This window comes from Cajanus cajan, chromosome 5 (genome assembly GCF_000230855.2).
Source record: "Cajanus cajan strain Asha chromosome 5, NIPB_CcT2T_4, whole genome shotgun sequence".
Classification (NCBI taxonomy): Eukaryota; Viridiplantae; Streptophyta; class Magnoliopsida; order Fabales; family Fabaceae; genus Cajanus; species Cajanus cajan.
Genome location: NC_138521.1, coordinates 59,135,982 through 59,280,160, shown reverse-complemented (window position 1 = coordinate 59,280,160; position 144,179 = coordinate 59,135,982). Strand labels below are relative to the sequence as shown.

At 33.6% G+C, this 144,179-nt stretch overlaps 8 protein-coding genes across 22 annotated transcripts; 4 read left to right on the top strand and 4 right to left on the bottom strand.

Annotated features, from left to right (window-relative positions):
* Positions 1-4,824: 4,824 nt before the first annotated feature.
* On the bottom strand, positions 4,825-11,242 carry LOC109807234 (ATPase 11, plasma membrane-type). Its single transcript, XM_020369751.3, has 22 exons — positions 11,097-11,242; positions 10,845-10,949; positions 10,612-10,731; positions 10,419-10,517; positions 10,182-10,319; positions 9,923-10,057; positions 9,615-9,794; positions 9,202-9,408; positions 9,005-9,124; positions 8,792-8,911; positions 8,514-8,636; positions 8,320-8,424; positions 8,081-8,225; positions 7,487-7,651; positions 7,125-7,363; positions 6,899-6,931; positions 6,703-6,784; positions 6,428-6,588; positions 6,018-6,203; positions 5,751-5,933; positions 5,484-5,659; positions 4,825-5,235 (listed from the first exon to the last, which is right to left on the bottom strand). Exons 2-22 carry the CDS (start codon positions 10,896-10,898, stop codon positions 5,139-5,141), a joined length of 2,868 nt encoding a protein of 955 aa, XP_020225340.1. The 5' UTR covers positions 10,899-10,949; positions 11,097-11,242; the 3' UTR covers positions 4,825-5,138.
* Positions 11,243-46,664: 35,422 nt separating this feature from the next.
* Positions 46,665-50,075, bottom strand: LOC109808098 (calcium-dependent protein kinase 10). The gene is made up of 6 exons (XM_020370938.3): positions 49,177-50,075; positions 48,947-49,099; positions 48,546-48,661; positions 48,279-48,446; positions 47,620-47,850; positions 46,665-47,408 (listed from the first exon to the last, which is right to left on the bottom strand). The coding sequence occupies exons 1-6, from the start codon at positions 49,940-49,942 to the stop codon at positions 47,235-47,237; spliced, it is 1,608 nt and encodes a 535-aa protein (XP_020226527.1). The 5' UTR covers positions 49,943-50,075; the 3' UTR covers positions 46,665-47,234.
* Positions 50,076-70,950: 20,875 nt separating this feature from the next.
* LOC109808199 (pentatricopeptide repeat-containing protein At1g74750) lies at positions 70,951-74,865 on the top strand. Its single transcript, XM_020371090.3, has 2 exons — positions 70,951-71,099; positions 71,969-74,865. The coding sequence occupies exons 1-2, from the start codon at positions 71,094-71,096 to the stop codon at positions 74,603-74,605; spliced, it is 2,643 nt and encodes an 880-aa protein (XP_020226679.1). The 5' UTR covers positions 70,951-71,093; the 3' UTR covers positions 74,606-74,865.
* Positions 74,866-85,666: 10,801 nt separating this feature from the next.
* LOC109808228 (uncharacterized) lies at positions 85,667-94,939 on the top strand. 4 transcript variants are annotated; one of them, XM_029273265.2, is made up of 15 exons: positions 85,667-88,596; positions 88,691-88,819; positions 88,899-89,087; positions 89,171-89,217; positions 89,326-89,620; positions 89,808-89,916; positions 89,998-90,213; positions 91,182-91,259; positions 91,750-91,946; positions 92,058-92,273; positions 92,351-92,626; positions 92,755-92,902; positions 92,988-93,121; positions 93,429-93,515; positions 93,593-94,939. In XM_029273265.2, exons 1-15 carry the CDS (start codon positions 85,933-85,935, stop codon positions 93,677-93,679), a joined length of 4,872 nt encoding a protein of 1,623 aa, XP_029129098.2. In that variant the 5' UTR covers positions 85,667-85,932; the 3' UTR covers positions 93,680-94,939. The 4 variants fall into 4 exon arrangements, with proteins under 4 accessions (XP_029129098.2, XP_020226718.2, XP_020226717.2 ...); XM_020371129.3 differs by having other exon boundaries at positions 89,995-90,213; XM_020371128.3 differs by having other exon boundaries at positions 85,668-88,596; positions 89,326-89,638.
* Positions 94,940-99,262: 4,323 nt separating this feature from the next.
* On the top strand, positions 99,263-104,074 carry LOC109807744 (LOB domain-containing protein 27). Of its 7 annotated transcripts, none has more exons than XR_014434156.1 (5): positions 99,263-100,234; positions 101,323-101,500; positions 102,617-102,781; positions 102,884-102,953; positions 103,600-104,074. XR_014434156.1 is itself a non-coding variant. In XM_020370342.3 (2 exons), exons 1-2 carry the CDS (start codon positions 99,459-99,461, stop codon positions 101,423-101,425), a joined length of 879 nt encoding a protein of 292 aa, XP_020225931.1. In that variant the 5' UTR covers positions 99,263-99,458; the 3' UTR covers positions 101,426-101,653. The 7 variants fall into 7 exon arrangements, 1 of the variants encoding a protein (XP_020225931.1); XR_014434155.1 differs by lacking the exon at positions 103,600-104,074 and adding an exon at positions 103,142-103,563; XR_014434159.1 differs by lacking the exon at positions 102,617-102,781 and having other exon boundaries at positions 103,600-104,072.
* Positions 104,075-111,944: 7,870 nt separating this feature from the next.
* LOC109808284 (zinc finger protein BRUTUS-like At1g18910) lies at positions 111,945-124,687 on the bottom strand. 6 transcript variants are annotated; one of them, XM_020371201.3, is made up of 12 exons: positions 124,237-124,687; positions 123,188-123,406; positions 121,430-121,624; positions 121,006-121,355; positions 120,616-120,847; positions 118,511-120,198; positions 117,555-117,773; positions 117,331-117,465; positions 114,057-114,291; positions 113,915-113,974; positions 112,283-112,366; positions 111,945-112,204 (listed from the first exon to the last, which is right to left on the bottom strand). In XM_020371201.3, the coding sequence occupies exons 1-12, from the start codon at positions 124,504-124,506 to the stop codon at positions 112,094-112,096; spliced, it is 3,798 nt and encodes a 1,265-aa protein (XP_020226790.1). In that variant the 5' UTR covers positions 124,507-124,687; the 3' UTR covers positions 111,945-112,093. The 6 variants fall into 6 exon arrangements, with proteins under 6 accessions (XP_020226790.1, XP_020226791.1, XP_020226792.1 ...); XM_020371202.3 differs by having other exon boundaries at positions 111,945-112,195; positions 124,237-124,686; XM_020371203.3 differs by having other exon boundaries at positions 112,283-112,354; positions 124,237-124,685.
* A 6,325-nt stretch (positions 124,688-131,012) lies between these two features.
* Positions 131,013-133,985, top strand: LOC145958124 (uncharacterized). Its single transcript, XM_083074600.1, has one exon. It carries the CDS (start codon positions 131,013-131,015, stop codon positions 133,983-133,985), a length of 2,973 nt encoding a protein of 990 aa, XP_082930726.1.
* A 2,421-nt stretch (positions 133,986-136,406) lies between these two features.
* Positions 136,407-137,621, bottom strand: LOC145958123 (uncharacterized). The gene has a single exon (XM_083074599.1). The coding sequence runs from the start codon at positions 137,619-137,621 to the stop codon at positions 136,407-136,409; it is 1,215 nt and encodes a 404-aa protein (XP_082930725.1).
* Positions 137,622-144,179: the final 6,558 nt, after the last annotated feature.

Sequence of the window (144,179 nt, the reverse complement as noted above, 5' to 3'; positions counted from 1 at the left end):
CCTTCATCTATACAATATACTACTTTTTTTTTTTCTTTTACATTTCTATTTTTTATTATATCTCTTTTTTATCTTTTATATTATATTTTTCTATACATTATATTCAATTCACCTTTCACTTTTCTATTGTATAATTCTAATTCTATTACATTTATCAACAAAATTAAAGTTACTATTTTGTCAATTTGTATACAATTCTATTTACTATTACCTCTCTTTTTCATTTTTTATATCTTTATATTATACTTTATCTAATCCACCTTTCACTCTATAATTTAATTTTCATTTCATATAGCAAATTTCATAAAATATATATATATATATATATATATAAGATATTATTTTTTCTTTTTTTTTCATACATTTACGTGAGACGAAGAATAATAAATTATATAATATTAACTACTATAAAATATTACAAATTATACAAATATTAAATATCTTTATTTATGTTTTAGTTTATTTATTCACACATTAATAAAGAACATAAAAGTACTAAAAGATAAGTTTTTAAAATGCAAATACTAAGACAAATAATAATAGTTTAGGATACTTAAGAATATAATATTTATACATGCATTTTAATTTTCTGATTTATATAAATTACTTCAATTTTCTACCACTAATATAATTAAATAAAAATATATTTAAAACTAACACATTATATTTTTTAATTTAAATAATTTACTTTTTTATCTGTGCATCTCGCACGGATCTATATGTACTATGTAGTTATTAATAAAAGTTAATGATATGATGAACAATATACATATTTACATGATCAACAAAAAGGCCCGACTTATTCTCAATGATAGGAAAATAAATAAAAAAATTTATGTCTTTTTTTTTTTTTTCTCTCTTCTTGCTCAAGCATAAGACACATAATCAGTCTTTTTGCAGAATACCTACTTCACTATGCAAAATCATGTACCTGAATTCAAACACAATTTTTAATATTAATTTTCAAAAATAACAGTTTTCCAAACATTTTCTTTTCTAATATGACATATACTGTGAGTACATATAATAAGTTTTCAAACTATAAAGATAACGATGTGAGTTAATACCATATGTGGGTTTTTTTATTAGAGATTTTTGTGCCTACTTTTTACAAAATATTTATTATGAATAAATGTGTTGAGTTTTTTTTATAATGTTATCAATGACAAATTAATAAATGAATCAAATTTATTAAATGAAAATATAATAATGAACAGAATTAATTATTTAGACACATTCAATTTTAAGAATATTATATTGATAAATAACTGATATGATATATTATTATAATTAAATACTTATTAAGTTTCTAAATACATGTCAAATTTAAAATACTTAAATTTTTAAAAAAAAATTACAGATAATATTATGTAAAAAATCTGTAGCAAGTTAGCATTAACCGTATATTTGTTAGGTGGGAAATGACAAAGAAATGGGTGAGGAAGAAGAAATAGGTGGCAAATGACAAAGAAATGGGTGAGGAAGAAGAAATAGGTGAGAAATATAAATATGAGATTGTTTGATAGGTGAGAAATGGGGAATAAGAAAAATAAAAAGGTATGAAATTTATATAATTCAAGATATAATGATTACTTAAAATGAGTTTTACTTTTCTTAATACAGTTTTTTTTTTTTCATTTACATTGTCATCAATTGAACTCCTGAACTGTTTAAGGGGTTTAGTTATCTACCAATTGAGTTAAACTTTGTTAATTTTTTTTCCTTGCTTATATTATCTTTATTATCTTTATTATACTATGTGTTCCTGCGTAAGAACACTCTTCTCCTTGATCCTTCCTAGTTGCCTTTAAGTCCTTCTGAATCTTTCGTATTGACCGAACACTAGCTCCACGTGGTGGGGGAGGGTACCTGCATAGGCACTCCGACGATCAAGTCAGTGTTCGGTTCAGAGCAATAAATGCATTAGCGGGAATAGTAACGTACCTCATTTATGTCACACCACCTGTATATTTATAATGACATATGTGGGCCTGATGGGCCTTCATCCTTGGGAAATGGGTAATACATGACTTAACCTTAATCCTGTCTTAATCTGGTATGGTAATTAATGCTAAGTAGGCAGTTGGCTTGCCACGTGTTTATCATAGGCTCTTTCTTCAGGTTCTCGGCCAAGCTTGGGGCCGAAGGGGTGTCTTGAATAGCTTCAGATCCCTTCTCTTTGGGTTTTTGGCTACTCACGAGACCGAGGGAGTGTTCGGCCAAGCTTGGGGCCGAAGGGGTGTTCGGCCAAGCTTGGGGCCGAAGGGGTGTTGTGTTTCATCGGCTAGGGCATTCCTTTCGGTCTATTTCCTGACCTGAGGGGGCAGTTGGTGTGGCTCCTTGGTTTGGGCCCCCCTTTCGGCCTATTGTCCGACCGAAGGGGTGCCAATTGATGCGTTCCATTAGTTTGGGCGCCCCTTTCGGCCTATTGCATGACCGAAAGGGTGCTTACTAGTACACTATGTTTTCAAAAATAAAAAAAAAAGTTGATATGGTTAAGGTTACTATAATAAAAAAAGATTAGGTCAATAAAATTTAAATCCAAGTCATCAAGATTCAAAATTTAAAAGTTCTCACAATCTGATAATAAAGATAACTTTATATAAATCAAGTATAATTTAAGTGAGACAATCTTACTCAATTGAGTCAAATAAAACTATTATGTGAAAAATAAAGTTCTTTATTTGAGTGTTTATTAATTTAATTAAATGCACATGATTTAAACTTGAACTATTTATTAAGTTAATATAATCATATAATAATAAGTAGGTTAAATCATATTTTTAGTCATTTATCTTATTTTTAAGATTCATTTTAATCTTTTATCTTTTAAAATATTTATTTAGTCTTTTATTTTCTAAATTTAGATCGATTTAATCTTTTTGAAATAATTATATTTTTAATTTTAACACACAATTTTAAATCATTTTTTTGACTAATTCAAGATTTGAAACTTGCTTCATTAAATTCATATATATGAAAATGGTTGAACGGAACTAAAATTCAAATAAAAAGATTTCATAAACATGATGAAAGTCAGATAAACATAAATCTAAAAAATAATTAAATTTAAAAAAAAAACTAATTTTATATTATTTTTAAATTTTTCATGTGATATATTTTTCACCTAATTTTTATTATGATTATAACATTTTTTAATTCAAACGACAATTAAATTTCATAATTTTTATATAGTTAAATATAATATTATAAATTTCACGTCTTGAATCAATTAAAAAATAATTTAAAATCGTATTACAAAATTAAAAATAATTAACTAAATTAATTTAAATATAAAAGAAAAAAAAACTAAAATAAATATTTTAATAAATAAATAATAAATTAAATTTAAAAAAAAAAAAGATAAATAATAAAAATATAATTTACACTAATAATAATAATTAATTATTCTTATTATTACTATTCCCATGAAATGTTGCATTGGATATTGGATCTATTAGGAGAGGTCGAGTTATATTTTTCTATGTTTCCTCTCTCATACAGGGTAAATTCCTCCTTTAAGTAAGTACTTTAGTTAACTGTTCTTTTTCTTCCATTAAATTTTGAAAGGATATTCGATTAGCATCACTACCATGCAACCTCCAGGACACGCTTTTCAAAATTAAAAAATCCTTAAATGAAGGGTACACTTTACGAAACAATTAATAAAATGCAGAATTATAATTGCAAAAAGAAAGGTGCAAAAATAACAACCTCGTGAGAGGAATTATAATGCCCCAAATTTTGGCTGAGTTTGAGAATGGTTGGTCCTAAAAGTTTGAGTTGGAAAAGTTTTTGCAATTGTTGTTTTATACTACAAACAAACAGTGGCTATAGGCCATAAGGGCATACAGAACGTTCTTGGCTTCTAGGATATGGATACTCATTGCTCTAAACCACACTATTTTCTTTATGTCACGAACGGATAAAATCAGATCAATGTTAATTATTATTATCATCATCATCAGGACCACAAATAGTTTATCACTTCCCAGTTTCCTGGTGCAACATTTTCTTAATTGGAGAAAAATGAATGAGGGAAGGGAATTTCTGTGTTAATATGAGGCCAAATTTAACAACTAATTCACTTTTCATTTTTTATAAGTGGTGTCAAAAATTGAGTTAACCGTGTGGATATGACTCACCATCGGTTGAGAAAAATTGAGTCAGTCTAATTCAATGCACTTATCTGGTGAGCCTAAAGAAAACATAATCCAATACAATCTTCCGCAGATTGATGAGTTAGTGAATTCACCTATCTAAATTAGAAAAGAAAATATAAAATACTATTATTAATAAATGTTAATATTATAACCAACGCATTTGATAAATACATACTTCTCAAGTGCCTAAAAGAAGTTAGTCTTTGACTTTCAGATGAAAGATACATCGGTGCGAACGAAAGAAAATGTAAATATTAGAAATCATTTATCAACTACTAGTCTACTACAACTTTATATGTTAAGTGGACCATGATGTCAAGTTTTAAAATAAAAAATAAATAAACAGGTTAATTGATCAAACCTAACTCAAACTCACATATGTTAAGTGGACCAACTCTTTAATTTCAAAAAAGTAAGCTTGCTTTTTACCAACCCAACCCACCAATGAGCCGAGTTAAACCAGAATGTTTCACGTGTAACTCTCATTGACACTTCTATTTTATCAAAAGTTTACCTTACACGTATGCACTTCATTGTTAAAATACTCTCCTCACTTGAGAATATCCACTTTCTCTCTTTAACGAGGTAATTATCTCCATGACATCTATGCTTAAAAACTAACCAAACTAAAAATAACGTAACGTTTTTCAATTTCCAATGATGAAAGAAATTGAGGTATATAATATAGATAGCTAATGAGTTCAGAGGCATAGAATACAAGGGTGGATTTCTCTTCGTTCCTGTCATCATGAAATTGTGGAGAGTGCGTGACTGACAGGTAGACAGACAGAGTGGTACCCAGAAATAATATGACATAAATTGACCTCACAAAAGCACTTCTTCAAGTGCTCAAAACAGACGGCAGGACTAAAAGGACATTAAAGTTGAACGTGTGTAATCATTACATTATATTCTTCTCAGCAACATTACAATGTAACTTTTTACAGTATAAGTATGCAAATCATATGAGCATCTTTAGACTGTATATGCTTGCTGAATTGTGTCTATGTCAAGTCCCTTCAATCTCACAACTGATTCTACATGACCTTTTAGTGTATGAAGTTCTCTCAACCTGCAGCATGCAATCATTAGGAAATAAATAAATAACTGCAGTTTATTGGAACCAACTTAACTTAATAATGAAATATATATGTTACCCTCTTCAATCCTCATGCAGCTTATATCCAACTTGCAAAAATTTTGAAATATATTTATCCACTTGTATGCTTGCATTGCATATATGTCCTTGCAATCTCATGAGTGCAATATTTTGATGTATATCCCCAACTTAATTCCTTATTATTAAATAAAAACAATTACCTTGCAATTTCAGCTCTCCTTTTAGCTTCTTCGGCCATCTGATTGAGTTCATTGACATGTGTGCGCTCATTGAATTTGGTGTCAGGTGGTTGTAATCCATGCAATGTTCTTTGTGCATGTGCCCATTGAAGTTCACGTTGTTCCTTTCCAAAGTCCTTTTGCCTTGTGAATGCAATCTACAAGACAATGATATCCATAAGCGTAGAGCAAACTTTAAAACTCTCCTTGGATTAATCAACTCAAGAAAACAAGATATATCCTACTCACCCTTTGCTCGATGACAAGGTCCCAAGCCCTACCACTCAAAGCATAACGAATTAAAAATTTAATGATATCAAGTGGGATGTAGAATATTATGTTGTATATCCATATAACACCAGCCCAACCCCAACCAATTCCTTCAATTGCAGCAAAGCTCCAGTTTGCATACACTGCAATCAAAGTGGCAATCTGCACACAACAAATCCATCATCAAATATAATAAAATGCAATGAAATACAAAATACAACATAATTAAATGCTTATGAGGCTTACCAATTGAGCAACAATAAAAGCAACCACCAGCAATAAACCAGGACGCTCCACGTATGACCAACCTCGAGATCTAGTTACAAATATAAGAGCCTGACTAATAGTGCTCACTTGAAGATAGATTGCTGAAGCAAGCTTTCGGAAATCATCATGAGCATTTTTTTCAAGAGTTGAGACTCCAAACACTCGCTGAAAACACAGCAGACAAGACAAATAAATCAATGAGGCATTTGAAGCAATCAAAAGCCAAAAGCAGAATCCATGAAGGGAATGAATAAACAGAGATTCATATAAATAAGAATCATTAGATCATAAAAATAATGAGTCCTAGCATTGCTTCCGGAAGTGAGGAAGCAACATGCATAGATGTCGCAATAAATTCAGATTTTAGATTTAAGTCCTAAAAGACATACCGGGAAAAAGTTTGTTTTGTATGCTGCCCAAAAGAATATGACTGTCATCATTGCCAAGTAACTTCCAAGCACAATGCCAGTAGTAAATATCTCTGCTAGCTTCCAGCTATCTGGCAAAGGAGATGGTTTTACACGATCTTTTGAAATGGTCATAATAGTACCTACAATGTCAAAGAAATATTAGCCGCCAATAAAGCTCAAGATCACATAGAAGCATGCTGAAGGAGACAGGCGGGGGGAAACAATGGGTCGACGAGACAGAATAAATAACAAACCATCATTTAGGATGGCGATGATAAGCACCATAAAGGGTGGAAAGTCAAACTCCCATATAAGAGCCAGCAACATGAAACCAAGCTGTAAGCATGTCAAACATGTAAGAAAAATATTAGACCCATCTAGTAATTGCAATATCCAAAATGCCATGTCAGCTAGAAAATAAATCCCAGAGTTGCCACATAATTCACTTACCACGATACGAATTGTAATAGAGACTGCATAAATCTGCGTGAAAGAAGAAGCATATTAGTCAGATGAAAGTATAATAAATACTCGTATTATCCCAAGTGGAGATGGCCGAGACAAAACAAAAATTTCCAAAAACTAATCTTAGTATGGTAGCAGAAGTAACAATGATATAGATGATTTAGTAGGAAGAAATTGTTGAGAAGATATTAACAGTAATTCAATAGCTTACTGTATAATTTTTCATTCTCTGGAAGATAGCTCGGCTGGTCAAAACAGCACTTATAATAACGCTTAGACCAGGTTCTGTTAGAACAATATCAGATGCACTACGAGCTGCATCAGTAGCATCAGCAACAGCTATACCAATGTCTGCCTTCTTCAGGGCAGGTGCATCATTCACTCCATCACCAGTCATTCCACATATATGTTTCCTAGCTTGCAAGCGTTTCACAATCTCATACTTGTGCTCTGACCAAATATATAAACCAACATACATGAGCAAAGAATCATACAATACTAAATTACTCTTAGTCATTAATCTTCATCCACTACATGTCAAACAATAATTGCAATTAAGACACCAAAGCATACCAGGAAATACACCAGCAAATCCGTCAGCTTTTTCTATTAGTTCATCAATTGGTAAGGCAGCAATGGATTCATCCTTGTCCTGCCCAAGTAAAGCTGATGAAGGATACATGTTGGTACCCATTCCCAAACGACGACCTGTTTCCTTTCCTATAGCTAGTTGATCCCCTGATAGAAAAAGGAAGATAGATAATTGAATATTGGGAGGAGGATATGGGGTTGATAAATGTAATCATGCATTACATTGTCGGCCCCTTTACTCTAAATGCACAAGTTAACTTCCAATGATACCATGGATCACAGATTCTTATTATAACAACGATACTCATATTGTGAAATTGCCAACCCATCTAAAGCAAAATCCTTCATCTACCAGTACAAATTTGTAAATTTAAGTTCCATCATAATTCTGAGCAATAATGTCCTCAAAAAATTTATAAAAAAAAAAAAACAGATGTCACAGGACTACCAACATTCACAGTACTCAGCTTATTTCCAATCCTTATTAAAGTCATTAGCTAAAAAGAATAATGATTTCATTATCATAAATTCATAACACAAGTAAAGCAAAGGTGTTCACTATCTTATGTAATAGACCTGTAATCATTTTGACATTTACTCCAAGGTTTAGTGCCCTCCGTATTGTTTCTGCACTATCATGCCTAGGTGGGTCAAAGAGAGACAAAAGGCCAATAAATTGCCATGGGCCTCCAGCACTCTCTTTCCTTCCATCTGGAACTTCCTGTATAAAATGGAGAAGCCTCAATTAACATTTCCAGCTTAAAACATAGGTATATATTCAAATGCACCAATTGATTAAGCAACAAATTAATTACCTGGTATGCTACAGCAAGAGATCTTAAACCACGCTCGGCAAACTTGTCTATCACTGAATGAACTCTACGTTCAATGTCTGCCTTATTGTGTGCAAGATTCAGGATCTAATAATCATGAGACAAATCACATCACGATGAAAATACGGAAGACCAAATATTAATGTAAACTTGTGCAAACTATATTGCCAAATTACCTGTTCTGGTGCACCTTTGCTTACTCTATGCATTTTACCATCTTGATCGAGATAAGTCAATGCTGTCCGCTTATCCGTAGGATTGAAAGGAAGAAAATGTACTTCTTGTATACCAGCACGTGCCTTCAGTAGCGGTAAGTTAAAAAAGAAAAGAGCTAGATTAACTTGAATTTAGAAAAAAATATGCCAATGTGAAGATTATAGTTGCAGACTTGAAGCTAAAAGATATTCTTCAAAAAAGAATACCAGTGAATAATAAATCTATGACAATGGCTAACCTCCTTTGGATCAGCCAACATCCCAACAATGGCTGTATCTATTGCATCTTGATTCTCAAGCCTTGAAGCTCTGGCCGCCATCAAAATAACAGTATCTGGATCCACTCCTTTTGCAAAAACCTTATATGTTAAAATTCAAAATTATTAGAACAAGTGCATATAAAACACAAAGTTTACCAGCAACCAACACCATTTAGTCATTCAGCATCCAACCTCAACAAGATTTTTGTCAACAGTAAGCTTATTTAATGTCAGAGTCCCAGTCTTATCACTGCAAAGCACATCCATGCCTGCCATCTCTTCAATGGCTGTCATTCTCTTTGTGATAGCTCCCTGCATACATTATAACCCTTAGTTCTTACCTGCATATGCCCACACAAGGTGCTCAACCGAAAGTATAACTAACTAACCTGCTGAGATAGCCTGTGAGAACCAATGGCCATGGTCACAGATAAAACTGTCGGCATGGCAATTGGAATTCCTCCGATAAGAAGCACAAGGAGGTTATCAATTCCAGGACGATACGGCCGATCTTGGATAGGATACATAACAATAATCTCAATTACCATCCCCACAGCAATTGAACATATGCAGAAGTTCCCAATTGCAGTCAAGACCTAAAAAATACGGAAAAAATATATGACAAAGAAATCAGGAATTGTGAACAATAATTGGGAGAAAAGTTACATTGGGCCAATTTGGATACAAGCTTAGAAGAGTTTTTGAGAACTTCTCTACTGAAAATAAAGAACTTTTTCTAGTAGATAAACTCTTAATAACACTTTTATTTTATATTCATACAAACTCATTTGTCTTATGTTACCTTTTGAAAGTGTCCAACTTGATTGGTAGTATCCACAAGATGAGCAGCTTTACCAAAGAAGGTATGAACACCGGTAGCAATGACCACAGCTTCAATCTCTCCTTGTTTGCAGGTAGAACCAGAATAAACACCATCGCCTGGACCCTTTGTCACTGGCAGTGATTCACCCGTAAGTGCAGACTGAAAAGTACAAAGCACCAGAGAAAAAAGAGGATAATTGACCAGTTAGGCATGTGGTGGATTAGACATTAGAGGAGCAAATATTATATGCCAGATGTATAAAAAAAATACAAAAATCAATAACCCACTTGATCAATTTTCAAAGGATCCCCTTCAAGAAGCCTAGCATCAGCTGGAATAATATCACCAAGCTTGATGCTGATTATGTCACCAGGAACCAGGACCGCAGCATCTTGCTCACTCCACCTACCATCTCGAAGAACCTTTACAAACACACTCATGAGAAATCAAACAATAAAATGCAAAAAGAAAGAAAAGATTCCTTCCAAGATGCAAACCACATCAATAAGAATATGGAATCCATATAGAGATAAAAGAGTTTGACACCTTTGCTTTTGGAGCGAGCCGAGCCATGAGAGCTGCTGCAGCATTACCAGCATTGTTCTCCTCAATGAAACTGATAGTTGAATTGATGACAAGCAAGGTAATGATACCCACAAAATCTTGCCAATCAGGCGCCTTCCCCTGCACAATTTTAAAGAACAAGTCCAAATAATCAATCTACAAAACACAAATATACACCTTCATTGCCAATTTAAACTCCCAAAAGCTAAGTGCACTCACCCCTCCATTTGCAAGCGCAATTGCCATTATAGCAGCAGCTTCCATAACCCATGACAGAGGATTCCACATAAATCCCAAGAACTTCAAAAATTTGCTCTCCTGGACAACAACCCAGAAGATAATTCACCATGAAAATTCACTTTTTTTTAAAATGGAATTTAATTTAAACAATGAGGAGAGAGAGAGAGAGTACTTTCTTCTCTTCAAGCTTGTTGTGACCAAAAATGGTGAGCCTCTCCTCAGCAGCCTCACTGCTGAGACCTTCTCTGCCACATCTCAGATTCTCCAAAACTTCCTCAATGGGTATGTTCTCCTGCATTCACCAAAAATAAATAAAAGACCCATCAAAGAAAAAATAAAACACCAAGAAACACATAAGAAGTAACAACATAGAGACGTAGTGATTCAGATCTATGTTAATGTTACCAAATCCACAGTTTCCTTCAACACAGCCTCCAAAACCTGGGACTTGTCCCCCATCTTGTTCTTCTGTGCGTCTCTCTAGGCCACCAAACCAAAACTTTGCTCTCACTACAAAAACGTTCAGAATGAGAAATTAGGAAATAGAAGTGCACCAACCGAAAGAGTTGGCACTAAGTACAAGTAAATAAAAAAAGTATGCAAACTAGAAAGGGTGTATGGTATGGTATGGTATGGTTATGGGTAGGAGTAGACAACCTAACTGTGACCCCAAATTTTGGGATCCAGGATTGAAACGATGTACTTCAACAACAACTACCACTCTTCAAGCACAAACACAAACTCCTATGGATTATTGCATATGCAAGTGTCAAGAGAAGAAAAACATGTTAGAGTAGCAGTATACATACACACATACTTAGTGGAGCCCCTTGCTCAGTTACAGTCACATCTTTATTTATCATTGCTTATCCTTATTTCTTATCCCTTTTCATAAAAATATAAAGTTCTCATGATTTCACATTTTATTATGGACATAAGCGCATTTTATGGGGACATGTTGTGAGCTTTTTGCAGTTAAATTGCAAATGTGAATAAAACAACATGAAGAATAAAATGACAAAACTTAGATCAAGATTTTTATAGTTATACCATTAAATTCTTCGTTCAAATAATAACATTATGTTTTTTCTAGTAATAACTATTTTTCGTTAAAATATATGTTGTAAAATAGTAAGAATTTAGTGATTATCCACTGTTGCGAACAATGTCACTCCATCACAAATTATGTCTCTATAAAAATCATGGGTATAACTCAATATCTGATTATTGTAAATCTTACATTCATATTCGATTCCCAATAAAAAAATCCACTATTATTCTAAATTTTAAATTAGAATTCAAGAACGGGTTATAACCAAGTTACACAAACGAATTCATACTATATTTAAACCTAAAATTTTAAGATAACTATGTTTATATTGATTTTTTAAATATATACATATGTTACTTAATAGCATATTGATCTTTATTTAATGTGAAACTCAGGTTTATACATATATACCAACACTTTATAAGAGTTCTACCCTTTGGTGGCATTGAAATCTCCCTTTTCTTTTTCTTTTAGTGAGTGTAAAATTTATTTAAACTTATTTTTGCAATGTATTAAATGCATTTTAGAAACAAATTTAACTGAGTTAATCACCTATACACTGCCAATGTAATTTATTTACACTAGTAACCAATAATATCTTTTAGTTGTGTCATGTCAGTTGCTCATTTAATGAAATAAAAATAAAATAAAATAATTTTAAAGATATAATTGGTTGCCAGTGTAAAAAACTTTACCCTAACAGTGTATAAGTGATTAACTCATACATTATAGGAACTAATGTAATTTTGAATTTAATTTATGAGAAATTTATAAATTTCTGAAATAATTTTCTAGGAACTAATGTTTCAAGAGAGAGTGTGGAATAAAATCCGAAAATGGTATTGTTCCTATAAAAAACGGATTTCTAAAATAAAAGTAGAATGGAAATGGATGTGGTGTGGTGTTGTGTGGCGCAGTGCGGCGCGGAAGAGAAGGTGGAGGCTGGACCATTAGCCATTAAATCTATGCCAGCAACCGCACATGCATTATGTAAAGTGTAAACTCATCTTTCTCTCTCTTCTTTTTTTTCTCTTTCTATCATTTTCTTCTTGTTTTGTTTTTTTTCATATATAAACTCCTTTCATACTTTTTCATCCTCACAATTTATCTCATTTTCCTATTCGGAGTTTTTGTGGGACAAATACATTGTGTTATTTGATACAAATAGCACAGACAAGAGAGGATAATAAGAGCATGGCATCATGGCATGGTATGATAGTAAGAAACGTAATAGAGTGAAATAACACTCAAGGGAGACACGTCCATCGTCTTTTACTGCGTGATCTAGGGATATTTTTTTACTTACACAATAAAAAATATTAACTAAAACTATTATCAACAATGATATGTTTAAGAGTTGTTTAGAAAAGTTAGACAAGAAAGTATGATAAACAAAATTATGTTGTAACTGACAGTGGTACTAAACTATCATTGTTTAATGGTGACATTTGAGAAATTATGTGTAAGAATTGGTATTTCAATGTAGTTGTTGTGTAAAAACAATCATAACGATTTAATAGGGTCAAATTATTTAGATTGTTTAAGTATTGTAGGAGATCTCCGTATGTGAATATATGACGACCATTAGTTGAGGTGTGTGTATATGATATGGTGTGATGTGTTTGTTGTTCATATGCTTTGGTGGTTATATTACTAAATGGCATGGTTGTGGTGTAAGTTTGAATTGCTAAAGTTATTTGCCTTTTAAACTTGTTAATGTCATGCTGAGTGTTGTATGATGTGAACCATGGGGTGCATGTTGGGTGATTTACATTATGTTGTTGGTAGTAAAGTGCATTTCCTTTATACTTGTTTTATGTTGATTCTTTTAAAATCTTGCTTACCCCTAACTACTTTTGTTGTTGGCATTGTAGTCTTTAACTACTTTTGTTTATTTTGTTGTAGTTGCTTGACCAACACCTAGGGTCATATAGTCTAATTTTAGATTACTATATATACATATGTACTTGTTAAGCTTTTTAGTTACTTTTGCAAAAAAATTATTTGGTATATATGTGTGTAGGTTATTATGATATTTGCCAAAATCTATAACTATGTGAACCTTAGGTAGGAATTGCATTTTTTGCTGTTAGTAGATGATTCCATTAAGTATTGGAACCATGACAGGTCATTACACTTTTATGGTATCAAAGTTAATCAAGCCTTTTAGGCACTTTATGGGGGTGATCCCATTAAGTTTTTGTTGTAAGTCTTTACTTTGTGGTGTCTTGTAGTATGTTGAGTAGTTGTGGTGTGGTTATTGTAAAATGTTACTAAATGGGTTATTGATCTTACTATAGGATGGTGAAACGATAATATGATTAGATTATTAGGGCCACGAAGATAATGGTCATGGCAATGCAATAACAAAATGCTTATTTTACTAAAATAGAGACGAACATGTTTATAGCTGAGGCAACTAGGCTAGTGGTATCACATGAAGAAAGGGATTTGGTAGAGTTTAACAAGTATCACCCTCCCTAATTCAAAGGGGATACACACTTGGAATGACCGACCACTGGATCGTCGAAATGGGGAATATTTTTAGTGTGTCAAGGTTTACTAGTGAGAGGAAGTTAGCGTATTCAATTTATATGCTAGTGGGGGAGGCAAAGTATTGGTGAAGAGGCACCCATCAAATGTTGGAGACTAAGGGGGTGGCGGTTGATTAGGAATGCTTCAAGAGGGCATTCCTTGAGAAACATTTCCTTGAAGCATGAGATACACTAAGGAGGTGAAGTTCTTGCAGTTGCATCATGCGAACATGTCTATTTCTAAGTATGTTATGAAGTTCGAGCATCTAGCATGTTTCTATTCTCAGGCCATATTTGAGACTTAAAGATGTAGGAAGTTTTTGTGGAGGGGTTGAGGCATGACTTGAAAAGAATAGTGGTCCCGATGTCCATCATTGAGTTTTCAACCTTAGTTGAGAATGCAAAGACAGTGGAAAGATTGGAGGGTGGTAGTGGTGACAAGGTTGCCAAGGGCCAAGAGGGACCATCGGGTCCAATAAGGAATGATAATAAATGAGACAATATGATAGACCTCATCAACCATAGAGGGAATGTTATTACTTGGAGACCTCCTACTACTCCTCAGGGTGGAGCTTAGAGTATCAGATGCTTTAGATGTAGAGAAGCTCACCTTATTAGAGATTGTTCTCATGTTGAGAATACGTGCTACAAATGTGGCAAGTCGAGCCATATCTCTAAAGATTGTCTATATATGACTACTTAGGTGAGGAGTACACCGAGGTTGGAGCGACCTACAACTATAGGAAAAGTATTTGCATTGTCTTGTGCAGAGGCTTCTACTTCCTGAAATCTTGTGAAAAGGAAAGGCAAGGCAAATGGTAAGGATGTTATGATTTAGTTTGACTTAGGGGGCTATGTATTCCTTCATTTTTGTTGATTGTATAGGGAGACTAAGATTGGTTGTGAGTGATTTGTTTGTTGATTCGTCTATTTCTACTCTACTGCTATATTTATTGTTGTTTCTAAGGTGTGTGTGAGATGCTCAATAAAGGTGTTTGGTAGGAAGTATATGGTGAACCTCATTTTTTTACCTATGGTGGAGATTGACATAATCTTATAAATGGATTGGTTATTTGTCAATTGTATTATTATAGATTGTGCTAGGAGGGAGTTAGTGTTTTTCCCAAATTGAGAATGAGATGTTGGTGTTAGCCAAGCAAGTGGACGATTTGTTAAGGAATAAAGCTTAATGCTTCATTTTGTTGGCCACTATGGGTGTGGAGGTTAAGAAACTGATTGGTGAGATTGACTTGGTTCTAGATGTAGGGCCACTGTAACTCCCTATAGGATGGTCCTAACTAAGTTGGTGGAACTAAAGAAACTGGTGGAAGACTTGTTGGAGAAACAGATGCTGAGGCCAAGTTAGTCTTCGTGGAGTGTTTCGTTGTTACTAGTTAAGAAGAAGGATGATGGTGTCAGGTTGTGTGTAGACTACCAATAGTTGAACAAGTTGTCCATCAAGAACAAATATTCACTCCCTAAGATAAATGACTTGATGGATCAACTTAAGGAAGCATCTATGTATTTTCATGAATGACTTGAGATCTGGGTATCACTAGATAAGGGTGAAGGATAATGACATACCGAAGACCACTATGAGTATGTTATTATGCCCTTTGGTGTTATTAATTCCTTGACGATGTTCATCAATTATATGAACAAGATTTTCATATAGTTCCTGGATATATTTGTGGTGATGTTTGTAGATGATATCTTTTATTTATTTAATATATCTAGAGGAGCATCAAGAGCATCTAAGATTGGTACTAGAGGTGATGAGGGAGAAGCAGATATACACAAAACTATCAAAAAATGAATTATGGTTGGATGAGTTGACATTTCTGAGGCATGCAATTTCAACTAAAGGGATTTTTGTGGATCCGTCTAAAGTGGAATCGGTATTACAATGGGAGTGTCCGAGGACAGTCACGAACATTAGGAGTTATGTTGGGTTGGTGAATTACTATAGAAGATTCATAGAGGATTTCTCCAAATAGTAATGCCTCTAACTTGATTGGCTAGAAAGAATCAACCTTTCATCTAGACGAATGCTTGTAAAGAGAGCTTTTTAGAGTTAAATAAGAGGTTGATTACTTCTCTTGTATTGGTGCTGTCGACCCTAGTGAGCCATTTGAGGTGTCTTGTGATGTTTCTCTCCGGGGTCCAGGTTGTGTCTTGATGCAGAATAAAAGAGTAGTGACATATGCTTTAAGACAACTAAAGGTGCATGAGAAGAATTATCCTACTCATGACTTGAAGTTGGCAACGATGATGTTTGCTTTGAAGACACGAAGGCACTATTTATATGGTGCAAAGTTTAATATCTTTAGTGATCACAAGAACTTGAAGTACTTGTATGATAATAAAAAAAATTGAACATTTGATAGAGAAGTTGGATGGAGTTTTTTGATGATTATGAGTTTCAACTAATGTATCATCTTAGGAAAGTCAATGTGGTGACAAATGCATTAAATCTAAAATTCATTCACATGTTTGGGCTAATGGTAAAGGAGCTCAAATTGGTAGAAAAGTTTAGAGATTTGAATCTCAATGTAGAGCTAACTTAGGATCACACTAGCTGTGAAATGATTGTCATAACTAATAAATTCTTGAAGAAAGTAGAGATGAAGTAGTTACAAAATCTCAAATTATTATGAGTTTTAGGTTTGTTGGGTATAAAGTAAGTTATTGATTTTAAATTAGGTAGTGATGAGACTTTTTTCATAGATTTCAACCAATTTTCGTGGCATAATAAGATATATATTCAGATTAAAATATATATTTAGAAAATATTTTTGAAAATAATATATATTTTAAAATATAGTTCGAAAAATTAAACATGAGAACTAAAACGTTATGTGGAAGGAAAAAAAAATGGTATTTGAACGTTAAGCAATTAAGAAATTTAAGAAATGTTTTTGTTTAGTGGGAAAGTTTTGTCTATTTTAGCAGTGGAAGATTGGATTCCTTTGAAGTGAGGAAAAGACAGCTTGGGATTCAACTTGTGGTATGAAAAACAAATAAATAAATGAAAAGTTATGAGAGTGAGTGACACACAGACAGTGACCATATATATCCCTTTCGCTTTCGCTTTCGGCTTTCCGGTAATGCCACCCCTTTCTTATTGCCTTTTCAAATATTCTTTCTTTAATATTTAACGCTAGATTCATTCCACTTCATGATTCTTTTTTTCTTATATGTATAAAATATATTTTATTGACGGTTTTAAGCCGTCGAACATACTGAGATAACTGAAAATCAAAATTCATTCATTATATTCAGTGATTTACGTAAAAAAAAAACTCAAAATATCACCACGAATACTTTTAGTGAAGCAATTTTCTACGGCTTTATTTTACTCGTGAGATGATAGGTAATTCTTCTAATTTTTTTTTCTAAATACGTAAATTTTATTAAAAAAATTTCTCTAAATAGAGTAAGTCATAATTTCTTATGAATCACTAGTATTGATTTAATAATGAAGTTGAAATAGTATATCTTAAATTTTAAGTCATCGTTTCATTAGTATAATTATGAAATAACATATTTAAAAAAAGTCACATTTATTATATACAAATTATAAAATCAAATATATACTATTATACTAAAAAAAATTATATAAAATAAATGAAATAATGATAGACCTCACTGATTTTCTTTTATGTTTCCTACTCTACCATTTTTCATCTAAAAACATGACATTTATCTCAATTTCTCTATGCATATGGCATAATAAAGGATCTGAATTGCGTAACGATCCAATAAGTCGCTATGCTTAATACAATACAATACTACACAAGAAAAAAATATACAAAATCGACTAAGCTATGATTATCATACAACAATACCTAAACATTTATGCTACAAATATATATATATATATATATAGGGTGCAAAAAACATAAAAATATTCTCCGACAATTTTGAATTTAAAAACATAAATCATCTTATGGGATTACAATAAAATTCTATAAATATCTGCAAGTGGACATCTAGTACATGTAATGACCTACCTAGATCCCTATATTGTGCGACTCAGCTATTAGTAGCAAAAAATATTTAACTTAAGATTATAGAATTATAATTATTACAAATATGTACTATATTGCATGCATATAAAGGTAAATGTAAGTTATACATCTTGGGTTGTAAGTCAAGCAACTACAACTGTCTATACAAATCTACCACGACTGGGTAGTCAATAAAATAACCTCTAACTCATGTGTCATTGGATGGCCTCCATAGCATCACTTCAATCTTATCCCTACCCTGCTCCCACACCACGTATGATCATCACAGTTCACACCATAAGAAAATACGTGAGGGTAAGTTAGAATAAGAAGAAACAACAATATATACAACACATCAATATCACATCATCATCTCATCTTTAACAACACAATGATAAGGCATTACAGTATACAACAATGGTCAACACAACAACGTAAATTCAACACCACAACACATTTCATCATAGTTTAACACAACATAGTCAACTCAATGCATCATATGCTCAACATAGCAATTATATGCAGTGTTTTAAACATTGGATCGGATCGGCCGGTCGGACCGATTGAACCGAAAATTGGTGATTTAGCCGGTTCGAACCTTGAGTTGGATCGGTTATGCACTTGACTCGTTTCAAACCGGAGTGAATCGATCAATTTTTTGATTCGATCAGTAAACCGGTGGGTCAAACCGGTTTAACCACAAAAAAAAAATTAGGGACCACAAATCACAAACATAACGATGGGAATTGAATCCTATTAATGAAAAAGCAAAAAGTCTTATTAAACATAACAATAACTACTTGTTCTAATGTATTTTTTGTAATATATGCAACTTAAATAACTTTTATAGTATATTATTAATTTTAAATTAGATATTTAATAATATAATATCTATATAGATATTACATATATTATTTTGATATCAATTACAAGTAAATTACATATGTACATATTATTTATATTTTAAATTTGTATTAATATACAGTTTAACATGTAATTTTTTTTATATGTCTTTATACAAAATAAAAATAAAGATAATTTTAAATAAGATGAAAAATGAAATTTAAAATAGGATATGAATTTATTGAAATTTATAAATATAAAATATATTTAACATGAATATTTTTTAAAAAAAATTAATAAAAATCAGGTCATGCAGTTCAATTAATGACCCACTAGTTCAACCTTTGACCCACTGACCTAGTATCCTAACTGATTTGCTGACCGGTCCGATTTTTAAAATTATGGTTATATGTGTCGTCATGCATTTCAACTAGGAGATCTCCTACAATACAGAATGAGCAGTTTAAGTGATTTGACCCTATCAAACCTATAATACAAGGTGATCTTTTTGGGCTTGCTAGATTAGTGACGAATTAGATTAAAATCCACAATACAACAACTCAATTTCTTGGATGTTGTCACTTAAATAAGGAAGTATAGTATTACTGTCAAGGTAGAACAACTAGGTATAGATCCACCACGACATTAGCTAGTTTAACTAAGTCTCGTATGAGATTAACCTACCGATTATCTTTCAAATACTACGCCCTTCCGATACTCGATTAGAAACTAAGTTTTCAATTTCGTATTTTACTTGGTTGGTCACTTGTAATCAATATAGCTTGACCTGAATCCTATATTGTGGTCGCTTCATACACATGTTCCTCGACCTTTCTCACAAATGGTACTAACAAAGCCTTAGAGGAGAAACAACACAGTATCCACTTCAAGAGTCAACTTCCCAAGAAAGATTTTCAACAAATTGGGCTCTTGGAGTACCACAACTAGGGATGGGTATACAGACCGGTCCGGCCTGTTTAAGGCCCGGTCCGTAAAACTCGCGTTTTATACGGGCCGGATAAGTCCGGTCTGTAAAATAAATGGACTTATTTTTTAAGTCTGTATCCGGCCCGCCAAAATCCGCGGATAACGGACCGGTCCGCGGGCCTAAATAATGGTTCAAAAAAATAAATTTTTTAAAAATAAAAATACATAAAATTAGAAGAAAAAAAATATTTTTTATTTATAAGCTAAATTTTATCATACTAAAATTTATCAATAGTTAAAATGGTTTAAAATACTAAATATTAAAATATTAAAATAAAAATAATTACAAATACTTAAATAATAGTACCAAACTTTCAATAATAAAAGCATCAAAATGTCATAAAATAATTCAAATGACAAATATATACAAACTAAACATAATTTTAATGTCATAATAATTTTAAGAAATTAAATACACAACTTAATATTAAAATCATAATATTTAAAAATATTAAATATGAAGTCCGTGGACTAGCCCGCGAGCCCGCGGATTAAATCCGCCAAGTCCGCGGACTTAACGGGCCAGGCTCAAAAATTAGACATAATCATACGGATTTGAAAAAAAATGGGCCTGTTATCCGCGAAATCCACATGCTTACGGACCGGTCCGCAGACCCGGGTCCATCTACCCACCCCTAACCACAACACAATATTCACACAATGGGATATGTAACTTTCAAAAATCTCACCTCTAATTTTAAGAGGTCAACACAACTCTTTATAGATTCACCACAACAACAAAATCAACACACAACTTTATATCTCACGGCTTATATTCAACTCTGAAATCAACAAACATCTCAACAACACATTGTATTTCAACAAAACTACACAAACAACACACAACTCTATCAATGCACAACTCATAACTCATATCTACTTCTCAAATATCAACTCACAATAAAATCATCACATACTCCATCATCACTACAACTTATTCATCGTATATTCATGTAATGTAACAACTTAAAAAAATAAGCATTTAACACTTCATCCATCACAACATCATATCTTCTTCAACAACTAATGCCTAACACTACACATCTAGCACCTGACGTTATCCAGGCAAGGAGCTATTTGTCTCGCTCACGTTCGACGCTACACTACTCGTGTCCGGTGTGGTTAAGATAGAGGCCCTTGAGACCTCACGCCTGACATGGTAAAACACCACGCCCAATCCTATCTTATGTAGAAAGTCTTTGCCTAAGTTTCGCTTGACGTCACCATCATGACACATGATGAAATGTAGATAGAGTTCTGACTTGGGTACATTGAACACCACTCAACTTTAAATTTAATATCACTAAGTTAGAGAGCTCTTATAATTCCCATGCCTAATAATGTTTTAATCCGAGACAACTCTCTTTTCTCAGTTAGAAAAGTATCCGATGCCTTATGCATATGCAATTACTTTTTAATGTATCAAAACAGACATAAAAAAATGACGTTGGCTATTTTGTTTTCCTACTATGATGACAGTATGTGAAAGCAATTCATAAAATATCTATAAAATTATGCATTAAAAACAGACATCAAAAAATGACGTTAGCTATTTTGTTTTCCTCCTATGATGACAGTATGTGAAAGCAATTCATAAAATATTTATAAAATTATATACTACATATGAATATTCATGTTTGATGAAAATTCATTATTCATATATCTGACTGGGCGCATATAAAAAAAATTGTTTAAAGAGAAAAAGTTTACTTCGATGATATTTATATTTCGAAAGAATGTAATCTCTAAGTTTTAATAAAAATATTTTTAATGTAAATAAAAAATTATCGTATAACATTTTTATCATCAAATTTTCTAGTTAATTTGTGACATGCATATATTTTTCTTTAGGTAACATTCACATTCTTTGAAGTTTTAGCAAATTGTCAGTCGATATCTCTTTCATATTTGACTTACACAAACTCCTCTTAATTTATATAAAAACATGATACTTGTTCCCTTTTTATTAATTAACATAAATTTTTTATTTTTTTATTTTTTATTTTTTTAATTTTGCAATTATCTATACAATTAATAAGGTTTTTTTTCGTGTAAAGCTTCTTTTTTTTATCATTTTATTCCTGTAACTTTCAAAACACTCCTTTTCTACTATCATCTTTTTATTAAGTTTTTGTTTTTTTCATCTAAACTTTCCGTAAATTTCTTTTTCAAACATTTTGATACCCTCTTAACTACCCATTTTTTATGTCCATTTCTTTTATCACATTTTTTCTTATATTACAAGAAATTTGTCATATAATAATACAAATCCTACAATGAAACAAAAATTATTACTAAAAATTTCTTTTATTTATATAATAAATATAATATATTAATATATTTTTAAAATATATATAAGTATAAATTATAATAACACAAAATATATTATTAAATCTCATTCAAAATAAATACTAAAATTATGTACAACTATATATCAAATAGATATATACTTATATATATTATACTTATAATAAAACTTTATATTTTTTTTTCAGTGTTATAACTCTTAAAATAATGTTAAAAGAAAGAAATCAACTGGTATAGTTTTATTAGACCGTAAGAAATACGAGTGTAATCACCTTTTTTTATAATATTTTTAACTTGTTTCAATAAAATTATAAATTGAACTTATAAATAGTTTTCCAAATATGTAAAACTCATTTTATAAGCATTTAATTAAATTATTTACTTAACATCCTCTAACCAAGAAAGATATTGCAATGTTATGAAATTCAAGGTAAATATTTGCCTATAAATAGTTCTCACTACGAGTTAGGTGAAGAGTTGTTAAAAAAAAACAATAGGTCTCGTAATTAGTTTTTTTTTAGGTTAAAATTTAGGACGGTGGGCTGGTGCCTACTTTGCCTTAAAATTTGGTATTATAATTTATACGGTGGAAGTTCAAATGATACCGGTATAATTTTTACTAAGAGTTATACCTCTCAATAATTTTATATTAATTGTGAATTTTGTAAATTCAACCGTTAGATTGAAAGTTTTTTACTCTTAGATCATATATATATATATATATATATATATATATATATATATATATATATATATATTAATTCAAGATGATTTGATACTTCATTCTTATAAAATAAAATTGACGTAATATATTGATTTTAAAATATATTAAAATATGAACACTTTGATTATCTTCGAGTTGTTATTCAATTTTGATAAAATTTGATATACACATATAAAATAGTTACGAAATATTTAATATGTTTTATTAATTTTAAATCTTTTACACGAAAATATTAATATTAATGTAGGGCCCGATAGACCACCTGTTGGTCCAATCATAGTATGATATTGTCTACTTTGGACTAGGCCCACACAGTTTTATTTTTGGGCTCCTTCCCAAAAGGCCTCATACTATGGAATGGTAGACACCCTTATAAACTAGCCAATGTTCCTTCATTTTACAGATGTGGGACTTGGGATGAATCCCAACAATTACTTTAAAATACAGTTTAACTTTTTAAAAGCTTTTTATTGTGGATCAAAATGCAAGCAGAATTCATTAAATTCGATAAGTAACGGTTAAAATTAAGTAATATATATATATATATATATATATATATATATATATATATATATAATAATGGGATACTCTTTTCATTATATATTTTTTTAGTAATATACTTTTTTGTAACACGTTTTTAATTATTTTTACTTTGTTTTCTGTTTTCAATAATGTGTGTAGAAAACAGTGAAAACTAAATATATAATCTTGCTATAGTTTATATGATAAATGAGTCTCCTATAGCCCTTTTTCTTCAATCATCCATGAGTTTAATTTAGTGGCCGAAGAGTATATATGTCTTAAATAGTTTTCGTGCTCTCGTAAATCACAATAAATCGATAACCATATAGTTATTGGTTTAAGATCACAAATTTCATGTAATTGATGGCATACGGGTATTTCAAGGATTTGAAGCGACTTAAATTAATTTAGTGAGTTTGAATAAAATATTTTAGTATTTGTATCAAATTCAATTTAATCTAATTAAAACTTAGTATTATATAGATTGAATAATAAATTTTGTATTTTTGGATTTGTGATTTAACTTAATCATATATAATAATAATAATAATAATAATATACTTTTTATTACTCTCTTTTTTTATAAATTTTTGTGTTTTTGAATTGATAACATTATAATAATACAAAATATATATATATATATATATATATATATATATATATATATATATATATTAATATTGGTTGTTTGAGTGTGTTTGAGTTAATAACTATGTAATAAATCAACAAATTTATTTTAAAATTTAGTTTGTATTATTATTTGTTTTATGAGTTGATTATAGTATATTTGTAACAAGATATTAAATCATTTTCATATATTATGAAATATTTAATTTTTTACAAAAAATAGATAAATTTAATTATGTTAATCCAATTGATCTATCTAATCTAACTCATTTGTAATCAATTGGGGTTGGTTAGATTTAAAATAAATGCATGAATTAAATTTATTAAATTTTGATGAGAATGTTTAATGAATTTATCTAAATTCAGTCCAACCTGCTTACACCCTTAGTTGATGGCTTAGGCATCCTAGTTTCTTTGGAAAATTTACAATTTTTGAACTTTTGAACGATTTAGATCATTTTAATTTAAAATTTTAGTTGTTTTTAGAATTTTAAGATATAATTGAAGTTATTAAAAGGATAAATTAATAACTGATTTTATAATGTATTTTATAGTGGAGTATTAACATCAGTTCTTGCCGTATTTGCATTATAAATTAACAAATATTCGTCAAATAGGATATTGAGAATATGGAGGGACTATATGAATAAAATGCTTCTTTTTTTTATTATTTAAAAACTCTTATTTGATTCTTTATAATATTTTTTTGTTTTAATTTAGTCCCACTTTAATTTTTTGTTTCAATTTGGTCCCCAATAATTTAAATTATTGCAATTTGATACTTCCGTCCAAATGATTTAAACGGAGTTAACTGTTGGCCACGTGGATGTCAGGTAGATGCCACGTAGATAGATGCCAAATTTCTTGAATACACCTGGAACCAGAACGGCTCGTTCTGGTTGCACTCTTGGTGTGTAAATTTTGTACCTGAAACGGGCCAGATGCAAAATTTACACACAAATAGTGTAACCAGAACGGGTCGTTCTGGTTTCAGAACAGGTCGTTCTGATGCACTCATAGTGTGTTAAATTTGCATTTGGAACGACCCATTTCAGTTGCAAAATTAACACATAATATGTGCAAACAGAACAGGCCGTTCTGGTTTCAGAACAGGACGCTCTGGTTCCAACTGTATTCATGAAATTTGGCGTTCACAGGTGACATCCACCTGGCATCCACGTGTCCAATAATTAACTCCGTTTAAATTATTTGGATGGAAGTCCCAAATTGTAATAATTTAAATTATTGGAGACCAAATTAAAACTAAAAATTAAAGTAGGACTAAATTGAAACAAAAAATTATTATAAGAGACCAAATAAAGATTTTAATTTTTTTTTTTACTAACGCTCATTGCATACACAATAAATAGAGTAGGTGGAAATATTATAGAAATGTTATAGAAATTGCATGCACAATAAATATCAATAGTATAATTTAGTTTTTTTTTCTCTATAAACGTTTTTTATTAAAGATGCTTTTTTTAACTTCTATCAAAGACAATTGTATTTGAGCGGGTAGGACGACTATTAATAAAGATATTTTAGTTTGAATTTATATAAGATTTAAAGTATGATTTAAGTATTTATAAATTATAAGAGAAAAATCTTTTCATACAAGAAAATTATAATTCTTAAAAATTATAAATCTCGAAAATAATAATTTTTAAGAATGATTAACGTTAGTTAAACTATTTTCTAGGAAATAAAAATTTTACATTGTAATCAAATGTTACTTTTATGATTATGTAAATATTTTTTTTATAAAAATATCATTTACAAAAAATTAAATTTTTCTTCCTTGTAGATTGTAACCATGTTATAATTTATAATAATAATAAATGTGATATGTCTTTTTCGTATACACATTTTTTTAAGTACTTTACCCTTTAATAACTCTTAACCTACTCAAATAGATTTCACTTTTTAAATTTCCCTCACTTCATAAGTAATAATTCTGATACTTTTAATAACTATTTATTATTATATATAATTTTCATTATTTATTATTTTTTAAAATAATTTACAGAGGCACAAAGTGTCTTTTGTAAGTTGGTTTAACATAAAAAAAATTATATTTAACTTAAAAAATATTTTTTTTTTCTTCATGAACAAACTAAATCTCTATCTAGAAAATCTTTCTAAACACCTAAAATCTCTTCAGGAGTTCCTTTAACTCCCTAAGTTTCTCAACAACTCCTCCAAAAATAACACATTACAGAATCAACACAACTTATAATTACTGATAAAATACAATAATTGACAAAAAAAAATTGTTATGCAATGATTTACATGTATTGCATAAAATGTTTGAGCATTGGTTATGATCATTATATTTTTTATTTTTTTTAACTTTTTGATTGTCTTTATACTATTAAAATAAATGTCAGTTATCAAATCATGTTTCATAATTATTTTTTCACATGACAATTATAGTTTTTCAATGTTCTTGAGTTGATCTTTATGAGTTCATTTGTGCAAACTTTTTTCTTTTAAAAAATGTTTTTAATAAAATATAATTTTTTATCTTTTATGATGTGTTTGTCTACTTAATCAGAAAGATTTTTAATTTACTTATAAAGAGTGTATTAATCATGACTTTGTTCACAATTTTGAAAAAAAAATAAAAAAAACTATTTAATACTGATTTAGTTCTTAAAATTGGCTCAAAATTATTTTGGTTTTGAAACCTATTATAAACCAATTTTTAATCAATTTTTAAAGTGGTTTAATTTTGAACCAATTTATTAATGTGGTTTAAATGGTTCATAAATCGTTTTAGTTTGATAATATTGTGTGGTGCAGTTTGGTGTATTTTTTTTTAAAGAAAAATGAATCATCCACGACCTTACATACAACATGTTATACATATTCATTCAACATACTCACGCTCAATGTGATCAACCCTTGCCCAGTGTCCACGCTTAGCGCCAATCACCCTACGCATGGTGCCTATGATGCTGAGAGTCTTTACTTATGCTCGACACTAATCCTCTAGTGCTCAATGAAAATGATACAAAGTCTCTATGTAATCCATGCTTGACGTCATTAGTCTCACATTCGACGTCACCAAGGCAAAAAGTCTCTACCGTACTCATGTCCACGTTACTCAACATGTGCCTAACGTTATCAAGACAAAAAGATTCTAACTTGCTCACGCTCATCTTGAGCTTGATGTCACCAAATTAGAGAACTCTAAAAGCAATCATTACTGGCACTACCTCTTATCCCACACCTGACATATTCAAGTCACAAAGTCTTTAACTAACTCATATCTAATGTCACTCCTCCTACGCTCAGCACCAATGAGATAAAAAGCCTCTAACTTGCATCACGTTCAATGCCGTAAAGTTGTGCTCGACGTGAAGACGATTGCTACACCTATCAAAATTGTGACTTGGCTCAAATCATGCACACTTCCAACTTTATTCCAACATGCAACTTTTAAATTAATACATATGCATATTATGAAACTTGGATTTCAAGAAAAAGAAAACATGCAACCAAAGGAATTCATAAATCACCCATTCCATTCTCCAGGAACCAAAAACTCAATCTAAAGGGTTCATCACTTCTCAAATTCAACAACTACCAAAATGAACGAATTCAATAAATTATTCAATTCATGTAACACAACCAAATCAGTCTGCGAGCTTCTCCTATCTTGAATCATTAAGAAAAGAGGGAGAAAAAAAAATGAACGATGAAGAACGCTATTCCAGGCTCTCACCACACCATGATCCTATCTTTCGGATCTAGCACTTCAAACATTAAATATCTATTAAACTTCTATAATTTGAGCTTTTATTTATTATAAAAATCTATGATTTATTATGAATGATAATGCGTAAAATAATAGTAAGAACAAAAACATCGTTATATTTCAACTTATATATATATATATATATATATATATATATATATATATATATATATATATATATATATATATATATATATATATATATATATATATATATTAGGGTGAACAGCTATCCCAAAATAGGACTCACTGTAACCGGATAGCGTAGGATAAACAAATCGAATATTTTATTACATTTGATAACAAGATATACATAATAATATTATAACGCTAATGTAGTAATTAATAGACAGATATCCGTATCTGCCAAGTATCTTTTGGTATTGTGAAGATTTCATTCTAAGAATCACGGGAAAATCGTACACAACGTGTGATTCGTCGTATACAATATGATATTTTCGTCTTTACTCTTTCCTTGCAATTTAATAGCATAAATAACACTAATAGCTATATTTAATTGCTATCAAATCGTAATTATGTGTTGCTAGTCATCTAAATTTTAATTGTGTTGATTGAATATTCAAATTTTATTGTATTTCATATACAAATAAGCAAATCTTTCCAATTTTAATTGAGTTATTTAATAAATTTGGATTGTGATAATATGTAGATTTTTTTTAATATGATACTTTATAATTATTCGTCATAATTATCATACTTACAAATCACAACTATTAATATCGAAATTATCTTATAATAAAGGATTCATATTAAAAAATAATTGGATATGCATATTAATATATATATATATATATATATATATATATATATATATATATTATATAAATAGTAAAAATAATTTTACAAATATATATAGTATGTGTAAAGTCATCCAATGTAAAAAGTAATATAAAATTATAAGTGTCAATCAAACACAAAAATGGTCTCACAACAATTCCAAAAGCTCTCTCCATAAGAAGAAACATTTATATTACTCATCATCGTGTAAACCAATCAAAACATGTCACCTAGTTTACAACATTCACCAAACAATACAACACCAACATCTTTGAAAGCTAAACACCCAAGCAAATTCAAATATTTACCACAATCATATCATATCACACCATGCATGTGAACACTATCAACTCACCCCCACATCACATGCAAACACCCATCTAATGCATCGTTAAGCATTCACCTATGATGATCTCCTAATACACTTAAGTAGTTTAAGTGACTTAATCCTATCAAACCAACCTAGTTGCTTTCACGCCTAACGTACCCGTTGGATTGACAACTAAAATGAGATATTAGTCCCTACCTGTAATTTCTCGAATGTCATCACTTACATTAAAAATGTTTGATTCCACGTCAGGACTAGTATAGTTAGGTATAAACATACCACAACCTTGGCATGCATTTCCAAATCACATATGAAGCTAGCCTACTAATAATCTGTAAGAAATCACACAATCTTTCTAATAATCAATTAAGGGTTGTAGCCCTCAACTTCATGTTTTACTCCATATTTACTAAGAGCTTAGAGAATACTTAACAAAATCTACTTTAAGAGTTTCACACCTGTCCAAAGAGGGTTTTTAACAATTGGCCTCCCAAAGTGCTAAACAAGATTCCCAATATAGGATCTTCAACTTTCAAACAACACCTTCTCCCTTAGTCCTAAGTCAATCAACATGCTTTAATGCCTACAACATCTCAACGTCAACATCTCAATATACATCATTTATATGCATTACTCCAGGTTAATGCATATATAGAGATCAAATCACACCATCATACATAACATACCAATACTAGAAAACTCATTCATAATATCATATCAATGTCTATCCACTACTCTAACCATGCAATTATAACATATAAACCTCACATAGCATATAAATGCTTAACTCATAGATCAATCATACAAAAAGGTAGCATGCCAATGCTTATTAACATTTCAATCATGCAAGAAATAACATACCAATGCTCATTCTCATAATACATCATACAACATCTACATGTATCATCATAAATCAACATATATAGACTTGACATTTATCATGCATCATACAACATGCAATAGACTTTTTACTTTATTCATGTTCACTAGTTCACCCATCAAACGACAGGTATCATCAACATAACCTGCACTCGACACAACTTACCTCATGCCTAGCGCTACTCAACCCGCGTCCTGTGTGACTGAGGTAAGGAATCTTGGGACCTCACGTCTAGCGTGACAAAATCCATGTTTGACCTCTTATTAGGCAAAGAGCCTTTGCCCGACTCACGTTCGATGTCACCTCATTGATGCTTGGTGTTGTTTAGACTTATTGTCACCCAATTTGGAGTCCAATTTTATCAAGTCAAAGACTTTCTAAGGTCCTCACGCTCAACGTCATTCAAACCACGTCCGACGTCATTCCAACTTGAGACGAGTCTCTCTCCTCATGTTTGGCGCCACCAATCATACGCCCAGCGTGAACAAGACAAATGATTGAATTCGCGCTCAACATTAAGAAGGCGTACCAGATATCATATCAAAAATTTACAAATGCAGATCATGAATTTGCACTCTAGGACCTGAAAAGCAGCCAAAAACATTCAGGCAATATACTAAAACACATATAAGCAACATATACAACTCATTTCCAACCAAAATTACAACATGCAACTTCACATTCCCAAAACCATTAAGTTCTCCCATTGAAGACCCAAGAACAACAAAGCCTCAAAATCAACTTCAAAATCATGCAATTCAACAACATAACCACATTTATTTTGCATTCAATTCATGCTTAAACCACACATCACAAACAAAATAGTCCAACTTCCCTTACCTCAACTCCAAACCAACTGAAATCGAAAAAGAAGAGAAAGAAGAACTTTGAGCTTCCACAAGCTCCACAACCACCCAAACTCAAATTCTCAACCTCCAAATGCATTAATCACTACATTGAGGATCAAAAGAATCTCTCACTTCTCTGAAAAATCTAGAAGGAAGAAGAAGTTTAAAATTTTAGAGTTTCTCACTCAACCCTACTCTCTAAGGCTTTGAAAATTTGAGTTTATGAGGTTTAATTCTCAAAATAAACATTATATACTTTTTTTCCTCAAGGTTAATTGAACCTCAAGCCAAAGATCCTCTCAAACTCACTACAACATTAAGTTAGAGTACAATGTTACATACTTAATGTTAAAGTAAAGTGTAAAACTTAATTTAGACATTTACGATGTTTTTGATAAATTTTAGACGTATAGCTTCATATTAAAATACCAACACAAGAACCATTAAGACAAATAGATAATTTGATATGTATATAAAAATGTAACAATAATATATGTATAATAAAAAATTTACAATAATGCATATAACTTGTAAAAAAATATTAAGATCTTGTTAACCAATTGAAGGGCATTATACAAGAGCATGTGTTGATATATTTTTTTAATAAAAAAAATTGACTCCTTAATACATACTCTTAATGCATCAATTAAAATCTTAAAAATGTTATCACAGAAACAATTTAAATGCGTGAAAAAGAATGTACAAATATTTAATATTTAATAAACAAATTATAAAATTGAACAAACAATAAATGATATTTTTAATAATTAGCTTAAATAATTTAAAAAATAAATAAACATAAATTGGATGAAAGGATTGGGTTAAATGAGAGAGAGAGAGAAGGGGCCCAGAGACATGTGTAACAGGCTTAATTGGGCAATGACATGAGATCTAGAAAACAAAAGCATGGTGGCCAGCCCAACATCCACCCAAATCACATGATGTGTGTCTCTTCAGCCATCACAACAAGGTACCTTCCGTACTCTCTCGTATCGTATCGTGTCAGAACTTTTCCCTGCCCTGTCTTTCTTCTGTCTTTTTTTAATATTTATTTATCAAAATCTCTTTCTTTCCTTTCCTTTCACTGTTTTCGATTCTCTTATTTTTACCATTTATTTCATTTTCTAAATTTCTAGAAAATAAAAATAATACACACTTTAAAGAAAGTAACATTTATATTCTCAATAATCTTTACTTCTTTTTTACACATTAATTCTTTTCTCACGATAAATTCATTATACATGATACTGGTAGGAGGTATTTTTCATACATTATTATTTTCTTATTTATGTACTATTGCATTTTTTTTATTGTTTTAAAAGTTATATTCTAATCCAGTAATTTTAAAAAAATCGTAAGTGACTTGATAATTAATTTCAATACTTTATATTTTATTATTAAGATAAAATAAAAATAAATAAAGAACTTGTGTGTTGTGTCATTCAATTAAAATAAAAATGTTATAGTTATTGAGATAAAATATTTTTAATCCCATTTTTTTTCGTCCCTAGAGTATTCACCGCCGATAGCAATGACTAATCTCCTCGCTACGTTAGAAGCAACTCAAAGGGTGGGATAGCTGACCCCAAAATTTAACGCGACTGCATACACAAGACAAGATTCGAACCCTTGACCTTGCTTAAGTGTGGATCAACCCCTACCGTTTTTAATCCCATTAAATATACTTTTATTAGATTTTTATTTTCTAATTTCATAAATTTAAAAATTTATTAATGATGTAATATGATATAAAAATTCAATATTTATAGAAAGATATAATTAAACAATTGTACTAGATTTATTCTAGATATATTTATTTATTTAATTTGTTAAAAATCTCACATCGTTTAAAGATATAGTCAAAATTAGTGTATAAAAATGAAAAAAAATCTTTACAAAATAATTTTGTAAGGCATTAGATTCGTAACTTACTATCTTAAGATGATATTAAAACTTATTATAAAAATTATTAATTATTGTCAGATTTATCAAACCACCGCTATTAGAGCTTTATCAAACCATTCGTAAATGTCTAATTCCACAAATTTCATACTCAAGATATTTAGTCCTTGGCATGAAAAAAGGTATGTTTAACATCTCACATTGTCTAGAGATATGATCATTGTTAGGCCCAAAAGAATTAAATCAAACCCATACTGGATGAAAGATTTCTTTAGTAGCTTTTCCTAAATGGGCTGTTGATGTTTTGGCCCAATTCTATTGCTTTTAAGTGTATGGATTGTCAGATTGATGCAAGAATGAAGTTTTTTTCAGTTTTATAATTCTTTTCGTAGCTTTGCCCTAGTTTTTCGAAAGTTCATCCTATCAGTGGTGCTTTCATTTCGTCCATGCCTCCCAAACCGTCCAAGGAGACCGATGAAGCCCTCCAACTCCTCACGGAGAAATTTGTGGTTCTTCAATCAGCGTTTGATACCCAACAACTCAACCAAGAGGCTCGTCAAGCTGCCTTCCAACAATCCCTTGAGGGTTAGGGTGTGAGTTTTTCCTTCTCTTCCTCCTAAAACCCTTCTTCCCCCTGTGTAGTTGGCCATTAGCCGTGAGGTGTTTCGAGTGGCTACGTTGCGGATAAGGCTCAAAGTGTGTGAAGCTCCTTCTTCTCCTTCTCCTCTTGATAGCTTTTGGTTCTCCAAGGTAAGGGAAGCTTACTTTTAACTTCTTGTTGCTTGGCTGTTTTGGAGGGCCTTCTTATGTGGAGGAATTGGTGTGAGTTATGAATTTTACAAGTTGTATACTCATGAGTCGGGTGGAGGCCTTTTGCCTAATTGAGGCCAGGTGTGGATTTTGCCACGTCAAGCGCAAGATAGTGGGACATTCTCTACCTCAATCACGTTAGATATTAGTGGTGTGACATCAGACGTGGATGAGACAAGGAGTTCATTGTCTCAATGGTGTCAGACGTTGATTGAGTACTGTTATGTTGTTTGGCAAGTGTACCAAATCGTATAAGTAGTTCAATGAAAGTATGAGTATCGTCTCCCAAGGGACTTGCGCAACACTTTGCAATTTCACTTGTTATACTAACTAAGCTACCGAAAAGCAATAAGAGTTTGATTTGCTGCAGTAAATAATGTAAACAAGCAATAACAATTCTTTTTGGAATTTTGGTAAACACTTAGAGTGCAAAACTTGATTCTAATGCAATATTAATAAATTGTTGGGGTTTGACTTCACTAAACCTTCCTCTCATGCTTATCACTAAGTTCACAATAGTTATTATTCAGAATTTATCAATCACTCTCAAAAGTAACCAACCCTAATCTCTTACAAGTTGGCATCTAAGTTGCTAGCTTAAACTATCAATCTCTTGCATAGTTTAACCTAGAAACCAGCTTTAAAAACAAGAGCTTAAGAAAGACCAATGGCATTTACTCTATCTCTAGCAATAAGCACCATTAGCTGCTCTATTTCAAGTCAAAGGTTTAAAATCATTTCTCAATCTCTTAAAAACCTTAAGTTCAAGTTAAGGGTGATCAAGCCATAACAAGCATTATGCACAGAAAAGGAGCAATAAAACTGAATAACAACTTAGATTGATAGCTTAGAGTTTACACATGAGAATGGGTTTAGTTACATCAAACCCCAACAAGGGTGAGTTTAGCTACACATAGACATGTAGAACTCTACAAATGATGAAGAAAGGAAGAAGCTTGATCTTGAAGGTTCCAGAGCTCTCCAGCCGCCACACAAAGTCCAAGAATGATCCTCCTTCCTTCTCTCCTCAAAAATCCCACTTTTAGGTCATAAAAGCTTTTGTCTTATGTGAATAATGACATGTCAGCACAATCCACGCTAAGCGTCAGTTCCACGCTCAGCGTAGGGATCAAAATTCTGTTCAGGGATTCTCTGCCATGCTGAGGCTAAGCGTGGATCTGGGGCTTAGCCTGAGAACTTAACCAAAAATTCCTTCAACTTCAGATTCACCACTTTGTGCTTGACTTCCTTCCCTCTTTCCTAGCTTTCTCCTAAACTACAAAACAACAACCAAATACTTGTAAGTTACCTAAAAACATGATTCAAAAACAAAATGTGATCACCTAACAATTTAGATATGTTTTGAGTTAAAAACAAAGTCTAAAGCAAGGAAAATTGATATAAGTGCTTCAAACTAGGCCATAAACTTAATGAAATCATAGCACTTATCAAGTACCGTTGAGCACAAAGTGCCTATTGTTGAGTTGTTGTCCTATGATGAATTTTAGTTTAATAGTGATGATTATAGTTGTTTATATGTTGATATATATATATATATATATATATATATATATATATATATATATATATATATATATATATATATATATATAGGGGAATGCTAATATATTCCTACCTATTTTTTAGTGGGAGTATGTTAGCAATCTATACAAAAAATTTAGGACAAAAAAATCACTCATTTCTTTTGATTTGGTTAATTCGTGCAAAGGATATTATAGTAATTTAATTTAATTTTAAATGAAAATAAAATATTTTCTCTCTCTTATTAATTTCATTCTCCAATTCATTTATTTTTTCTATTAATTAATTTTTATTTGTTTAGAGAGTAAGGGAGGAGACATCATGAGAGATGAGAGAGAAATGAGTTAAAGAAGAAATTTAATAAGAGAGAGATAAATATGTTAGAGAAAGAATTTAATAGGAAAGAGAAATGAGTTGGAGAAGAAATTTAATAGGAAAGAGAAATGACTTAGAGAATGAAGTTAATAAGAGAGAGAAAATATTTTATTTTCATTTAAAATTAAATTAAATTACTATAATATCCTTTATACAAATTAACCAAATCAAAAGAAATGAGTGATTTTTTTGTCCTAAAATTTTGGTATAGGTTGCTAACATACTCCCACTAAAAAATAGGTGGGAGTATATTAGCATTCCCCATATATATATATATATGTGTGTGTGTGTGTGTGTGTGTGTATATATGTGTGTGTGTGTGTGTGTATACATATATGTATATATGGATGAATACCTATGTTGTAAGTTGATAAATGAGTTGATGATGTTAAGATGTAAGTTGTATGTTGTATAGTTGTTAAGTTGTGAAGTTGTAGACATGTGATTGAGATACATGTCTTTATTAGAAAACATAGATGCTAGGGGTGAATTGTGTTGTTTTAAAGTTGATCTTCCCTTTAGGGTCTATGTGCTTTGATATGGAGGTAGTTGAACCATATCCTAGCCAGTTGAATGACTAATTGAGTAAAGTGTGAAGTCGGACACTTCGTATCTAACTTAGCATTGGAGGATTGTGGTATTTGGAGAGTAGTTGATAAACTAATCCCATAAGTGACTTAATATTACAAGCTAATGTCATAGTAGCTTCATACCCAAGTTGTTCTACCTTTACATAGTATTATACTTCCTAGTTTAAGTAACAAAATCAAAAAAAATCAAACTAAGTTGTCTATACCACCTAACTTGGCTAAGATAAGTCTAACATTGTGATTTGGTATGTTCAAGTCATTTAAACTGCTAACCTTTATTATAGAGAATCTCCTTAGTTGACATGAGTGACGACACATTAGTTGTTAATATCCATGTATTGAGATGTTGAGTGCATTAAATTTAATAAATGTTGAGCAAGTTGATATGTTGTGAGTTATGTTATTATTGATACATGCTTTTGTTGCCTTTGTTGAATTGTTGTATGTTATTTCTTTCGTAAGTTTACCCTTATTTTTTCTTGTGACTAAGACTACAATGACCATACATGGTATGCGAGTAGGGCAACATTAGGTGGTTGGCTGGAGTGATGGAGGTAAGTTGTGTTTGTGACACCCTTACTACCCCAGCACATACATTGTAATAATGTAATTAAATTAAGAAAAATAAACTTTCAAGGTTGGTAAAAAGGTTCACATAAAAACCTTTAGAAACATTCTTCGATATCCAAAATATTTTGAAAATGAAACTTGGAAAATAAAACATAAGAGGTCATAAAATGTTTTCAAAATAATAAGTACAACTCCATTTACAAATAAATTCCATGTCCTAGAAGTCCTCTGCCCGATGTCACAATATCAGAGCATACCCATAACTTAACTATTGGCATTCTAGATGCCACTCATAGCCGGATCTTCCTCACCTAAAACATCCACAAATTATACGGTGAGAAAAGAAAACATCTATATGAAAAGCACACAAGAAAAATCCACAATATCGTCTCATCATAACTCGTTACTTATTAAAGTATTTACAAGCATTTCTATCTATCCTAATTCTATCAATCACGCAACATCTTCACATCACAATTCACAATCACATCAATCCATCACAAATCTTGCGATTAACCCTATGCCAAGGTCACGCTTGTAGCATCTCTTGCTCGAGGTCGTGCCACCCCCGACATAAGCATTAATTGCCTCACACATCCCACCCTATGCCAAGGTCACGCCTGTAGCATCTCTTGCCCAAGATCGTGCCACCCCCGACATAAGCATGAGAAATCACACATCCTACACTGTGCCAAGGTCACGCCTGCAACGTCTCTTACTCGAGGTCGTGCCACCCCCGACATAAGCATGAAGAATCACCCATCCCATACTATGCCAAGGTCACGCCTGTAGCATCTCTTGTCTAAGGTCGTGCCACCCCTGGTCACAAGTGTGAGGAACCACAATCACATTCTCATTCACATCCACATCCACATCCACATCCATATCCATATCCACATCCACATCCATATCCACATATCAATTCCACAATACATACACAATCCACACAAAATGGTGGTTCACATACCCCTCAAATAATTCACCATGAATCATCATCTAGATCATCAATTTTACCAAATCATGTAATAATAATATTTATAAATTAATATAAAACCAGATTAAATCGCCAATTTAATAAAATCTTAACCCAAACAATAAAACCCCCAATTTTTTCAAAACCTAACTCACAGACACTTTTCTACGATTTCGTTCTCTCTCCTAGATCATCATTCTTACAAATTAAATATATATTTCTAATCCTCAACCCATACAAAATCTAATGGTATCATTAATTCCTCAAACAGAAATAATCTAATTTTTCCAAAACCTAACTTACAGGCATTTTTCTATAATTTCGTTCATCATCATTTGTACAAACTAATCATATATTCATAATCCTTAACACATACAGAATCATATAAAATCAATAATTCTCCAAACATAAATAATTATAAAATTATTCATAATCCTAAGGACTCTTCCTCTACCCAATTCTCTCATGTAACTCTACATATAAATAATCCCCTTTTTCCCCGTACCTGGATAAATAGTGGCTAAAACTAAGGATCTGGTTGATCTCCTCCGCTGGGTTCCCCCCGGTCTTCAGAGAGTGCAGAAGAAGAGAAAAGAGAAAAGAAGAAAAGAACTCAAAAAATGAGAGGTGTGCTTTTTGGGAGTGGCAGAGTGCTCTATTTATAGGCATCAGGCTTCGCCAGAACGGCCTGTTCCAAATCTGGAACGGCCCTTTCTGGACCCTTAACTCACGACTAAAAATCACATCCAGAACGGCCCGTTCTCAAACCAGAACGGCCCGTTCTCAAACCAGAACGGCCCGTTCTAGGGTGCATTTAATACTCACAACGGTCATATTTTGGAACGGCCCGTTCTCAATTTGGGAACGTCTCGTTCCCATCTAAAATTTGTAGACAATTTTTGTATTTTGGAACGGCCGTTCCAATTCTGAAACGGCTCGTTCCGGGATACCAAAAGTAGGTCTATTTAGTAATTCGGAACGACCCGTTCCGGTCTACTAAACTACCTTAATTGGGCTCTTGGCCCAGTGAAAATTAGGCTATTATAGTGTTGGTGGTGGCTTGTTTTGTATGACTTGTCTGGTAGAGTCATGTTTTGGAGTCATCGACCAATTATCTAGAGGATATTTTGTAGTAGTTTAGTCTCTAATGTATATAGTATAGGTATTGAATTTATATATGTTGTGTATATCCCATGCATTTTATTGTATGTTTATTTTAGCTTCCACTTTAATATTTTTCACTAATAAGTGTGATGACCTATCGTGTCATTATAATTTTTAGCAAAATTGAAATGTTATGTTATTTTAGCAATTTATCCAAAAGAAATCAATATTATAATTCAGTGTTGGAATTATAATATTGTTATAGAAGGCTTAAATTTATTATTAATTCTCAAATAATGTAATGTGAATTTTAATTTCAAATATATTTGAATACATTCGATCATTCTAATATTGGAATTGTGTAAATTTTGTCTTATTATCAATCTTATAATATAATTCTAACAATTTTATAGACATGAGAGATTATTAAATTTTTTCAATGTCACGTAAATAAAATAATAAATTTTTAATAAAAGATTAATAAATAAACTAAAATCACATAATTATATATAATATTCAAATGACTTAATAATTTTTTTTATCATTTATAGTGAATTATGATTGATAGTTGTGTAAAATTATTTTACATAGATAGTGTATCACTATTAAACATTCAAATTTAAGTACCATAATTCTCTCTAATTTCTAAAATAAAAATATGAGTAATCTTTTAAATATTAAAAAAAATGTAAAACATTGTTCATTTTTTAAAAACTATATTAAGTCTTTTAAATATTGAAAAACATGAATGCTGATGACACTCATTATTTCTTTTAATTAAGAGTGCCCACAATGGAGATTACTTAAAATGTATCTTATTTTACTTTTTTCAAGTCTCATGTTGACATATTATATTTATTATTTAAACAACTACTAAGAAATTCACACAATTTTACTCTAATGGTAAAATTTTAAAATACTCTTAATATGTGACTTTTATTTGTGATTTATACACTATTGTAGTTATCCATTTAAATTTATTTTACAAATTGTAAACCAATGTTTTTTTTTTAAATTTATTTAGAAGATACATATCTTATATAAGCAATTCCGCCGAAATTTGAGATACCCTACTCGCCACATTTGGATATGCTACAATGGAAAAAGAAAATAAGAAATTGATGCTTACATTCAAGAAACACATTAGTGTCCACCTCTATTGATGATCTTATAGCATCTTAAGAGAGTGATTATAGTATATTTTATTAATAAATAACAATATTTATTAGAGAGTAATTATAGTATATTTTATTAATAAGTAATAGTATTTATTAGTAATTTTTATTAAAGTGTGTCACAAAAATTATTTAAAAATAAATAATGTTGCTTATGAATTAAAAAATAATAATTTGTAGTTTTAATTTCTTCAATGAACAACGAAAATACGAATTACCTCTACAAATTAAAAAGAGAGAGTCATTTTTATCACTTACAAATCAAAAATTAATCATTCATCATTACTATATATTTTTTCATGATTCTACAATTACTTTATTTTTAATATTTAATATTTTTATACTCATTAAATTAATTGTGTAAATTTTATTATTATTTTTCATATGTTAAAATATTATTTGTTATATTTAATTAAATTAAGTTTTTAATATAATAATTACATTAATTTTTTATGTTATCAAAAAGTTAAGTGTAAATAAAAATATTATAAAAGTGTGAGAAGTTTATAAAATCCTACACTTAAAAGTAAAATTTGTAAACATATAGTATAAGTTACTTAATAATGATTTGACATTGTGAATCCTATTTAAAACAAAATAAAAACCTTAATAAGTTACTTATAAGAATATTCTCTCATAGTCACTTTATCTCATAACAAACTTCATGTAAAAAATAATTAAAATAAGTGTTAGTTTTTTAATATAATAATTATTATCTTTTATTTATACTCCTAATACAAATTTTAGAAAATTATTGTTGTATTATATCATATTTAGTAACAAAGATAAATAATAAAATTAATTTTGTATAATTAAGATTTTCTTTCATTTATTTATTTGTTTTTATAAAAAATATAAGACGGTATTTATTATAACATAAAGGGGTCTTTTGTTAGCTAAAAAGTTTGTTTGACCTTAATTATTAGTGTCTGATAAATAATTTTTAAAAAATTATTTGTCGTGTTTTTTTGTGACTCTACTTTAACTAACGTTTTTCAAAACGTTAGCTTCAAGTTTTTATATTATATTTTCTTCACTCTTAAAATAATTATTAAATTTTCTTCTTCTTCTTCTTATTTTCTTTTAAATAAGGTAAGATTTTTATTTTGGTTTTTCTTCTTTTTATCCCGTTTATTCTAATCATTACAATATTTAAATCATTTATTACATTATTTTAACATTATACTATATATAAAAAATATATTTAAATATTCATCTTAATGAAGATATGACATATACTTTTGTATAGCAAAATCATTTGATTGGAGGGAGAATATCCAGAAAAAGGAATTGCTTTCTGCAAGTGGAATCGTGGCGACCTTCGTAATCAAACTAACAAGACTGTCTTCTACTTTACACGTTTTCCATTATGATATTTTTGAGCACTGTGAAATGATTTAAAGTACAATCCCTATACGTATATATGTTCCAATCATATTAAAAGAAGTGTTATCAACTTTTCATAAAAGTAAAATAAGATGGATTTCCAATATGTTTAACTTATACATACATAGATAGTTTGATAGAGAGAGATGAACAAAAAAGAACTTCCACCTAAAAAGAGAAGAAATTAAAGAGAACCAAACATGTTTGTTTGGGTTGCTATAATAATCGGCCCTTCTCCCAAGTCGCGAAATATTTTGAGATTTAATTCCTCTTTCTGCGAATTTCAACATATATTGAATAGTTAATCAGTTCAAGTACCTAAAAAAAAAGTGTGTCTAATGTGAATTTGAGATTGATAATTGGCTTCATGGCTTACATATATGATATATCTCTGGTTGCGTCACTGTTTTTAATTTAGGTATAATGTTTCTTAAATTTTTTTATCAAAAAAATATTTTTTTTTCGGTAGAAACACTCTAAAAACACTTATAAACTAATATTCAAATAAACTCTGATTTTAAATAAATCAACTCGTTATACATCAAAATATACGAATGAAGACAACAAAACAAAATTGTTTTTAGAATATGGAAAAAAAATGTTTTTTTTTTATAACAAAATATATGGAAATAAAGTCATTGTAACACCATGAGTTTTTTGATGTTTTAAACTAATTATATAATTAATTAATTATTGATGTTAATGTTATTATTTTAGATTCTAAGGATTTAGGAGTCTTTGCACAAAGTTAAGTTATTGATTGATCAGTTTTAGTTAGAGTTAGTTGAGTCAATTAAAATAAGAATATATACAAATTTTTTTTTAAAAATTGAATCTAAAAAATTCATGTTTTAAGAAAAAGTTAGAGACAAACTAGAAATAAATAAGAGAGAAAGTCTCTAAAACTCAAGAAAACCCTTTTGAATTCTTCATTCTATGATTCTTTTACTCCTCCTTTTGCTGATTGACTTTATTGATGATTTAAAAAGCTTGCATAGTCAAAGATTTTGAGTTTTAGGTCACATAAAATCTTCTTCATCCTCACTCTTTGGTTTGCTATCAAGATTTTATGTTCAAGCTGAAAATTAAATGATCATACTTATTTAAAAAATATGAATATCAAATTTCAACCAAATTTATTAACTACTTTTCATTATTTAGTTACCAAGAAACAATCAAATTAGTAACATCACTTGCATTGAGCAATGCCAAAATATCATAGTCATTCAAACTTTGACTACTAGTAGCATGTTTGAAAGGTGTGTGAGCTTATATGTATGTGGCAAACTATAATTTAACTTTCATTCAATATCATATTGACATTGTTACATGAATTTTGACTATGATATCAATAATTTAAATAGCAAAACCAAATCCTGTGAAGATAATTTTTGAAAATGCTCATACAACTATGTTAGCTCGAAGTTGTCAAACTTAAGCAGCGAAAAGTAATACTTAAAATAAATAATGTATGACTAACACTATAAAAATCTTGTTCATTTTTCATTCGATTTCACATTTATAATTAGAGTTTAATGGTGATGTATTATTGGTGTAAAATAATTTTACACCATCAACTGATTAAATAATATCATTAGAATGAGTTTTTATTTATTTATTATAAAAGTCAATAACTTATCATAAATGATGACTTGTGATTAAATGATAGTGCAATGCATCACCTTTTATATATATATATATATATATATATATATATATATATATATATATATATATATATATATATATATATATATATATATATATATATATAATAATCATATTAAATTTGTATAAAAAAAATGTTTTTCATTAGTTGATAGTGTATTTTTTTTAATATTGAAAACTTATTTAGCTAGGGCTAGTCTTGAGTTTTATGATATCTTGGACAAAGTTAAAAACATAAAAGTATAAATATACAAAAAGTTAAAAACATATTTGTATAAAAAAGGACTAAATGTATAATACATTTATACGGGATTATATTATTGTTATAAACTATTATGTAAATGAAAAACGAATCAATAATGATGACACATCATAAAGAAGTTCGTGAAGGAAGAGGTGTGAAATTATAATTTGATTTCGAAATTTCATCAAAGTAATATAGTTTGAAATTTAAAAAATAGAAAATAAATTATAGATAAAGGAAAAATAAAATAAAATAAAATTAAAAGAAACTCTTATTTATGATTTTGTGTTATTAGTTATTGAAGTTCACATCAAGAAAGAAAGAAAAAAGGAAAATAAGTCAATAATATATCACACTTTTCTCTTTATATATGTTATTACTATTTTTTAAAAGTTATTGGTAAATTTTTGTTAACTAATAGAAAAATTGATTAATTATTCGTAATTATTTTGTTTTCTTTAATAAATTTTTAAAAATTTAATCATGTAACTTTTTATATTATACATATTAAATAATATTTTTTTCTCCTCTAACAATGCAATCCTATGTGACCATCCCACTAGTTCGTACTTAGAACAGTCACTATATTTAATAGTCACAACTTGATAGAAATGAAATAAAATATGAGAGTAGAATAAGAATATATTTAAAAAATAATAATAATAAGAACGTGATAGGATAAATAACTATAAAAAAATTTCATGCACCTCTTATATCATTATTGTGTTATTTGTGATATGAACCAAGTAAAATTTAAAATATAAATTATATTTAAATAACAAAATTATTACATGTCAATATACTTCATATTACATGTCAAGAGTATTATAAATTTTAACATCCCAATATACTTCATATTACATCTCTATTATAAACATATATTAAATAATATGTTGAATACAAATTTTGTATAATACGATAAGGGAATAAATGTGTTGAATTGAGTTTAATTTAAATGGATTTGTTATCTAATTCAATTAAAATTTAATAGATTGAATTAGATTTATACATATTTTATTTTGAAATCCAACTCAATCTAACCTGATCATGAGTGAGTTAGATTGAGTTAAGCTGATCAACATAATTAAATTTATTTATTTATTTTTATAAAAATTTAAATATTTTTAAATATATATAAATTATTTGATATCTTATTACAAATTCAATATTATCGACTCATAATATAAATGATGATACAAACTATATCTTAAAATAAATTTATTATTTTACTACATTGTTATCGATTTAAATAACTAAAATGAAATTGAAAATTGTAAATTAATATTATTAACTAATTTCTTTATTTTTACTGAATTACTAATTAGTCTATTTATAAGAAATGAATGATAATGCAAAATATATGGTCATTTCTTTCTTTTATCATAATAACACGAAGATGTAATTAATTGGATGTTAATAGAAGTCATATATAGAGATTACGTAGCATTTAACTGTTTACATTTGGTAGCTCAAGGTACATCGTAACATGTCTTTGACGTGCCTTAGGGGAAGTAGGTAAGCCAAGTGCTGCCTCACTTTTAACTTATTATTATACCGCTACGTGCATTAGGTTGCTTTATCTCACGTTCCTATTATTAATTTATGTAGGTTCTTAAGTTTGCATAAGTCAAGTAATTTTAATGATCCAACTGTTACCGTCAATTAATTCCTTTTCCAAATATGCTTAAAATCAAGTGGATTGTCATTTTAATTTCTTTAAGACTCGTCTTCCGTCGGCAAAAAATAAATCTAAAATACGTCAAAAAAAATATAGAAGAAGCAATATTATCTGAGTATTTATGTGTAATTTGAATACGATTCGGATGCGTTGTCCGTTTTCATTTTAAACTATTTGTGTACTTCAATTGTCCAAACTGGGTGCTCGTGAATTATGAAACCCCTCAAAATCCAAAAGTAGTTCAAATAAGGACCTTTTGGGTCATACGATATAACACATCATGATGGGGATCTTAGTGGATTTATCCATATTTGGGCTCTTAAATATGCACAACCCTACTCCTTTGCTCTTTCTTCCAATTCCTTTGGACCTTCCTTGGGTCCAAGACTATTTTCTTTATCTCAAATCCCAATCATAAAAAAATTATCACTTTATCTTATAATAAGTGTTGCATTAGAAATGATTGCACAATAGTAAGATCTAAAAATAAGAAATTGCGTCCCTGAATTGTGGTTCTATTATGTAATCTAACAGTTAATTTTTGAACGCTTTTATCTAAAGGTTATAAAAGAGTCTCACACGATGACAAATATTGGTCACTAGCTTGCGTCGATATTTTAAACACTCTTTCAAACATCTCAAACCAATAACATCTCAGCAAGGAGATTTCAAGTTTCAACCTTCAAGAGTAAGAGTACTTGAACATCTTCTATTATTAGATGTTCTTTGTCAAAGCACCTATGACCTACAAGACTTTGACTTTGAGGGCTGTTAGTTCAAGATACTCCGAACAGGCTCCATTGGCAGTTGAGACAACTTTTAACTCACAATGCACTTAACACTTTATCACATGTTGGGACACTCGGAACATTTCACTCGTTTGTTTGAATAAGACAATAGAACAAGTTGGTGCATAGTTTCTTTGTCCACTATTACAAAGAAGCACCCCATAGTCGTTGGAGTGATAAGAAAGGAACTCCTTTCGTGTTGTCTATCGCTAAGTTTGATCCAACATTGATGATAGAGTGGATAAGAGCATTTCCAATGTGAAAATACAATTTGGTTCTTAACTATTTTTTAATGAGTTCTTTATTGTCGCATATGATTTAAGAACACTTACTAATTTTTACCCCAATTATAGAATCCAACTTGAGTTCTAAATTTAATTTTAATTGGTCATTTTTTATCTCTCCACTCATACAGGAACTCCCATTGTAATTTGAAATATTTTTTTGATAGAGAAGCAATTTTATTTGGAATTGTTTATATAAACAACTTCTATAAGTACACTGTAAAATCTCATTTACTCGATGAAATTCTTAAGTTGCTTAATATGAAAATCCAACACAGGCAACCCATTAGAGTTTTTAAGTTTGTCAAAATATAACGCGACTTCATTGGCACACGATTTAGCATCAAATATAAAAATGACAGAAGAAAAAGAGCAAGGTTGATAGGCAAAGCAGAAGAAAAATAAATTTTACAGAATTTTTATAAAATTATATATTTCTCAGGATTTTAAAGTTGAATTAAAAAAGAGCTTAATGTTTACACCCAGCTGTTTTTTGTTTTCTTTTTCTGTTATGATGGTCCTGAACCAAACGTTCATTTGGACTCTGGCATATCTTATGCATTTGGCCCATTTTACTTATAATAAAACTTCCTTTGCCTATAAAAAGAATGAACTTAATTAATTAATTTATTTATTTATTGATATTGAGGAGGCACTAAGGCCCAGAGGAAATAACAAAGAATTCAAGGTGACCAATTGGAATTCATGCAATCCCATATTATAACGTAAGGCTAATGGAAAGCAACAGCTGGTAGGTGGTTAAGCATGTGTAAGCCCAATGGCTAAGGTTTGCCAACCTATCTGCCACACAATTTGCCTCCATGTATATTTGAACCAATTTGGTTTACAGTTTGGTGAAATTAATTTTGAACGGTTGAACATATTAAAATATATGCCTAAATTAATTTTGAATGACATTTACATCAGAACATATGTTTTCAGGAATTGTGTTCACAATAGAATTTAATTTTACACAAGAACAAGAACGAGAGAAACTTGACTGGGCACAAAAGATCTATATTTTTTTGCGACAATTTTGAATTGCTTTTACAGGCACTATACATTCTCAGAAGTTCTCACCGCCGAAGAGACAAATCCCAACTGTGTTTCTGCCCATAAGTTAGAAAAATCACATCTACCAATGAAATTATCGAACACGAATAACAGGACAAAGATATACAAAGAATATGCGACATTTCGAGGCCTGCAGCATGTGCCCCCTGCAACTTGTGCTGACAAGCTACAAAACCACTTTAGTATGCAACCCTCCAACGCATGCTTCAGGCTTCAGGCTTCAGGCTTCGAAAACCAATCCAACTGAAAAACCTAAGCAACCAAACTCCAACTCAAGGTAAATCAGTATGCTTCAAAACGCTCCAACACAAAATTCGCTTGCTTTCAAGGAGAGATTACAGAAACCATGCTTTCAAGCATAGTGAGTAGAAACTGAGTGAGCACTAAGGTTACACAATGAAATAATTTGTTACTCAAACCATGATAGCTTGGCCACTAATACCATCATGAAGCTGAAGTGAACCGTCCTTCATTAAATTTATGCTCAAGCTCTTGAATCTCTCCCTTGAATACTGCCTAGATGCTTTTCTCCAGTCAGTTCCCGTTTTCATCATGGCCACAAACTCTTCATAACTGATGCGACCATCCTGTGGAAACAGAAAAGTAGGAAATTGTTTAAAGGGCTTATGGAAAACATGTTGGGCGTATATGACATGTTACATGATTATTATCACCCAAACAATCAAATTTTATGAGAAATGCAAGCATATCTGGTTTTGTTTACATTGCATTGGCGAAGAACCTGAAAAATGGAAAATAAAGCAATTGAGTCATGACTCATGAGCAAGAAAGACAAACCTTGTCAGTGTCGACTTCACGCATGATGTCATTCAATACAGCTGTATCAGTTTCTCCCGACTCATCTACTAATGCTATCTCTAGCTCGTTTAACTCAATATACCCACTCCCGTCTTTGTCAAAATACATGAATGCTTTGTGGAAATGCTCATCATTCTCCATTCTTTGTAAGTGAATTGTCACGGCTACAAACTCTCCATAGTCAAGTACTCCATTCCCATCAACATCAGCCTAAGCAATTGAAAGCAAAGAAAACCATCCTTAAATCACAAATTTGTTAAATACATCATTTTTTTGAATAGCAAATACTACCACAAACCAAAATCTCCATAAGGAAATTTAGGGAAGATTTACACCGAAAAATAATCACGTATTAAATATGGCATCCAGCACTGTATTATGTACTGCAATAGGGTCTAAAACCAGTTAATACTTATTTGTCTTGCACATATCAGTGCCAGCAGGAAAATCTCATTCCTGGAGAGTGCAACATCATGTATTCATGTTCATCATAGAAGTGCATACTACTCCAAGAAATAATGCAACAAAAAAGTTTTCAAAGAGGTCCATCAGATTGTCTACAAATGGCAATGACAATCAAAGAACTAATTATATCGAGCAGTTACATTCTAAAATGCATAAAGTTTAGAGAATCCTACCACTTCCATCAGCATCTTTATCTCTGGCTCAGCCAATTGTGAACCAACCTTCCGTAACCCAGCCTTCAGTTCCTCATACGATACTTTGCCATCTTTGTCAGTATCCATCAATGCAAACATGTCCTTGATTATTTCCACCTCTTCAACAGATAAATGCTCTGCAATTACCTGTAGCATTCATTCAAGGTAACATCCAACTTCCTTATTAATTCCATAATAAACAGAACTTGAGTTAACAATCATGCGTAAACCACAACATATGCTAACCCGAAGTGCTCTCTTTTTGAATCTATTCATGACAGAGAACTGCTTAAGCCTTGTCCTCACGATATCTCCTAATGGAACATTAGAAGCTTTCTTTGCATTTTGTAACCAGGAATGTTCTGCAACCATAATTAAGAATAGTAAATATTTAGCATCAGTTTCTAAATTAGGTAGGCCGGATGGCCTCCAGTGTTGTAGTAGAGAGCAATGGAGCCAAAAAGGGTCCAGACGAGAATGAGAATATTCTTCTTAGACAAAGAAAACACCATACAACAAACAATCATAAATGGAAATTTTGAGATGCTTAAACATTACAAAATCACCATTTCAATGGAAGTTGCAAAATGTAAATTCGTCCTTGAGAGGTTGAGAGTTATGGAAGAATCTCATCCAAAAGTACTTACCAAGCACCTGTTCAGCCGTCAAGCGCTTTTTGGGATCAGGCTCCAACATCTGGCGCACAAGGCTCTTAGCAGTATCCGAAATCTGAGGCCAAGGCTCCCTCTTGAAGTCGATCACACCCCTCAAAATGGCCAAAGCCACCCCTCTTTCATCCTCTACACCAAACAAAGGAGAAAAAAAAAACTCACAAAAATTGGACTCCAGGCAAAAGAGAAAGAAATAGAAGAGGTACCTGCCCAAAACGGAGGAACCCCAGAAAGCAAAATATAAAGAATGACACCAGCACTCCACACATCGACCTCCGGGCCATAGTTCCTCTTCAAAACCTCCGGCGCCATATAGTAAGGACTCCCCACAATCTCGGAAAACCTCTCCCCGGGCTTGAAAAAGACGGAGAGGCCAAAATCAATAGCCTTGAGAGCGGAATTCTCCTTCTTACTAGCAAACAGAAAATTCTCAGGCTTAAGGTCCCGATGCATGACGCCATTCGCATGACACATCCTAACAACCTCGGCAACGGTCCTAGCGACGTGCGCGGCCGCACGCTCGCTGTAGTGGCCACGTGCGACGATCCGGTCAAAGAGCTCCCCTCCGGCGCAAAGCTCCATGACAAGGTGGACGTTCTCCTGGTCCTCGTAAGTGGCCTTGAGCCTGACGACGTTGGGGTGGTCCGGCAGGGTGGACATGATGGCGACCTCGCGGCGCACGTCCTCGACGTCGACGGCGGTGCGGAGCTTGCGCTTGGAGATGGACTTGCAGGCGAGGTCCTGCTTGGTCTCTCGGTGGGTGCAGAGGTAGGTTATCCCGAACTCCCCCCGACCCAGCTCCCGACCTATGACGTACTTGTCGGCGATGAGGGTCCGAGAGGTTACGTCCTTGAGGACGCGGATGGGAACGCCATAGCCAAGCTCCTCCTCCGCGTAAGGGTTTGCTTTGCCTCTCTGCTTTCTCCTTTGCCTTTCGCTTGACTCTCTCATGCAGCCGTTGCAATTCCCCATCGAAACTCACCTCATGCTCATGCTCATGCTCATGCTCACTCACCTTTTAATTCTCTTCCTCTTCCCACTTTTTTTCCTAAAGGGGCTGCGTGGTGTAGGGTGGGTGGCAGTGGGACCCATGAACCACCCAGATTCTTACTTTTTCCCTGCTTCCGGCCTCTGCCTCCGCGTCAGACTTTTTCTTTTTACATTTCTACTTAAAATTGCACTCTCATTTTACATTTTTTTTTTTTGTATCTTTTAAATTTGCATGCACATCATGACTATTAATTACTCCTGTCTCGTAATAATATGTAAAAGAAATAGCTCAAAATAAACATTTTTTTCAGATATTTATTATTTTCTTGTTCTTTATAAAAGAAATGAAGAAACATATTATAAAATCGAAGGAATGCTAATTTTGATATTTGACCTTAAGACATCGCTTCAGTAAATGTAAGTTCTTCGATTTAAGGCATTATACTTTCTTTCTAGTGTTATTTTTTTATTAAATTAATTTGTTATATATATATGAGGTAGGTGAGATAGTGAGTATGAAAAGACCCAAATTAATTGTTAATTTACTTCAATTGATTATTGACGTGAAAAGATAATTATTTATTAAAAAATTACTAACATTCTTTTAATATTGTTATTATTAATAATTAAAATTACAATTTTTTTCATAATATGAAGACAAAATTGGTACATTAAGATTTTTATAAAACCAATAAAATCAAATAAAATAATTATTTATATTAGTATGACTGATTCTGTGAGACCCCCTTCCTTTCCTTTTTCCTCTTCACTCTCACACTCTAACTCTCATTTCTCTTTCCTCACTCTTTTGCTTTGGAACGTTCTTCTTGGCTGACACAAGGTGGTGGTGCGGAGTGAATTGGGTTTTTGGCTAGCTAGGTGTTCGGAGCTCTTTCTTCTCCTTCGGTGTGCTCTCCTTCGATCTTCTTTTCCGTTTCTTCTTCCCGGAGCTTGGATTTTCGCACCGAGATAAGGGAAGCTAGGTTTTCGCTATTTTTCGCTGTAAATGAGTCCAGAAACTCGTTTGTTGTTTGATGATGAATGATTCTTGGTTGAGATTGCTGAAAATGGAGTTTTAGGGGTTTTCGGGGTTTTGAAGAAATTTGGGGTTTTTCTTTGATTTGAAGTTGCATGTTGAAAATGAGGTGTTTTTCTTTATGCTTGATGAAAATGTGGGCTTTTGGATGGATTGCATGTTGGTTTTCTGGTTGATTTTGCAGGATTTGGTGAAGTTTTTCGAAAGTTGTGGGTTCCTGCTGAGCTTCGCGCTGGGCGCTGTTCTTCGCACCGGGCGCATGACCACCAGGGGGCTCCATTTAGGCAAGCCTGCCGGGCACAAAGGTGTGTGCGCCGGGCGAGCTTGAGAATGTGAGCCTCTGGATGGCCCACGCCAGGCGTGATTTGGACCGCACCGGGCGCAATACCAGTTGTGACATGTTTTGGGGTTTTCTGGCGCTGCGCTGGGCGCGATTCTGTCACGCCGGGTGCGGAGACTCCTTGGGAGTCTCTGCCATTGGGGCGTCAGGCACAATTCGAATTGCGCTAGGCACGAGACCTTGGGAGGTCTCTGCCTTCCCCGCGCTAGGCGCAGGTTAGGGCAAGCCAGGCGCGTGAGACTCCTTAGAGTCTCTGCCTGGGTTGCGCTGGGCACAATTTGTATTGCGCCAGGCGCGAGGGAGCCTTGGGCTCTCTGGATGGGTCACGCCAGGCGCGGGCACTCTTGCGCCAGGCGCGCTGACCCCCTGGTGCTCTCTGGTTGTGCCACGCCGGGCGCGGAGGTGATGTTGAGCCATATATTGTTAGATGTTGTGAAATGCTGAAGGATGTTGTTTTACGTTGAGCTGGGCTATTATTGATGATTATTAATGATGAATTAAAATATTGTTGTACTGTAGACTGTTGAGCTGAGTTGTGAGTAGTAAGCTGTGTTGTATAATATTTAGCTGTGTTGTATGCTGATTTGCGGGGCTGTGTTTTGAGCTGTGTTAGCTGGGCTGTAAGTTGTTTAGTTGTGCTGTGTTATGCTATGAGTTGTATATTGTTGTGCTGTAAGTTGTTAAGCTGAGTTGTATGATGTTTTTGCCACTAAGTGGTGCTGTTATAGCCGCTAAGTCGGTGCTGTTATTGTCGCTAAGCGGTGCTGTTATAACAACTAGAGTGGTGTTGTTATTGCTGCTATGCAGTGCTGATATTGCCGCTTTGTGGTGCTGATATTTGCTGAATGCTGTGATGTAGTATAAGCTGGTTGATGTGCTAATAGCTGTAGCTGTTTACCATTCATATTGTTATATATGTATGTTTATTTATTTTCACTAGCTTACCCTTTTGTTGTTTCCATGTGTTTGGACTGTGATGATCATACTTTGTATGGGAGCAGAGCAGGGATAGGTGGGTGGCTGGTGGTAAGTCTGCAACTGGCAGATAGAGCTGATCCTCTTGGGTGTCTTGTTGTTTTAGGTACTTAGATGTAGTAGTGATCGATGTATTTTGTACACTTTAACTCTATCCAGACTTAAATCTTGTATATATATATATATATTCTAGACACTATGTATACACTTGTTCCTTTCTATGTGGTGTTTCTGGTGTGCTGTGCTGTGTTTAGTAACCAGTCAGGTCGTTACAGATTCTATTATAAATTTTTTATAATAAAGATTAGAGAAAATATTATTTATTATATTATATACTTAATTTTAAGTTATGTTGAATATTATAAATTAATAATTAATAATACATATTTAATAGTCGGATAAAAATGTTGATTTTAAAAAATTAAAATTATAAAGTTAAAATTAAATAACTAAAATTATGAATTAAATATTGTAAGATTATTAATAATTTACTTTTGACTATCAAATGGAGTGCATATATTATTGTGATAATATTATTAACATAAATTTTGTAAGTGGACAAAATTTCTTACTTCATGCTAAGGGTGTTTAAGGGATGAATTATGATGAATTTGTTATTATTTAATAATAAGTTTTGATAAGACCAATTTTATAAATGTAAATTGTAAATTCAGTAAGTTATTATACTTTATGACTTACCATCTAAATAGCGAAATATAAAAATTTAATCAATATATATATATATATATGTGTGTGTGTTTATATGTATAAAATTCAACAATTAAAAACATAAATATAAGTTCTTTAACAGAATTAAAATTCAACTTTGTACACAATAATTCAAACTATAAAACATAGATTATTGGTTATCGATGAAGTAACTATTATCTACAAGTTATATCAGAACAACCCAGATAACTTCGTCTTCTCTAGTATGACCCTCAAATTGATCAACATAGCTAATTCTAGATGAATTCAAACAATAATCAACACATATCACACAACAATGCTCGATCTAAAAGTTTTTCTTACCTTAAATTATCAACACCTAGACTCTTAGCTTTCCAAGCTTTGAATCTCTACTCAACTCATACAATTGAACTCCAAGAAAGAATTAGAATAGTCTTGTGAAGTCAAGAGGGAAAAAGATTTTCTTTGACTCAAAAACTCATCTCTTTAATTTTTCTTTAATTTCCTAAAGAAAATGAACTCATGAACTTTAAATCTTAAAAAAAACTTTATATATCTTTTAATAAATTTAATTAATTTTAACATCAACTCAAAATAACTCATAAATAATCAAACTCAAAATTTCTCAATCCTTAGATTCTTAAAGCATTAAAACAACAACTCATATAATCAATCAATTAATCAAATTAACTAAACAATTATAAATTCACTATGTTAGGTTAGGTTAGTAGATTGAGACGAATTATGAATATTCTTATATGAGACCCATAATCGTGTTAAGAAGAATAATGCATTGTTGATGTATTGTAATATTATTCTACTTTAAATTGTGGTGCTTTCAACATCTATCTCCTAACTTTATTTGTCATGATTTAGACCAAAGTCAACTTGTTTATCTTGCTGACAAACCATTTTAGACTTGATGAGCTCTAATTATGGAATAGGCTCAATACTTGATTATAATTTTTTTAAAAACGGTTTAACAATTTTTTTGAATTGATAATTGATGTGTCTTACATGTAAACAAATTAAAATTAATGCACTTAAGTAAAAGTGAACTGTAATTTTTGGTTAAATGTCAATAATTTTAGTTATATTATTAATTGAATTAGTCTTAAATAACACATGAAGTTATATCTGCCCAAAGACAAAGGGAATTAAATAAAGTCACTAATCTTGTTATTTATTTTTTACTATAAACACGATTATATGGTTCAAGGGTCACATATGTTTGATGACAAGTAACATGGTTTGATGGCTAGAAGCTAGTCATGCACTACAATCCACAATTAGTAGTAGGTTTAGTCTTGGTCATATCATTATATCATAAGCTTACAAAACTCGCTTAAGAACGTCATCTAGAAGTTTACTTCGAAGTTTCAAGGATATAATAATATAGCAATTGCTATCAACACTTACCCACTAATTTTGTGACTTGGTCCTAGTCTACTGTAGAGTGTAATTTTTATTTCCTTAACGTCACGACTCACTGTATATATCTTTTAGAGGGAAAATGGAAAATATTGGGTTGCGACACAAAGTGGAAGCTAAAAAATGAGATACGAATGGAAGGGTGAAAATGGAAAGGTGATTTGTACAGTTGACATGGTCGATATATAAACGCTAATTAAAATCCAGAAGCTATATTCTATTTATGAAGCTATGTGAGCTATGACTATGACTATGACCCACTTGAGGAAAATAATATTCCTTCGAAGCCAAAGTCAACAAATTATAATTGACTTATTTTCCCTTTTTTCTCTAAAAGATAGAAAACAAAGGGTATTGTTATGATAAGCTTTTTTCTACATTGGCTATTGGTTAATGGGTAATGTTTTTCTTTTCTCTCAATTCACGGACTACCTTCCTGAAATTAATATATGTTCAAGTAACTTCTTTTCCAATCACATGCTTCACATCACATTTTTAGGTTCATTTGGATAACATAAAATAGAAAGTAGTACATTTTATTTTGTTGGGAAAAAATGACTTTTAAAATTAAAAAAAAAAAAATTCGATTTAATTTTTTTTTTCTATTTCTAATTATTTTCTTTCTTATATACTATAGATAGATTAAGGATGTATTTAATTTAGGACAAGACGTGAAAGGAGAGGAAAAAAAAAGATTAAGTAAAAGAGATAAAAAAAATGAAGAAAAAATTATTTTATTTAGTTATGTAAAAGTAAAATAATATATATATATATATATTATTTGATCAATAATAATATATATAAGTAAAAAGGAGAGAGGGAGAGGAGGATTTATTTACTTTAGGAGTCAGTTTGTCTAAATCTTAAACCCTAAACCCTGAACCTAGATTTACCATGTTCAATAACTTATATTCTACATCAAATATATAAGTTTAGGTAAAATATGAGTTATTGAACATAATAAATTTATATAAACTCACTATTGGAGTAAATAAATATCCTCTCGTGTATATATATATATATATATATATATATATATGTTAATATATGTGTATGTATATATATAGTATAAATATTTTTAATAAAATATATTTATACTATTATATAGAGGTAAAATTGGTTTTTTAACTTTTTTTTTTTCTCAACTTTTTAAACCATTTTTATACCAGACAAGTCTTGGACCCTCATTTCGAAGACTCAGGGTTCTTAGCCTAATACCAGAGGGATATCCCCTTGACTACATAAGATTTAAACATTACTTGTTTAATCGAATAAGACATTTCTCAAGGTTGAGCGATACTCAACTCTTCCTCTATAATTGGCAGATTGTAACATCCAATAATTATACTACAATAAGAAATCTTAAATGTACTTAAATATTATATCTATTAACAATAACATAGTTTTTTCTTATATATATATATATATATATATATATATATATATATATATATATATATATATATATATATATATATATATATATATATATATATACTTGCATTTTTAGAAAATACGTTGATCCTTAAAATTACAATATATACTTCAAATGGCTGCTGACTTAGAGATTGAAATATTTTTCATACGTACAACCACTCGTTTCAAGCATTAAAAAAATAAAAATCAAAGATTAATGGACCAAAAACATTGGACAATTACTTTTTCCGGCGTATTTCTATAATTATTCCTAAATCCCACTCTTCAACTAAAATCACTTACAATTACCAAAGTTTTATTATTTTTATTTTTATTTTATCTTTTGAATAACATATAGAGGAAAATAAAAAGAATTGAGTATTTGTATTATACAATCAGTTTTCTTCAATCTTTCCCAACAAAAGGAGCGGATTAAGAAAGCACGGAACCGTCTTACTTTTTTGTATGCTTCCTTCGTACTTTTTTAGCAATGCCATTAAGGTCTTATTTTTATAAGGTATATAATATGGTTAACAACTATTTAATTGGAAAATTAACGAACTTGGTCGTCAAGTTGTTGATTAAGTTATTAAACGTTGGACTTTTTTGGCACATTTAAAATAGGTTTAGGTCTTCAACATCACCACGAGGCTCTTAATCAATCCAATTAATTTGATAAAAATATGGAAAGGTCTATTTTAGATGATACATATATAACATATGGACATTAATATAATTTATTAAAAAATAAGAAAACTATGTAAATTTATCGGGATGACACCTTAAGTATTAAATTTACTAAACACATTCAATAACTTATTTATTTATCAATTTAACTGTTAGATTTAATAACTCGACAAATTTCTTTTCATTACATATTAAGAGAGAAAAATTAATGTTTAGATTAATTAGTTAAAAAAGATTATTCTTGTTAAATCATTTTGTAATATAAGATTATTACCTTCCATAATTAAGTTTTATTAAACTAATATTATGTGTTATTTTTGTCATACTTCAGTTTATCGATCTCGTATTTTTAATGATAAAAAAAGTTCTCATAAAATAGATTAACTCTATAAAAGTTCACAAAATTAAAATAATAACCACTACTTTAATTTTATATATAAAAAAAAAAACTATTATAGTGCCAAAACCTTTGAATAAGATGATTAGGTGTTATCCAACAAAAGATTAGATAAATCAAGACAAATGAAAGTTACAGACAAGATCCAACTAACTGAATTCAAGAACAGAATCGCGTTCATTTTAAGATCATGACATCTTTTAAAGGCTTATATTGTGTCTCAAATTTCATGTTGAATTTTTTAGAATCATGTTAAGATATTGGTTATTTTAATTTAAAAAAAAATAGTTTAGTTTTACAATGATAAAATAATTTTGAATTTAAAATTGATTATGAATTAGAGTAATCTTAAATTATTTTTGCATTATATCAGAAATTTGATGCTGAAAATTACTATTAAATTATTTTTATAAAAATTATATGTAAGTGTTTGTTTTAGATTTAGAAACGTGATTTTTCACTCTCTCTCCACGTTTACAAGCCAATTTACGTAGAAGCTACAATTTTTTGTTTCTCACAAACGTGAATTTTCACGTCCAAAAGCTAAAGCAAACACGCACATAAATTAGATTATTTTAAAATGAATTTTACTAAAAATCCATATGGTGATGATTTATTGAGACAGACGTGGTAGAGAGAAAAATAGAATAATGGTATGATTGAAGAGAGATATCTTTATGCACTGGCATGGCTTTCTGCTTTTCCCGACAGAGCAATATTTTTTCGGGTGAAAAGAATCTAAGCTAAAAAGCTCATGTTACCCGATCATTGTGTTGGATGAAAAAGGCAAGTGAGTTCATTTACACATCTCGCATCCCATGAAAATTCATCTCATTTTAAGTGTATGTCATCTTCATCAATGCATATATTTTTGTTTACATTTCGTATATTTCAAATAATATATATATATATATATATAATATAATTCACGTTGTTGTTGGTTATGATGTACAATTCTAAAACTATAAAATAAATTATTGACCAATAAAAATAAGTGGGTCATGAGCGTTTCAACATTTAAGTGGGCAGTGTTATGATATTTCTTGTTGGGCCGGGGTATCTATAGTGCCTGGTTCGTTAATGTCCTTTTTTCTCCCCTAAAGCGTTTTCTAATATAATAAAAACAAAACATTATAATCAGAAAATAGATGATTTCAATACAACGAAGATCAATAATTAAAAAAACTAACGCCGTTAAATTAATAAGAAATTATTGTTTGTGATTTTAAAATTAATGAAAAAATAATGATTGTAAAAGTTAATAAATTTATTATATGATTTAATTTATAATAATATAAAATTATTTTTTTGTATATATATATATTATTTTTAAGAGTGTATAATAAGTCAATTCAACCCAAACTATTAAAAAACGAGTTAAACTGAACTGTACGATTTGAAAATCTTAAAGTGTTTTTGTTTTAACGTTGAAAATTTTCAAACCTTCGATTAAACTTAAAGTTACAAAATTTATGGATCAAATTGAATAAGTCTTGAAAAGTGTGTTAATATTAAATCAAATACACACTTAATGTGACCAACTTAACCCATGTTGAGTTTTTATTATTATTATTTTATTGGTAATAACAATGAGATAAAAAAGTAGACGATAGTGAAAGAAAGTTTAGAGCGCTAGCATCTTAGGCAAGGCACTCACATCGCATCATCATATATTTGAACTCCACACGCCACTCTTCCTTTGTGAAACCCATGGTGGTTTAGTTGAGTTCAACCCATCAACTTATTAAAAACCCATCAACTTATTAAAAAGTTATAAATTATTTTTAGGTTTAAATATGTTTTTAGTCCCTCAAATTTAGGGTAAATCTATTTTTTATCCCTCAAATTTAAAATTGTTGTTTTTAGTCCTTGTAATTTCAAAAAATCTTAATTTAGTCCTTATATTCAAATTTTGTTAAGAAATTTATCAAATATTATTGCATAAAATCTACTTATTGGTGTCCCTATTAGTGAAAATATCACATTAAATCTGAATGATATTGCATAACTGTCTTAATTAGTCACTTTCAAATATGTTATTGGTGACCTAATGGACTAAAACAAGATTTTTGAAAATTACAGGGACTAAAAATAACAGTTTTAAATTTGAGGGACCAAAAACAAATTTATCTTAAATTTGAGGGACTAAAAACATATTTAAGCCTTATTTTTATTTTAAAATTTATGATACAATGTAATTAAAAAATTATTATTGTAAGACCCGCTTCTTCTTCCTCCTTCCTCTCAACACTCTTATTTTCTCCTCATTCCTTATTCTCTCATTTGAACTTTATGAGTCTCCTTGTGGTATTGAATGTGTTGTGTAGAATTGTGGGTAGCTAGTCGAAAGCGCGGACCTTCTCCTTCTTCTTTTCTTTCTCTTCCCCGGAGCTCGGATTCTTCTTTTCCAAGGTAAGGGAAGTTAGATTGTAAACTTGTTTGCTGTATAGGAATTCTAGAACTCATTGAGAGTAAGAACGTTGAGAATCGTTGGTTGATTTTGAAGAAATTCTCATTTTCGGGGTTTTGGGAAAATTGGGAAAATGATGATTTTGATGCGTTTGATGGTTGCATGTTGAAATAGAGCTTGTTTTTTAGTCGTATGATGTAAATGCAGTTCATTTCATGGATTGCATGTGTTTAAGCTGGCTGATTTGTAGGTTTTTGTTTGAAATTTCAAAGTTGTGAGGGTAACTGTTTGAATTCGTGCCGGACGTAGTTCTTGGCGCCAGGCTTATGTTCATCAGGGAGGGAACTCCATTGTCCAAGCACGCCAGGCGCGAGGTTGGTTGCGCCGAGCGAGGTTGGGAATGGAAGTCTCTAGATGAAACATGTCGGGCGTGGGGAGAGCCGAGTCGAGCGTGATATCAGATAGTGGCTTAAAATTTTGATTTACTAATATAGCGTCGGGCGTGATTTGATCACGCTAGGCGTAGAGACTCCTTGGGGGTCTCTGCTTGGGGTGGCGTCGGGAGCATAATAAGCGCGCCGACCGTGAGACCCTGGTGAGGTCTCTAACTGAGTTGCGCCGAGTGCGATTTTGGCACGCCGGGCTTGGGAGACTCCTGGAAGTCTCTGCCTCCCAACACGCCGGGCGTGATGATGATACGTCGGGTGTGGAAGAGCTTTAGAGCTCTCGGGTTGGCTTCAAGCGAGGCGCGAGTTTACTTGCGCTGGGCGTGAAGGTGTTTGATTCGATGACTCAGAAAATGTTGAATTTTGTGATATGATGAGAAGATGTAGATGTGTGATGAAAGTTGTATGTTGCACTATGTGTTGAAAGATATTATTTTATGATGATTGAGTTGTAGATTATGAGTTGAGTCGTTAAGCTGTTAAGTTGATCATGATGTTTAAGTTGTTGAGTTGAGTTGTGTTGTTGAGTTGTAAGCTAATTAAGTTGTGATGATGAGTTGTTGATCACTAGGACTAAGGGAGATGTTTTCAAAGTTGCTAATCCCATTGTGTGGATTGAGAAAGCTATGGTGCTCAGAGAGCCCAATTTGTTGAAAACCCTCCTTGGGAAGTTGTCTCTTGGAGTGAACATTGTGTTGTTCTCCTCTAAGACTTAGTTGGTCCCGTGTGTGGACAAGGTCGAGGAACACGTGTACAAAGCGACCACGGTATAGGGGCCAGGTCGAGCTATATCGATTACAAGCGGTCAATTTGAGTAAAGTATGAAGTCGGGAACTTAGTTCCTAACCGAGTATCGGAGGGTTGTAGTATTTGAAGGATAGTCGGTGGGCTAATCTCATAGATGGCTTAGTTGAGCTAGCTAATGTCGTGGTAGGCCTAAACCTAGTTGTTCTATCCTGACATAGTACTATACTTCCTTGTTTAAGTGGAAAAGTCTGAGAAATCATTATCGTATTGTGGATTGGCATCCAAATTTGTTGTTTACCTAGCAAGCCCAAAAAGGTTCTTTGTTGTCGGTTCGATAGGACCTAGCCACTTAAACTGCTCACCCATGTTGTAGGAGATCTTCGAGTTGAAATGAGTGACGATGCATAAACTGTTGATGTGTTTAATTGATGTTGATATGAGTTGTATATGTGCTGTTGTGTTGTGAAGCTGTGATTGAGTTGTGTGTTGTTATGTGTTGTATGTTGAACCTGATGAGAATGATGATGATGTTGTTAAGTTGAAGGCTGTTTATATATATCTATATGTTGATTATTTTCACTAGCTTACCCTTGCATGTTTTCATGTGGTTTGGACTGCGATGATTATATTGTGTATGAGAGCAAAACAGGGATAGGCTGGAGAGTAGTAGCAGTGTCACAGAGGAGGTCTGAAGCTAATTTTGTGTAGGCTACCTTGGCGTAACATTTTGTTAGTATTAGATATACTTTGACTTGTTGAGCCTAAGGCTGGATATATGTATATATTCCTTTATATGCATATTCTACTTCTGTGTGGTGTTGTTCTGCAGTGTGACGGTCAGACGGGTCGTTACAATTATAAAAATGGCAAAACACCTAATTTGGTCCCTTATAATAATTAATAGTTTCAATTTCAACCCTCTATAATTTTTTGTTTCAATTTGGTCCCCAATAATTTAAAAAATGTCAATTTGGGACTTTCCGTCCAAATTTCACAAACGGTGTTAAATGTGATGACTTGGATGCCACATAGATACATAGGTGACATGCCTCCTCACCCCCTTTTTTAATGATCTGGAGCGGCCCGTTCTGAAATCAGAACGGCCCGTTCCGCTTGCATTATTTGTGTGTTAATTTTGCATCTAGAACGGCCCATTCCAGATGCAAAATTAACACACAAATCCAAGGATTGTTCTTGATTTCTTAGTTCTCTCCCTATTGAAATTTTGACCGAGGCAAATTGTGAACTAGGATTGATTTTCTTTAGACTTTTTAATATAGAGTATCGTCTCAATTTGGAGAAATTCAATGGTATCTTTGGATTTCAAACTATAGGGGGAAAACAACCCAAGATCATTTAATCCATACATGTTTTGGGGATTGTAACAGGTCATAGACAATGGGAGGCTGGTAAATGTAATTCATCTACATTTCATCACTCTGCCATTATAATTATGCATAAGTTTATTGCATCTACTGTTCTAGGTCGTGGCGGCTCAGACAGTAAATTACGGCTAACTAATTTATTATTTATATGGGCAATGATGAAAAATAGGAATAAGAAGATCAATTCTGGTGCATATTTTAATATTTGAATTTATGTTATATTATAAATATAAATCTTGGTTGGCGTCCTAGAACGGCCCGTTCCAAAACCAGAACGGCCCGTTCTGATGCACTCGTTGTGTGTTACATTTGCATCTAGAACGGTCTGTTTCAGATACAAAATTAACACACACCGAGTGGGATCAGAATGGGCCGTTCTGGTTTTAGAATGGTCCGTTCCAGCTGCATTAAAGAAGGAGTATGAGACCTTGCCACTTGTGTATCTACGTGACATCCACATCATTTACATTTAACACCGTTTGTGAAATTTGGACGGAAAGTCCCACATTGACATTTTTTAAATTATTAGGGGCCAAATTATAAAAAAAATTATAAAGAGACGAAATTAAAACTATTAATTATTATAAGGGACCAAATTAAGTATTTTTCCTATAAAAATAATAGTTAATCAAATAATTCAAATGTTGGATAAAATATATACCTAATAAGTCTATCAATAATTTTTAATAAAATAATAAGTCTATCAAAAATATTAAAATAAAACCATTCAAATATTAATTTATGATATTGGACAGTAAAACGCACAGGGGCACAGGGCAACCTTGGACTGTTTTTTTTAATAAAAATTTTACCATTGAGTTTGTGTTATGGACGTGTGGACTCTAAAAAAAGTTTTGAACTAATTTTGTTCTACCAAAGTATACACAACTCAATCCAATAATATATTGATTAGATTTGTGCAAAATTAAATAAAAAGTTTGCAGCTTGTGATATACTCCATTAAGTAAAACTTGATATTTTTTATTAATCAAGATTTTAATTATATCAATAAGAGTCGAACTTAAAAATCACGTGGATATTAATTTAACCTTTATTTATAACTTTTTATTTAAGATTTAAAAAAAAATATTTATTTTGCTCAACCTTAAAATTCAAAGGTACATGTGCAGTAAAAGTTCTACCGATTTAGGTACAATGTCAGTGTATAATATATCAACTCTCATTTGACCAACTTTACAGTTAGCACATTTTGAAATTAAAAAGAAAAAAATAATTTAATTACTTTTTTTAAGTCCATGTAATTTAATGTATTTTATCTTTAAATTTTTATAACTAAAAACGTTTAACATTAGTTTCCATATATATATATATATATATATATATATATATATATATATATATATATATATATATATATATTAATCTATGTCATCTATTTTTATAGAGTCTAAAAAGGAAAGTTATAATAGTATTATTATAAACATTAAAAGGAAAAATTTATATGATTATATAGAGACTTTAAAGAAATTTTACGTATAAAAACTAAAATAGAAAATTTTAAATATAGAGATTGAAAGATAAAATTTATAAAATTATATAAATTAAAAATGTAATTAATCCAAAAATAAGCAAAATAACAACGTAATTTCGTTCAACAAGTTATAAAAAAAATCTCGTGAATGATAAAAAAAAAGATGAGAAATCCATCTCAATTGAAATAAATAAAAAAAACAATATTGAAAAAACTATCCTGAATTGTAGAAGTTATTATAGATTTGGAAGAAAAAAATATTTACGAAGTTTCAATATGATAGATTAAGAAAATGTGAATAAAAAAAAAGTAAGAAAACCACGATTAATTAAAGTGAAACGCGTGTACCTAAAGAAAAAACTCAATTTTAATTAACTTTTTTTTTTTATGAAATATAATCCTAAGAAAGACGTATATTAAATAATTAATCACATTTAAGTCATAAATAGTAAAATTTGAATATTAATCATATTTTAACCTTATAAAGCTAAATTGAAATCAACATTGTAAAATATAACCTAAATGAATTTAATTATAAGAATAACAATAAATTAAATTGAAGGTCATACCTTATAAAAGAACTAACCGTTAAATTAAAATTTGTATATTTGATCTATATATTAATTTTTTTATATTTAAAAGTTAGATCGTTAAAATTCAACATAAATCATAAGTTATTTAGTGAAGTAACTTAAATAGAACTTACAATTAGAGTCATTTAAATCAATATAATTATGTTAATTAACTAACCACTAACCGATTAAAGGAGTGAAAATGAACTTATTATTTTTTAAAAAAAAGTAAATCATATGTAATCATTCAAAATAATAGATTTTGTAAAAAAGGTATAAACTCATGACATGTAGACTAGTATAAAATCTAGACTCTAACTAAAGCATGAGCGACTCGATTAGGTTGTTTACAAACAAATTTGATGGTACAATTCAAAATTTTTAATCAAAAACTCCTTACACTTCTTCAAGGTAGAGATAGCTTCATTATTCATAATTTTTTGTTGCATGTTTAACTTTGACAATTTGCTACCAATCACGTTCAACAACAACTTGCATGAGATTCATAAATGTAATGTTAATGCATTGAAAAAAGTCATTACTTTTACCTCCAAATATGTAATATTACCTTAATACCAACCGGTTAAAGTTGAAAAAAAAATCTCATCATGATCACAAATCCAAGTCCCATAACTAGAGTGTCCATAATTAGTAAAAACAACAATATCAATGGTGTACTTTAGTACTCCAAGAAAAGGCCTCTACCAAGATGAAATAACATGAGTCAAGGTTGTAGTATGGGGCTCTTTTTTTCTTGTCCTATGCAAACTTCTAATTACAAATCATTTGCATAGTCAAGTTAAATGGAAAAGTTGTTGTAAATTCTGCATTATTTCACACTTTATCATTTCTCCCCTTCCATGTACATCAAAACCTAAAAATCATTTTCTCTTTTTCTACATAGTCAAATTTGCAAGAGCTTGAAAAATAATATTCTTGAAGTTCTCCATGCTATTTGTTGCATCATGTAACTTTGACAAAATTTTAGCTTGGTTTCACACAACCATAACACAATTATAATGGAAAAATATATGTGAGTCTATTTTTGGTTCTCCTTCACAAAATGGGTACAAAAGTGGACAATGAACTCCCTTTAAAATTACACGTTACCTTGATGGGATACAATCACAAGCCATTCTCCAAACTAGGATCTTCATTTGGTGTGAGATATTTAACCTCCATATTAAGTTCCAATCACCATCCTCACAATAATGTGCATTATCAATCATATTCTCCATAATATGTAGTAAGTGGATTTAACTGAATAGTTATCAATCACATTCTTCATGATATTAAAAAATTCATGAATTAAATTTTGATGCCATATACTATAATAATGATCAAATAAAACACCAACATTCATTTGCCCAAATCCAACCGATGGCTCATATTAAATGAAAGATGTGTCATTTGATCTCAGTCATGGTTCTTTCCAAACATTTATTTTACACCCATCATTGAATTGTCATCTAACTCCTTTGACTAGTGCTTGTGAAGCATGGATGCTACACTAAACATGACTTGTACTATGACCCAATCTAGTTGTTGAAAAAACACATTGTGAGTAATATCTAGCCTTGAAAACACAAGTAACTATGACATCTATGTTAGTTAAAAATCTACAAGTTTACTTTCCTAGTATTGCATATTGGATATTGTACTTTATTTTCCATTTTATCTTTTTTAATTAGTTGTTAAGTTAGTTTTGCTATTTTTATAAGTTTGTTATTTTCAGCTTTTCTATTATTTTTGTTTTATTGATTTTTTTTTATTTTATAAAGGAACATCTTGTATCATTTTAAAAATTCAATAATAATAGAAGAATTCCAGTTGTTCTTTGTCTTCTCTTCCTTTCTCTCTTTTCCTTCATCTTATTCTTTGGTTCTTTGCTTTAAAAATTTTTCTTTCGCATATTTGTGCATATATGTTCAATATGGTATCAAAGCATTACAATGAGATGTTGGCACTACAAGGGAGAAAGATTGCTGACAAGATTGGAGTTTGAAGTAGATGGTGTGTCTAAGACTTGATTCACATTTTGTTGTTTCTTGTTTTTGAAAGGAAAATTAGGTGGGTAACCATAGATCTTGAAACATTTGTCTTTAGTGTGACCAATGCCATCATAATGAACACATTTTGGTTTATCCTTCGTGTCATTCTTTATAAAAGATTTATTAAAATTCTGAAAAGAAGAATTTTGAGTAATCTTTACAACAAAAACCAAATTTTCAGAAATAGATATATTGCCTATTTCTCTTTGAGATTTCTCCTGAGAGACTAAAGAGAAAAATTGACTTATAGGTGGTAAAGTGTCAAATAAAAGAATCTGAATATGAATATGAGCACAAGACTCATTCAATCCCACGAGAAAGGTCATAACATACTCACTTTGAAGATATTTTTGATAAGTGGGTAAACCTGGACAAGTATATCCAAAATTTGGTTTGTAAGCAGATAATTTTTCCCATATTCTATTCTGTTTAGTGTAATAAATTTCCACAAATCATAAGCATAAAGATGATGAAATCACCTACCTCTTTTTTCCTTTCTTATAGACAATCGATCCAACTAAGCCAATTTATTCCTTTTCCACCACTCTGCTTTGTGCCCCACCAAAAAGACATGGGCTCATGCAATATGAAGGAATTGTTTAAGCCATAGATTTAGTAAGGATCTCCTTGCTTTGGATAGAATTTTCCTTGACCAATGTTGTATTCTCTCATAGATTATGTCTCTAAAGTAACTGAAAATAACCTTCTTACACCTACCAATAATAGAAGGCATACCCAAATACTTTCTTGTCCCAAGGCTCTCAATAACATTTAGAACAAAAGAGACTACCTCACTGCAATTTTGAGAGGTATTCTTACTAAAGAAAATTTCAAACTTTTGGAAATTAATTGTTAATTCTAAAGATTTCTCAAGAATGCTAAGGATGTTATCATGAATAATGTCTATCTTTTTTTCCAATAACCTTACAAAAAATGAAACATTCATCATCAAAAAGCAAGTGTGTAAGGAGTGGGGTTCCTTTACACACTTTAATTTCATGAATGTCGCCTCTCCCTTTAACTCTCTTAAGTAAAGTAGTCGGCCTCTCCATACACAATATGAAAATATAAGATGATAATGAATCACCTTGTTTAAGACTTCTCTCTTTAGTAAAATACGACCTACCTTCCCCTCAATGATTAGAACATTAAAACTAGGGATGGCAAAATGGGTCGTGGCCCGCGGGCCGGCCCGCTGGCCTGCCAAAAATTGGCAGGCCGGACCCAGCATTTTAGCCCGCTAACCCGCCAAGCCCGCCCCGCCAAGCCCGCCAACCCGGCAGGCCAAATAGCGGGCTGGCCCGTCCCAACCCGCCAAGCCCGCATAGGTAATTTATTGATTTAGTGATTGGGCTAGTATAAATAATAGGCTTAATAAAAAAAAAATTAGGCCCAATAGTGTAACGACCCGCCATGGTCTCTACACTTAGTAGAATCGCACTACTACTAGTGAACTAAGGAAAATATTAAATTGGATAACTCATACATACAGGTATAGATAAGAATAAAAATAACCAAATTCTTTAAATACAAAATAAAATGCCATATATGTACAGTCATCCCAAAAATAATATTTCCTAGTGCCGGTCAAACAGACAAAAATCGCTACCCAAAATGGTAACCCTAACACGAGGATCAAACTCCCCGTCTCGCAGCGGTCACCTCGACTCCAAGCTAGCCCTGATCTGCTCCCATACCAAGTATGATCATCGCAGTTCCACCACATGGAAACAGAAGGGTAAGCTAGAATTCACAAATGAATCATAATAATCTATATTACACAATCGTATTCATAGAGTCACACCATACACTCTATCCAATACTACTCATGCATAAAATACAATCCACCAATCATGAAGTCAAACACCACACTTCATCATATTAATAATCATACAATAAATGCATCTCATGACAGATATCAATGCATATCAATCATCTAATGTGTCGTCACGCATACACCTAGGAGATCTCCACAACAATAGAGCTGTATAAGTGACATTCCATCCTACCGAAACCACCCCAACCGTTTTCACGCCCAATGCGCCCGCTCGGTCACAGCTAAACAGGATATATAATCCTCCCTCGGGTTTACTCGGATGATGTCACTTACACAATTGGAAGTCCAGATCCACCGTCAGGTATAGCACAGCTGGGTACGGGCTTACCACGACCTTGGCATGCATTAACCAAGTCAATTGTGGAGTTCGCCCACCGACTATCCGCAAGGATCCACGCACCTTCCCGAGTACTTGGTTAAGGGAGTAACCCTCGACCTCATACCCCGCTCCAACACTAGCTAAGGACTTAGAGGAGACTCACCCAACCCAGTGGCCTATCTGAGCACCACTCTCCCAAATCCAGTGGCCTCCCAGAGCACCACTCTCATATATCAGTGGTCTATCCAAGCACCACTCTCAAGAGACTCTATGTGAGCTCTTCCAGTTCGAAAATATTTTTCCTCTCCTCAAGTCCTAGGCTAGACTCATGCCATAGGCATCACATGCAATCATGCATCATACATCATAATGGTCTGCCCACCATCATGATCAACAATCATACACATGTCATAAGACATCACATGCAATAATGCATCATACATCATAATGGTCTGCCCACCATCATGATCAACAATCATACACATGTCATAAGACATCACATGCAATAATGCATCATACATCATAATGGTCTGCCCACCATTATGATCAACAATCATACTCATATGAACATATACGCATGTCATATCATATTCAAACATTCATATGTATCATCACAAAGCATACATATGAATCACACCTCACCATACATCATATATCATACATACATGATCTAAAACTTTAACTTTAAACATGCATAAGCATCAATTCATTCATAAACTTATTCACGCTCGGCGTAGCCTGAGCTCGCCCAGCCTAATCCCAGCCTGAGAGTCCCAAGACTCATCCACGCCTAGCGCATTCAACCTGCGCCCGGCCTAAATTCCAATAACAGAGTTCACAAACTCTCATCCACACCAACAAATCCAGCCACATGCAAACACAAAATACAATGCATAGACTCCATACAACTTAAATAAACCTAGAATCAACATGCACCCATCTGATGCATCAAATTCACTAGAACCCCCATTTTTTCAAGACTTTGAACAATTAGCGAATTCTCCGATCCAGCCATGGATCCTCAACTTTCATGCATCAATTGAGTTTCTAAACTCACATGCAACTTAAATAACAAACATTCTAGCTTCCCTTACCTGAAGATTGGCTCAGATAGCCAAAGACTGAACAAAAGTATAATTTCCCCTCGAGGCTCAACTCGGAACTTCAGTTCTCCCAAAACAAGCTTTCTAATCTGAATTTCAAGAAAAGTCAGAAGGAGTTAGTGATCTAGAGGAGAAAAGGAGTCAAACAGAGAAATTTGGGAGAGAAAGGAGCTCACTGACCCAGAGACCTTCTCTCTAAAACTTCTCTCTAAAAACTCCAAAACTCCTGAAGGCCCCCAACCCCCTATTTATAGACTTTCGGATTGGCCCAGAACGGCCCGTACCGAATTCGGAACGGCCCGTTCCGAACTCCCAAATCACGCACAAAATTAACGCCCAGAACGGCCGGTTCTGAAATCAGAACGGCCCGTTCCGGAACTCATTCGGAACGGCCCGTACTCCCTCCGGAACGGCCCGTTCTCCCTCCAGAACGTCCCGTTCTCCCTCCAGAACGGTCCGTTCTCCTTCCCAGAACGGCCCGTTCTCAACTACAATATGTAGTTCAATTCAGTAGCTTGGAACGGCCCGTTCTGGGCTACTGAATCAGCCTTTTTTTTTTTTTTTTTTTTTTTTTTTTTTTTTTTTTTACCAATGTTACAAATAGAGCCCATTTCCAGCCACAGCCAAAACCTAAATCAATTTCAGCCAACAGAGAACATTTCAGCCAAAACGTAAATCAATTCCATTCCAGTCGCAGCCACCGAAGAGCATACCATTTCCGCATTTCGCGTGCTTTCTGCTTGGCTTCGTCCAGAACAAGTGATTCCGTGCATACCATTTCTATTTTTTTCTAATTTTTCCAATGATGCGTATACGACTACCAGCCCCTACACCTACACCCACTTCGGTTTTGAATATATTTATTTGCATAAACTCAAGATGTAAGACAAAATCCACTTTTAAAAAAGTTTGAGTATCTATTTACGCAGTGAATGAACTGAATTATTTATTTTTTTTTCCATTTTTTTACAAAATATTTTTTGGGTATACGGGCCAGCCCGCCAACCCATCCTTAAGCGGGGCAGGCCAAAACGGGACGGGCTGACCCGTTTTGCCACTCCTAATTAAAATTAAATGTTTCAATACACATCCTCATTCACCCAACCCACTTTGCATTAAAATCCATTTTCAACGTCAGAACACTCAAATAACACTAATCAATTTTATAAAAACTTTATTAATATTAATTTTAAGAACAAATTCACTTATATTGTCCTCAACTTTACTTAATCTCCCAAAATAATAAATATTATACATTAAATAAAAAAGAATAAGCATCACTCTAGTTTTCAAATAATATGATCTTTTAACTTATAAATTACAAATTCAGTGACTTAATGTGAATTAATTATCGTAATAATTAAACTAAACTTTTCTCAATTTTTATGATTAAAAAGTGATATGATTTTTATTTTAAAAACCAAATCAATTTATTTCAACGATTTATTGATATTATTTTTTAAAAATTAATCCATATATTACCTTTTTTAAAGACTGCGAATGTTAATTGTTGACGAATAATGAGCAAAGTAGTAATTTTCTACTCTTAAAAAATATCAGAAGGAAGGAGTAAATTCTAACCGGGTTTTTCTAATGGTGAGGCGTAAGCCACGATGCGTTGCCACGTGTCTCTTCTATATCAAAACAAAACAACAAAGTCAGTGTATGTAGGTTGCCAGGGAGAACAAGAAGCGATATTAACATTGCAATCATAACATAACCAACTCGCTTGGAAGCAGAGCCGCCACACGCACACTCTCCCTGTAACCCCTTCAATGGTCTCCCAACACTGTTGACCCATGCAGGTACCTCTCTTCATTTCATTCAATTCATCTTTACCACCCATCTTTGCTTCACAAGCTACACTAATTTGATGGGTCTATGATCAAATTGTTGTCACTTCTATACTGGGTGCTTTTGGATCACCTTTGATTTGTGGGGCTGTTCTTGGGTTCATGTTTGGTGTAAAAAATGAGTCTTTACAGCATTATACACATGCAGTAAATAGATAGTCTTTTAATGGATTGAAAGGTTGAAGGATTTTTTATTTAATTTGCCTTATAGACATGCTAATGTATTTTTACTTTCCCCTCAGCTCATTGGTTTTTGCTAGCAATGATAGAACTTTGTGTTGGGTGAGTGAACTATTTGAATAATTCAAGTTAGAATCTTGTTTGTGGTTTAATACACTCATTTTGGGCATCCTCTGACCTGTTTCTAACGAGTCCGACATGGAATATGTCTCCTGTCAATATTCTGTCAGCGTGATGCTGGATAAAGGACCTTGATTCCAAATCAAACATACTGTGGTGTCTCTACTGTTCTTATTATTCATGTGAATAACCTGATTCCTCTCTATTACTTCTGAACAAAATGTTTATTCTGAATTGCTTTAAAGTAAACCAAGTACGGGTGCTAAGATTTTGTATTTGCTCATCTAATCATTAGGGTTGGTGCATACAAAATTTATTGACTGATGTTACAATGTTATAATGATATTAATAGCCTTAGAAGTTAGAGTATGACTTATGCTTAGTGGCATTTGTATTTTGCAGTGGTTGATGTGTTGTTTGTTTACAGCCATGGTGTGTAGGATGTTTGTGGAAAATTGACCTCTTTCAATTGTGTTAAGTTTTCATGATTGTGAACTATTTCTACTCAATTTTATTTGCAGACTATGCTTCGAGCGAAGCAGATCAGTGCACTTTCTAGCAGTGCTAGGAATTTTCTCATTGGCGGTTCGCGTTGTAATGCAGCAGATGGTAGTTCATGCTCTTGCACTGAGGATGAAACTTGTGTTTCTAGACGACAGCATATAAAAAATGAAGTTTTACCTGCACAAAAGCCATCCTCCTTAGTATCCAAAGCTACTATTGAAGTGGACGAAACATTGGTTTCAGCAAACTCAGTAAAGGGGCCAGCTTGCAGCAAGGTTGAGGGAGTTGATCAATCTGGCTGTACTCGGCAAATTGCGCCTGCTTCAAGTCCATCAAGTAAATCAGATTCTGTAACATATGCTTGTGGTATTGATGGTGTTCAAGAACGTGTTGAGCACTTATCTCCTCTTAATGCTGACCAGTTTTACAGGGCCGGTATTGCAGCTATAAATTTTCTTTCTGATATAGTTAATTATAACCTTCCTTTATCAAATGGAATGGAGATCCTAAGCTACTCTAAAAATTGTATGGTTGATACTGCCAGAACCCCACCCAAAATCAGATCTTCAAATGTGAAACAGATTAAACGGGAGAACTTTACCAGTGTTAATCCAAGACCATCTGTTTCTACTGATTCAGGTCCTAAGCATACCAGTCATAATAATAGCGCAAAGTGTAAAGGTGACAAGTCAAATTTGGGTAAAGGTTTTAAGCGTATTCCTTCTTCTGGTACAGAGAAGTCAGTGGTGTCTCAAAATATTCCATTAAATAATCATCATGAACACAGAGCCTTTCCACAGAGAACAAGAACAAAATCAAACCACATTGTGACAGATTTCGGTTCCAGCATGCATGTTTCAAACACACAGATGGTGGGATCGAACAAGGAAAGTTTCAATAAACATCCCAGGGATCTGAAAATGTCAGCTGGAACTACTTCGATGAACAGGCATTTTACAAACACACGGCGTACTGTGGAAGTGGTTTCAGATATACTAAAGCAGTTAAAGTGGGGTCCTGCAGCAGAAAAGGCTCTGTATAACCTGAATTTTTCAATGGATGCATATCAAGCTAACCAAATCTTGAAACAACTTAAAGACCACTCAGTTGCTCTTAACTTTTTTTACTGGTTAAAGCAACAACCAGGCTTCAGGCATGATGGGCATACTTACACCACCATGGTTGGTATCCTGGGCCGTGCTAGACGGTTTGATGCCATAAGCAAATTGCTAGAGCAGATGGTCAAGGATGGATGCCAACCAAATGTTGTAACGTACAATCGCCTTATTCATTGTTATGGTTGTGCAAACTACCTGAAAGAAGCACTGAATGTGTTCAATGAAATGCAGGAGGTGGGATGCGAGCCTGATCGTGTCACATACTGTACACTCATTGATATCCATGCTAAAGCTGGATTTATTGATGTTGCAATGTCTATGTACAAAAGAATGCAAGCAGCTGGTCTTTCTCCAGACACGTTTACTTATAGTGTTATAATCAACTGTCTTGGAAAAGCTGGCAATTTAGCTGCTGCCCACTGGCTCTTTTGTGAGATGGTTGATCATGGTTGTGTTCCTAATCTAGTCACCTACAATATCATGATTGCCTTGCAAGCTAAAGCAAGAAATTACGAGACGGCATTGAAACTATATCACGACATGCAGAATGCAGGATTTCAACCCGACAAAGTTACTTACAGCATAGTAATGGAGGCACTAGGCCATTGTGGTTATCTTGAGGAAGCTGAAGCAGTTTTTGTTGAGATGAAAAAGAGAAACTGGGTGCCGGATGAGCCTGTTTATGGTCTTTTAGTAGACTTGTGGGGAAAGGCTGGTAATGTTGAGAAGGCTTGGGAATGGTATCAGGCTATGCTGAATGCAGGTTTACTTCCAAATGTGCCTACTTGCAATTCCCTTCTCAGTGCATTACTCAGGTTGCATCGATTGCCTGATGCATATAATCTTGTCCAAAGCATGGTGGCTCTTGGCCTTAGACCTTCTTTGCAAACTTATACTGTGCTCCTTAGTTTCTGTACAGGGGCACAGTCAGCATATGATATGGGATTTTTCTGTGAGCTTATGGCGGTTACTGGCCATCCTGCTCATGCATTTTTACTGTCTATGCCAGCAGCAGGACCTGATGGTCAAAATGTGCAGGATCATGTCAGCAAATTCTTGGATATGATGCACACTGAGGATAGAGAGGGCAAAAGGGGGCTTGTAGACTCAGTGGTGAATTTTCTTCACAAGTCTGGGCTAAAGGAGGAAGCTGGTTCAGTTTGGGAGGCTGCTGCACAAAGGAATGTGTATCCAGATGCTGTCAAGGAGAAAAACTCTCGCTATTGGCTTATCAATCTTCATGTCATGTCCGATGGAACTGCTGTAACAGCATTATCTAGGACACTTGCTCAGATTCGCCGTCGGATGCTGGTATCCGGGATTCGCCCTAGTCGAATAGATATTATCACCGGATGGGGTCGTAGGAGCAAGGTGACAGGATCTTCCCTGGTGAGACAGGCAGTGCAGGAGCTGCTGCGTGCATTCAGTTTCCCATTTTTGGCTGGAAAGGGCAATTCAGGGTGTTTCGTGGGATGTGGGGAGCCTCTTTGTCAATGGTTGCTCCCCTCTTATGTGGAAAGGATGCATTTACTGTAGTTGCCTATTGTAGAATAGCTCTACCTTTAGCACTGGCACAGTTTTGCCATTGAATGAGATGTTTTATGCACGATACTGACATTGTATTTAATCTCAGTGAGCAGTTATCCATCCAAGTTGTTATCTACAAAATTTTAAGTTACCTAAACTGATAGGCAAACCGAATCCTCGCAGAGTCTCTAGTTTACTCCCTATATTATTTAGCTTGGTATTTGTAAATGTAAACGAAAGTGCAATTTACACTTTCAAAATTCACACAATCTCTCTGCCCTTTTAGCTTGGTAATAATTTTTCTTACAAGGATATACAGTCTAACGTATTTCTTGGAAAACAGAAAATGTCAATGTAATACAGTTTAAACAATAAAGAGAATTTAGAATTTTGAAGAAATCACAGGGATATCAGGGTAACTTACTCTGAAAGGAAACAATTTTTTTTAAGGCATATCACATCATTCTTTTAAAAATTGAATATCTGGTCAAAACTGTTGGAAATTATAGAGGAAAATTCTGTGTTTCTTATTTATTGTTTGTCAGTGATAAATTGATTGACACGGACAAACTGATTAGCGAAGACAAGCAAAAGTTAGAAGGCAAGTTATTGGAAAATGGTTACCTTCATAATTCTGTAATGTTTGCTTCTAAGATACGAATGCTGGATGCTGTTGGCACTAATTTTGGTTTGGCTGCACAAAGACAGAAGGAATGTAAAGCGAATTAAAAAGAGAAAACAAATAAGCCTCCATCACCATTCACTGCAACAAAGGGGCAGTGCCAGCAAATGCAATTCCAATGGTTTGTGTTTAAGAAGAGTTTTTTTTCTTTTTCACCTGAATCAAACTTATGAGGGTTTACAGAAACTCACGTATCTATGTAATGTTTATGCCCTCGTGCAATATGATTTTTTATGAATAACATTATTTTAAGTGGTAGGGTCGAGTTAATATTTTTATATTTTACTTAATAAAATTATTTAAAAATTATTAATGTTTATTGAATTAATTAGTATTCATTAATGTTTATCGAATCAATTAGTATTGTAAATGTAGTTAATTTTGAATATTATTTTTTTATTTAAATATTTAAGGACAAAATCATCTAAAAAAAATATGCACACCAAATCAAATTATTATAGATTATAGATTAGTGTTTTAAGATGTGCAAGTTTATTACACGTAATTAAAATTTTGGCTTAAATATGTTTTTAATCTTTTAAATTTAAGGTGAATTTGTTTTTAATTTCTCAAATTTAAAATTAATCTTTTTAATTCCTATAAATTCAAAAAAAAAAATGTTTTAGTTATTATACTCAAATTTTGTTAAGAAAATTGCCAAATAATATTGCATAAAATCTACTTACTAGTATATTTATTAGTGAAAATATCTTATTAAACTCAATTGATATTGCATGATTGTCTCAATTTACCACTTTTAGATATGTTATTGGTGACTCAAAGGATTTTAGTACTTATATTCAAATTTTGTTAAGAAATTTGTCAAATACTATTGTATAAAATTTACCTATTAGTATCTATGTTAGTAAAAACATGACTTTAAACTCAACTGATACGACATAATCGTCTCAATCTGTCACTTTTAGATATGTTATTGGTGACATAAACAATATTTTTGAAAATTACATAACTAAAAACAAAAATTTTAAATTTGAGGGACAAAAAATTAATTTACTCAAAATTTGAGAAATTAAAAACTTATTTAAGCCTAAAATTTATAATATATTATATATAAAAAATAAATACTATGTTTGAATATATAAATTATGTTTAAAATTAGTATACATAAATATTTTGAAACATATAAATTATATTTTAGATTTATGATAAATAATTTGTATTGTAACAAAAAAAATATTTATTGATAATTTATTTTAAAATATTAATATTTAATCTTTAAATAATTATGATAAATAAAAACATAATTAAATAAGAAGTTAAAAAAAATCTTACAAACCTCTTATCGAATAAAAATATTTTGCGTAAAATAGAGGTTGATTCATATTTAATATATAAGAGTTGATATCAACAATAATTAATTTTGAGAATACTATTTGAAGTTTAGACCTTCTGATGTTCAATAACATGTCAACCACTGAATTTGAAAAATACTAATTTTTTTATTGAAAGAAGATAGAATAAAAGTTTAATAAAAAAATGAGAAAAAAAAAACTTGTTTATTAACTTTTACCCAATACATGTATGGACTTTTAATACTAGTTTGTGTTTATGCATAGTTCCTTATTTTTTCTTTAGTTAAGTGTAACTATTTGAATATATGTGTAATTATTTTGGGGATAAAATAGATAAAATTAATGTGAAAATCAAATGAAATTATCTCTTTTATTGTGGTTAAATATTATATATTATAAATTATAGATAAAATATAGTACACAATTTAAAAGAGGGATTTTTATTTTACTTACTTTCTCAATTCTTTCACAAATTTTTTTCCTTTGATATGATTTCCCTGGCAAATACCAAGAATATAATATTTCTCACTTTTTATTATCATTTGATTTTAATAAAAAAAAGTATAGCAAAAATTATACAATATATATTGATGGATAAATTAAAGCATATAATTTGAAGAGTGTTAGGGTTACTTTTACTTTTATGTTTATTTAATAATTTTGTTCTATCTTTTAAGTAATACTTTCATTTACACTTAAGGTCTATTTAGTTAAAAGAATGAAGAAAGAGGAGGAAGAGGTTCTAATGGGAGAGAAAAAAGTTAGAAATTATATTTGGTTAAGAGAAGAAGGAAGGAAAGATTTTATACTTTGTTTAGCTAAAGAAAAATGTATGAAAACAAAATATGATAAAAAAAAGTGATAAATGAAAGAATAAGAATAAAATAGGTATATTTTTAAGGTATTTGATTAAGGAAAGTTGGAAAGTAGTAGAAGAAAAATAAAAATTGAGTTTTTTTTTTCATTAATTGTGTTGGATAGAAAAATGGAGAGAAAGAAAATGAATTTTGCTTATAAAGATATTTTTGTCCTTAATATATATAATAAGTTTTATGAAAAATATATAATAATAAGGTTAAATATGTATTTTAAATTTAGTTCTACTTTCTTTTATCATTTAATTTTTCATTTTCTTCTCATTCATGAAGAGATTTTGTTTGTACGTGGGATTCACTCTCTTTTTTTCTCTCTCTCCTAAAACAAACAATATAAAACTACTTTTTTTTCATTCACTTCTCTCTTCTTATTTTCTCTCTTCTAAAGTTCTACTAAAACAATTAGAGGTTAATGAAAGGCAAAGAAAGTAACTCTTTTTTTGTTTGATTCATAATGAGAATTGAAAGATTTTAAAAATCATTTTACCTTTGTGTCCTAATAATTTTAAATTCAAAAACACAAGTAAGGATATTTTGGACATTACACTCATAATGCTTATATCTCCCCCCCTCCAAATTCCTTAATATTAGAGGTAGGAATGATAGATAAATCCACAATCATGGATAATATTTGAACCCGTCTTAACTTTGATGAAAAATATTTGATTTGATCGAGTATGAGTAATACCTGATTTATTAAATCTACGGGGATGTGTATATATTTATTTGCCTTGTACCTATTCTTAATTTAATTTTTTTAGAAATTTAATTTATTTATTTTAATCATTTACTTTAGATTTATGTAATTTTTATTCTATTTTAAATTAATGTTAGATGAAACTTAGTTAATGTAATTTTGAAATTGCTACTATGTGTTGGAATTATATATATATATATATATATATATTGCAAAAAAAATTAATTAATTTTTGGGCATGTATAGGACAAGTATAAATATATACAGTATTTGATGGGGATAGAGACACAAACTTTATACTCGCTGAGTATGGGGACGGGGATGAGTATAAGGCATGAACTCGTAAATGGGGACATAGATATTGAAACCCACATCCACCCCACTTCATTAACATCCCTAATTGGAGGAGGCTAAACTTATATGGACAGAGATTTTACTCAAATTTTCTCTTAAAACTTGAAGAAAACAATGAAAGTTTACATTCCTCCCCTCCTACTTCCTTTCGACCAAACAATATGTTAATGAGAGTAAAATTAATGCAAATTTACTTGCAAACTTGCTTTATCATCTTTGTTTTGGACCTTGTTACGAGACATCTAATGTCACACAAAGGGTTTTAACTAAGGTGTGAAGCACCACATTGGAAAATGAGATATCCAAAATTAAAAATTTAAACAAAAAATTAAACCCAATCCAAGTAAAAATCTATTAGTTCACTGGTTCAACCAAAAATCCTCCCAAGTTAAATAGGTTCATTTGGAGTTGATTGTTTATTTGACCTAATAACGTGCTCAAATCAACTAGTCAATCGATTCTCGGTCTAACCGGTTTTATCGACTAATCTGAACTAATTTTTAAAGTTATGGCTTTGAGGCTACACCAATACAAGTCACATTTTTACAAGTTGTTGAATATTTGAAATCAATTTTAAGGCATGGCCAACTCAATTTCATGTGATAAAAAAACATTAACAAGTTAAAGTTAATTAATTTTTGGATTAAATGGTTTTTTTAATCAAGGGTTGAAAAATTAATTAAGCTTGATTTTTATAATTTTAAATGTAACTTTATATTTAATTTTATTTAAATAAGTTCATATGACCTTTGATATTTTCTAGGACATACTTTATTGTTTTTAAGTCTTCTAAAACTATACAATAGTCAGTTAGATAATGATAACTTGAAAGTCATTTTTAATGAAAAATAAATGCTAAAAGATAAATAATTATTGAGAATTTAATTTCAAGTAGAGTTCTTGGTGAAAAGTTATTATTTTTACATAAGGAGTTGTTCATCTTAGTTTATAGATAGAAACATTTTGTAAGCATCAAAGATAGAATTTACAAATTTATCGAATTGAGTGTTTTTTTTATTATAAAAGTTTTTTCTTTGTTAAGTTGAGAACTTTACATTTGTTTAGGTCACAATTAGGTCATACTTTCTTGTGATAACTTTATTTTACTAGCAAGTCATATCATCATAGCTAAGATTATATTGAATCAATAGGACCGACCTAGTGGTGGAGAGTTAGGAGAGTATGCATAATATAACATCATGGATTTTTTACTAATATAATGTTTAATTATTATTTAGTTTTATATATTTGGGTTGGTTTTATCAAAAGTTTTTATTATATATGTCTACATGTGATTTTATAACTAATTGATTTTATTTTATTATTTGAGGGAAGAGTTGTATAACTTAAGCTAAATATTTTAACTGTTGGGATTAGTGAGGAGTGAATTTTTAAGAGGGAACTGGGTCAATTTTTCATTTCACACTTCTCACATTTTGTTCATTATATGCTTGCACATTTTTCACTTCTCATATTTTGTTCATTATACACTTGCACATTGAAGAATTGGGAGAATCAAAGTTCGTAAGAGATCACCTCGGAGATCCACATCCTTCATGTAGAATTCACTGAGGTAAGGGAGAAGTAAGTAGTCTCACTCTATGTGTGAGATGTACGTTAGGTAGTGACATTGACCCTCAATCTTTTTCTTGTTGCATGTGTGTATGAGGGGGAATTCCCCAAATTTGTGTGTATATTGATCTTTTGTCTTTCCCATGATTCTTTAGTGTTACAATTGATATTGTTAACATGCTTATGTAATTAATTCTATGTTTTAGGTTAATTGTATGAATATTGGATTGCTCGCAGGTTTTTGTGAGAACCCTAAGAGAATGCATTAGTGATTGTATGAGAAGATAACATGGGTATGTAATTGGTATGTGTAATTGACACCTTTAAGAAGAATAATATGACTTTTAGAACATTTTTATTGATTGAATTGTAAGAATTGACGTTGGGCGTCACGTTGGACATGTCGAGCATCACGAGAGAGCAAAGATCGCTCTCAATGCCTCTCACACGCAGGTGTGGAATGAACTACATCAAACACTGAAGCTTCAGGAGCTTCCCTGTGATGTTTTCGCCAGGCATTAACTTAGTTATGTTGGACGCAGTTTAACCTTAGAACAACATTGCTCTTTGGGGATTTTGTTTCAGGTGCGAAACATGTGCCATCGAACACTGTTCTACAGTTTATGTGTTTCTCTGTTCGTAATTAGTATAAGTGGTTATGAGTAAAATCCCTGTGCTACATATTGATAATGCGTAGTTGATGTATTTGAGTATGCTAGTATCATGATTGAGAACCATGGATGAATTGAAATATGCGTTATGTTTGCATCTTGATGAGATGTGAAGTATAAGTGACACTTAGTCACAATGTGATGAAAAAAAACTGATGTACAATGGTGAAATTGTATTATTGTAAGGTGATAGATGCATCGAGTCTTGTTTGACATGCATCACGTGTATAATTGTTTTGGAAGGGTATGATATGAAATACATTGTCAATGAATGTCTCATTGTGTAAGAACTTGAGAATCAGTCATTGGAGACAATTGGGTTTGGGATATCTTGATCTCGCCCAGTATGTGCAAGGGGTGGAACTTGTACAACACAATTGTCTTGATGAGACCTTGGTTGTATGTCCCCCTAATGTAGAGTGCGGTGTGAGTGTGACCCGATAGGAACTCTTAGGCTACTTTGTGTGTTGTCTTATGACAATACACCACTTGATTTAATTGTCACCACATACATGAGCATTTGTAGTCCGTGTTCATTGCATCGTGGCTGTGGATGAATTAATGTGATAAGTCAGTTATGTTATAAGTAGGTATGTTGTATTATCCATCAAAATGAACCTTGCTAATTTATAATAAATTGAATTATTACTATGTTGTTACTATGTCTTACTTGCTTATTATATTATTATGTGTGTTTGATTATCCAACTATATTTTACGTTGTAAGTTATAGTGAGATGTTTCTCACTTCCCGTTTGTATTTGTTCTCTCTAAATGTCATTGTAGGTGAGAGTCATTGTGATGTTGGTGATGTTAGTGATGAGATATAATTGTTGCCTTCGAAATTTTACTCTAAAAGGATGTGACATTACGACTTAATTATGATTATTTCTTTTGTTATGTTTTGAGATAATTGTTATTCCATTGTATTATATTTTTTTAGTTTGTTAAAATGTGATATTCTTTTGTTAAACTTTTGGATTTTATTTATAATAGATTTCTTGATTCAATTTTATTTATTTTATATATTATGGTATATGGAGTAGAGAGTGTCACACACAAGATTTTAAGTTTGAACCAGTGCTATTAATGTAATTTTAATGGATAAAAAAATTCTTATATATTTTTTTACTTATTTTTCATGAAGTTAAGTAAAATCATATTAGATTGTGTAACTTTACCTAATATTACACAATTTTTCAATTTTTATGTATAAAAAGAAGAATAAAAATATATTTTTATCTAAATATTATTATGTATATTAATTTATTATAACGTTTATTTAATTTCATGTCATGATTAATGATAAAATTTTAATACTTAATAAATGAATATTTAGTATGAGATTAGAATTATGTATTATAAAATTGGAAAACTTAAATCATATAATTAAAAATTGAGAAAAAATGTAGAATAAACAACAAAAATTATTATTTAGCGTAAATTTTTTAAAATAATATATATATATATATATATATATATATATATATATATATTTGTAGCACGATATATAATGATAAAAACATACTATTACTGATAACTCAACAAGAAAAGATAACGTTTAGATATTATATTCTACTATCCGTATTGCTATGCCGAGCTCGAGCTCGGCATAACATCGCAGGACGATCTCGGACATGCGCTGGGAAGATCTCGGCCTAGACGGGATCTGCTATCTAATCAGATCATAACTGATCTCAGGCCCAAGGCCCAACGCAACCCTAATTCACAACAAGGTACGTGCATTACTTATACGAGACTCATACTCATACAAACCCTAACTTTAGCATCAGAGTCTCTTTTGCAGGTACCACCCCCATCTTGGAACACCAACATACCAGCGAAGGAGGCTCACCGATCTTACTTGGCGGATCATCTCTACAGCAGATCTCCGGTAAGAACATATATCATTTTCAAGAAAATGACAAATTTATTCTACAAACTAATATAACAGATATTATAAAAGAAATTTTTACTTAAATAATATTTTTTAAAAGAAAAATTACAAAAGTATCAACTGTGCAGGTTTATTTACCAATATAGAACTGTTTACTGTGTATGCTCAGAATTCGGTTCCCGGGGAACCGAATTCTAAGCTTCAAAATCTTATTTTTTTTTGTTTTTTCAACTTAGAATTCGGTTCCCGGGGAACCAAATTCTGAGTTTTTTTTTTTTTCGTGTTTCTGGCCCATTTTGGGCAAATGTTGGAAGTGGAACGGCCCGTTCCGGAAGTAGAACGGGCCGTTCTGCTTAAAGACACACAGTCTAAGTGTTGTCTCTGATAGGGAAATTTTTCGTCTGTCAAGCATAATTTAAAATAATCTCAATTAATATTTATATTATACTTTGCGACTTGAAATTATTAAGATTTGAAATTTATAAAACATTAATTACTTTGGAATAAAAATTAAAGACTAAAACACTAAAAGTTTTGAAAAGGAAGAAATAAGAGTAATTGTAGGATTAGATTGTAGCATTTTTACTGTTTGCCTAGAACGGGCCGTTCCAAAACCAGAACGGCCCGTTCCAAAACACATTTTGATTCCTAAAAACATCTTTTGGAACGGGCCGTTCCAAGGCCGTTCCAGGTTCAAAAAAATTGTTTAAATTTCTATTCTGAAACATGTCGTTCTTGGCTCGTTTTAGTTTAAAAAAAAAGACTATGTGTCTTTAAGCAGAATGGCCCGTTCTGCTTCCGGAATGGGCCGTTCCACTTCCAACATTTGCCCAAAATGGGCCAGAAACACGAAAAAAAAATAAAAAATTAAAATAACTCAGAATTCGGTTCCCTGGGAACCGAATTCTGAGTTGAAAAAACAAAAAAAAATAAGATTTTGAAGCTCAGAATTCAGTTCCCCGGGAACCGAATTCTGAACATGCACAATAAACAGTTCTATATTGGTAAATAAACCTGCACAGTTGATACTTTTGTAATTTTTCTTTTAAAAAATATTATTTAAGTAAAAATTTCATTATAAAACGCATGATATATTTTTCGGGTTTATGTACGTTTCGCATTATTGATTTTTTAAACTTTTTTATTCAATATCTAAATTAGAATATGTGTCATTTACGCTTATTGCCAGATAAGTCTTGTTGAAAGATCACGTGATAAATTATCTGACTCATGAGTCATCAACTCATCATATAACCAAATCATGTCACGTCATTCCTTCATAGAACAAATTTAATGATAACTTTTTAAAATATGCATTTAAATAAGAATGCTGTCGATAAAATTGTTTTATAAGAATTAAAATGTAAGATTTGAATTAATAAGGAGTTATAAATAAATGGATAATACGATGAAAATAAGGTTGAATTATTTGAGTAGTATTTAAATTTAATTCTTAATAAAAATAATCTTCAGTCAAATTTTATTTATTTTCAATTAAATTAAATTACTATAAAATAAAATAATATAAAATTTAGATAATTTAGAATTTAAAGTTTGAAAATTTTCATCAATAAATAAATAAATATTTTTCATAAAAAAAACATTTTAAAATATCATATATTTAATTATTTTATATAATTTTGAATAATGACATAACAATAAATTATTAGTATAAATGACATTGGATTCGGTATGCTTAAATAATTTCTCTTATTCAAATTTTGTGAATAAGAAAATTTTATTCACAAGAAAGATTTCGTGTGTTTGAAAAACATTATAAAAATTAATTTATTTTAGTAATACTGCTCAATGTCACTTTTGTTTTGTGTTGAATTTGTTTAGACTCTAATGTAATTTCAGCATATTTAATTTCGTCTTGATACAATAAAGAAACAATTTTATATAATAAATTAATTTAAACAAAAAACTATTAACCAATACTTACAAATTTTCTAATTTATATTTTCATAAAATTTCAAGAGAAAACTATTTAAAAATTTAAGTTATTATCATAAACATTTTCTTTTCAAACAAATTTTTTCAAAAGGATAGTTAAGATGAAAAATCATAATCTGTTTCAAAGCACTCTAAACCATTTAAGTTTCTAAAAAAAAAAAGTTTTAGTGAGTATTTTATGGACTAAATTATATTTTTGTCCTTTATCTTATTTTTTTAAAATTTATTTTGGTTGTTTATCTTTTTAAATGTTAGTTTTAATTCTTTATCTATTAAATTTAAATTAATTATTTTAAATATTTTTTTGATTGGTCGAAACTTTAAACTTATTTAAGAAAATTCATTTATATGAAAATTATTTAATGCAATTGTAATTTAAATTAAATATGTTACAAATATGATAAAAAATAAAAATATTTTCTACTTTTACTTATTAATGAGATTTATTTTCACACAATTTTCATAATATTTATAGTCTTTTAAATATCAATTATTTTCATAATTTTAATGTTATAAGATTCAAGTTTTAAATCAACAAGAAAAATTGAATAAAAATAATGTCATAAAATTGAAATGACCATTATCCTAAAAAAATCAAATTAATTCAAACATAAAAAATAAATTGTCAAAATTTTTTTTTTAATAGATAAAGAATTAAAATGAATATTAAAAATAAGATAAAAAATAAAAAAATATAATTGATCATATTTTATATCTTATTATAATTAAAAAATCAAAATAGAATAATTATATCTAATGAAAGTGATTTTAACTATCGAGAGTATTTTGAATTTTTAATTTTTAAAAAATTAACTTTCAGTATATGTTATCAATAATTAAAAATAGTAACTTATAAATAATTTATGATAAATATTAAATATAATTAATGTAATAAAAAAAATAGAGTTTAATTATAATATGATTTATATATTTAAAAGTAAAAGATTTGGTTATAGAGTGGGGAGTGAGTGTTGTGGGGGTTAATTAATCGGATTGATTACGCGCTTATTAGCTATAAATAATTCACTGAATATTTGTTTCCATTTGATAAATTTATCACTATTGTCTCGCTCGCTCTCCTTTTCATCAAACCCCACCCCTCTTCTGTGGGTAGGTGCTCCTCACTCTCTCTTCTTCCCTTCACAACCCTTCTAGATTCTTCCGCCGATCCTTCTCCGGCCACCACTCCCTTCGCTAGGTCAGCTCTTTCTCTCTCTCTTTCCAGCCCTATTTTCCATCACTTTATCTATCACACCACGCCACACAGCCACGCCCGCACGTGTTTTATGCACGCGAATCGGATTTGTATGAACTCAACCGATGGGGCACAAAAAGCGAAACCCTACGCCGCGCTCCAAACAATCCGCGGCGGCTTCTCCGGCGGCGCAATCCGGCGTCGGCGGAGCCGCCAACGGTGCCAACTCGCCGGACACTTACGCCTGCAATGTTTCCGATCACAACCCTAGCAAGATCGAATTGGCTCCTCCCCAATCGGAGGGTTCCGATAACTCCACAATCAAGCTCGAGTGCGAGCGCGCACTCACCACGCATCGCCGCGGGAACCACACCAAGGCAATGAAGCTCCTCAAGGAGATTTGCGCCAGGGAGGAGGGCTCTCCCCACTCCGCCTTCGTCCACCGTGTCCACAGCCTCGTTTGCTTTAAAACAGCGACGGTCATCACGGACCCGAGCTCCAAGCAGCGGCATTTGAAGAATGCCGTCGAGTCGGCGCGCCGCGCCGTGGAGCTCACGCCGAATTCCGTCGAGTACGCCCATTTCCTCGCCACTGTGATGCTGGAGGCGGCGAATGAAGGGAAGGATTACGAGGAGGTGGTGCATGAGTGCGAGAGGGGGCTTGCCATTGAGAACCCTAGTGATCCTGCGAAGGAGACATTGCAGGATGAGAGCGAGCAGAAAGTTTCTTCCCCTGAAGAGCGGATAGCGCACGTGCAGAATGAGTTGAGGCAGCTCATTCAGAAGTCGAATATAGCTTCCTTGTCCTCTTGGATGAAGAACTTGAGCAATGGGGAGGAGAGGTTTCGGTTGATTCCGATAAGGAGGACTCCTGAGGACCCCATGGAGGTGAGGCTGGTTCAAACTAGACGGCCTAATGAGATCAAGAAGGTCACCAAGACGCCCGAGGAAAGGAGAAAGGAAATTGAAGTTCGAGTGGCTGCTGCAAGGCTGTTGCAGCAGAAGTCAGAGTCGCCACATTCGCCGAACGAAGGAGAGAGGGATGACAGGCAGTTGGATTCCTCTGCGGGATCCACTCAGAGGATTGGTAGTGATAGGAGGAGGCATGGGAATGCGAGAAAGAATGGCTTTACAGCTGAGAGGATGAAGTGGGTGTACGGATATTGGAATTCAGTGAGTATGGATATGAAGAAGGATTTTCTTAGGGTTAAAATTTGTGATCTCAAGTCACACTATGGGTCTTCCAAGGATACTTTGCCGAACGATATATTATCAGAAGCTTTGTCTTATGCTGAGGTCAACAAAACGTGGAAGTTCTGGCTTTGCTGCAACTGTGAAAGGAAAGATTCCAACCCGGATTCTCATAGGCATCATGTTGTGCAGGAACACATGGGGAGTCTCTCGCCACAAATGCAGAGGCTTCTTCCCCAACATGTTGATAGTGAATGGGTTGAGATGATTCTTAATTGTTCTTGGAAGCCTCTGGATGTCATAGCTGCAGTTAGAATGCTTGATAATAAAGCAAAGTTCAGGAGTCCTTCATTTCCTGAGGATTTATACTTGGATCATCATACTCCGGACTATAATGATTGTTTCAAAGATGCAGGCAGCTCTTACATTGAGAAGGAAAGTCCAGGGGACAGTCTTCGTAATTATTCAGCCGAATGCAACAACTATTGTAAAATTATAGAAAGTGATGTTAGAGGTGGTGTTGAAGATCAACTATCCATGGCTAATCCCATTATTGATTGTTGGCCAGTATCTGATGACACTGAGCGTGCAAAACTTCTGGAGAAAATTCATGCCAAGTTGGAGGTTCTTATTAGGCACAAATGTCTTGCTGCTAGTCATCTTAACAAGGTCATACAGTTTACGATGGGGGAGATACAAGGTCTTGCTGCTGGTTCTCAACTTCTCAATCATGGCGTGGACCAAACACCAATGTGTATATGCTTTCTGGGAGCTTCACAGCTCAAGACAATTTTCCAATTTCTGCAGGAAATATGTCATGCTTGTGGGGTGGAGAGGCCTGCTGATAAAGGCAGTAGTCCCACAAATGATTTGCTCAATATCACTCAAGGTCCTGAGATTAAAGACAAGATTGTACTTGATGGAGATGCATCATGCCTCCATCTGGACGAGTGTTTACTACAAGGACAAGTCACCCCTGGTACAGCTCAGGGGCCTGTTTTGGAAGATATAACCACCTCAAGCTCACCTGATGGAATTTCATGCTATAATGATGCGTTGCTGTCCTGGATATTTTCAAGTTCGCCTATTGGGGATCAATTGACATCATGGCTGCGGACTAGAGAAGATAAAATAAATAAAGGAAAGGAAATTGTCCAGCTACTCGAGAAGGAGTTTTATCACCTACAGGGGTTATGTGAGAAGAAGGGTGAGCGTATAAGTTATGAGGAAGCACTGCAAACAGTAGAGGATCTTTGTCTCGAAGAAGGTAAGAAGAGGGAAACGGTTGGTGAATTTGTCCAGCGAAGCTATGAATCTGTCTTGAGAAAACGGAGAGAAGAGCTCATTGAGAGTGAGAATGAAATGATGTATGTCAGCAATAGGTTTGAGTTGGATGCTATATCAAATGTTTTGCAAGAAGCAGAAGCAAGGAATGTTAATCAATTTGGCTATGAGGAAACTTATGCTGGTGTGACTTCTCAGTTATGTGACTTGGAATCTGGTGAAGAAGATGAATGGAGAATGAAGGACTACTTGCATCAAATGGATGGTTGTATAGAAAACGCAATTCAGAAACTGAAAGAGCATTTATCTATAGAGGTCAGTTTGTTGATTTGTTTCACATGCCTACTAAGATAACAGCGAGGATGTCCTTTTGCCTTTATGTTCTAATTTTCTTTTTTTCTTTGTGTAGCTTAGCAAAACTGATGCCCGAATAATTAGAAGTTTTACATCGATGCAACAAATGGAATTCAAGCTTGGACCTGTTTCTGCTAATGATTATCGAGCAATATTAGTGCCTCTAGTGAAGTCCTACCTAAGGGTTTGTATTCAAACTGCTGAACATGTGCTGTTGCATTACCTTTCACTTAACTAAATGTTCCCTTGTTTTAATATTTTAGGCACTTTTGGAAGATTTGGCTGAAAAGGATGCAAAAGAGAAGTCTGATGCTGCAAGTGAAGCCTTTTTGGCCGAACTTGCACTTGATTCCAAGAAGGCTGTTAAGGGGGGAAGTGAGAGCACAAGACATGTCGAGAAGACAAAAGATAAGAAGAAGAATAAAGATCACAGAAAAGCAAGAGATTTGAAGGTGTTCATTCATGTAGATTTTGGAATTTGTTTATGTATGGGTCATTGTCTATGACGAGTGACTAAAGTTTCTTTCTCTTGCAGTCCTTAAGTGGTCATGTGCAGTTCTCACCTCGACCTACAACTCCTGAGTTAGTTTACTTGTCATTTTTTTTAAATTCTTTTTATTTTTTAACGTGTAATCTTCTAGAGACACTGTCACTCTTCTTAAAAATGTTTTGGATGTGGTTCTGTTACAGTTCCAATCTAATTCCACCTGAAAGTGACTTCCCAGATCATGAGGATGTTTCTATGATCGATGGTGACGTGGAACAACTTGAAGAGGAATTTAGACGTAAAATTGAGCTAGAAGAGGAGGAAAAAAAGCTTGAAGAAACTTTGGAATTTCAACGAAGGATAGAAAATGAAGCCAAACAGAAGCACCTTGCAGAGCAACAGAAAAAATCATCTGGGTTATACTCAGAAGAAGTGGCAGACAAACTTCAAGATTGTCAAACAAAGGCGGATGATGATCTACCAGATGCACATGAACATGTAAGAGTACCTGTGCAGGTATGAATTTCTTTGCATGCAGGGAGACAAGATTTCTGGTTATTAGTCTTTAAGTTACTGTTTCTTGCTTAATGGACTTGCAAGGAAAATGTAATAATGGAAGGAAATAGTACTTTATGGAGAGTAAGTATTAAAGGAAATATACCTCTGAACTGGCTTATTTTTTCAGGAGCAGTTGGTAAAAGAGAACGGATCACGAAGTAATCTGGATGGTGTGCTTACACCCAGAGCAAATGGTTCCATGGTTAATTATTTGCATCAGTCCAAAGTTAAACAATGTTGGTGGTTTGAGTTTCTCAAAATTTATTTATTTTCTTGCTTGAGGTTCTCCACATTTATTTAATTCTTTTCTACAGCAGATGATCTGCCTAATGGAGTTGTTCCAGTTCCAGAGAATGGTCTACCTTTGTCTGGGCGTACAGGTAAAAAACATAAACGGCAGAAGAATTCTTCCAGACTGGTTGATGGAAAGTTTGAATCTATCTCATCAGAAAAAGAGAACACTGAGGATACACATACCGATTATTGCTCAAGAGAGCAATTCAAATTTAATAACAATCAAGATGCTAATAATGGTTAGTTTATCCTTGCCCAAATACTCTTTTGATGTAATGCTGGTGCATATTATTTCTGATCTAATTATGGTTTTTTAATCAAGATTTATTTGACTGCTAGTTTGTCGTACTATATATGCTTGGCTTACTAAAATGTACACATGCATGCACAAAATTTGAAGGGGATGTTGGGAGGTCTTTCCCTTGTTAAAATCATTACAACATTTTATTTATCATTTGAGCTTTAGTTGCTTATTATCATTATTCATATGCCAGTGGTAACTGTGGGATCAATATCTTGTTTTAAACATAATTTTGATTTTTATCACTTTTTCCAAATATGCTAATCTTTTTTGTGTGTAATTTGTAAAGCCAATTGCAGGGTGCTTTTTTTTTTTTGTCATCTTTGTTTTACCTAGTCCATTCTTTTGTCATAATGTCGGCAATCTTTGTCACATGGCTCTCTCTTTTAAAAATTCTCCAATTTTATTAATAGTTGTATGTTATTGTGATCATTTTATGGCTAGGTTTGTATCTTATATGTCTGATAGTGTATTTTGTGTGAGAAATCTAATAGCTAAACTTATCTACAAATTATAATCTGTAATGATTTTTTTTTTTATTTTTTCTTTGAGCACTGCGGTTTAATGACCTTATCAGGTATGAGATGGAATGGTAAAAAGGTATTATGATTTATGAGATCAGTTATACTTTCTCTGATAATGTTTATTTAGATCTTTTTCCCCCAATGGACTTTCTTCTCAAAATAAAAATGTCTGGTTAAAATATACTCTGCAGTACACTATTAAGTTAGATTAGAAATAAGATTTGATAGTGTTTGAAAACTCATTAGCATCACTTTTGCTTCTTTCCTGTAGAATTATGTCAATGTGTTTTTTATGTCATTTATAACATTTTTTAAATACTAATAATAAAAGGCTTCTTTTGAGTATGAAAATTAATTTGCTGTTCTTTGGATGTGCCATCAGTGAGGGAAAACAATGCATCAGATGCAGAGGAGGAAAGATTTCAAGCTGATCTTAAAATTGCCGTACGCCAAAGCCTGGGTAAGTTTTTTTTTCATTCCCTGCACTCATAGACTAGTTATGTGTTCTCTTATATAACATGCTCTTCATGCAAAATCCACTTCACCGTTAATGACCAAGGAAATGAAACTGTTTAGATGCCCATTTCTTGGGAAGTTTTCCATTCTCCTATCCTTTGTTCTGTTGCTTTCTGTAATAGCCTCCACACGATTAATTATATGTGATTTACAATCTCTAATATTATATAACTAGGAAATTTGGAAAACATATCAAATCCTAAATATTTACAGAAGATATACAGTTCCTAGATAGGACATATTTCTCATAAATGAGAAAACCTCTCGACACTCGCACGATTCTACTTGGCCTACAACCAAAACTTGACATGAACTATTAGCTGAATCCTGAGAGAAATGCTAATGTTCCCTACTTTAAAATAATTCTGGGATCATGTTGAAGAATTATGGAACTATGACGATTCTCTAACCTTGAAAGATATTGTTTTTATCAGACACATATCAAGCTCGTGGAAATTTATCTTCGGTTTCCAGTTTAAGCATGTCACAAAGAGCTTCCTCACAGGTAGATAGTGTCAATTGTCCTACTGTGGATGACTCAACCGATAATGTGAATGGGGCGACTTTGCTTGGTACTGGACTGAAGAATGAAGTGGGTGAATATAATTGTTTTCTCAATGTTATTATACAGGTAGGTCTTTGAAACTTCCAATTCATTACTATATCAGCTGCTGCACTGTTTATTTATTGATGTATTATTTTCCATAGCCTAAAATAATTTTTTGTCTTTGTATGACCTCAGTCATTGTGGCATTTAAGACGCTTTCGGGTGGAATTTCTTGGCAGATCAAGATCAGAGCATGATCATGTGGGTAGTCCTTGCGTTGTCTGTGCATTGTATGAAATATTCACTGCACTGGATATTGCATCAAAGGATTCACGGAGAGAGGCAGTTGCACCTACATCTCTGCGGATAGCTCTTAGCAACCTGTATCCTCACAGTAATTTCTTCCAGGAGGTAACTTCATTGACATTGACATAGATTGAAGATATTTCTTCTGTGGACGATTTGACTGATATACAGATATTTGGCAGGCTCAGATGAATGATGCTTCTGAGGTACTGGCGGTGATATTTGACTGCCTTCATCGATCCTTTACTCGTGGTTCAAGTGTTTCTGATGCAGAATCAGCTGAAAGCATCTGTATGGGGTCGTGGGACTGTGCAAATGGTAGTTGTATAGCACATTCACTTTTTGGAATGAACATTTTTGAACAAATGAACTGCTATCACTGCGGCCGTGAATCCAGACATATGAAATATACTTCCTTCTTTCACAATATAAATGCCAGTGCCCTCCGAACAATGAAGGTATCTTTATGAAGGTTTTATTTTTAACATTTTACAGTTCTTAGCATTTATGATTTTATGCTGCTGGGAGCATGGCCAAACAATTATGCTTGTTGAGTACCTTAGCTGGGTCCTTTCTCACTTTCTAGGTAATGTTTGCTGAAGCTTCATTTGATAAGCTTTTGAATCTTGTGGAGATGAACCATCAGTTGGCTTGTGATCTAGAAGCTGGTGGCTGTGGCAAGCTCAACCACATCCATCACTTTCTTTCAACTCCACCCCATGTTTTTATGACTGGTAACTCAGTTGTTGCTTTTGGAATATTGTTGACAATTTTTATATGCTTTTTTGGTATTTTTTTTCAAATGTTTTTTATTCACAGTCCTAGGTTGGCAAAATACATGTGAGAGTGCGGATGATATAACATCGACTCTGGAAGCCCTGAGCACCAAGATAGATATAAGTGTCCTTTATCGTGGTTTAGATCCTAAATGCATCCATAACTTGGTGTCAGTGGTATGTATTTTTTAATATGCAAGGAATGTTTGTATTTAGTTCTTTTACTTATTCTTTGCTTCTAAGAGATGATTTCAGCTTTATTACAGATTGAACACAATGCAGTATTCCTCAGTAAAACATCTTATTTTTAAATATTGCTTTTCATATTTAAGTCCTGGAAGGACTGACTTTGACCACCAACCCCTACTAATTCTTCCATCTTTTTTTGGCTACATATTTACTGTGTTGAAAGGAAAAAATTAGTTATATCACATGCCACAATTGTCTGCTTCATATATGTGCTCACGTGTTATTTAACCTTTAGGTTTGCTACTATGGTCAACATTATCATTGCTTTGCTTATAGCCATGACCATGGACAGTGGATTATGTATGATGACAAGACTGTCAAGGTTTGTTGAATCTATGAGCAGATTTTTTTTTTTTTTTGGTATTCTTGCTGTATTAAAGTTTTTTCTTCAATAACCAGGTAATTGGTGGATGGGCGGATGTTCTTACAATTTGTGAAAGAGGGCATCTACAACCTCAGGTTCTTTTCTTTGAAGCTGTAAACTAAATTTTTGGTGGAACTGATAACATCATTTGCTGGGCTGAAGAATGTTGAGTTTGGCATCCAATTGGTTCCTGGTGTGGCCCTGTTTATGCAGATGCATTGCATTTCTGCATAACAAAAAAGTGGTTTAGGCAAATAAATTTGCAAGTTGCAGTGATGTCAACTAGTTTTGGCATACATGCCTCTGTTGGGATGTATAGCATTTTAAAATTTACTATACAATTCAGGGTTTTAGTAGGAGCAGGTTCTGGCGGGGTATAATGATGACAAATGCATTTAGTGTAATTGGATGACTTAGAAGAGCCCATGGAGTGATGTATGGTAGCGAGCATCACTGAACACAAGTGGTTCGTTTTGGGAATCTCAGATTCATTCCTTGTATCCTACCAATAAGCAGGTTTTGGTATTTGCTAGATGAACCACAATTGGTGGTGGTTGGCCAGCAATGTATGAGAAGATCTTAGGCTGTTTTATGATGGAAATAATTGCCCATTATTATCGGGAACGTATAGCATTTGTACGAGGGGAGTTTATTCACCAGTTGTCGAAGAAATTTCCCTCCCACCCCCTTCCCCCAAAACAAAAAAGGGATCTGTATAGTTCTTATACAATTAGATTTGTCAAAATGTCAGCTTGTAGTCACTTAGGCCGAAAAAGGAGTGTCGTTTACTGATCCTCTGGACTACTATTCTCCCTTTCAAGATATCTGTTTTGGAACGTGCTGCATGGCAGACTTTGTGCAACCGTAAATTGAGGAGCTTCCATTCTTTTGGATCCACAACACTGTACCTTATTCTCATTTACTTTCATTTGGGTGTGTGTGGCGTGGGATGGGGGCCCGTCAGTTGCTATGATTTAAGATAATGAGAACTAATGTTACCAATTTATAGTTGCAGATGCTAACTGTAGCTTTAAGTGAGGAAAAAGCTGAAAGGTTTTGGCACAATTTTGTCCTACACTTTATCGGAATAGCGTCAAGTGAGATGGATTACTATACATCATTGTTCTGTATACATTAGTGCAAAAATATTGTGCGGTTTAACATTTAGAATTGTACTCGTTTTCCCCCATTCTGTTAGAAGGTTATTTTGATACTTGGTGCAAAATATCACGCTAATTATTGTGATGTGTAGAGGCATTTTTTAGAGATCATTAGTGTCTGACTCCTACAGCAGAACTCAAAAAAGTTAGTTTAAATGTTTTCGACAAGAAGTGTTTGAAGAATTTCTCATGAATGGAATAACAAGAATTGTAAGCTCTGAATGTTATTCGCGGTGTCTGTATATCATAAAATTTAATCTCAACTAGATTTCGCGTTGGTGTAGTTATATAGAGGCCATATGTCATGCCATGGAAGGTTGCAGTGACAGGAAAATGACAGGCTGCCATTTTATGGTTGGGAACTGATGGATTTTATGTGGCGGCTTCCATACCTGACGTCTAGAGTAGAAAAAGGCATCGAAATTAGAAAAGGGTTTGGGCCATGCTACCCAAACCGAAACCCAGGACATGAATTTATCCCTTAAAACTATGAGAATTGCTATTCATTCCTCTGTTTGCTCTTCACACCCTTAATTGATTTTTTCTTGTTTCCAAAAATATTCTTATTCCCTTTTAATTCCATCTTCACCCTTCTCTTTCCCTCATTTCTATCCTTCACGACTTCACCTCGCCCTCTCCCCACCGGAAGCTAATTTTTGTAATGTAAATATAAACTTTATATAATGAAAACTTTTGTAATATTCTTATTATTTTTTTTTATCCAAAAGAATTATAATGGTTATGGAAAGAATTGAAAGTTTTTAGTTGCTAATATTTTTTTTTTTTAAATTTTGTTTTTACCGCTATTATGAGAAATGCAAGAGATTGAAAAAAAAAATTCCTAACCAAAATTAGTAACTATAGGAGCTACATGAAATTAAATTGGTCGGTAACTAACTCAACAAATAAGTTAGAAGCAAATGCTTGGTGTATATTGGCAATTCACCATGTCTCTATTTCTTACTGTCCTGATCATGTATCTATTTTTTACTATCCTTGCTTTAACTAAGACATTTGCACACTAATTATCCTCTTGGAATGTATGTTATAGCTTACACATCTAATTTCGAAAGTGACAAATCCCTATAAACTCATTTTCAAATGTAAGAAATTGACATTTCACCTTGTATAAGGTCAGGAAATTTTGAACAATTTATATGGTAGATAATTTTGCTAAACCCTTGGTCCTAACATAATCAAATACATGCAGCAAAGCAAATATCTCTGCATGCACAACTGAAGTTTAAGCACCACTACCATGAAAACTAAAGAGAAATTCTCCATGTTTTTTACAACAACGATCACCAAAGCCTGCTCAGGAAAGATTCTCCAACACATCACCATCCACACTAAGCACTAAGCACCACTGTGTCATGAGGTGGGAGCAATCATGACACTAAAATCGGGTTAATTCTATTAATTATTGGATCTTTATGTAGTCTCTATAGATATAACGTCTTTTGAAAGATTACTAAAAGCAAAACCACGAGGATTTAGGTACAAAGTGAACAATATCATATCAATGTAGAAATATGTGTGTGAATCCCAAGTGCCCAACAATGGAACCAATGTTTGACAAGGTGACTGGTTCAGAGTCTCAGACAGGTATTTGACATTAGACAAGTATTTGGCAATGGGAAGCGATGGATCCAAGTGTGAGATCTCTTGTGTCGAAAGTCTTCCTAACAGTGTGGAGGTTAGGCAGTGTGTTTTGTTGATGTGAACTAACGACGGTGCAAGTATTTAGAACTTACAGGTGTGACTAAAGTTTTAAAGACCACCATTGAATACTCGTAAATGAAAAAAATTTCGTTGAAAGGAGGTTAAACCATGGTCTTTTATTTTAAGTGAGGTTTGTTGGGATACAAACAAAGTCCCATATCATTGAATCATGAAGACAATGAAAGGTTTATAAAGTACATACAGTCTCCATTGATATGAGGTCTTTTGGGAGTCTCCTAAAAGCAAAATCATGAAGATTTAGACCCAAAGTGAACAATATCATACTAATGTGGAGACATGTATGTATATGAATCTCGAGTATCCAACAATTTTCTAGCCACCCATGACAATTACCTTCACGTAAATCCGCAACTTCTCTAAATGTATATGAACCTCGAGTACCCAACAATTTTCTAGCCACCCATGACAATTACCTTCATGTAAATCCGCAACTTCTCTAAATCAATCTAAACTAGAGACAACAAAATAAACAATGAATGCATTTCAACCGGTGTAAATTACTAAATATTTTAGTTTGGGGAGATATATTTTTTGGTGAAAAAAAATCTTAAAATGAATGCATTTAAGATTTCAAAAGTTATGAAAAATAAAAATTATCCATAATCTATATGATTCTTTTATAGCAATTTTTACCAATATTTTAAATCTCTAAAAAAAAATCTTTAGTCGATCTCCAAAATTTCAAATATCAAGAGAAATTCCTATTATTGTTATTAAATAATTAATAATAATGATAATACAAATAAAGCATAGCTAAGTTTTTAGTTCTTGTAAAATAAATGAGTTCTGATTTTGGTTCTTGTAATTTTTGTTTTTCAAGCCTATAGAATTTGAAATCATCATTTTTAGTTCTTTAAAATAAATAAATTTGATTCTAATGTCGGAAAGTGTATTTTTTTTAATCTCTCTAAAATGTAAAATCATTGGACCTAAAGTTTATTTTTAGGTTGATAAATAATATTTGTTTTAAGAATATATAATTTTTTTTTATAGAAGTGTTATGTGATAATATGATATCACAAACAATTATAAACGTTACTTAGGATTACACTGTAATAAAAATATAATTAACAAGGATCATATAATACTATAAACTAAAAACATTAATTTTAAATTTTAGAGAAATAAAAATAAAATAAAAATTTATAAGATCAAAATTAAAACTTTATTCACTTTATATCGATTAGAAATGTATTTAAGAGTAAAAATAATAATGACTCATAATTTATTTTTTTCTTCATAATACTAGAATATATATAAAAGGGAAAGTGTTACAGGGTTGAATCGAACTTAAAAGGTAAGTATACACTCATGCTTTGGAGTCTCGCATTTTCCATCTTTTTTGTCGAAGAATCATCACTATCAATAAACATTAAAATTAGTAACAAGCTGAAAAGCTACACTTAAATTAGTTCACTTCTCTGTCTTGTATATTCATTTTTTAACGCAAAATTAGTAACAAGATGAAAAAATTCACTTGAATAGTTACTCTGAATACAAACATCTAAGTTACATCACGAATTGCGATTTCATATTTAAAGTTTTATTATTACTAGATTAAGAGCTTATCTCATAAACAATTTGAGGAGACATTTGAAAGAGCTTATTTGAAGCATTTTTAATAACTTATTTATGTTGTATTCTTATGAGTAAGCTTTTAAGATATATTTTTGAATATTTGGAGGAAGTTCAGTTCTTATTTCAAATACTTATATATGTACTTTTTATTTTGTTATATATTTACTTACAGTTAGAGTATTTTTTTATACCATATTTACTTTGTCGATGATTAAATTTCGCCGAAGAATCCGATTCTACTTTTAGTAGAATATTTTTTTCTAACTACTATTTTAGAGTATTATATATGAATACTAGCTAGTGAAGAAAAGACCCTGAATAAGCATTTTTTTTATTGAAAAAAAAAGAGCATTTTGAATAGAAAATAGAAAAAAAAGGAAGCAATTATAATATGCTGCTAAAAGTTAAAATAAAATAAAATTAAAATAGTAACCAAAATGAGAGAGGTGATTCATCAGTCAGTTGAGAGGCATATATATAAAGCTCAGAGCTCCGGAGAAAAAAAATGGCCATTATTAATTGTTATAGATCTTATAGTTAGTATTTGTTTCAAGATATTAAAAAAGATTTTTGAAAAAAATGAACTTGAAAACTTCGCATTCCCATATTTGGTACAAATTAAAAAAATCTCAAGAATTGTTAATTATGAGGAATATCAATTATTCGATCACAATTGTTTTTCTTCTTATTTGTATGGAAAATGTGAGTATCGATCTGTTTATTAATTTTCAATGGAAATGGAAGTTATTTTATACAATGACTACGTATTCCCACTTCACTATTTCACATTTTTTTTCACTATTATCTTTAAATTATTATTATTATTATTTTCTAAAATTACTAAAGGACAACCCAACATTTTCATGAAAATAATAATTATGTAATTCTTGAAAATAAACTTTTATACCTTCGAACAAACAGTGAAACACTATCCGATCCGAGGTAGCAAACAACCACCACCATCCCAAACTTAAAATAGGAGCACAAGTGAGAAAGACAAGTAACACGAAAAAGAAAAAAAAAAAAAAAAAAAAAAAGAAGAAAAAAACTTAGTACGCCCACCACATGGAACTTAACCCCAAAACATAGGAGTTTCTCACATTCTCCACTCACTAATCCCTAACGGCATCACTCTTGGAAGCACCACGTCCCAACACGTGTCCCCTCTTGTTGTTTTACTTAGTCTTTCCCTACCCACCAGATCCGCATATTAATAAAGCATGCTATGGATGTGATGAAACATTTGAGTCCTACCTCTCTCTCCTCTAACTGCTTCCTTCATCTTACTCAGGTTGTTGTTTTGTTTTCTTTTGTTTCGTTTCTTCGTTCTTTGATTCATCATCATCATCATCGTCATCATCGTGGATTTCACTTCCATAAGGGTTCCAGCATCTGCTATAGCTAGGTGGTGGAATTAACAATGACCCTTAAGGGCGGCACAACCCAAGCATGTGCAGCATGCAAACACCAGAGAAGAAAGTGCACTTCTGAGTGCCTTCTTGCACCATTTTTCCCTGCAGACCAACCTAAGGTGTTTCTCAATGTTCACAAGCTTTTTGGAGTGAGCAACATTGTAAAGATATTGAAGATATTGGAGCCTAGTCAGAAGAAAATAGCCATGGACTCTATCATCATTCAAGCAAATTATAGAGATAAGTATCCTGTGCATGGCTGTTGGGAAGAGATTTGTAGGCTACAATACCAAATATGGGTTATGGAAGAAGAGCTTCATGCAGTGTATCAACAGCTTGAAATATGTAGACAACAACACCATCAAGGTCCTTCTATGCACGATGATGTGGCTTCACAATTAGAATTGGGCATGACACCTCGTACTAGTAATGCATTACCATTATTTAATCATCATACTCCACAACCACAACCACAACCCCACACTTACAACACTGTGGCTTTGTCTGTGTCACAACAACAACAACATTCCTACTCCAACAGCAACAGTGTGGATTATAATTCTCTCTACTTGGACTCCAAGGATAATACAACAAATCCTTTGTGGGTTCAGTATTCCTATGCAAATAATAATAGCAATTCTGTAGGAATGGACACTCAGTTCTCCTCACAGCCACTGGCCATTCAACAAAATGTTGTTGAAGATTATGATGAGATTCATCCAATTTTTGATTCAGTTGATGATAGACAATCATACATTTATTCCAAGGAGGCTTATGAGTCAAGGTAGATTGATTAATCATTTTTTATACTTTCTTTTCTTTATAATGACAATAGGAGATTATGCATACAGTGATACTCAAATCTCTACCATTGTGGCAGACTCAACAAGTGAGCTGATCAAGTTATATATTATTATTAAGATTTAAATATATTTTTAATTACATCAATATTAGGGTATATATATATTTATTTATTTTTAATCTTTCAAATTTAAAATTAATTATTTTAACTTATGTAATTTTAGAAAAATCTTATTTTAATCTCTCAGAATCATCTATTGTAATATAAATAAAGTTAATCACCTATTCACTATCAACCAATTATATCTTTTAATTGTATCATATCACTGTTAAAAGTAAATGTGTTTATAGTGACATGACACAATTAAAAGATATAATTGGTTGTCAATGTAAAATTTTTTTACACGGATAGTGTATAGGTGATTAACTCATATAAATAAGTGATCGTGACAAATTAAAACATGAGTTAATCATCAATACACTGCCAGTTTAAAACATTTTACACTGACAACTAATTATATCTTTTAAATTATTTTATTTTATTTTTATTTGATTAAATGAGCAAATAACATGATACTATTAAAAGATATGATTGGTTGTCAGTGTAAATTTTTTTTACACACAATGTATAAGTGATTAACTCTTAAAACATTAGCAATATAATTGACAATAACAAATTGAAACAATTATACAACATTAATTAAGTTTAATATAATATTTTCAATAATAAAAATACTAGTAAATGAATTTTAAATGAGTTTTATTTTATAAATTTATTAACAATATTGAGAAATTAGACTAAAATAATTTTTTTAAAATTATAAAACTAAAAATTTAATTTTAAGTTTGAGAGAAAAAAATAAATTTAAGGCGAAAAACTTATTAAAACCTATTATTAACTAGTCCCCTCAACAAACAGCTGGGTTTAATTCTTATTGAATGAGGCCGAGTCAATGCAGAAATTGCATAGAAGTAATGTGTGGTGGGCAGCTGAATCATTTGCATCTTATGATCATTTTCCAATAAAATGAAAATTTTCTCATATTTGATATTGTACATCTCTGCCTGCAGTTCAGAAGAGTCACTGAAAGATATGAGAAAGTGCACTGATCATGTTTCTGAGAATGAATTGAAGAGTGCCGCTGCATGCTTCAGCCTTACCAGTGTCAACTGATCAGCAAGCTGTCCCCTCTCCCCTCCACATAAAAAAAGATGTACTAGGTTTCCTTTTTGGGTTCTTTTATTCTTGGTAAGCTTTTTGATAGATTTTTCTTTTTTCTTTATTGAGTTTCAATCTTTCAATTGTCAACATTATAAATAGAAGCAGATACTTTCCACGTACTGTTTACCAAATTGCATTCGTATGGCAAAGAATAATACACAAACTAGATATTTTCATCGACCTCTATGATAAAATATTTTACTGATCTTAGTTGCTAACCCTTTCTATACCTGCACAGAAGCATAATATATATGACTGCATTCAAATTTGGGAGAAACTGTATATCTTCCTTCTGATTTAGGCCACCAACCACTCTTGGACAGAATGATTTATCAATAACAGACTATACTAGGCGAGCCTTTTAAACAAGAAAAAGACATCAAATGTAAATGAAAAATTATTAGATTGTTTAAAACTAGCAAATTATGAGTACATGTAATTAAGTGTTATCAATAATTTTTAATAAATTAAAAAATTTAAACTTATGCCATATAGTAATCAACTGAAAATGTGAATACTTGATAATTATGTAATATCTAATAATTTCTTCACATATGTCTAAGAGTGGGAGATTTGGTTGATACTAAAATTTATTTTTAATTTTCATTGTCACTGTTGTCTTTTCATGTCTTAATTCAAAATAAAATACAAGTTGAAGATCCTTCTTTTTAGAGAAATCTCAGGTGCGTCTAACTATCGCACCATTTAAATTGAGTTAAAGGTTAAGGGACTGCTTATTTTGATGAACACATTATAACTATTTATATAATCGAAGATCAAATTTAACAGACTATTTTTACCAACAAGTGATTATGAAACACAAGATATAGTTTTCAGTAGCTTAATTAGTGTTGCCAATCCAAGGGGTGTTATCAACATAGCAGAATTGCTATTTTTATTGATTTTAGGCACGGATAAACAATCTTTAATTTTAATATTATAAACATGCTACCATTGTTTATCTTTGGGAACAATGATTTTTGGACACTATTTTATTAATAACGGTATCAACACTTATCATTTCTCTTTATCTCTCAAACTATCATATAATATATCACCTATGATACTTGTACCTCTAGTGAGGTCAAGGTTACTTCTCTTTACTTCTCGTATGTTATGTTCCTTTTCTTCTCACTCTTGTAGGACTATAGGGTGGAGAGGTGGGGTACATGCGACGCTTAAGTCAGGAAGGTGACTAAGAATACAAGTGATATGTGAGAATAATATGAGAGAGCATAAAGAAAAAAAGTGTTTTACCTAAAGAGTTTTGCTCCTATATAAACAACTTAGAACTCATCTTTAATTAAGGTAATTAAAGATAATTATTTGCATAAATCTCAAAAAGGATTCTATGGAAAGATAAGATTTTCATCTTATCTTTTTCCTAACTTCCTTGATTATCTTTTACAGTGATTTTGATCGATAGTCTTTCAGCTATATCAATGTTGAAGGGTTGGGCAAGTACTTATCGACCCTACGGGTACAATATCTATACTTTTCTCTCTTTTCTCTCTCTCAGTCTCTAACTGTGTTATCTAATAGCATTTGGGTTTTCTAAAAATCATTCATCCTTTGAATATGTAAAGTAACAACCCTGTTAACTTTTACAATCACCTTTACATGTGACTTTTTCTTTCTCCCCTTATTATCTTTCTCTTTTTTTCAAAGGTTTGAGGCGTATATAAACACCATTTTTGGTGAAGTAGTTATCGGTCTTCATTTTTTGTCAACATATAAATGCTAAGCTTAGCATTTCTTTTTGGTGGTATACATCATCAGAATTGGTTTAGCAAAAATAGGCAAATTAACATTTGTAGCAAAATATGGATCAACACAGTCCTCGATTTCTTTTTAGGTTAGGGGCAAGGTAAGGAAGGATACATTGATGCTCTCAGATTTTGTTTTAAGAGTCATATTTTTTTGGATACCCAATATTACAAATACTACATTTACATTTACCATTTCTCTTCCCGGATCATATCACTTTTTTTTTTTAATGACAAATATATATTAATGAAATATGGAGTAGGGGTATTCAAACCCACATACATCAATGGGGGTATTACATGAGTGAAGTATCTAATTGTAACTCTATTTACATACTCCCCTCTTTATTCTCTCTAAAGAAAATGTTACCCTGAAGCTCCCATATGGTAATGGGTTTGAAGGCCAGAGAACCATTTATGAATAAGAAGAATGCAATGTAGCTATTCAACAAAGTGGATTTGTTGACTACTCATAGAAACTCATTGCTACCCAATCCTAGCCTCTAAAGATAAGACGAGCATTTGTGAAACAAATTATTTGGTTCCCATGTAGACAAAGCTTATCCAAATGAGCTCGATCAGTTCTTTGTATTTCCTCAAATTTGACCAAAAATGATTTTTCCCATCACAAGGTAATGGTGTATATGTATCTCACTCAACTGGTGGCAACATTCTTGCCAAATAAGATATGAGACATCACAACTAAAACAAAAAGATGATTTGTTGTCTCTAAATCACATTTTGCAAAAAGTACATAATTGTTGATTTGGTCTAACAAAATATCTCTATGAGCAAGATTGACTTTAGTTGGTAATCGATCAATATTTACCTTTCAAGTAGGGCAATGCTTTTTTTTTTTTTTTTTGAGGTAAGAAACACCAAAGAGAGCTAAATTAAGATGTGTTATCCAAATGTACATGTGTTTTGTAGTTTTTTTTTTTTTTTTGCATATTATTAGACAATTTGATAAACATACTAATTGTTGCAAGTAATAAAATAGACAAAAAATTAAGTATTGAATCCATGTGGACTTGTTTTGCGAATGATTAATTTAATTTAATGCTAATTAGGAAAAATAAAAGAAAATAATTGTTTGAAGAACATAAAAAGAAAAATGTTATTTTAGGATTTCAAGAATATAAAAACATATTTAAAATATAATTAAAAATTTATAATAAAATATGTTAAAGATCGATATCACTAATATGTTTCTTAATTACTATACAATTTCAGTAATTATTAAGTTAATTAAATAATCAACAAAAATATTTTTAACCTTAATCACTTAGGTGAGAAATTCTAGATTTCATAAAAAATCTCAATTATTTGATAAAGTTTGTTAATCATCTCATATTAAAGCTAAAGACTTCAAATTAATTAATAAAACTTGTCATGTTCCTAGTAATAAATGTTACAAATCGTAATTTTAAAAAAGTTTTTCATTTGCAATTAATTCTATGAGATATATAAAGGATAGTTAAGGCAAAATATATATTAAGAAAAAAAACAACGTTAATCAAATAAAAATAAGAAAGAGTTATACATAAAGTAAGTAATTACGTCAATTCTAATAATAAAGAATTTAATTACTCGTAACTAAAGAATCTCAATAATAAAAATTCTTTGTTATTAGTTTCTTCCTTTATGTATCTCAAAACTAACAAAGTTTTTTTTTGAATCAAAAATACCTGAAACTATAAAAAAAGAAAAAAACTTTACTAATTAACAAGACAAAATTAAAATACTAGTTTTTGACATTAACATGACTTTAAAGTATAAAATATATTAAATAAATATTTAAAAGATATTAATATATTTGAGAATTATATATCATATATGCTGATTTAATCGAATATACTTTTGTTGCATATGTCTTCCATCAAGATTTTCTTCATGTAGAATTGCAGCATTAATTGAGTAAGCAGTCTTTTTATAAATCTTTTTCTCACTCAAATAAACTCCTGAGCTAACATAGACTCCACTTCCAAATTCCATTTTCCCAAGATCCTAAGTCTCTAACATGGCATTCTTGATTAGATTTTGTTATGAGAAAAAGCTATTGTGATTATCCTTTAACCTGACTTCTCCAACCCATCTGTCATGCCAGTATGATATTTTGTCCCTATTCTCAATCCTGTAAATAATTAGCTTGTGAAACCAGTTCTCTCTTTCCACATCTCCTCTTTCTATAGATCCCAAATTCCTCCACCATGTGGAAAAATACTCTCTCTACATCAACCTCTTTATTGATATCCCATTTCTCATATTTTGATACCAAAACTTTGTTCCATAATGCTTTCTTCTCTGCCAACAATCTCCATTTCTATTTTCCTAAAAGCACCAAGTTGAACACTTCTAAGCTTTTAATTAATATCGCTTATTAATTAGTCAATCTCCATTTCCTTTCGAATCATATTACTTATTACATTTATATACTCTTTTTTTCTTATATTTCTTTCTCTCTAGATATTTACTAGCTAGTATACAAGTGTGCATACAACATTTTCCTTAAGACAAATTATTCTTTCTCTTCATCTACCTAAATAAAGTAGATAGAATAAGGAACATTTGTTGGTAAGTTATTGTAATCATTCAATAATTTTTTTATATAATATTCTCTATAATAATATTTTTTTTCTTTATGTCTTTTTATAACAGATTATTTTAAAATTTTCTATTTTCTTCTTCTTATCCTTCTCTTTGTTATACAAATTATCGTATAAAAATAGTATTATTTTAAAAATAAATTTTTTTCTTTACATTTATTCATCACATTGTTTATCTTATCACGCATTTTTGTTTCTATTTTTCTAACTCTTTTTATCATACAATTATATATATATATATATATATATATATATATATATATATATATATATATATATATATATATATATATATATATATATATATATTACTGTATAAATACAATTTCTCAATGTTGATTGCTGAAAAACTAAGACACATTTACGTTAGCAAAGACACGGCCCAATAAAACTTGTGTTTACGTCTTAAAGAGACACTTTCATGTCTAAGAAGGACTCAATCCCTCCTTTAAGCTAATTCCTGCTTCATATCATACCTATAATATAACAGAATAAAAAAAAAGAAAAAAGAAGAAACAAACTACTATATATGTTGACTTTTCCTTTTTGAAAGTGCATGTTTCATCGGCCTTTGTTTAAAATTAAATCTATTTATAATACATATAAAGTAAGCCGCTAATTAGATGTGACGTAGTAACCTCCAATTTTAAGAGATTATAAATTCTACATCAGTTTTTTTTCTTCAATTTCCATGTAGTGTACACCTCTCATTAGATCATCTTAAATGCCAAAACCCATTTTGAGTTCTCATGTTCTGTTTTTTTTGGATTCCACTTTTTCGTGTATGATATAAGAATTTTCATCTTATTTTATTTCAATGATAGAACTTAATAGGTTCTTAATTTACTTTAAATGATTTCATAGGGACTCTAAATTTGGTATTTTTTCCTATTTTAACACAAGATTGATGTTGGAAAAATATTATTTAATTTTAAGAATTTGGTCTATACAAGAATGATTTTTACATTTGCTCTAATGGTGCACGAAGAGAAGACTCGATTCTTATATATAAGAACCACGGAAGCAATTATCGCTGGAGTTGCTCTTGCATAATTTGTTATCCCTCTTTATGAAATAGTTTACTAATATTTCAATAGAAATTTCACAACAAATTATTTTCATTGGTCTCATTAAAAAAATTTCATATCATTATTTTCTCAACCATATCTTTCTCCTCCTTAAAAGAAAATCATATCTTTCTCATTCTCCACCTTTCCAATAGGAGAGTCTTGCATTCGATATTCTAACATGGATAGCTATGACTACAAGTTGTTTTATCTATTGATTTTGTGAGTGAAATGAATTCAACAAATACCTTTCAAGTTGTCGACATGACTCCATTGTGCCCGTAAACTATATTTTGGGTTGAATTCTGAATAATGCAAACTAATGTAGAATTAAATTTCTTCTTAACCCTTACAAATTTTCGCTATTATTTGCTTCTCATTGTTTAAAAGAGCTTAAAAATTACCTTTTAACCTACGTCTATAGAATTATTTAGATTGTGTTTTAGAATCTCCATCTTTTCTTTGTATATTTTAATTGAATAAAATAATAACATTTTGAATGTCATTACATTATTTTTGTTGTTACGCTGTATTTTTTTTTCCTTCTCTTATTTCATTCATAGTTCCACTCTTTTTTCATTTATAATTTATTCTTATTTCTCCAAATTGGAATTATCACAATAACCTCGATAATTAGATACATTGTTGTGAAAGGGGATAATCTTTGTTATGATTATTTTTGTTCTCCACACAGTTTTTTTTTTGTTGATTTTATGATATTGTATTGTAAGGTTGTGAAATTTGAGATTCAATCATTATCTTTTTATAAGAGGTACATAACTATCTCTTCATAGTTTTTTCCCTTTCGACCTGTACTATTTGTATGTTATAAATATAATGAATTACTCTTCAATTTATTTATTTATTTTCATTTTGTGCTTCTCTATGCTGTGAATATTATGAAATACAATTCACTCCTTGTTCCTCTTCTGTTCATGGGATTATTGAGTAATAAAAAAATTAGTGACAAAAACTTAGTGATCAGGGTTATTAATTTATTATATATATGTTGCTCTTCATCAATTGTTGCCTCACATTTCTCTTCATACCAATTATAAGTCATTTTTTTTTTAATTTTTATCTTATATCAATTGTCATTTTTATTCCCTTTTAACTTCTTCTAATTTAACATGCTATTAATTAGTTATTCACCTAAATTAGTAGGACTATAACTTACAAGAATGGATGGATAAGATAAAAAGAATTGTGAATTGTAGTGTTAGTTATTGTAATCATAAATTTTTTAAAATAATACTAATGGTGTCTTATGTAAATATTCCTTTAAATTTTATACACCCATACATGTAATTATTTCATATATTGTGTTCATTGTTTTCTATTTTATTTTTTATTTTTTGCTCTACAAATATAAAAAATATCACACCAATAAGATTTATGTGGCTGACAATTTATTTTCTCCATTAATTGTCTAAACAAATATTTTTTTCAAACTAAAAAAATTTATAATAAATTATTCTTATAAATAAAATTTAATCTTAACGTTTGCTTTTATCCTCATGTTTAACGACCACATTAAATCGCTCTAGAAAAAAAATCATTAATTATATTTATTATCACCTCATCCACAATATTCTAATTTTTTTATGGAAATATTCTAAAAAACTTATTCTTCTAAATTTTGACAAATTTACTTTTTCTACATATGATTACAAATATTTTTGTTTGTAATTTAAATTTTTAATAAAGATTAGTTTACAAATATGTATATATGATTACAGAAAAATATGATAAATATATGTTTTCTATGTATAATTTCAATCAATATTTTATAATTATTTATTTTTAAATTTAATAGAATTTTTTCCAAATATTTTTAATATATATCTCTAAATTATATCATATACAAAATTAATTTGAAAATAATTTGTATAACTAATAAAATTTTAAATGAATGTTTTTTACCATTAAATTTAATAACTATTTTATAATTATTTAATTTTAATATTTAATGTAACATTTATTTTTATTTTAATATATTTTTTAATATCTTTGAGTTATAATATTTATACATTTATTTATAAACCCACACATAACTTGCATGTTTATGTCTAGTTTATTATTTAAAAACAAGGGTTTTGTGAACGTCAATTCTTAGAATTAATTTTAAGAAACTAAATGAAAATGCTTTTCGTAATAAAACCTTTATTATTTTTATGAGACTAAAAAAAGTTTTCTTATAAAAGATAATATTATATCAAAATATAAAAGTGTAATAAGTACCTTTTATTCAATGAAAGCATACAGTTTTAGTTGTTTAAATATATAATTTTAATTTTAGCCTTTTTTCATTATGGACATCGATATTGATTCCTCAAGTTGTGAGCTAAATAAGTCTATTTTATAAATGAAACAAATTTGATCCATGGTCCATTTTTTCTACTTAAAAGTTACAACCTTCAAATCGTCATTTTCTCCTCAAAATGTTCACAACTTTAATAAATTAAATTATTATAAATCTCCCGCTTAAAATTTGTTAACTAAAATATTAAATTTCACTCAAAATTTACTTTATACCTTAAAATACCGTTGAAGTAAATCTTTCGAAAATCATCAGAGAATAAAATAACCGATCATTCAATAGAAAATGTAATGTTATAAGAATGATATTTTTATATGAGAATGAGAATGTTAAAATTTTCACTTTTTAAATTAAAATAAATGATTTATATTAAAAATTTATAAATAAAATTATCATGTAAAAATAAATAATTTAGATTAAAAAATTATAAATAAAATTATCATGTACCATGATAAAAAGTCATGATTGTGACTATAAATGATAGAGATGTATGTATTAACTTCTTATTTGTTTTAATTTATATTTATCATGTTTATTTTTAAATTAAACTTTAATATTTTAAAAATAAATTATCAACAATCATTACTGTATATTAGAGTTAAAGAGACATTTTGTATCTTTATATTTATTTAAAATATAAAATAAAAATAATTGAAGTTATATATGAAGATAGTTTGTAATTGAATGATGTGTGATTTGAGGGTAGTTATGTGAGTAAAAATAGGGGAGTGAGAATATATTTTACTCCGACTACCCATGTAAAATAAATTCAGATACACACAAACAATATATATAAAATAGATAATCATTTCTCTTTTTTAGCCATACATAGATAATAGGATAGTAATTTAAGCCATACAACTCATTATATATTTCATCTCATCATGATATAAATCAAATACAATTTAAATACAAGTAATATATTACGATCATACAAAGACTAGACTCTCCTAAATTTTATGCATATGACATCAATAAAAACATTTTTTCCAGCTTAAAGATTGAGTAGTCTAAGAGTATGTGCCAAATCAAGTCATCACAACACTTTTACTAAAAGGATATACTACTAAGATCTTGTTGGGGATAGCTGAGTCGCGCAAGATTAATCACATGCATACAATGGGCGAAACTGTGACTTCTCAAACTAAGCTATCCCTAAGGACTAATTTCCAAATTTTTACATAAGGGAGTCTTCCCTAACGATATATTTCACATTGTACTCATCACAAAACACATATGCACATGATGCATAACATTCAAGACTCATTATATTTACTATACAAATTCACTTATCACTTATAATCCGTAACATTTTATATTTCATCACTTATCACTTTGTAACTCAACACTTCACGCTTCACCACTTATCACTTTTACTTTCACTTGCCACAAGTACTTATTACTTAACACATAATAAGTATCACTTATTTACATAATCCACACATATACACACATAAAAATCAAGTCCAAAAATAGGATTGTGTTTAATGAGGCCTACCTTGTAATCGATGTGTAAGAAGTCACAAGTCTCTAGGAGAATCACGCCTTACGTGATTCTCCCTACACACAGGGAGACACATCCAAAGGGCCTTTAGAGCTCTCGCATCCAATATGTTCACACTTGACATTAATATTGTCACAAACATTTCAGATTTTCCATGTCTGACATGACCAATCCCATGCCTAGTGTAGTTGAGGCTGTAAGCAATTCTTGGTCCTTATGCCTAGTGAGCTCAAGCTACTGCTTGACACGATATTAGTAAATGTTATCAGCATATTTCATGAATTTTCAAATATGAGGGCACTACGATTTCTATAATTTTTAATTTATTAAGGGTATCTATAGGCTAATTAATCCACGTTTTTAATCATGCAATTTGTAAATATTAATACATGCATATATTATATTCAGAACATTCAATTTCACGATAAATTACACTACGTTCAAGTTTAATCCCTTATTCACATACATACACATAAAACCTATAGATTGGAAGTCAATTTTGCTATCCAACAGTTACCCTACACCCCAAAGCGATGTTCTCACCCCCCTTATCTTGATCAACATTAGCTTCAAGATTCTGATTATCAAGTTCTTCCTTATGTCTCTGATTCACCTCCCTCTTTTGATCATAATTGTATAATCAAATTACAAGTGAGACGACCCTAAAGTAATTAACGTATTTTAAAAGAAATTTTAATCTGTTTGTGTAGTTCGTTAATAAAAATCCAACTAATTCACCTCACATTTTTTAATTTAAGAAAATAAATACTAATAATATTTGCTCAATCGAATATGTAAAAAATTATTATTTATTTACGAACCTTAAGCTCATCCATATCCCTTAGTATTTTAGTATATTCGATAACTTATCATCCTTGGCACATTAGGACAGAACAAAACCAAATTATTTTAGAGTTTGGAACTCTAATGAACTGAAGCTAAAATTATGGTGTTACCCACACTCAGTGTTGTGTCTGTCTAGAACCTGGTGCAATGGTTTGGTCATTGCATTACCATTGTTAGGTCTCAGGTTTGAGACATGACATACCTTCTTCCAAACCAAACAAGAAAAATAAAAATCCACACTCAGTGTGTATGCATTTAAAGACTGAAACAAAGTGGACATCATATGTATACTTGCAGAAAATTGTCATGATTATTTCATGTTTTTCAGAATGAAGATGCAATGATATATTTTGCAAAGCAAGGAAAAAAATTAAATCAACTAAATGTCATAGACAATATGTTATTTTTTAAATTACATTGACTATTGTGACAAATTGTGACAAAAAAAAAACATGTAAACATTAAATGTGAAATACAATCTAATGTTTAACAACAAAGAAGCAAGGGAGAATCATAGAAGTCTAGTGTTGTAAGAACCACAGCTAGGACATTTGTGGTAGAGCCAGTGGAAGGAAGCCGCTCCTTTCTTTTCACAGTCATTGCATAATACAACCTGCAGCTCCTACAGGATCCATCAGAGTATGCATTTTGAAAAGCTATACAATAATGTATTAGAAATAAAAAAGAATAGCTGACAAACCTGAGTTTGACTCGAAATCTCATCAGAAATTTTCTCTTCAGCCAATAACGCATCTAACATCTTAAAATATACCTGCAAGGCATCCTGATGGTTTAAGAGAGATGATCACTTCAAAGATAAAGAGTTCAAAAATCAGCTTAACCCTTGAGCAAATTCTGACGGGCAAATAGAAACTTCAATAGCTGCTTAAGAGATTTTCATGAAAAATGACGTCTGACAAGACAATGATAGAATAAAAATGGAATATATTATTCATGGTGAAAAATGATTCTAATATTGCCCCTATAGAATTTAAAAGTCTTTTATATATAACCTATTAGTCGTAGCAAAATATGGGATTTTTGCATTTAGTCTTTTTAATATTTTTTTTTATCACTTTTATCTTTATAAGATTTTCCTTTTTTTCATTTTTGTTCTTACCGACAAATCAATCGACCATCAAATCTAATGGAAAAAGGTCAAAAAATTATATGGATAAAAAAAAATTACAGGATCAAAATAAAAAAAAATTAAAATTACAAGATCAAAATAAGAAATGACCAAAACAAAAAACAACTAAACTTTGAGAGAAATAAAACAAAAATAACTAAAATTAAAGAGATTAAAAGGAAAATAATTAGAATTAAGAGGACTAAAATTAAAATAATCTTATTTGAAAAGAACTAAATTTCTATTTAAGCCAAGTTTGTAAAGTTTAAACTTTAATTTGTCTTTATATAATTTTAGTCACCATTTAAAACATTAAAACTTCAACATAAAACAAATAGAAGTTTATTGAAGTTACAATCACTTTTTAAGTTACGAAGGAAATATAATAAATGAAGAGTAACAAAAACAAAACATAAGAAATATAAGCGTGATATAGAAATGATGTTAGTGTGATTTTGTTCATTCTCTGTCTGATTTCTTCATTATTTCTTGTTGATGTGCATTTTTGTTATCTATATCTTATTTTCTTTATGAAATGGTGCATTTAATTTTTACAATTTTTTTTGTTAGCCTCTAATGCATTTGTTATAATTATTATTTTTTACTTTGTAATAGTACATTTATTATATTTAGATGTTTAAATTTTATAATTTTAACTTAAATAAATATCTAGTCTCTTTAAAATAAGATTATTTTTATGTTAATCATTTTAATTTTAGTTATTTTTATTTTGATCCTTTCAAACTTTTGTTCCGGTCCTCCAAAATTTTTGTTATTTTTGTTTTGGTTCTTATAATTTTTTTTTATCCCTATAAATTCTTGACTTTTTTTCAATTAAATTTAACGGTTAATTTGGATAAAGAAAAAAATAAAATAAAAATTTACAGGTACGATAAAAAAAATTTAAAAGAGCTAAAATAAAAATATCTCATATTTTACATGAACTAAAAAAGCTACTCTAAGTCTATATTTTAATATTGCCAACTACACATTATAAATGCAAGTTATGTAGTAACTAGCTACTCCTAAAACCGGACTTTTTCAGCTTTTGTGACAAGATTCACAAGAATTCAAGAAAGCTTCTCCTAATTATCCAACGCGAGTAAGTAATGTGAAAATTCAATAGTAAACGTATTTTCAACAATATGAACAACATATCTTAATATAGGACCGGATATGCAATAACATTAAATAATAACTGACCTGCATGTCTCCCAGTGACTTGCTACATATTGGGCAGGTATAATTAAAGCAGGTATATTCCTGGAAGTACCATCACAAATGCTACTAAAGTTGTTTCTGAATTTTCTGGATGTTTGTGGGAATAAAAAATACAAGGAAATACCTGAAAACATTTTGAGTGCATCACATGACCACATGGGAGGGCTTTTACTGGAGAGCAGGATGTGAAGATATATTCATGACAAATTGGACAGTTATCCTCTAAATGTTTCTCCCTGCATGTATGATTCATAAGAGAACGAGACATACACGCATTGCAACTCATGCAGTGAAAGTAGTCTACACCCAAACCCTTTCCAACTCGGCACAGGTTACAATAAGGACAATGGTAAATTTCCCTGTTAAACATTTCAAAAGTAAGAGGTTTAGATTAGCAGTAATAGTTGTTTAAATGATAAAAGAACTGCAGTAATAAAATTTGAAAGTTTAGCATAGCTAGATAAGATGACAAGCATGACCTTCATGCACTTGAGCATTTCATTGAGAACTTGGAATATAGTACAGCTAGGACCCATAATTATTATCATTATCATTTTCATGAAATGTTTTTTTGGAGGATAACAAAGTCAATAAATAAGTTATCTAACCATAAGTTTCTAAAACCTGACTTCCTTAGGTACGAGGAACATTAAAATGCCACATTTACTATGTTTAGCAGTTGGGAGGGATAAGGCGTTGAATGGATTGTGAGGGAGGATTAAAAGGAAACCTTACCCTTGTCTGGAAGTTACCAAGGAGAAAGAAATGGATGGTTAGTTTATATTAAAATTGTTGAGTTTTTAATTTTTGAGGATGACTGTTATGTTTTTAACCATTTGAAAAATTTGTGTGCTAATTTGAATAAATTACATGTGTTTAAATTATTTTTTATTTGTGATTGGTTTGCTTAAATTTCTTGATATTGGTTTAATTTGATGTGTTTAAATTATCTTTTAAATTGTAATTGATTTGCTAAAATTTCTTGATTATTTTATTGTTTATTATGGAGACATATATTCTACTTTATTTTGATTAGGATCCAATTTATATTTATGAAAGAATCGTTCTCCAACATTCACAAATATGATATCATGTAAAAATAATATAAACTAGTTACTATAATTAGAGTTGTTAATTTTGGTCTAGTCTGATCGGTTCATAAATAAGACTAGGTTAGATTTCAAAAACAAATTACCTAAATAGAAATGTCATTTTGACTCAGCTCACTTAGTTCCATAAGTTACATGGTCTTAATTTGATCCGGTTTGTAAGTTTTAGAATGATCTAGTCAAAATTTAAAAAAATAATAATAATTAGACTCGAGTGTGTGGTGATTTAATTGCAGTTAAGTACATACAACTATTTACAAAAAAAAATGATCAAAGAGAAATCCTCACAACTTAGATTGTTGAAGTTTTGAGAGTAGCTTAGATTGTTGAAGTTTTGAGAGTTGTTGATTTAATTGTAGTTGAAGTATTGTTGAATTGTTAGTTTATAATTTTTTGAAATTTCTTTATTTATTTGTGTTGGACCTTGGCTGTTGAATTAATGAATGTGTTGTGGATAGTTGCATTTGTAGCCTTTGTTTATGCGTTATTACTTATTAGTCTCTTAGTCTTTGATATATGAATAAAATGATATTATGATCAATTTTTTTAATGCTAATTAGTAATAAACAATTGAGTTGAGATCAAACTATCACTAAATAATTATTAATAGTTTAGGGCTAATTTAGTTCATTAAACAATTTTTTTGTTTTCAATTTACAAAAAATCATTTTTTTAAAAAATTTTGAATCTAAAATATATGTATTTTTTAATTTTTTATTCATTTTTGTTTAAAGCTAATTTAGTTTGATGGTTTGGTGGTCCAACATAGATCAAGTTGGACTAAAAAAAAAATATCAATCCGAATGTAATTCAAGCAAGGTCAACTCGTGATCTATACAGGCTAGACTAACACGTTTCACAACTCTAATTCAAATAATACCTATGGGGCAAACTAGTAACTATATTAACTGTATAATGCAAATTTTGCTTATTTTGGAGTTGGACATGCCATGAATTAAGGAAGGTTTAACTTTTCACTCCTAATATCATTCCAACAGCTGGAAAAAGTCAAGGAAACACATTAAGTACAAATAGAGGCACCCTTAATAGAATCAAACAAGTGAGTAATTCAAGTTGGACCAACATAGATCAAGTTGGACCAAAAAAAAATATCAATCCGAATGTAATTCAAGCAAGGTCAAGTCGTGATCTATACAGAGGCTAGACTAACACGTTTCACAACTCTAATTTAAATAATACCTATGGGGCAAACTAGTAACTATATTAACTGTATAATGCAAATTTTGCTTATTTTGGAGTTGGACATACCATGAATTAAGTAAGGTTTAACTTTTCACTCCTAATATCATTCCAACAGCTGGAAAAAGTCAAGGAAACACATTGAGTACAAATAGAGGCACCCTTAAAAGCATCAAACAAGTGAGTGGGAGAAGAATTTTAGAACCGTTTCATCATTGCAATACTTTTTTATTCCTAATTCTTAAATGCTGAGAGCTTTATAGTTGCAAATTTTCTTTAGAAAGAATGTTCAAATGTTGTTGTAATTCAAATATAAGACCATTCTTGCTTTTTAATTAAAAAGGAAGAGGGTGGGTAGCATTCTATAAACTTCCTTTGGATCAAGATTACTCTATTTCAAGTAGAGATGGAGAGAGGTTTTTGTGGTGTCCTTGAGAGAAAGAAACTGCTGCACTCTGTTTTGGGTAGTTCTCATTTTATAAGCCAAAGTTTGATAGGACTCAGTTAGGCCCCAAACTCAAATTTCAATAATAGGCATTCACATATTTGCTAACTGATAGCATATAAACTTAACACTGCCCTGGTGTGGTTTGTGTTTGTCTCTCTCTAATGTGTAGAGAGAGAGGTTAGCTTATCAATGCTAATTGAAATCAAAATCATTCATTCTTATAGTTACACCAAGTCACCAATGAATAACATTGTTAGAATATTAGCATTCACTCAATGGTATTTACGTTATTGATGTCAATTAGTTAGATATTAGCTCCTTGATTGACTCCAATTATCTCTTTAACTAATAGTATATATACCATAAATAAGAGATTAGTGTGAAATCCTGGACACAGTACTATCATTCTTATAGTTACACCAAGTCACCGATGAATAACAATGTTAGAATATTAGCATTTAATCAATGGTATTTAGTATTTACGTTTTTGATGCCAATTAGTTAGATATTAGCTACTTGATTGACTCCAATTATCTCTTTGACTAATGGTATATATACCATAAATAAGAGATTAATGTGGAATCTTGGATACAACACTCTCAAAAAACTTGGCTTAAAAGAGACCAATTAAGCTACATTACCTATCATCATCAAATAATTTGCAGATCCTGCAGTAATACTTTGCCATGGATAATTTACAAGAAACTGTTGAGCATGTGGCGCTGATTGGTTGAATCATCAAGCACTTCATACACATCATCTTTGTGATAGATTTTCTATATATATTTAGGCAATTGGTCAAAGATCAAAATAGAAGTTCTCAAGTCAAAAAAAAAAAAAACAAATAAGAACACAGTATTCGTACCTGTCAATTGAATGATCTGAATCCTCGTTATGGCAATGTATGCAGGTATGAAGTTGGTTGCAACAAGGAGCAAAAAGCTTACAGCTCCTCTTGTAGTGTTTACAACCGTAGATTAGTTTAAGAGGGTCCCTGTAAGATGGATGCTTCCCAGGAAATTCCAGTTCATCATTTTTTATGTTGACTTCTGTAGAAGTGATCTGCTGTCTAATAATCCAACGGCTGAAATTATGTGGAAAGTAATGTTAAACTCCACAAGTGTGAACCTATTGCTTGAAATAAAATACTGAAAGCAGCAATTAAGCTCCCATGTCATATTTCAATCGATTCACTTAAGCAGGAATATACCATCTGCTTAAAAAAAAAATGTTAACTTCGGTCGAATATAAATATCATTATTGTCTAATGCTTGTTACAATATCTCAAATAAAATCCACTGGCATTCAGATGCAACTATGCAAGGCCTCATTTGATTCTCAAGGGGTGGCATAGGCTTACTACCTTTCAAAGATTAATGCTAAGGAAAATCAAGCAAGATTGCTTAACATTGCCATCAATGCATGTTAGAATTAGCTTATTTTACACATTAAAAAAAAATCTTGCAACAAAAAACTCTCGACATTTTTTATTATAAGCTTGTACAAAAAAGAAAAATAAGCTAGTTGAAACATGCATTACAACTGCCTAAGTATCATTGCAATTATATTGTTACACTAAAACTGACAAGTAAAACCAAGTAAGGAATACTATTAAATTGTCACTCCAAAATTGTAGGCAAAACGAGTATTAAACCGACTCTCTCAAAAGCCACATGAATAATTGGTTATAAAAGTTATAATACCATGTCTTAAACCAACTTAACCATGAGCTTCAGATGTTAGGAGGCATGTGAATGGTTTTTTACGTTTTAACTTACATATATAACAAAAATCATAAGAAAAATCACAAGAAAGACCAACCTCATCAGTAGGTTCTGTATTATGTATGACTTTTTCTGAGGATCTAAGCAAGAGTCACGAGACACCCTTCTTATTGCCATCTCCAAATCATCTTGACTCAATTTCAAGAGTCGATCATAACGCCCAGACTTGTCACAAAGTTGAGAAGACTTACCTTCATTGTTTACCGGATTTGTGATATCCGTTACTTCATTGCAAGCATGTTTGTTATTGTCATGAAATTTAGTTGTGTGTTCTGAACATTGATTAATATTTTTTTCTGCATTATGAACGTTAACTTTATCATCAAACTTGTAGTCAGACAGCTCAAAATTATCCCCAATATGATCCTTCTGCAAAAAATTTACGCTTTTGTTGGCAGATAATTCTTCTTGTAATTCATTTAGAATTTCTTCAGATAAATATTTGGATATAATCTCCAGTGGCTCAACAGGTTGTAGAGGGGCATCATTTGATCCCTCTGTTACCTTAGTTAAACTGTACCCATCCCACCATTCAACTAACCATTCGTCAAACATTGTATTTTTAGTAGCCATGGACCATAAGTACATTAAAACATGTTGTTCTTCCTGTTTTAAAGATGCCATTAGCCAAGGTATCATATCTTGTAATATTTCTGCTCTTATTCTTCCAAGCATGCATCCTATGATCTTCCCTTGCTCCTGATTTGTGAAGAAATCTCTAATTATAGACCAAAGTTCTATTTCCTCACGGTTTATGTGATCAGAAAGTAAATTATGCATTGATTTGCACACTTCTTGCAGCTTCCTGCATAAATGGTGATACCTTAGCATTCCCTTCTCCCTTATATTTGAATCAATTGTAGAAACTGAAAGATGTAATCCAGACATCTTATCAAGGATGCGAGATATTTTATTGAAGTGCTCAACAACATGTTTGTGATCAAAGGTATAGGCATGGCTAATGTTTTTGAGTTTACCTCTTGCCTCCAAAGCTGGAAAAACTATCTCATCCTCTGCATCACTATGGATTTGATGAAGAAAATATATGAGATGGAATCGTTTTTTGAAATCCATAAGCAACTTATCATTTTCTTCTAACTGAGCTGAGCCAAGAACTAGGTACTCCAAATCTTTCTTGATAGCCTTGTGAAAGAAAAATATTAGGTCAATAGGTTTTGGATCATCAAGAAAGGAAATAGAAGAACGATTTTCTACATGTAATGCAGGATGCTGATTTAACTTCACAACCGTGGCAGGAAAAAATATGTGCAGACTAATTCCTGTGGAGTATGGTGTCTCATACTTGTTTATATTACTGGATCCAGAAAAGGAGGAATAGGACAAACAATTCTGGCCAGAGACTTTATGAAGCTGCTTCTCAGAATTTAAGAAAGAAAATCCACGAGCTTCCTTCATTTGTTCAGGTAAAAAAGAGCATCTCTTTTTGAACATATGTTGCAAATCTTGTCTGAATTTTTCAAGAGAGGTTTTACCTGAATAACCAATGCGGAACCACTCATGTAACAGTGATGAAAAAGCTTTACAGACAGAAATGTTTCCTTTTTTTATGCAATAGAGAATGAACCTGGACTCTTTTTCAGACAAGTGAACTGAAAACCAAGTTATAACACATTTTAGTAACCCAAGAGGCATCATGTGCAGGCTCAAGTTTAGAAGTCTCTCTTGCATTCCAGTTCTGCAGTTCTTTCTAATGATAGGAAATACCTGATAAAAAAAATAAGGGTTCCTAAATGGTAAGCATTTGAAATGTTAGCATGTAGCATCTCTTTCACATAGGAAATTCAATTTGCTGATAAATATGGAAGCCATAAATTGAACTTTTCTCAAAAGAATAGAGATTTGTTTTTTCTCTCACTTCTTGTTCTTCTATTCACTAAGAATCTATGGAGAACTTCATTTATAAATGTGTTTGAATAAGTGGGTAGGTTCATCTACTTGCTGGATTTTTATCTTGATAATACTTTTAAAGTATAGAATAGTTTTAAAAGCACGATATTTAGATATTTATTAAACTGTTGTGTATGAGGATAAACTGAAAGGTTAAGGACAATTACCGTATATTACTAATATTCATTACCTCGTGCTTGGTAAAAGAAACAAGCAGTGATTCAAATGGAATACCTCATTTTCTTGAAAAGCAAATTGTTTGTTGACTCCTGAAACAAATGATTCAAGTTTTTGACAAATCTTCTCTACAAATTTGCTCAAAGGTATTCCACTTTCTGGGTTATAGAATAGCAACTGTTGTATATCTTCAATGTTACTTTCACCAAGAAATTGATCAATAGACTTGGACAACCAGTCATAAGCATGTTTATTCAGTACAGGATGAAAGAATTTCTTCTGAGCATTGCTGTAATAAGAAAGTAATATTGAGAAATTAGACAATTTATAACGATAAAAAGCATTTTAGATAGAAGAGAAGTATTGGCCTTCAGGAACTTAACCAAATAACATAAAACAAATTAGTCAGATTTCACACACCAAACAAGAAATTGTCAGAAGTGCTACCTGTAGAAGATGAGGACATCGGCAAAGAATTTTAGTTGGACTAGTATTGAGTCTAAAGTCTGAAAACAGCTGGATTTTCTTAGTAGATAAAGTTCTTTCAGAATTTCTCTCAAATCTTTCTTGATGGCATTATGCCAAAGATGAAGGACATTAACCTGATTAGCCCCATCTTCTATTTCTTGAGCATTCACTTTTATCCGACTTGAAATTTCTTCGGAGTTCCTATTACAATAACTCAGCTCAAGTGATCTTTCTATATGTAGGAATCCATTAGCATCTTGAAATTCCTCAATCTGAAAATAGGTGTTGGTGAAGGTTTGGTTGTTGCTTCTAAGCCAAGAAACCAAAACCTTTAAAATGATATTTGAATTAGTAAAATGTGGGAACTTGATTAAAATGCATTAAGTATTGAACTGTGGCCTACCTCTTGCAGTGCTTTTTCCATTGGTGCAATTTCAGATAAACACTGGGTAACTTCTGATTGTTTGTTTGAAGAAAGGAAGGATACCATCCATGGCAATACTTCCTCTAGCAACGTTATAGGAACACTACATATGAATTGCCACACAAGCGAGGCCTGTTCTTTAGTACATAATTTCTGCATCAACAGAGGAAAAACCTGCACCAGTGCCCAAATTTGATGATGTGTGCAACGCTTTCAGAATTCAAGAATGTATAAATGCATGCTCATGCAAAGATATATACATTAGAAAATAGGTCAAAATTAAAAACAAGCCACAAAATGTCATATTTATATTGCTTATTGTCTTCTTGTATCCCCATCATACATTTCGTTATCCTAGAATGAACTTGATGGTTCAGTTCTTGTTAACACATAATTTTCATTAATAAAGTATACGAGCAAGCAATTAATTGCTGCAAAACTAAATTTTAACCATGCATCTAAGATAAAAAGTATACCAAGCCAAATAGCAAGTCTTAATTGACACCCACAAGACCATTTTCATTAGTTAGATTAATGTCTGTTGGACATTGATTTTTACTTGCACATTCGGGAAAGAAAGAATAACACTCAAAGATTAAGAGGTCTTTTGCAATTTACCCATTAGTCAGATTAAGGTTCTCAGATGGAGGGGGTTTGACCGCTTTATAAATTGCACATTACCTAAAGTTGAAAACAAGGTTTTTTGCATTTTGCCCTATATTTTCAGTTTGTTTCAAGTGTATCTATTCGTAACAAGCTGCGGACTGAGTAAAGCTCCAAGTTAAGAGAATGTTATAATACTAATCAAGATTCATTAGCATACTAATCTAGATTTGTTATCTTATATAATACATGTTATAATGTTAGTCAATTATAGCTATGACAAATAATTAACCATGTATTTATTTCTTTATTAGCTTCTGTACTTAATACATTCATAAAATAAATTAATTAGAGGGTACGTGCAATATTTGCAGTTTCTCCCGAATACTCCTTATTTCATCATCTAATAAATTACACTAGACCACTCTGAAACCCTCCCATATCAACCTCAAAAGAGTAATCTTGCTAAACTTATAGAACACATCAACATTAATACAGTAAAGGGCTTGAGGGCAGTGGATGTTTTTTAACAAGATAAAAAATGCTCGACACACAGATTTCTTACTAGATAGTGCCTAACTTTCTATTACAGTTGCTTTCAACATCATGATCTGTATCCCGTAAGAAAAATAGAGCCAAAGAATAAAATTCATTATACGAAACAAAAAAAGTCTAATTTACAATGCCGATGTCAACAAATGAATGGAATGTGCCTAAACTGCATTTAATGAAGCATGTACTTTTCACAATAGGTTCAGATAAGTAGGAAATACACCAATAAAAGCAAAACAAAGTACCCACATGAATGCATTTGTGTCTGTAAAAGAAATGAGGAAAGAACATTCAAACCTTTGTTTGAATAAAAATTCTCCATGAGCACATATAAGAGAATAAAATAAGAAAAAAAAATTAAATAAGTTTCTTTCATAAGCTAAAATTAGTTTATGTATAAATTAAAATCAATTTTTAGAAAAGCTAATATAAAAGAACTTTTACATATTAACTTGCATATAAGCTAATTTTAATTTATGAGAGAAACTTATTTCATTTTTTCCTTTTATTTCCTTCTCCAATAGAGAAGTTTATCCAAACAAGAGTATAATTTCATGAATCACAATAATTGCAAATAGCCACCTGCTTTTCTTCTTTCAGCATGTGTTGGTAGATGGAAGTTTGCAAGATGCCCATGCAGTACACAAGTTCTTGGAACAGCTTGGAAATATTTTCTTTAGGAACCATCAGCTCATCCAAGAAGTGAAAGATGGAATCAAAAAGGTCATTTGTGCTGTTATGTTCAAGGGAATATGTACATACAACATTTTTCACATGCGTATCCAGTGCAGCGAAGATAACCTGCCCAAAAAGTTTTGAAGTGCTATTTAGAAGTGCAAACCTTGAATGGATAACAATCACAATATACATGCTCCTTGCCAGAGAGAGAGAGGCATCTTCTCTCCAAACAGGCATTCTCTCTAACATTTTCTTTCTAACACTCTCTATTGATTGAAATTTGTAATTTTCAATAAATTAAAGTTAATAATAAAAAAAGTGTCATTAACATTTTGTAAGCATGCGGCTTAACACAAATCAGACTCTACAAAATTAGTAAAAGCATGTTTGGATACAAGTTAGAAGTGTTTTTGATAATTTTATTTACCAAAAATAAAGAATATTTTTTAATAGATTAGCTCTCAAAAACATTTCTAAGCTTTTATACAAACAGGCTCAAAATAGTAATGAAGTTTGAATTTGTGCAACCTTGGAAGTTCAAATCCCTCAAACCAGCAGTAACATAAGATTACAGCTTACAATCATACAAATTATAATCATCCATACTCTTCTCTTCGTCATTTGCGAAGTTGGAAATCATAGCTGAAACAATAGCGTTCAGCTCTTTATCCTTTTGTTTAGCTACAAACTAAACTACTTTCATGAAAAACATTTATTTTTGAATTTAATTAAAATACACCGGCAGTATAAAGAAATTTTACGTGTTCAAATTGCATGTCAAGTTCGTTGACTTTGTATAATAACTGCAATCATATCAATAATTATTTCTTATTTAAATAGTAAAAACGTTTACACTGTGATTACATCTTATTTTTCCAGCAACACTTAATTCTCTTATATTTTCGTCTGATTTACTTAGCATAGCAACGAAACAGGGCGTAAATATAACTGACCTCGTCTTCCGCAGCACAATGATACTTAAGAGCTAGTCTCAGAAACTGGAACCTACGGTGAAGGTGAAGGATGAATTGTCGGCAACGGCGTGGCTCGTCCTCCAACGACGCCGTTTCCGCCAAGCGACGAAGGTGATCGAGTTCAGAGCGAAAAGCCTTGTGGAAACAAACGAAAAAGAGTATGGGAGCATCGACGATTGGAATCCGCGACAGAATGTCCGCCACGTCTTCCTCATCTTTATCGGACAGGGAAGAATCGCCGTCGTCCATCCACGGCGGAAGTTCCGGCAGCAGCCACCATCAACGGCGAAAGAGAGGAAAGGGAGGTTGGCGTTGGAGAGCGGCATGGGATTTATCTCCGGCTCTGGAATATTTTTATGCGGAAAAAGAAAAAGAAATTAAAATTAAAAAGGAGTTTGATATTGACAATTGGAAAGAGACTTGGTAACTAACGGCCGAGAGCGTTTGCGTCTTGGCGCTTACGATATATGATATGATATAAAGAGGGGGGTGGCATGAAGAGTGCCTGTTCTGTGGTTTAATAATTGACGCGTGAAGGGGACGCGCTTATTAGTTAATGCGTTTGGCGCGCTGGGAATTGCTTTGAATAATAATGAGGTGAATTTTTTTTATGTTGTTGCTTTGAGTTGGTGATTTCAACGGGCGAGGTTTGGTTTGCTTTGGTTTTGTTTGGTTTCGGTGTGGGTCAGGGTCAGGGTCAAGGTCGTGGCCATGTCCATGCTTTTCATGAGACAGTCTCGCATACCGCATACAGGAAAAGGGGGGCTCGTTCCATGCCGGTGAACAGTGATACTTTGATCAAGCTCCTAGTTTTTAGAATGAAGACAAGTATATAATTAAATTAGTCACGAATATACGATGTCCAAACAGGCAACGCTGTTGTACCGGAAGGTCCCTATCGGTCTCGTTGACCAACACGTGCCGTTCTGTCAGACACCTACGCCATGATGTCGGAAACATCGGTCCAGCCAACGTCCGAGACGAATGTTACTAACGGCTCGGCATAAGACCGAGCCGGAGAGTCCCCCGTAGGGCAAGATAGTCAGACAACTGTTGATCAACCCAATTAATAATAGCGCCCCATCTTGTGTACCGGAAGGTCCCTATCGGTCACGTTGACCAACACGTGCCGTTCTGTCAGACACCTACACCATGATGTCGGAAACATCGGTCCAGCCAACGTCCGAGACGAATGTTACTAACGGCTCGGCATAAGACCGAGCCGGAGAGTCCCCCGTAGGGCAAGATAGTCAGACAACTGTTGATCAACCCAATTAATAATAGCGCCCCATCCCTTTACCTATCGGATCGGCGAAATACCGTACCGATAGGTGAAGGACGGCTATTAATTATGGTTAGCAGGTAAGCGCATGGTTAAGTCAGTAGGTAAGTAATTAACATCGTATTACCTAATTTAGTAAACACCTGAAAAGGCCCACAATGCTCAGGCCCACGTCAGGCACTATAAATAGGTCACACATAATGAGGTATGTCACTGTTCATTTTTACCCTAGATATTCGTGCATATACTGACTTGAGCGTCGGAGTACCCTTTGCAGGTACCTCCCCCATCCCTTGGAGATATCGTTGGAGCTCTTATTCGGTCCCCTTTCACCCAGAAGAAAAGGAGTGTGCCCTCAGACAGGTACATTTTGGCGCCCACCGTGGGGCCGAACCGAGAGCAATTCCGAGATTATTATCGAAAGAATGGTGAAGACGAGAAAGAATAACGTTGAAGAACACCAGTCCGAGGACGAGCATCAGTCAGGGGCCGAGACGACGGAAGAGACAAACTTGAACAGTATGGTGCGACAGATGAAGGAGGAGATGGCCGCTATGAAGCAACAGCGGGAGAGAGATGCGGCCGAAATGGCTGCGCTACGGGCGGAAAATACTGCCCTCAAGAACCAATACCACGATCCTACATGGAAGCCCTCCGAGACAACCCACACTCAAGGGTCGTTCCATTCGCATGGCCAGCACACCTCGGTCCATTATACTTCTGTTGCCCCTGCCGCCCACGCCTCGGCCAGTCGACCGATACAGCCCATGCCGGCAGGATCACACCGACATCCCTTTACACCCAATATCATGCAGTCCGTCCTCCTTCATCTGTCGCACCATACTGTTCAAGTTTGTCTCTTCCGTCGTCTCGGCCCCTGACTGATGCTCGTCCTCGGACTGGTGTTCTTCAACGTTATTCTTTCTCGTCTTCACCATTCTTTCGATAATAATCTCGGAATGGCTCTCGGTTCGGCCCCACGGTGGGCGCCAAAATGTACCTGTCTGAGGGCACACTCCTTTTCTTCTGGGTGAAAGGGGACCGAATAAGAGCTCCAACGATATCTCCAAGGGATGGGGGAGGTACCTGCAAAGGGTACTCCGACGCTCAAGTCAGTATATGCACGAATATCTAGGGTAAAAATGAACAGTGACATACCTCGTTATGTGTGACCTATTTATAGTGCCTGACGTGGGCCTGAGCATTGTGGGCCTTTTCAGGTGTTTACTAAATTAGGTAATACGATGTTAATTACTTACTTACTGACTTAACCATGCGCTTACCTGCTAACCATAATTAATAGCCGTCCTTCACCTATCGGTACGGTATTTCGCCGATCCGATAGGTAAAGGGATGGGGCGCTATTATTAATTGGGTTGATCAACAGTTGTCTGACTATCTTGCCCTACGGGGGACTCTCCGGCTCGGTCTTATGCCGAGCCGTTAGTAACATTCGTCTCGGACGTTGGCTGGACCGATGTTTCCGACATCATGGCGTAGGTGTCTGACAGAACGGCACGTGTTGGTCAACGTGACCGATAAGGACCTTCCGGTACACAAGCCCCCCAGCCTTGAGGAGGGAAGCGACGCAAAGGGTTAATTGTTCCGATTGGGATACGATGAAAGATTCAGGAATGTGAGGGGTTATGATTAAAGTGCCTCTCTGATGCGTAGCTGGCAAGCATTAATTTCTCTGGTGCATAACTGACAGACATTAATTACGCGTGAGGGGTTACAACTGCTGATGGGATGTCAAGGGTTGCCATCATTATGCATGGAATGGCGCATGCTAGGGTTCGCATCAAGTGTGGAACGCCAAAGGTTGTGTCAGTTGGGCTTAGGTGGAGCATACGAGGGGTTGCGTATTGAGGATCGTTGGATTAAATTGATCCAACGGTTTCCCAAGGCTGCGACGTTTGAATGTGTAACATGCAGGGTCTATAAATAGGCATGAAGAGGGGGCTCCACATACGCGCACAATCATTATCTCCGGATCCGAATTAGTAAATCAGCATTCGAGTGTTCGTCGAAGGAAGATCTGTGAAGTTTAGCATTCAGGTACGTAATGGCAAATTTAAATATTGATCATATCGACTCCTCCGGTGACGAAGGGGAATCGAGACGAAGAGTATCTCCGGTCCGGGACGCTGCCTCAGCTTCGGCCTCTAATGGAGATCGCACCGAGTCCTTTTCTGGATCTGAGCAGGCCCAGAGCAGTAGTGGAAGTGGTTCCGCCTCGGCTATAGGTTCTGATGACCGTCCAAGTGGGGGTGGGGGTTCATCAAGAAGCTTTCCTCCCATATCGACTCCTGGATTTTCATGGGTACACGGGGAAGTTGGTAGTGTGTACTCCCGGTATACGACCAAGAAATCACTTGTTGACTTCGTATCGGCAATGAAATTTTTAAACTTTCCCGAAGACGAGGAGCTGTCTGCTATCTTTTTCCAGCCATGCCGAGGTGATGGGGTTCCTAATCCGGATTTTGTTTATCTAGACCAGGGGTCGTCCAAATACCCGTTCTTTTATGTGTATGACTATATGTTTCGGGATTTGAAGATATCCCTCCCCTTTGATAATTATTTCTCGGGTATACTTCGTCTTCTGAACGTGGCGCCGACTCAGCTCCATCCCAACACCTGGGCAGCAATGCAAGGATTTAGACGGTTGTGCTTAGCTCTTGGCAGGGGTCACAGGAAACAAGACCCCGACCGAGACGCGTGCAGGTGGGAATCAACCGGCTCCACGACAGGGCGGAGCGGGGCAACCCACCAATCCCAAGAAAGGGGGCAAGGGTTCCTCTCGGCAGCCCGAAAAAAGAAAATCTACTGAAGGGAGGGCTGTGGAGGAGAGCCGCCAAGCCAAGCAGCAGCGGCTAGCCAATCCCAATGCCCCGGAGGGCTTGGTTGGGCCAAACTTCTTGGCCAGTAATGTGAACGCGCAGGATTTCCTAAGCCAAGACTTGACTTCTGAGGCTGGGCAGGCAGTTTTGGGCCGGATGAGTTCGGCGCAGAAGTGGAACTTCTTCTGTGAGTTCCAAGTTCGGGCTGTGGCTTTGGCTCAAAGCATCGTCATGGAACCGAATGGGGAGGCTGATGGGCTTCGCCGTCAACTAGCTGAGCAGGAGAAGTCGCTGCGAGAGACGCTGATGGCGTTGACCGATGCTCAGACGTCTAACGGCAAGTTCCAGGCTGAGCTTGACCGCCGGGGGCGTATGGTTGACGATCTCACCTTAAAGGTCCAGCGCTTGGAGACGTCTTTGAAGAATGAAACTGAGAAGGCTACCCTGCTCGAGAAGGAACTGGAGGCCGAGAAAATATCTTTTGGTTCCTTCAGGGAAAAGGCTCGCGACAAGCTCCTGTCCCAGCATGAGGCTGGCTTTGCCCAAGCTGCTCGGCAAGCTAGCTACTTTGGTGACTTCCCCCCTGACTTTCAACTGGATATGACGAAGGACTTCTTTCAGGGGAAGTTGGTGGACTTAAGCTCGATTCCGCCGGACCAAGAGGCCGATGCTGAGGCCCCAGAGCGGCCCGCCAGGCCGAATGAGGAGGAAACGGCCTACGAGGAGCCTGCTGCCGAGGATGATGCGAACCAGGGAGAGCCTGAGGTCGTGTCTTGAAATTTTTATTTTGTAATGCTGGGCCGATAGCGCCCCCCCCCCCCTTGCATGTACTTCTAGGCCGATTAGGGCCTTTTGAATGAAATTTAAATTCTCGCAATTTTTGGGTAATTCTAAGTTAAATCCGTAACCGAGAGACTTCTCGCGAAGGAAGACGTAATTATTTATTTAAGCCACGTCCTTGGCCGAGAGACTTCTCGGGAGGGAAGACTTGTAATTAAATTTAAGCCACATCCTTGGCCGAGAGACTTCTCGGGAGGGAAGATTTGTAATTGTTTAAGCCACGTCCTTGGCCGAGAGACTTCTCGGGAGGGAAGACTTGTAATTAAATTTAAGCCACATCCTTGGCCGAGAGACTTCTCGGGGGGGAAGACTTGTAATTGTTTAAGCCACGTCCTTGGCCGAGAGACTTCTCGGGAGGGAAGACTTGTAATTGTTTAAGCCACGTCCTTGGCCGAGAGACTTCTCGGGAGGGAAGACTTGTAATTAAATTTAAGCCACATCCTTGGCCGAGAGACTTCTCGGGAGGGAAGACTTGTAATTGTTTAAGCCATGTCCTTGGCCGAGAGACTTCTCGGGAGGGAAGACTTGTAATTGTTTAAGCCACGTCCTTGGCCGAGAAGGGAAGACTTGTAATTGTTTAAGCCACGTCCTTGGCCGAGAGACTTCTCGGGAGGGAAGACTTGTAATTAAATTTAAGCCACATCCTTGGCCGAGAGACTTCTCGGGAGGGAAGACTTGTAATTGTTTAAGCCACGTCCTTGGCCGAGAGACTTCTCGGAAGGGAAGACTTGTAATTGTTTAAGCCACGTCCTTGGCCGAGAGACTTCTCGGGAGGGAAGACTTGTAATTAAATTTAAGCCACATCCTTGGCCGAGAGACTTCTCGGGAGGGAAGACTTGTAATTGTTTAAGCCACGTCCTTGGCCGAGAGACTTCTCGGGAGGGAAGACTTGTAATTGTTTAAGCCACGTCCTTGGCCGAGAGACTTCTCGGGAGGGAAGACTTGTAATTAAATTTAAGCCACATCCTTGGCCGAGAGACTTCTCGGGAGGGAAGACTTGTAATTGTTTAAGCCACGTCCTTGGCCGAGAGACTTCTCGGGAGGGAAGACTTGTAATTGTTTAAGCCACGTCCTTGGCCGAGAGACTTCTCGGGAGGGAAGACTTGTAATTAAATTTAAGCCACATCCTTGGCCGAGAGACTTCTCGGGAGGGAAGACTTGAAGAAATAAGTGGAGATAATTAAGTGGGAAATGTATTTTCATTGATAAGAAGATGCCTCGTTAAAAACCTTGCTAATCGAAAACCTCTTTTCACATTTTTACAAGAGGGAAAAAGATCAGTCAAGGAAAAGAGTGCACCGCGATACAATTACATAGTTCAAGTATTACAAATTCAAATTTAACTGTAGTATGTCTTTAGGTGGGTAGAATTCCAGGTTCTTGGAATAACCTTGCCGGACAGCTCTTCTAGCTTGTATGCCCCATTGTGGAGTGCATGTCGTATCCGGAATGGTCCATCCCAATTGGCAGAGAGCTTTCCTTCAGAAGAGTTACGCCTGGCTGCCCCCGTTGCACGCCACACAAGGTCGCCCTCGTGAAAAGTTCTTGGCTTTAAATTGGAATTAAAGCGCCGAGTCATTCGCTGATTGCATGCCTCGGCCACCACCTGTGCCTTGTCCCGCACTTCCTCGAGGACATCGAGTTCGGCTTGGAGTGCGTACGATCCTACATGGAAGCCCTCCGAGACAACCCACACTCAAGGGTCGTTCCATTCGCATGGCCAGCACACCTCGGTCCCTTATACTTCTGTTGCCCCTGCCGCCCACGCCTCGGCCAGTCGACCGATACAGCCCATGCCGGCAGGATCACACCGACATCCCTTTACACCCAATATCATGCAGTCCGTCCTCCTTGACAATTGGAAGTCCTTGTCTCTCGACAAGTACGATGGAACCACCGATCCAGATGAACATGTTGACGTGTTCTTGACTCAGGTCACATTAAGCACCACCGACGACGCCGCCCTGTGCCGAATCTTCCCGACGTCGCTAAAAGGGCGAGCGTTGAGCTGGTTCACTCGGCTCCCGGCCAATTCGATCGACTCATTCGGCACCTTAGCCTCTCAGTTTACCATCCAGTTCGCTACAAGCCGACCACACCAGTTGACTTCTCTATCACTAGTTAGTATCCGCCAGGAGAAAAAGGAGTCTCTCCGGGCGTTCATGAGCCGATTCAACAAAGCGGCGTTAGAGATCAGGGACCTCAACCCAGCCGTCGCCTTACACCATCTAACCACTGCGTTGAAGCCGGGTCCCTTCGCCAACAGTATTTGTAAAAAGCCACCAGCAGACATGGATGACCTTCGGCGCAGGGCCGACAAGTATATGCAGATGGAAGAACTAGCCGAGTTTCGCAACCAGGCCAGAGCAGAAGTGGTGAGCAAGACAGAAAAGCCAATAGAAAACAATTTTCGCGGTCGTCCAAAAGAACTCGTACCCCGCGAGCGGCCACCCCGTGGTCTGAAGTATACACAGTACACACCACTGAACACCAGCCGGTCAGCAGTACTAGAACAAGCATTGGCTTCAGAAGTGCTGACTATCCCGAAGAGAGCATCGACCCCTCCCCGAGCCGACACAACCAAATCCTGCAGATATCACCGCAATCGTGGGCATTCAACTGACGAATGTTCAGCCTTGAAAGACAAAATTGAAGATTTGATCAAGCAAGGACAGTTGCAAGGTTTTGTGAACCGTCCCGACCGGCCCCGACACGGCGAACAATCACAGAGACGTGACCATTCCGAACACCGCAGAGCAGAAACGCGCTCGTATAGAGAGCGCAGTCGGTCACGGGATAGGCATGAAGAACAGCAAGCAACACAGCCACGGCGAGTTATTAACACCATTGCTGGCGGATTTGCTGGCGGGGGCTCATCTTCGTCGGCACAACGAAGACACCTGCGAGCTGTCCGACACGTGCATGCCGTGGAAACAAATCGTTGCCGTTTGCCAACCATTACCTTCACCGAGGCCGACTTCAAGGGAATCGACCCAGATCAGGACGATCCGATGGTGATCAGCGTTGAAATTCACAATTGCATCGTCCGTAAGACATTGGTTGACCAAGGAAGTTCAGCGGACATACTATATTGGAATACGTTCAAGCAGTTGGGAATTCCAGAGTCCGAACTGGTCCCTTACGATGAACCTTTGGTGGGATTCTCTGGTGAACGAGTCAAAACAAAAGGATATATCAAGTTATCAACACGATTTGGGTTCGAAGGGGCGGAATACCGAGACATCTCGGTTAAATACGTGGTCGTTCATGCGAGCACCTCCTATAACATTCTGCTCGGTCGGCCATCCCTGAATCGGCTCGGAGCAATCGTGTCTATTCCTCATTTAGCTATGAAGTTTCCGGCACAGTCAGGACGGGTTATCACGGTACACGCCGATCAAAAAACCGCACGCGAATGCTACTTTGCCAGCTTGCGGCTACCGAAAGTGCAAGACGAAACGATCAAAGAGCCACAGAAAGTCCACTCGGTAACCCAACAGTCCTCCATAGACCTCGACCCCCGAATCGGGCACGACGAAAGGGTCGAGCCTATTGAAGAAAGGCAACCACTCCAAGTTGGAACCCTTGATACCCAACTGACTTATTTGGGAACTGTTCTGACGGAACAAGAGAAAGCAGCCATCGGACAGGTAATACTTGATAACCGAGATCTATTTGCATGGCACCCCTCCGATATGCCGGGTATCGATCCAGAGTTTTTGTGCCATAAGCTCTCAATTAGTAGGGAGGCAAGGCCGATCGCCCAGCGGCGTCGGAAGACAGGAGAGGAGAAGAAGGCGGCAATCGATGCTGAGGTAGCCAAATTATTAGAAGCACAATTTATACGGGAGATCCACTACACGACGTGGCTGGCTAATGTGGTCATGGTCCGAAAGCCGAACGGGAAATGGCGTATGTGTACCGATTACACGAACTTGAATAAAGCTTGCCCGAAAGACGCCTACCCGTTGCCCAATATTGATCGTCTCGTAGATGGGGCGTCTGGCCACCGTTTCCTATCCTTCTTAGACGCGTATTCGGGGTATAACCAAATTCGCATGCACCCTCACGATGAAGACAAAACAGCATTCATCACCGAGACAGCCAACTATTGCTACCGTGTAATGCCGTTCGGTCTGAAGAACGCCGGTGCCACATACCAACGCCTGATGAATAAAATTTTCCATAGTCAGATTGGTCAGTGCCTCGAAGTTTATGTTGATGACATGGTCGTCAAATCTGATGAAGTTTCTGCCCATGTACGCCACCTGGCCGAGGTATTCCAAGCACTCAGACAACACCAAATGAGGCTGAACCCCGAAAAATATGTGTTCGGTGTATCGGGTGGAAAATTCTTGGGATTCATGTTGTCTAGCCGGGGCATCGAGGCAAACCCAGACAAGTGCCAAGCCATACTGGAGATGAAGAGCCCCACCACTCTCAAAGATGTACAAAAGTTGGCAGGGCGGCTGACTTCGCTTTCACGGTTTCTTCCCCGGCTTGCCGAGATATCTCAACCTATCCTCGCCCTGCTGAAGAAAGCAAAGCAGTTTACATGGACTCATGAATGTGAAGAAGCGTTCCAACAGTTTAAGCATCGTCTTAGTTCACCTCCCATACTGTCCAAACCTACTGCCGGCTCCGACATGGTCATTTACCTTGCCGTGTCAGGGCATTCGGTCAGCGCTGTCTTAATACAGGAACAAAGGGATCAAAGGCCGATATACTTCACCAGTCGAACACTGCAAGAAGCCGAGAAGCGTTAACAGTTAATCGAAAAGGTAGCTCTAGCGCTCGTCTACACGGCTCGCAGGCTCAGGCAATACTTCCAGAGTCATAGGGTGGTTGTCCGAACCGACTGCCCGATTGCGAAAGTTCTTCGTAAACCGGAAGTCGCTGGCAGGATGATGGCCTGGTCGGTCGAACTCTCAGAGTTTGACATATCGTTCGAGCCGAGAGGACCCATCAAATCACAGCATTTGGCCGACTTCGTCAATGAGCTTACCCCAGCAGGTAGTTTTCACGACGAGCCGTGGACAATGCATGTCGACGGCTCATCCAGTGCGCAGGGAAGCGGGGCGGGAATAATTCTAGCCAGCCCCTCGGGCATCACGGTCGAACAGTCACTCCGGTTCGGTTTTCGGGCATCTAATAACCAAGCCGAGTACGAAGCACTGCTGGCCGGTATGAGACTAGCAGCTGAGATGGGTGTGACAAAGGTCGTATGCTGTACCGATTCAAAGATCGTGGCCGAACAAGTCAACGACAATTTTCAAATTAAGGATGCTAATTTGCTGCAGTATTACCACCTATTCCAGAAGCTCAAAGAGGATTTCACTGACGTACAAATCCGACACGTTCCCAGGAGCACCAACGAACGAGCCGATCAGTTGGCTCGGCTTGCTAGTAGTCGAAAACCAGGACAGCTGAGAACAACCATTCACTTGGAAATCCCTGCCCCAAGTGTGGCGATTGAATGCATGGCGGCCGATACTGACACACCGAACTGGATGACTCCTATTCGGAACTACATCCTCCAACAAGAGTTGCCCACCGATCCGAAGGAGGCAAAAAAGCTTCGCACTCAGGCCGCTCGGTACTCCATAGTGGCTAACGACCTCTACAGGCGAGGATTCTCCACTCCGTTGCTCAAATGCATTGATAACTCGCAGGCGGATTATGTGATGCGGGAAGTTCATGAAGGTATCTGTGGGTCCCATTCCGGAGGCCGTACCCTAGCTGCAAAAGTGTCACGAGCCGGTTATTATTGGCCAACTCTGAAGGGGGATTGCGCTGAGTTCGTCAAACGTTGCATACAATGTCAGCGACATGGAAACCTCATCCATGCCTCCGTCGCCGAGCTGCACAGCATCAGCTCTCCATGGCCGTTTGCCTTATGGGGCATTGACGTACTTGGCCCGTTCCCCATGGCAAAGGGACAGGTTAAGTTCCTCCTCGTGGCAGTAGATTACTTCACAAAGTGGATTGAGGCCGAGCCGCTCGCCTGCATCTCCGCTGCTAACGTCCAAAAGTTTGTATGGAAGAACATCATCACCCGTTTTGGCATCCCATATGCCATCATCTCCGATAACGGCTTACAATTTACAGACAAAAAGTTCAACTCATTCCTCGAAAACCTTGGCATTCGGCACAGATTCACATCGGTGGAGCACCCTCAGTCAAATGGCCAAGCCGAAGCAGCCAACAAGGTTATCCTGACCGAATTAAAAAGAAGACTCGGCTCGGCAAAAGGAGTGTGGGCCGATGAATTGCCAGAGGTTCTCTGGGCGTACCGGTGTACACCACAATCCACTAATAGAGAAACACCCTTCCGCCTCACATACGGCACTGATGCGATGATCCCGGTTGAGATTGGAGAACCATCTTTCCGGCGACAAAGCTTTCAGGAGGAATCTAACGACGACGCACTCCGAGCCGAACTCGATGTCCTCGAGGAAGTGCGGGACAAGGCACAGGTGGTGGCCGAGGCATGCAAACAGCGAATGACTCGGCGCTTTAATTCCAATCTAAAGCCAAGAACTTTTCACGAGGGCGACCTTGTGTGGCGTGCAACGGGGGCAGCCAGGCGTAACTCTTCTGAAGGAAAGCTCTCTGCCAATTGGGATGGACCATTCCGGATACGACATGCACTCCACAATGGGGCATACAAGCTAGAAGAGCTGTCCGGCAAGGTTATTCCAAGAACCTGGAATTCTACCCACCTAAAGACATACTACAGTTAAATTCGAATTTGTAATACTTGAACTATGTAATTGTATCGCGGTGCACTCTTTTCCTTGACTGATCTTTTTCCCTCTTGTAAAAATGTGAAAAGAGGTTTTTGATTAGCAAGGTTTTTAACGAGGCATCTTCTTATCAATGAAAATACATTTCCCACTTAATTATCTCCACTTATTTCTTCAAGTCTTCCCTCCCGAGAAGTCTCTCGGCCAAGGATGTGGCTTAAATTTAATTACAAGTCTTCCCTCCCGAGAAGTCTCTCGGCCAAGGACGTGGCTTAAACAATTACAAGTCTTCCCTCCCGAGAAGTCTCTCGGCCAAGGACGTGGCTTAAACAATTACAAGTCTTCCCTCCCGAGAAGTCTCTCGGCCAAGGATGTGGCTTAAATTTAATTACAAGTCTTCCCTCCCGAGAAGTCTCTCGGCCAAGGACGTGGCTTAAACAATTACAAGTCTTCCCTCTCGATTCCCTTGAAGTCGACCTCGGTGAAGGTAATGGTTGGCAAACGGCAACGATTTGTTTCCACGGCATGCACGTGTCGGACAGCTCGCAGGTGTCTTCGTTGTGCCGACGAAGATGAGCCCCCGCCAGCAAATCCGCCAGCAATGGTGTTAATAACTCGCCGTGGCTGTGTTGTTTGCTGTTCTTCATGCCTATCCCGTGACCGACTGCGCTCTCTATACGAGCGCGTTTCTGCTCTGCGGTGTTCGGAATGGTCACGTCTCTGTGATTGTTCGCCGTGTCGGGGCCGGTCGGGACGGTTCACAAAACCTTGCAACTGTCCTTGCTTGATCAAATCTTCAATTTTGTCTTTCAAGGCTGAACATTCGTCAGTTGAATGCCCACGATTGCGGTGATATCTGCAGGATTTGGTTGTGTCGGCTCGGGGAGGGGTCGATGCTCTCTTCGGGATAGTCAGCACTTCTGAAGCCAATGCTTGTTCTAGTACTGCTGACCGGCTGGTGTTCAGTGGTGTGTACTGTGTATACTTCAGACCACGGGGTGGCCGCTCGCGGGGTACGAGTTCTTTTGGACGACCGCGAAAATTGTTTTCTATTGGCTTTTCTGTCTTGCTCACCACTTCTGCTCTGGCCTGGTTGCGAAACTCGGCTAGTTCTTCCATCTGCATATACTTGTCGGCCCTGCGCTGAAGGTCATCCATGTCTGCTGGTGGCTTTTTACAAATACTGTTGGCGAAGGGACCCGGCTTCAACGCGGTGGTTAGATGGTGTAAGGCGACGGCTGGGTTGAGGTCCCTGATCTCTAACGCCGCTTTGTTGAATCGGCTCATGAACGCCCGGAGAGACTCCTTTTTCTCCTGGCGGATACTAACTAGTGATAGAGAAGTCAACTGGTGTGGTCGGCTTGTAGCGAACTGGATGGTAAACTGAGAGGCTAAGGTGCCGAATGAGTCGATCGAATTGGCCGGGAGCCGAGTGAACCAGCTCAACGCTCGCCCTTTTAGCGACGTCGGGAAGATTCGGCACAGGGCGGCGTCGTCGGTGGTGCTTAATGTGACCTGAGTCAAGAACACGTCAACATGTTCATCTGGATCGGTGGTTCCATCGTACTTGTCGAGAGACAAGGACTTCCAATTGTCAAGGAGGACGGACTGCATGATATTGGGTGTAAAGGGATGTCGGTGTGATCCTGCCGGCATGGGCTGTATCGGTCGACTGGCCGAGGCGTGGGCGGCAGGGGCAACAGAAGTATAAGGGACCGAGGTGTGCTGGCCATGCGAATGGAACGACCCTTGAGTGTGGGTTGTCTCGGAGGGCTTCCATGTAGGATCGTACGCACTCCAAGCCGAACTCGATGTCCTCGAGGAAGTGCAGGACAAGGCACAGGTGGTGGCCGAGGCATGCAAACAGCGAATGACTCGGCGCTTTAATTCCAATTTAAAGCCAAGAACTTTTCACGAGGGCGACCTTGTGTGGCGTGCAACGGGGGCAGCCAGGCGTAACTCTTCTGAAGGAAAGCTCTCTGCCAATTGGGATGGACCATTCCGGATACGACATGCACTCCACAATGGGGCATACAAGCTAGAAGAGCTGTCCGGCAAGGTTATTCCAAGAACCTGGAATTCTACCCACCTAAAGACATACTACAGTTAAATTTGAATTTGTAATACTTGAACTATGTAATTGTATCGCGGTGCACTCTTTTCCTTGACTGATCTTTTTCCCTCTTGTAAAAATGTGAAAAGAGGTTTTCGATTAGCAAGGTTTTTAACGAGGCATCTTCTTATCAATGAAAATACATTTCCCACTTAATTATCTCCACTTATTTCTTCAAGTCTTCCCTCCCGAGAAGTCTCTCGGCCAAGGATGTGGCTTAAATTTAATTACAAGTCTTCCCTCCCGAGAAGTCTCTCGGCCAAGGACGTGGCTTAAACAATTACAAGTCTTCCCTCCCGAGAAGTCTCTCGGCCAAGGATGTGGCTTAAATTTAATTACAAGTCTTCCCTCCCGAGAAGTCTCTCGGCCAAGGACGTGGCTTAAACAATTACAAGTCTTCCCTCCCGAGAAGTCTCTCGGCCAAGGACGTGGCTTAAACAATTACAAGTCTTCCCTCCCGAGAAGTCTCTCGGCCAAGGATGTGGCTTAAATTTAATTACAAGTCTTCCCTCCCGAGAAGTCTCTCGGCCAAGGATGTGGCTTAAATTTAATTACAAGTCTTCCCTCCCGAGAAGTCTCTCGGCCAAGGACGTGGCTTAAACAATTACAAGTCTTCCCTCCCGAGAAGTCTCTCGGCCAAGGACGTGGCTTAAACAATTACAAGTCTTCCCCCCCGAGAAGTCTCTCGGCCAAGGATGTGGCTTAAATTTAATTACAAGTCTTCCCTCCCGAGAAGTCTCTCGGCCAAGGACGTGGCTTAAACAATTACAAATCTTCCCTCCCGAGAAGTCTCTCGGCCAAGGATGTGGCTTAAATTTAATTACAAGTCTTCCCTCCCGAGAAGTCTCTCGGCCAAGGACGTGGCTTAAATAAATAATTACGTCTTCCTTCGCGAGAAGTCTCTCGGTTACGGATTTAACTTAGAATTACCCAAAAATTGCGAGAATTTAAATTTCATTCAAAAGGCCCTAATCGGCCTGGAAGTACATGCAAGGGGGGGGCGCTATCGGCCCAGCATTACAAAATAAAAATTTCAAGACACGACCTCAGGCTCTCCCTGGTTCGCATCATCCTCGGCAGCAGGCTCCTCGTAGGCCGTTTCCTCCTCATTCGGCCTGGCAGGCCGCTCTGGGGCCTCAGCATCGGCCTCTTGGTCCGGCGGAATCGAGCTTAAGTCCACCAACTTCCCCTGAAAGAAGTCCTTCGTCATATCCAGTTGAAAGTCAGGGGGGAAGTCACCAAAGTAGCTAGCTTGCCGAGCAGCTTGGGCAAAGCCAGCCTCATGCTGGGACAGGAGCTTGTCGCGAGCCTTTTCCTTGAAGGAACCAAAAGATATTTTCTCGGCCTCCAGTTCCTTCTCGAGCAGGGTAGCCTTCTCAGTTTCATTCTTCAAAGACGTCTCCAAGCGCTGGACCTTTAAGGTGAGATCGTCAACCATACGCCCCCGGCGGTCAAGCTCGGCCTGGAACTTGCCGTTAGACGTCTGAGCATCGGTCAACACCATCAGCGTCTCTCGCAGCGACTTCTCCTGCTCAGCTAGTTGACGGCGAAGCCAATCAGCCTCCCCATTCGGTTCCATGACGATGCTTTGAGCCAAAGCCACAGCCCGAACTTGGAACTCACAGAAGAAGTTCCACTTCTGCGCCGAACTCATCCGGCCCAAAACTGCCTGCCCAGCCTCAGAAGTCAAGTCTTGGCTTAGGAAATCCTGCGCGTTCACATTACTGGCCAAGAAGTTTGGCCCAACCAAGCCCTCCGGGGCATTGGGATTGGCTAGCCGCTGCTGCTTGGCTTGGCGGCTCTCCTCCACAGCCCTCCCTTCAGTAGGTTTTCTTTTTTCGGGCTGCCGAGAGGAACCCTTGCCCCCTTTCTTGGGATTGGTGGGTTGCCCCGCTCCGCCCTGTCGTGGAGCCGGTTGATTCCCACCTGCACGCGTCTCGGTCGGGGTCTTGTTTCCTGTGACCCCTGCCACTCGGCTCCCGATCAAATTGCGGATGTTCAAGTCATGGTCAAAGTTCGCCATAATACCTGCACATCATTAGTCAAAATCAATGGTAACGCAGGAATTTCAACAAACAAGAGTTACTATACCGATTAGTTCCTCGGTGACGTTGGCCGATTCGAATAATCGGACCAGGGGACGACACGGTAATGGCCGCGGCAATTTCTCCAAAATATCCAAGCTCTGCCTTTCCTCCGGCGACATTCGGGATTTCGATACGGTATCGTACTTTCTCGGCCTTCGGGTCCAATACAGGGGAAAGACCGAGTTCCCCTCATCATCAAAAAAGTATTTATTCCCCGTCTCGGGTCGAATCATCACCTTCATAAAACCCACTTTAAATTTTTTGTAAGAAGTGGTGAATGGCTGAAGCAAGCAATCACTGTGTCGAATCAATGACAACCACTTCGCCTTCTTCGTCGGCCGAGAGGAGTAGTAATATAAAAATAAATGTGGAGTAGGTTGGAGGCCAAGAGCTAAGCACAACCGTCTAAATCCTTGCATTGCTGCCCAGGTGTTGGGATGGAGCTGAGTCGGCGCCACGTTCAGAAGACGAAGTATACCCGAGAAATAATTATCAAAGGGGAGGGATATCTTCAAATCCTGAAACATATAGTCATACACATAAAAGAACGGGTATTTGGACGACCCCTGGTCTAGATAAACAAAATCCGGATTAGGAACCCCATCACCTCGGCATGGCTGGAAAAAGATAGCAGACGGCTCCTCGTCTTCGGGAAAGTTTAAAAATTTCATTGCCGATACGAAGTCAACAAGTGATTTCTTGGTCGTATACCGGGAGTACACACTACCAACTTCCCCGTGTACCCATGAAAATCCAGGAGTCGATACGGGAGGAAAGCTTCTTGATGAACCCCCACCCCCACTTGGACGGTCATCAGAACCTATAGCCGAGGCGGAACGACTTCCACTACCGCTCTGGGCCTGCTCAGATCCAGAAAAGGACTCGGTGCGATCTCCATTAGAGGCCGAAGCTGAGGCAGCGTCCCGGACCGGAGATACTCTTCGTCTCGATTCCCCTTCGTCACCGGAGGAGTCGATATGAGCAATATTTAAATTTGCCATTACGTACCTGAATGCTAAACTTCACAGATCTTCCTTCGACGAACACTCGAATGCTAATTTACTAATTCGGATCCGGAGATAATGATTGTGCGCGTATGTGGAGCCCCCTCTTCATGCCTATTTATAGACCCTGCATGTTACACATTCAAACGTCGCAGCCTTGGGAAACCGTTGGATCAATTTAATCCAACGATCCTCAATACGCAACCCCTCGTATGCTCCACCTAAGCCCAACTGACACAACCTTTGGCGTTCCACACTTGATGCGAACCCTAGCATGCGCCATTCCATGCATAATGATGGCAACCCTTGACATCCCATCAGCAGTTGTAACCCCTCACGCGTAATTAATGTCTGTCAGTTATGCACCAGAGAAATTAATGCTTGCCAGCTACGCATCAGAGAGACACTTTAATCATAACCCCTCACATTCCTGAATCTTTCATCGTATCCCAATCGGAACAATTAACCCTTTGCGTCGCTTCCCTCCTCAAGGTTGGGGGGCTTGTGTACCGGAAGGTCCCTATCGGTCACGTTGACCAACACGTGCCGTTCTGTCAGACACCTACGCCATGATGTCGGAAACATCGGTCCAGCCAACGTCCGAGACGAATGTTACTAACGGCTCGGCATAAGACCGAGCCGGAGAGTCCCCCGTAGGGCAAGATAGTCAGACAATTGTTGATCAACCCAATTAATAATAGCGCCCCATCCCTTTACCTATCGGATCGGCGAAATACCGTACCGATAGGTGAAGGACGGCTATTAATTATGGTTAGCAGGTAAGCGCATGGTTAAGTCAGTAAGTAAGTAATTAACATCGTATTACCTAATTTAGTAAACACCTGAAAAGGCCCACAATGCTCAGGCCCACGTCAGGCACTATAAATAGGTCACACATAACGAGGTATGTCACTGTTCATTTTTACCCTAGATATTCGTGCATATACTGACTTGAGCGTCGGAGTACCCTTTGCAGGTACCTCCCCCATCCCTTGGAGATATCGTTGGAGCTCTTATTCGGTCCCCTTTCACCCAGAAGAAAAGGAGTGTGCCCTCAGACAGGTACAGTTGTGTATTTTATTTTTTAATAGTTTAAATATGTTTTTAGTGGTAAATTTGTTTTTAGTTTTTAAATTTTAAAATTATTATTTTTAGTTTATATAATTTTTAAAAAAAATTATTTTAGTTTTTATATTTAAATTTGTTAAGAATTTTATTAAATATTATTATAAAATCTACTTATTCGTGTTTCTGTTAGTAAAAATATCATGTTAAATCTGGTCGATATTGCATAATCGTCTTAATTAGTCATTTTTAAATATATTATTAGTGATTTAAGAGACTAAAATAAATTTTTTAAAAATTACAGGGACTAAAAATAATTACTTTAAATTTAAGAGATCAAAAATATATTTATCTTAAATTTGAAGGACTAAAAACATATTTAAGTCTTTTCTAATTAATATGAATTATATCTATGTTCTTTTAGTCGTTAAATTAATTTTAAAAATTGACAAACTAAAATACCATTTCACTTGAGTAATTGTTATTATTAATAATAAATGGAATTGAAATCTTTTATATCTTTATATTTATTTAAAGGTCTTTATAAATTATTGTTGTTTATTTAATCTTTAAATTTCAAAATTTTGAATTTGTAAAAATAATTAATTTTTATTATTTTAAAATTTAAAAGTAAAACAATCCAAAAATAATCCACACAAAAATAAAGAATCATTTTTATATATAGGTATAGATTAATAATTAGTAACAGAGTGGGCTTATCATTTAAAATATTTAATATAATATCACACATAATGAATTGGAAATTAAAATTAATTATTTAATATTTTCAAATTTTATATTGTTAACTAATGTCTCATTTTTAATATTTTAAATGTTGAATGATCTTACAAATAAAATAAATTATGTTGGAAGAAAAATATTTATCTTATGCAATGCTCATTATTCTTGATTAATCACTACTTTTAATAATAAATAATTCGTATCAATGACATAATTATTTTAAAAATAATAATATCTCATTTAACTATAAAATAATAACTAATTAGATTAAAACAATATTATTTTTTAGGTGTATTTTCTTTAAGATATAGTCATATTATATTGATTCATCACAATAGCTAAAAAACTTAAGACTTTTTTTCATCACATCAAATTTTAGTTCATTTATTTATATAAATATGAATAACTTCTTGTTACTGGGATCACAATAGATTTCTATCAATTATTATATTATTTTTGTAACATTAAAATCATATATTGTTTGCCTTTTTAAATATTAAATATATTGACATGTATAAAATGTTAAGCCTCAAAATTTATTAAAAATCCTTATTTTTTCATTCAATTTAATTTATTATCTTTTACAAAATTCAATTTAATCTTTTATGCTTTTAAAATGATTGTTTCTGTCATGTTTAGGTGACTGTCATTAAGTTTTGAAATGGAAAATGTTGATGTGGCATTAACGTGACAAAGTAAATGAAATGACATAGTTTTTAATAACTTGAAAATTGAAAAATCAACGGTGAAATTGTGGGATATCACTTACTTTAAGACTAATAAAAAAACATAAGAAAAAAAATGAAGAATTCTTTCACAAGTTGCACTTTGATCCGACAACACAACCCCATAACAATTGAGCTCAACACATCCTTTGGGGGTTTAACCAGTTGATATGAAAACTTTAAGGATTATGGCAAGGCAATTCCTTGCGTGCCCTTTCGGAATAGAGGGTTTGGGTGCCCTCTGTACGGACAGCCAATCAGGTAATGACACGTGGTCACTTACTCCATGTCATCGAGGCTGTTGAAACTTTAACCAGAAATTGGGTAATTGGATCTGATCCGCCCCTGCACCATGATCCAACAAACCAACCCGAATAGAGGGTCCCCTCTTTTGTCCAATTTGTAAATGCATGGCACCTCATTTTGTTTGCATTGAAACGTGGCTCCATCTACTTGTCTTTAATCGAAGCTTGTTTCCT

Bases quoted from the DNA above. Each gene is read 5' to 3' on its own strand.
- LOC109807234 (XM_020369751.3), bottom strand. From the start codon at position 10,898: ATGGGGGACAAGTCCCAGGTTTTGGAGGCTGTGTTGAAGGAAACTGTG. The intron at 8,425-8,513 runs GTAATTTGGCAA...CATGATTATTAG, and splicing joins GCAAAGGTGCACCAGAACAG to ATCCTGAATCTTGCACACAA. The intron at 6,204-6,427 runs GTATGTCTTTTA...CTGTGTTTTCAG, and splicing joins ACAAAACAAACTTTTTCCCG to CGAGTGTTTGGAGTCTCAAC.
- LOC109808098 (XM_020370938.3), bottom strand. From the start codon at position 49,942: ATGGGGAATTGCAACGGCTGCATGAGAGAGTCAAGCGAAAGGCAAAGG. The intron at 48,662-48,946 runs GTAAGTACTTTT...TTATGGTTGCAG, and splicing joins GACGGCTGAACAGGTGCTTG to AACATTCCTGGTTACAAAAT. The intron at 47,409-47,619 runs GTTTGTCTTTCT...CTGTTTCCACAG, and splicing joins GTGAAGTCGACACTGACAAG to GATGGTCGCATCAGTTATGA.
- LOC109808228 (XM_020371127.3), top strand. From the start codon at position 85,933: ATGGGGCACAAAAAGCGAAACCCTACGCCGCGCTCCAAACAATCCGCG. The intron at 89,639-89,807 runs GTATGAATTTCT...TTATTTTTTCAG, and splicing joins ATGTAAGAGTACCTGTGCAG to GAGCAGTTGGTAAAAGAGAA. The intron at 92,903-92,987 runs GTAACTCAGTTG...TTTTATTCACAG, and splicing joins ACCCCATGTTTTTATGACTG to TCCTAGGTTGGCAAAATACA.
- LOC109807744 (XM_020370342.3), top strand. From the start codon at position 99,459: ATGACCCTTAAGGGCGGCACAACCCAAGCATGTGCAGCATGCAAACAC. The intron at 100,235-101,322 runs GTAGATTGATTA...CTCTGCCTGCAG, and splicing joins AAGGAGGCTTATGAGTCAAG to TTCAGAAGAGTCACTGAAAG.
- LOC109808284 (XM_020371201.3), bottom strand. From the start codon at position 124,506: ATGGACGACGGCGATTCTTCCCTGTCCGATAAAGATGAGGAAGACGTG. The intron at 114,292-117,330 runs GTAATGTAGCTT...AATGTTTAACAG, and splicing joins AAATTATTTGATGATGATAG to GGAAATTTACCATTGTCCTT. The intron at 113,975-114,056 runs GTATTTCCTTGT...TGGTACTTCCAG, and splicing joins TGCACTCAAAATGTTTTCAG to GAATATACCTGCTTTAATTA.
- LOC145958124 (XM_083074600.1), top strand. From the start codon at position 131,013: ATGCCGGCAGGATCACACCGACATCCCTTTACACCCAATATCATGCAG.
- LOC145958123 (XM_083074599.1), bottom strand. From the start codon at position 137,621: ATGCCGGCAGGATCACACCGACATCCCTTTACACCCAATATCATGCAG.